This window comes from Falco rusticolus, chromosome 4 (genome assembly GCF_015220075.1).
Source record: "Falco rusticolus isolate bFalRus1 chromosome 4, bFalRus1.pri, whole genome shotgun sequence".
NCBI lineage: Eukaryota > Metazoa > Chordata > Aves > Falconiformes > Falconidae > Falco > Falco rusticolus.
Window position 1 is genome coordinate 18030673 of NC_051190.1, and position 117605 is coordinate 18148277.

At 41.2% G+C, this 117605-nt stretch overlaps 1 protein-coding gene across 9 annotated transcripts; it reads right to left on the reverse strand.

The window, feature by feature from the left end:
* Positions 1-18809: 18809 nt before the first annotated feature.
* TAFA4 (TAFA chemokine like family member 4) lies at positions 18810-112601 on the reverse strand. 9 transcript variants are annotated; one of them, XM_037386971.1, is made up of 7 exons: positions 103120-103394; positions 87270-87379; positions 74744-74879; positions 71533-71648; positions 34684-34839; positions 25203-25286; positions 18810-20723 (listed from the first exon to the last, which is right to left on the reverse strand). In XM_037386971.1, exons 3-7 carry the CDS (start codon positions 74821-74823, stop codon positions 20602-20604), a joined length of 558 nt encoding a protein of 185 aa, XP_037242868.1. In that variant the 5' UTR covers positions 74824-74879; positions 87270-87379; positions 103120-103394; the 3' UTR covers positions 18810-20601. The 9 variants fall into 9 exon arrangements, with proteins under 9 accessions (XP_037242868.1, XP_037242869.1, XP_037242865.1 ...); XM_037386972.1 differs by lacking the exon at positions 103120-103394 and adding an exon at positions 100395-100531; XM_037386968.1 differs by lacking the exon at positions 103120-103394 and adding an exon at positions 99670-99921.
* Between the last annotated feature and the right edge of the window lie 5004 nt (positions 112602-117605).

Consider the following 117605-nt stretch of genomic DNA (forward strand, 5'->3'; position numbering starts at 1 on the left):
GAATGGCTCTTTACCCAAGGAGTGGTCTCCTTGGGGTATTAGCAGTTCTGCACTTTGGGAGCCCTCGTTAGCAGTCGGCACTTATTTTATCGGTTGCTGTTAGGCTACACCTGTGCTTTGGTCTCATGAGTCTGTCAAAGTAATAATCCACCTGACATCTCAGTCTGCTGTACATTTTATGGTTTTATAGCTTATTCCTCTATAACATCACATATATATATACATGCACTTCATGTGGGCTGACCTTGAGAGGCAAAAGCTACTGTTAGAGAACTACACCCATAAATCCAGTGCAGCCTTTCTGTCCCATTGATCCCTCCCCGTACTGAGCCTAACCCAAGTTTGGCTTAAACTTATGGGAAAGCTCTGGCACTAGATGTATTTCTCTTTATCCTGTCTTTATGCTTCTCTGATCAAGTAAGCTGTAATGTTACTGAGTTTTTCTTGTAAAAACAATCCTTCCTTATTTAGAAATAAATTTAAAGCAATTAATTAGAGAATTACAGAAGACAGAACCACATTGGGACTGAAAAAGTTTACCCAGCCTATTCCCCCAATCCCAGAGGACCTTACATACTTAAACTATTCCTGTAAGATCCGCTTTAAGCTATTCTGACAATTTCCAGGAGTGAATTCTGCTGCGCTTGTACTTAGACATGTTTTTTAAAAAAAAATATATTTGCATGGTGTAGTCTTTGCACTCATTTTTATATAAATTCTAGCTCCATGGAGTGAATCAAAATAAAGATCATCATTATTGGGGGGCATTGGGGGTGGTGTTTGCATTAAGCTAGTGTGTAAAATACACAAGACTGTCAAAACAAACTGGGAGTCCCTTTGTCTGCACTTTCCAGTCTGAAAAGATTCTAAACTATTCAATGCAAACCACACACAAAGTTGGAAAGTATTCTATGGGGAGAAATAATGAATAAAACAATTTGATGCCTTTCCAATCTGACAAAACAAAGAAACGTTCTGAGCAGCGGTTCTTGGGGATAAAAATCATTCAGCTTTTCATTATATGTGTTAATTTATGCTTTACATATTTTAAAAAACAGTAAATTTTTAACTCGAAAACCTGCTATTACATCTCACTATGAGTGTCACTCATGCAATACACAGAGAAGCACTGGTAGATCTAAGCACCGCGGATGGTGCATTTGCAGATACTACCAACACTTGCTAGTTTAGCATAGGATGGCGCTTCGTTAAATAATATTTTTTTCCTAACCACAGATGGCAGTCTCCTTCCCAACCACAGCTCTGGCCTCGATGACATCAGTGGGAGGAAGGTCTTAGGGCATTTGGCTCTGTCACCTTACAAGAACATCCAGCCCTTTGAAGTGTACTTTAGTTGATTAAGCCAGTTGCACCCAGCTAAGGAACAAATGCAAATCTCCTTACATGGAGTCCAGTAGAGCACAGTCAAGCCAGCCCCCACAGGGCTCAGGGACTGAAAACCATGAGGATGAAGTTTCTGGAATACCATTGCCCTAAACCTTCTCAATCTACAAAAAATATTTCTTCCAACTGTGCCATATGTTGAATCAGTTCTGAAGCCCGTTGCTCATTTTGCAACACCGTTAAACAAAAGAGAAGTGGAGGGGGGGGATGTCTAATGCTCTAGCAGCTGACTGCCAGATCAGAGGCCAATAAAACCAGTCAGACCAGACAGGATTTCAGTTTGGTGGATGTATTTAGTTGTGATTGCATTGAGACATGATTTAATGATGCTTTTGAGTCTTGAAAAGATAGCTTTTACCTTTGCTTCTCCTCATCAAAAAGTCTTAATTCACACTCCAGGATCTATTTTAATATGTACCAGACAAATGAATAGGAGAGGTTAGGTGGTGTCAGTTTCAGATGCAGAAAGCATTCCTGCATTGAATAAGCAGAAATAAAAATAAAAATTAAAAATAAAATATAAAATCAAACAAAACCAAAAAACAAAAAGCAAACCCAAACCAAAAAATAAAAGAAACCCAAACAACCAGACAACAAGATGGAAAATAGGACGATTAACAGCATATTCTCCTCTAAATAGAAAGCCTTCTGACTTGCTCAAAGAAATTACAGCTCAATTGCCTACCACCATGTGGAAACTTCATATAGAGATGTTCAGCTATAGGAAACTGCATTAACTCGTTCCTATTTTGAAAACCATGTTATTATCTGGATTTTCTTATGAGGCAGACATACTTTACATCATATTTTCAACACGAAATCAGAAATCTTGTGTTCTGGAAGCACTAAAAATGTAGCACACTATTGGAATAATTACCAACTAATGTGAACAGAGATCAGAGGTTAAACTTTACACCAGTACAGTTGAGAACAACTGAAACTGGTTTGCCTTACAAAGGAGCCTCAACTTGTCCTAGGCAAGCCAACCAGCCTACGAGAAAGTAATTACATATTATCTGCTATTGTTTAGGCAGTCTTACCCCATCTATTCCCTTTATACCTACCAAGAAGGTCACTCTGAAGCTGTAAGCCAGCAAAACCAATAGCTGTGGAGAAGTGTCAGCTTATTAATCACGTACCTATGGCTCTTCCTGGAAAAGAAACTTTCACCTACAAGCAAATGGATGTTTATGTTTCTCTGCTCCAGCTAAGTTCAGCCCATCACACATGCCAGATCATTATAAGTTCCAGGGAAAAAAGGAAAAAAAAAAAAAAAATTAGTCCTTAGATGTGAAAGAGATTGATAACTATTCTGCCTGATAAAAGTCAGTAAAGAATAAAAATGCTCTACTGTAAACAGAAGTAAACAATACCTTTTTCAAAAAAATCCATGATTCAAAATAAACATTCAAAAAAGCAAGCCTTCAAAGCACTTCTTGCAACATTAAATCATTCTTAGAGCTTTTCAACAGCTGCTCCTTGACCTTGAAGATTCTTACGTGCTCTTCTCTCACCACCTCCCTGCAACCTGCCAACACAACAGCAGCAGGTTGGCCAGCATCCTCTATATCGCGCAGAGGGATACAGCCTGTGAAACAACACAGACAGCTCTGCTGACACCCAAAGACCTTCTTGTGGTCACCACCACCCTTGTGGTCCTGAATCAGCCTGAATCGGACTGCAGCCTTTGATACAAAGATTGAAGAAACTATTAATAACAGTATGCACCAAAAGCAGACAGTTCATCCTCAATGCAGTTACTACCACTGGTGTCCAGCTAACCTGAGTGGAGACAGGTTCTCTTTACCCTTCCTTGAACCGCCCATAGGCATCTACATAATCCTTCCTTCTCTCCATTAATTATGCAAAAGATTGGAAGAGATGGAGAGGTGCTGCATGTTTGGTTACCAACAGTCTGCAGATGACAGTCAGTGTCCTCATTCTCCACAGATTCAACCATTGACACTAGCAGCACGCCAGAACACCTCCAGGAAAATAGCTCTTGGAGAGGAGCAGATGGCTTGAACTGAATCCAAGCAAGGCTGAAGTGAATGAATCCAAGCACAGCCAAAATGCAGGATGAGAAGAAGGATTTCTTTAAACAGCTCATGGAAAGATCATCTCCCCCTCTGTGGAAAAGCACACTGCCTACATTTGTCAAAGCTGTGCCTTGGGTCTGACACCTTGCAAAGTCTGGCTGCTTAGGTGGCATCAGTAATCCATGAATTTGTCACCTCTCGGCTGGATTATAATAACTCAACATGTTTTGAAGCTCAGTGTGGGAACTGTACACCAGCTCCAGCTGGTTGGGAATGGGAAACAACTGCTTTTTCTATGGCTTATGTTGCCAAGGGCATATCTGGTTTATGCTCAAGTCTTCCCCATAGCTCCCAGTTAGCATCTGACGCCAACTTAAGGTCCCAGTCCTATTTTTCAAAGTAATTAGTGTCTCAAGTCCCAACCACATCAAAGTCAGAATTTTCATCCATGAACCCCATGGCGACTGGTCTCCTTTGAGAGACCTTAAAGCTCAGAACAAAGCATCTAGGAGAACTGTAAAGAAAACAGGTTCTTTTTATCAATAGCTATGAAATATTTTTCTAGTGGAGATCAGGCAAATCCAGATTCTGGTACACTTCAGGCATAATTTCTTTAAGATGGATTTACTTCTTAACTTGTATGTACAACTTGGAGAACTGTTTCATTCCAAAACTCTTCCCAACTTCCTCAACATATCAAATGTCATGAGTTTCTACTCCCTTTGTGAAGAACTGGAAGAGGATCCACAAAGTCCATTAGACACTTAACACTGCCACTGAACTTGCCCACAAAGCACAGATGCTCCAGCAGTTCAATACCCTTAGAGAAAGTACGGAAAACCAAGAGCAGGAAAAATGTGTTGAACATAATTTAGTCTGTGCTTTGATCCATCCTTGACTTTTTTTTTTTTTTTTTTTTTTTTTTTTATGAGGCACCATATCAGAGAGAAAGTTTAAAATTATTTCAATTTGGTATGCACCTACTTTCTCACATCTGGAGGTTTTGCAGCTTCCTCATGTGAATTCTTTTGTTCACTTCTCTTATGAATGCAAGTAGATTTGGGAAACTTCTTTCTTATTCACACTTCTTCCAGCTCAACCACCTTGACAAGTATGCAGGGCGATGTTATCCTATCTAGAATGCAGGAAGACTGATTTGTCTCCGGTATCGACTAGTGGAAGTAACAGCTTTACTTGCATTGAAAGTTTGGTTTTCCGGTTCCCTATATTTTTAATTACAAGGGGACAGTCTTTTGCAGATGGAAGCTATCTTATACATGGTATGTGTGTTAAGCAGACTCCAAGATGCATTTTCTTCAGGAACTGCATTTTTTCACAAGGCTTCTTTCACCAGCCTTAATTGTTCTCCTCCTACATTGTTCCCCTTCCCAGGACATCCTTCTCCAGCTGAACTTTCCCAGCATCCAGTCCGGCTAGCGGTAGACGCGATTATCTTGCTGTTCCCACCAACATACATGGCATCAGTTGGAGTAGCACAGGCAACCCCTCACATTCATCATATTCTGCCCTTACACAGTCAAGATTAAAGGCCTTTTAGTAATTAAAGATGGAAGGATGTCATTGAAAGGTACAGGGTAGCTGGGGAAGGTGAGTTATCTAAGTGACACATCTATGATTCTCTTGTCTCTTCTGACCCCTTGTTCTGAAGGCTACTGTTTGTAAATCAAGATTAATGAGAAGAATAGCACTTAAGTGCACCTGATCATAAATCTGGGAGAGTTAGTATACTCTCTGACAAGATTAATATATCTTATATCTGACACTATCTGTGTAATGCTCTCTGTTCAATTTATTGCCATCTCAGACCTGAAAGTGGAGCATGGATTTACTTGCAGTGCAACTTTCACTTTTTGCAGAGCATTTAATTTACAACTATATACCTAATTTCATGCCTCTTGAGGTTATTGTCATTATGAAAAGACTTTAAACATAATTCAAGTATAATTATGCATAAAACAACATATTGGCCAAAAACCACCAGAAAGTGCTGTTGGTTAGATCATTAAGACAACAAGCTGGGAATTTTTTTGAGGAAGCATATCAGAAAAATGTATTTCACCTAGATCAAAACACTTTCTAGATAAAGTGTGGTTCAAAAATTTGTTACTTAAGGAAAAAAAATTGTAATCACAACTATTTTTCCTATATAATTTTTAACTTGAAACATATAGAACGGCTTGCTTTCTCTGAAATTTATGAAGGTCAGCAAATATTTCTCTTAAATTTAAAAAAGTTTGGACTCAAAATGCAGCCATTGCAATTTACTTAAACACATTGTTTCAACTGAGCCAGTTCCCTCCTCTGAAATTCTACCGGCTGATGAATAAAAGTTGTTGATATTTTGGGTTTCTGCCTTAATTATTAACAAGACAAAAATATTTTTCAAATCTTGAATTTCTCATAGATTAGGAAAACAAACCCCAACAGACACACAAACTCTACGAGAAACTGGAAACCACTTGAAACAATTCCTTAGCAGATCTTCAATGTCCAGAAGTTCTTGACCATGTCAGTGAACATGCTGATGAACAGTTGCTCAAGTCGTTTCCTTGGTGGGCTGAACACACCTTGGATCAGCATCAGACATTGCAGAGAAAATTATTTTGTGCAACGGCTGCACCAGTGACAATGACAATATGCTGTAACACGTGACTAATAAAGGTAATGCCATTCAACTGGCACCACGTAGCTGAAGCAGCATGGAGTAAGGAGAAATGGGATTCGGTCCTGTTGAAGGAACTCCTCATCGGTTGCTGCCTCCCCATTCACTTCTTCTGGAGTCATTCCTGTCTTGATGGGCTGGTGGCACACCTCCACCCGTGGCCTGTCCCTCCTTCCAGAATTGTACTTTCACAGTCATCTGTGCCGGATAATACCTCCGGTCTCCTCCTGGATCAAAATCAGAACAGAGAGTAATCGGCAGAGGTCCTCAGTTTTATTCCTCTGGAGAGCAACATATGGGCATAGATCATCTGTCTTTCAAAATATTCCTCTAATTCCCATCATAACTGCAATGGCCTTCAGGCTGACACATGCCATGAGAAGCACATGCATGATAGAAGCTAATTCCTCTCGCAAGACTCACCCCTGTTCACAGTTCCTGTCCTTACGTGATGTGAGTCTCCTTTGCACGCACAGCCATGCTCTCACCAGCTCCTGACCTCTGCCCACAGCATTTCCTAAAGTCGGCACTCTACAAAAAGTTTGCTTCTCATATTTCTTGCTCTTCAGTGCCACTGTCACCTCCTCCCACCACACCATATGTTCCTCATCTCTTCCCTGCTGAGCAGTCTCTGGTCTCTGAAATCTGACAGCTGAAATGACCTCCCCTCCTCGTTCCCCAGCTCTGTCTCAGCAGAAGTCGGTGGCTGTGGTTGGTGTGCTCTGCTCTCCTCAGGAACCAGATCCACACCTGTGAACAAGGGTAAAAGCATGCCCTCATTCCCAGCCCTGATCTGCTCCATCTCCTGATGCTGTGAGATTTTTGGGACATGGAGATCTTCTGATATTTGGCTATGGAGCACTTCAGTAGCGCCTCGCATCTGGCTGAGGTCACTGGGTGCTTCCATAACACAGACAGCTGAACCTGTGCCTCTTATTGCTACTGACCAGCCATTTCTAAAGCCCGTTTGTCACCAACACCACCAAAAAGCTTCTAACACAGTATGAACTCTCAAAGAGATTCTCAAGACACAAGGTCAGAATCTTGCCCATAAACAAACCAGTTACTCCCTGTTCGTGCTCCAGCTCTGCAGCCAGAACTAATTTAAAGCAAAGTCAAGTTTTCTAATCTTCCACAGTATAAAACACCCAGCAATCAGAGGCTTATTAGCAGATAATGATTTACTTTCTACCCACCAGCTATTTGCAAAGATCATCCACTCTCCCTGTCTGAAGTACCGTCAGGGTTTCTCCATAAGTCTACTCCATTTATCATTAGGGGGATTTACACTGTAAACAGGACAGCTGCATTACTAAGTCTAATTATACCCCGAGAAGACAAAGCACCGTGTGCCTACACATTGCACTGGAATTAGAAGTCCAGGTAGAACAGAAGAGAGGCTTTTAATTAAACAATGTCAGTTACCTTTCACAGAAAGCCTACGATTTAATTTAAGCGCACACGCAGTAAGAACAGTAGGTCAAGCACCTTCCCTATCTTGTGAACCTCAGGCCTAGCGACTGCCAAAGATGACACAATACTTTCTGCCCACCTGCCTCACATTTCTGTTTAGAAGTACTTCATCCTTTTTTTGGCTTGCTTTCCTTTAATTAGGAGTAAGGAAAAGGTTGTAGTGACTTCATAGCATGTCAGATTGAATCTGCGCAAGACCCCACCACATGTTGGGGGGTTGTGGCAGGAGTTTTTAATAAAGGATTACAGAACGCACCTGCTGTGGCTGAAATAGTGTGAGCTTTTTCCAAGCTCTGGGAGGCCTGCATGAGGTCAGGTTTGACTTGAACATTTATTACTTACCAACCTTTGGCATTGGGACAGAGTCTGAAGCATGACGATGATGCCAGCTGATCTAACTTGCCAAAAAAGTGATCAGGTTGTTTGCACAAAACCAGAGAAGTGTTTGTCTTAATGACTGTTTCAAAGATGGGCACAATTCCTTTGCTCCACACAAATTTTTTTTGGTTTTTTTTGTTCTCAGATGTCATTAGATAATTACTTTTATGCCAACAAGTTAATTGCAAAAGCAAAGCAATGCAAATATATACCAAATTACAGTCACGTAATTTCTACAATTGCTTCAAATGTAATGGAATGAACAGAGCGTTTTGTGAAGGAACATTGCAGATGCCATGGAAAATAAATGCTGTTTCTGAGTGCAGCCATCGTTCAGCCAAACGATTTGCCAATTCTCCCCTTCACTTGCCCAGCTAGCACTGCTCCCTGATGACATCTCTCACAGGGTGTGGGATACGGGGGTCAGTCGCTTTTTCCATCTAAAGGAGGCCAACCCAAAGCTCACCAGCACACGCTGTCACCATTAGGTGTAGGTATGGGACAGGCACCTTCACCCCAACCAGCTGAAGAAATTCCACATTGTGTAGGCAGATCCAGGATTACTGGGGCAGAGACAGCACCTGCATGCTCTCCTATGGGTTTGAAAAGTCTCCTGCTCACACTTCTGTTCCATTTTCTGATTTTGAGGTCATTTTAACTAAGGAAAGCTCACCGTAGGCCGTTCCTGGCACATGCAGCTATACAGCCTGCTTCAGCAGCTCTTACAAACACTGAGCAGCAGCCAGCAAAAGAGCAGTTACACAGACCACTTCACCTGAGTATTCTCAGCAGCAGGGCTGCAGAGCTGGACCAGGCATGTCCAGGATACAACTGCCTTTGGAGTGTTAGATGTCTCCTTTTGAATAAATCACTTGTCAGTTCATTGCTCACAGCTGCCAGTGTGTACCAGACTATTTACTGCATCCAAGCCATTTCCATTCTAATGGTACACAATAGAAGAGAAAGACATACTGAAAATACACAGAGCAGTGACAAGTGTTAATAGGACTGCTATCCTGCTTTAAAGCCATTCTATTAACACATTATACTGCAGCTGAGGGTAATTATTTTCAAGGGAAATGTTTTTTGTGACCATGACCCATGGTAGGTTCTCATAATGGTGATTAAATTCACATGTGACTAATATACATAAGACATTAACTCAAGTTTGAGGATTTATTAAGATTTGCAGAGACATCTGCAGGGCCACAGAAGACAGTCTCCTTGGGCTGCAGAAACAAAACAAAACAAACAAACAAACAAACAAAAAAAGTAAGGAAAGTTCATGCTGGCCTGCAAAGCTAAATAAATTTATTTCAGATTTTCAGTAATATGTCTTAAAGTAACACCCTCTGCAAATCTAACACTTTATTTAGCAAAGAAATGAAAGTGTTGCTGCTCACAATATATAATAACATACTCTATTTTGCCTTCAGTTAACACAACTTTAATCTACCATTGAATATCAAGCTAATTTAGAAACATGGAAAAGGGTGATAAAAGGAATAAGGAGCATTTAGATTCACTGCGTCTCATCTGGCATTGTCTGTCTCTTCCTTACTGCAACCTGATGGCAGCGCAACGTTGTGCGTTTGGTACTTCACTGTCATGCAAATAAACAAAGTACTAGTAAATATGGGATACTCCTTGTTCCTTTTCAGCATCCAGCTGGCTAAGCCCGTGCTGGGGACTGATAGAAGCCAGCAGCTGAGCAGTCTGAAACTGGAAATTCTCCACTTCTATCTCCCTCCTGACACTGGGCTCACCATTCTACACCATTCTGCCTGCCTTCAGCATGCATTTACCACCGATCCAAACCAGTCCCAACAGGGACTATAAACAGGGCAAACCACAAAAGTGATAATGCAAGTTACACTGTGCCACGCATGCTGCAACATTAGAATGTAAAAAGCCCTTCCAGCTTCATGAAACGAAACCCTTTTATGGATTTCCACAGTGACTTGATGTGATCTCTACACTCCGAGATAAACGAGAGGAGCATCGGCAAGCTAACAGCTTCCCACATGCTCTCGGGGTAGCTGTGTTGTGTCACTATAGCAGCTGGCTGCAGCTGTGGAGCAGTTGGCAAACCTTAAGACCTTCATTTATGGAAAACTATGCCGCAGCACCTGTCTGTAAGAACCAAATGCTGTTATGAAGAGCTTCCCCCACTGCACAATACCATAAATGTTCCTGAAGAGCAAAATATGCTATTTTGAAAGGAAAAATAGCTTTCATCTAATTCTGTCCATGCAACAGCAGTGCAGGAGGCTTTAACGAGTGTCTCTCCATTGCCTTTTGACTGTGTGCTTATACACAGTTTGAATATAAGAAAGAGAGGGAAAGGAGAACAGAAGTGAATAAAATTTGGATCTACATCGTGGGCTGAATGAGTATAGATGTAGCGCTTACCACACAGCCAAGTTTTCCCCTGCATATCCTGTGATGCCTCGCAGTAGCTGCACACAGTCAATATTTGACAGACAAGCTGGCAAAGCTGCTTGCATCTTACATTACCTACTCACTACCCAGCAGACTAGGGCTGCAGGCAGGCTATAGGGACCCACACTAGGCAGCCACTACGGTCTGGTTTTGTCCTTGGACCTGTGCCTAAGGGACAGGATGGGAACAGCCTTGGCTTCTTAGCCCTCACTGTCATAAGCAATAAAGCAGAGAGGGATACAATTGCTTTCAGACATTGATTGAAAACCTTTGGGCTCTATCATTCAACGCAGAATTTCTATTGATAAACATGCACACTAGGTTATCCACTGCATTTAAAAGTCTATCTGCATTTATTCAACCATCTTGTCATTCTTTGTATGTAACAGCCTGCAACTGGATCTCCAATACAACCTGCATTGCAGGGCTCTGATTAACAGCAGAACCAAATCCAGCATTTCTCTCAAGCAGGTGATCCTCTCTCCTAGTGTCCTGCTTAGTCACCCCCTGAAATCAGCTGAGAGCTGATCCCTATGATTCAGATCAGGACCTTTGTGTACTCGACAGAAAAAAAACGACAAAGGATTCACTTTGTTATTCATCAAATATTGATTTTTCCTAGATTTGAGGATATAATGAATCATACTCCAGATAGTACTGTGTGGTGGTAGAAAACATTAAGAAAGGAAAGAATTTAGTTTATAATTTCAGAGGCTACTTACTCATTTATACAGTTACTTACTGAGCACAGGGACAACACCTTTGGCAGGCTCAATAATGTCATTCCTTCATTAAAACAACTCCGGAATTTCCAGAACAATCATTGGATTGTGGCTCTCCTAAGGTAATAAAGAAATATTGTTGGAGAGTACAGAAAATGTTCCTGCCCATTTTGAAGTTTGTCTGAGAGAACGTAATTCTATATACCTTGGATCACTGGATCAATGAACTAGGAACATAACTCTGTTGAAATATTCTTGACGTGGTGAACATTAGTGGCTTGGAATAGGCCTATAGGGTCTAACCCATCAATGCACAGCAATTGAGCAGACTGTAGCATCTCTAAAATTGCCATCAGTCCATTAAACCATAGGTCTAGAAAGGTGCGTGTCTGTAAAGGAGGAGCAAAGTCTGATTTGATTTGACAGACTGAAATAGCCTCATCAGACCTATTAACTAAAATATTTCCAAAGGTGCTTATAAGTGCCTTAGATCAGGTTGAAAACCCCACTCCTTTTATACGTCATGACTACAAAACTCCAGCGGGATGCTTGAATGGGTAAACCGAGATTCCATTCACAAAATCATGTCACCACAACACAGCACACCCTCCCCGCCTTCCCAATTCATGACCATCAGGGCTTTTCCCAAAAGGAGGATGTCCTACAGGGGCTGAACTTGTCACATCATTGCTCAGTGCCAGCGCCTTGCTTTGATGCGATGGACAGCTGGGTTTGATGTGGCCATGCCTCTTTCCTGAGCCAAAAGGAAAGACCAACAGCTACAGCTTTCTATTTTCACCCAGTTCAAGCCCATCAATGTCTTCAGCTTCTCCTTTTTCCCCTGTTCTTCCAAACATCTCTGTTCTTCTCTGCCCTTGCCAATATGTGTGATATTCTCGGTGGATGGCACAGACGGGCAAAGCTTGAGAGTCAAAACCCTGGGAAAGGAGGAGTGAGCAGACCGTGAGTAGTCAATGTGCCAAACTCACCTGGGTACCTCGGTGTGCTGGGGCCAGAGCAGTCGCACTCAAGCCTTCTGCCTCGGCGGTCAGTCACTTGGTCCCGGCTGATTCACGGGTCTCCGTTCTCCATCATTGCTTGTCAGGAAAGGAACCCAGGGTGAAGAACTTTATGAATGTCTTTAAGACCTTCACGGAAGACAACCTGTTGTGGTGAGGAATATAACCTGGTGGGTGAGTAAACGGGGAAAGAGCAAAGGCACAATAGAGAAAAGACACAACAATGTTAATCACAGTACACCCAACCCACATTTTGAGGGTTTCTTGGCAAAGATATGTAGAGGTATTTGGATAGAACCTCTCTAAAATGTAAACTAAAATATTTATATATTCATCATAGATAAACATATTGTACCACAAATGCAGCTCTGCGAGCAGTCCTGAAAGATACTATAAACTGCTCAAAAAGAATTATTTCCTCTTGCATAAACTCCAGCACTCCAAATTTGTTCTGTTGTTGCTAGGCTTAATTTCCAATCATAAAAAAAAAGCTTTTGCTAAAAGAATGCAAATATCCATATACTTTATAAAAGAAAGTTCCTTTTTTGTCATGATTACCCCCAATCTAATTAAAAACTATGCTTGTCACATCTTGGAAAATTAACTGTCTTCACGCAGGGCAAGTGCTATCATTTGGAGAGGTCATGATAAATTACTTGTAAATAAGAAAAAAAATTAATTCCTGCTTTAAGTACCAAACTCTTTACAAACCTAATTAAAGAGCAAAAGTCAGCATTCTGAAGTGACCCTGAGGTGCTTCCCACTTGCAGAACAGAAGTCTGTGTTTAAGGAAGCAACTCAACACATTTGGGAAAGAGATGGAAAGCACAAAATGAATAATATAAAAGATGACAGACAAGATCTTATGCAAATACATTATGAATATCAATACACCCCAACACTAGAACAGTGACTGCATTATTATTGTGGAGACTGGGGGATTGGTTTTGTTGTCATTCAATGCCAAAAATCAATGCTTAGTACCTTTTTCTCATGACACTGTTACAATTCATAAATTATTAACCGGAGTCTTTTGTAAAAAGTTCCTGTTTACAAGGTTACTCTGTAAGTTAAAAATGTTTGTTTCCCCTCAGATCTCTACTATAAAGCATCTGTGGGTATATTTACATGATGAAGTTGATAGATTTGTATTTTGACAGTACATCTGTCATCTTCGCTTCATGTGTCAAGAGGTCAGGTGTACACTTGGTGTTATCAGGTGGCTCATTAGTGTCCTGCGGGATATACTACCTTGTCTGCTTTACTTTAAGTGACAAAAAAAAAAAAAAATGTTCTTTTTAGCCCTTGCTGCAAGAATTCACACCCACTTTGCAATTGTTTGTATTTTTCTGCTGCCAGAAGACAGGAACGAATTAGTAGCACATGTACAGAGACAATGCCTCGGGACAGAGCACCGTGCGGAGAGGAAGCTCAATTCTTTCACACACATCCCCGATCTATCTGGGCCACTAAGGGTGCTGAGTACCCCCACAACCCCTTCTTTACAGGACACAAAATACATGTTTAGACACTCAGCACAGTCACATTACAACTTGCACAGTCTCTGTCAAATAAATGTGTGTGAACCACCACCAACAAGCCATCAGCTCACTGCTAACCACTGCTACACATCCCTGCTCTCTGTAGGGCTAGGGCCCAATACAAAGGCTGTGGAAGCCACGGTCTAATGTAGAATGAGGTTGCTTTCCTGTTACTTTCCAAAGACTGCGTAAAAGTTGTTGAAAGTAGCAGTACTGTTCCTCTACTCTCCCTGCAACATCCCTCACAGATTTGCTAATGCCTCCTGCTGTCTGCAGGCACATCTTCAAAAGACAGGCTGGAGAACATCATTGTGCATTCATCTGGGCCAGTGTGAACTCATCAGCTCCAGGAGTTTCGTATGAATCCAAGTGACAGCAGAGTTTAGTCCTGTGAATACCAGTGCTGTTTTACAAAGCACCTATTTTATATTGTTGGGACTTAATGCATTTTACATTGATTTTACCACTGTAGTAGATTACTTTGTGGGCCACTTAATTTAAAGGGTAAGCAAACAGCTGACAGTTTTGCTTGCAAATCACCTGTTCTGGTGAATTTTTTAGCAATGGACATATTTGTTAAAAAACATGGTAAAGTGAAAAATCATCGTGTTTCTGTAAATCACAAAATCATTCAGCACATAGGCTTGGGTGGACCTGCATACTACTGTGCAGCAGACTGATTCTAATTTTTTGTTATCTTTTAGGCTGCTTTTATACTGTTGCAAAGTGCCTGATCTCTTTCTCATGGTAGCTGATGGATGGCATTGTAGATATTCCTTTAAGGAGCATGAAAATTATTTTCCATTTATTGTGGCTCTCTGAGGTCTCCAGCATATGAAGGCCACAGGTCAACTGTCCTTGAAGAGCCTACTGAATAACCTTTTGTATAAATAATATGGAGTATCTTGAGGTAAAATTATCTTACCAATGTTACCTTGTTATCCTGTGGCTCCCTGTAGAGGTAATTTATGGGACTGGATGAATCTTGTCCCTCTTAGCTTTCTTTTCATGTTTGAACCCAACTTCCCTCTACTCAGAAGACTCAGCAAGAAGTTTGCTGACTAGAAGGCATTTCTGTGAAAAATCTCCCTGATGATTCAATTTAAAAAAAAAAAAAAAAATACTTGAAGTGCATCCACCCACAACCTTGAATTGCAGAGAACACAAATAAGGACTCCTATGGCCAAGAGCCATGAGTGGGATTACCAAACCTTCATACAGAGCATACATTAAAGACAAGAAGAGATACTGGATTCCTACAATTTATACATTTTTGTGTAAATGCCCTTATCAGTCTGTGCAACCTTACCTTGGTATAGATTGTCATGAAATGATACACAACGCTAGCGAGCTGAAAAAAACATTTGTATTCCTATTCCTCTGCTGAGAAGTCTTCAATGAATAAAAACCAAGATCTAAGTGGAAAGATTCAGTTCTGCAAAAATTTGCTTACAAAGATAGAAACTTATTATACTCTAAATGAAGAAGTCACTGCTTGTGCTGGATTATCCAATGTCCATGAACAGCCACTACATGGCATATATAATACAGGTTAGATAACTATAGGCATTATAACACAAGAGAGTTAATGTATCTTTAAAAATTACTGCACCCCAGCTGCAGCCTCCATAGTAGTTTAAGCTACCTCACTTCTTTCCAGATATCCAAAGACCACAAGTATGTATGGTACCTGCATTTCAGCTGAAGACCAGTACCTTGTTAAGATGTACTGCTTAACCACTTGTGATCTGACCATGCCCTTAGACACCTTCCAAAATGAAAAACTTACATCGGCTAGGAGAGATTTATAAGGCTCTGAACTTTGGTCCCAGAAAAGCGTACAAAGACTGAATACACAATCTTCTTTCCTCATTTTACAGTGCGGGCAAGAAGAGAGAAGCCAGAGTTGACTCTCCACTTAGTCTCCCTCATGTCTGCACCTTTTACAAGGCATTACATCTCAAAGGAGCAGAAAGCCATATTCATTTCCAGGACCCATCTTGGGCTGGTAAAAGGCAACAGTGGCATTTCACAGGCTTGAGCCTCCATGTTCAGTGCAGCCTGTAGTAATTTTTCTGGCAAAATTTCATGGACTATTATTTTGTATAAATGATCGTAATAGCAAACTTTTTATCTGTCTACCAAAACTGTTCTTTCGAGTGCACAAAATTTATATTAGTATTAATAGGAATGTCACACACACAAACAAAGCAGGGTAGACTGGCCCCTGAAGTGTTCTAACAGCAATATTAATTTCTCCTGGTGGGCGACTTTGTCCTCATAACAATAATAAAGCTACAGTAGTTTATAAAATGCAAAAGGTCTCTTGAAGGTTGGTACAGGCTGTTATTCTAACCTATTACCTTTGTGAATTTTGATCCAAATTAGAAAAATCTGGTAGCTGAGACATACCCGTACAAGGTTCTAGACTTTAAAGTACAGGCTGCAAGCACTGCCTATGCTTTTATTGCTGTTGTTGTTTGTTTGTTTGTTTTAAGAGTAACTGTTTTAACAAGTAAAAGACACAAAGATAATCAAAGGGAGATATGCTGCTTATTCATCAAGGCAAAGCCATCACTGGGAAAAAAACTCCAACTTTTATCATTGTCTAGATAACCCTGCTTTTGCAAAGAGGATCTAGTTGTTCAACTAAACACTAAGGTAAATGAAGTGGAAAACAGTACATACTCCATGTTTTCAGGTGTAGGAGTCTCATTCATTTCCAAGCAATGAGAAACACTGCAGCCATAACCTTCAAAAAAAAAAAAAAAACAAAAAAACCAAACCCCAACATTCTTACGAACTCAACATAACCAGCATATTCCAAATTCCAAGGTGAGCAGATCCATTCTGAGTCTGCTCAGAATTACCACAACGCAGTGCTTGGGGACACTGTGCTGCAAAAAGCAGTCCTTTAAATGATATTACTACAGTGTAGAGGCATTTATTTATCCTAAACAGTTAAAAGTGTGTTACAGGATCATCTATATTTCAATAGATACAGAAGCATCTATTTTTATGACGGAAGTCTTAAGTGTTCTTTTACCTTTTACCTTAGGGTCTGTTCAGTCTGCAAGCAAACTGTTAGTCTTCAAAGACGTTTTCTATTGTTGTAGGTGTGTTATGAACTAACCCTTGAGAAAATTTACTGCAAATGTAAAAATTCTGTTCACTCTCTTTAGGTACAAATTCTAACACAAATCCTTGAAGATAACAGACTTAGAGGTAAATGGAAAATGGAATAAAATCTATATGAATTTAACAGAGTTGTAGGATACAAGAGAACCCTTGCAGGGATTTCTATCGTGATTATTTTCTAGATAAAGAAAATTCCAGGTATCTAGTTTAATCTATATATAAAGCATTTATTTTGATACCACAGATACTTCCTTATCTAATTGGAGAAGATAAGGATGGTGGTAAGGAAATGGCTAAAGAGTGAACAATGGCACTTTGTGTTCAAAATGAGATAGGGTAGAGTTCCTCACCACTCAGTCTCGGTAGCGTTCAACCATGCATGGCCTTGCACAGAGGCACACAGAAAACCTCAGCACCAGGAGCAAGCAGCACCTCAGCCTCGGGGAGTAACAGTGGGTGACATTCAGCAGCACAAACCACTCTCAAGGCAGAATCAGTAAGAACACACGCTATCAGCAAGGAGACGTGAGCTGAAAAAAGCAAGCTTAGAATATTAGTCAAACACTTGCTGACTGTGACTTGCCAGTGTGATGCAGCTATGAAAAAGGCAAAAGCAACACAGGCTGTAGAACGTGAAGTATTTGCAGCAAAGATGGAGAAGTGTAATGACACTAGAAAACTGGCAACAGCAGATGTCAAATAAAGTCCATAATTCTGGCAATCCTTGTTCAAAAAAAGATTCACCTAAATTGCAAGGGGTGCAAAGAGGGCTACAAAGATAGGCAGAGAAAAAAAAAAAAAGATATGAAGAGGCCATCGTTATTTTATGCCTCCTGAAATGTCACCTGGGTAAAGGAATATACATCAGAGGGGAGAAAAGAATACAGCTAGGTAAGGTATAGATATAATCAGGACATTAATCAGTTTGGCTTGGATTTTAGAATAATATTTTATCAGAGAAGTGATTGTCTGCAAAAATCTATGTAAGAAATTGTAGGAGAAAACATAACCATTTTAAGATTAAAATGATTACTTTCTGCACCAGACTAGGAGACAGTGCCTGCCCAAACAAAAGCCTGGACATGATAACCCATGGGTTTTAGTCCCACAGAAGCTTAACAGTGGGATGCAAACTGAGGTTTCTAAATGATTGCAAGTATGCTGCTTACACAACCCGCTCTTTTAGAACAAGTAGATAAACATGAACTAAGTCATTTACATAGAGAACACACAAGAGTCTGGGACACTGATCTCTTCTACCAACAGAGCTGCTGGCAAAGACTTTAATTTTGCTATCGCTCAAGAGAAGGACAATGCTGGTGTCAGATGCCAGACAACTGCATTAGAAGAAGCAGCAATCCTCCAAAAAGAGACAGGCATATATTACAGCATTTGTGCAATGAGTCAGAAAAAAACCTGTAAATCAACCCAAGAACCTCTGGAACAAAGCTGCTTTAGGAAAATCTCTGTCATGGGCTGAGGATCTAGGAAGGCAAGTCATTCATTTGGGCTGTATTTCATAATCCCATGCTAGCAAATCTACGTTGGAGTTTCCCCCTTGTTCAGTGGCAGCAAAAGCACCTTCCAGGTGGCTATTGCAAGACAAGCAACACACTGTACCCCTTTTGGGTGAGTATGTTACATGCTTTAAATGAGAAAGGCTTAGTCAGACATACGTAGTATTGGTTCTGTTCTCAATTCCACCACAAATCCAGTGTATGACCACTGGCAAGTGACTTATTTTCTTTGTATTTATCTTCAAAAAAAGACAAAGATAATATTTTTTTCTCTAAACTTGTTTGTCCACTTCAAACATCTTCAGCAATGGTTTTTACTATGCCTTTGTAGAGCACTTACCTAAATAGATAAATAAATAAATACCAGTTATGGGTTAACATTTTACAAATAGTAAATAAAAATGATCTTCACTGATGACACTGTTGAATACATATGCACAGAAACAGTAGAAATAGTAAAGGTAATTTTAAAATTTAATCAGAAAATCAAAACAATGGAAAAGTATTAGGAATGTAGAGCTCATTAGGGCAAGCAGAGTCTATTAACTGTTCAGCTGTCCAAGCACAGAGCAGAAAATCTCTAGTTTACTTATCACCGAGTACAATGACCACTATGATCCCGGCTGTAATCAAATACATAATTGAAAGTGAACTAAACCAGAGAAATCAAAACCAAAAAACAGAGGGCCAGATCTTCCCACCACTGACTTCAATGGAATTACCTGGCTGAATACTCCCACTCACTCCAGCAAACCAAAAACTAACAATTATTACTCTGAACAGCTTCACACTGCTGACAGTATCTTTCCCACAAACTAGAAAGCTTATGCGCAATGACCTAAATGAGTACAACACACTTTTTTTTTTCTTTTTTTTTTTTTTTTTTCTTGGGGGGGGCCTTTTCTGTCTCTATAAAAATTAGATGTACATTGTTACCCTAATATTTACATAAAGCATAACAATGAATTCAGTAGCTGGGTCAGCAGCAGTTCATCTGTATGATAGCCGTCTGCATCATTGCATTTTATTCTGCTTCAATGCATCTTAAGTCAAAAAATGATGTAATGGGGAACAGACTTGCTACAGCTTCACTTCTGCTTACTGTTCTATTTATGCAGACTGATGACAAAAAACTGCAACAGGCAAATAAGAAAAACAGTATGAAATGCATCTACAATAATATGGAACAATTATGTGTCACAAAATGTAACCACTTGGAAATTCAGACTGTCAAGGATCTGGACATTTAATTATTATAATCTTTCTAAACAAGAACTAATTGCAACTGAGGATTCATTTTTATCTAGAATTTTTCTTATGAATTTTAAGTATGTTACCTATTAGGATATAACCAAGGCTATGAAAATCCAAACAAATTACTCTTCTTCCAGTAAGCTTTCCTTATGCAGTACAAGCATGCTCTCCGTTTTTTGAGGCATCTGAATGAGTATTTCTAGCTAATGGCTAAATTCTTTTCCATATCTAGATTCAAAGAGGCAAGGAATATGTATACTTTGCTATTCCCCTAGAGAATGGATTTATTTTAGGACAAGAAAAACTATGTCTACTTTCAGATTTTGTCTCTTCCTCATGCTTTCCTGCCATCACTTATGAACATAAAAGTTAAACTATCTAGAACTATCTAAGGAAAAAAATATAATTGCACAGCTACAACCAAAGTATGCCCTACAATAATTGCTACTGATTTATAAGTTCCATCTTTTCACCTTCATACAGCCTTGATAGTTACTAAATCACTGTTGAAAATACGCTAAGACATAATTTACTAACACTGTCCTGTCACCTCACTTAGCACTGGGATCAGCTTTGTATTTTTATGCTGTACTGTATGTGAGAAGTACCTCAGAGAAATCCATAGAATTATAGAATCATTTAGGTTCAAAAAGACCTTTAAGATCATCTGTATTGGTTCTAATTTTCTTTCTATGACCCCCTAGGTTACATTCATGATCTAAACTCATTTAAAACATTTTTACATATCTTAGTATCATTAAGACAGTCTTATCATTAATGCACTGCAGAAGTTCAGGTATATGCTTGCACAAATTTCTGCCAGGTGACAGATCTTTGGGAATCCAAGGTGCATTTCAGGTAGAACCACATCTCCTTCCTTTTTCTCGTGAAATTAAAATGGACCATTCTGTATAGCAAAATTCAGGTTCAGGAACTGCAGCCACAGTTGAAAGGAGAAGTATTGTCCTTTTTGCTGACTAATTTTGCAAGTTCAAAGAATTAAGTCAGTAACATCATGACAAAAAAAGGGTCTCTGTGTAACAGCCAAGCAACAGTTGCACGTGCCATTGTTCCAGTAGTGACCCACAGGTTTATTCGTTGCTACCGTGTTACCTATAAAAGAAGAGGAGAGAGTTACCTACACAGAATCAATCAAACAAGGATGATAAATAACACATGCTTTGTTGCTGTGAAGAAACTGTACGACTACGTCACGAATGAACTTGCCCCAGCCATACCTATATAGCTTGCAGAGAAACAAAATCCATATGTAAATGTTAATTACACTGTTATTCAATAGTATAAGGCAGATTTGCAGATTAAAAATGGTTGTTCATGATTAAAGTTGCCACCAACATCCCATGGAAATCTCCTTCTACTTTATTTTGCTTAGCATCATTTACAACACCAACGCCTACAGCACAAGTGTATGACCTGCATCTCAAAACACTGTTCGTGCTTAATGCTACCCATTCCCGTCGATCCGTCTTGTGCGAGGGAACTAGGATCAGACAGAACATGGTCTGCAGACAGGATGAATTCATCTTGCAGCAGAAGCCACTCCCAGATGACACTTCTCTCACCGGACCCCACAGTCTCTTCCCCTTAACACCACATGCACACTCATGTATTGCACATACATCCCAAGCCTTAATGCACACACAGTGCACAAAACCCACTGGTTTTGGCTGCACAGTGAGGAGGAGTCAGGTCAGATTTCCCATCCTCGAAATGGATGAGAATAGGCAGCCTGCAAGGAGGAAAGCTTTGTCAGCTCTGCTCTGTGGTGTCTAGATGTGTTACAAAACTAAACAGACACTCAGCACAGAGAAGTTTTTATTTCCTTCCCTGAAGTAACTGATGTAAGATACAAGCTCCCCAGCTTTTCACGTTAACTGTCCCACTCAGCTACAAACCTTTCATCTAAACGCTAAGTAGCATAAGAAGTCTCCTGTGCTTCATATACCTCAAGTTACTCTAATAGTTTCACAAAATGAAAAGGTAGAGGACTTAAAACTGATTAAAAGGCACTTCCTCTTTCAGTGTATGATTAACCTGTGGAAGTCATTGTCCCAACTAGCACTGATCCCAGGGTCTTAGAAAGCTTCAAAAATTAATTTAGAAATTTAAATGGTAGTGAGGTTGTCTTTGGTACATAACAGAAAAAAAGTTAATACGGAATGATCTCAACTCTTATGTTTTAGACATAAGCCAACTATTAAATTGGAAGAATATCACTTATGCGTACATTTTCTATAATTGTCCACAGAGGTTTTGCTGTATATTTCTGATTTAAGTATCCCAGCACTGAGGCACACAGGCTGCTGTATCGTTTGGACTACTGGTCTGACAGTTCATACAGTCCTCTTTGTGTAAACTTTTAATAACACACTAAATGCGTATCTTGTTGATTGAGCCGAGTTTGTACAAATCTTCAGTTCATTTTCAAAACAAGTTATCTCATACATAGTTCCCTCTAACATGGGAAATTTTCTCTCCATTCTATTTTCCTTCAGGATTAATATTGCCTGTGCCACAAGCTTCTGTGGAGAATCTGGAGTTACCATCACTCATTATATTTGTGCAACAACTCTATCTTGGTAAACAGAGAAAACCACACACGACAGGCAAAATACCTGCTGAGGGAATATGGATGCCAGAACAGATTCTGTAGCACAGCTTTTGCTGTCTAGCAAGCAGGCACCTACATGTAAGTTTGTCATCCAGGGCTTCCTTAAGGTATGGAAGAGGGAAAGAAGTGGGAACCTTCCTGTGGACGGGCACAGCCTTGCTGTGAGATCAGCCATTTCTCCCCACGTGACTTTGGAGAATCCTAAATAGCTCAGTTTGGGGGGAAACATGCCTGCAGCTGGGCACAATGAATGTCACACACAAAACGTTGGACAAATCATGTCCTTTCCTACTTGGACCAATGAAGAAGACAAACTTCATGATTTTAGACTAATTCTCAAGAGGTGCAATACTAAAAGCTAACTACAGGAGTACAATAACTTGGTGATATCATGGCAGGTCCTCAGCTTTTAGAAACATTACTACTATTGAGGATACAGCTCTTAAATTTAAGCCTCCAAAAGCAACTTCAGGGTTCACTTACTAACACACAGGTAACCCTTCTATTTAAAAGCATGGATAAAACACATATAGCAAACAATGAAAGACTTTCTAACAAAGAATAATTAAAAGGGGAAGAACTGAGACACCTTTTTAAGGGATCTGTTCTTTAGTGAAGTCTGCCTATTCCCTCCTTTAACATGGCCAATCACTAGTTAAAGGTTAGGACTCTCGTGTCATTTCAATGTAATGTTTAACCATTAAGTTCTTTATTCATATATAAATTTATATTGTTGCAGTACCCAAGACCCTATCAGAATCAGGATCTCCCTTATGTTGTTGCTGACCACATACACAAGAAAATACAGTCCTACCTTAAGGTGCTCAAATCAAAAATCTAAAACAATACAGCACAGCAAAACAAAAACAAAATCATGTAATGAAAATTAACAGTTCTCATGTCAGTAATACAGTAGAACAAATCACATATAAGCACAAGTGCCAGTTGTTTGCTTATCCTTTCAATTAAATGCCTCTCAAAGAAAACTATGGTGACAAAAACCAGTGTGAAATGCATTAGTCCACATTGCAGCAAAGCAGTGAAAGAATTTAATGAAACAACATTTGCACTCACACTGCTACACCCTGCCTTCTGTTAGACCCACACAAACTCACTGGAGTTGATGAATTTGCACAGGTCTAAATGTAGGCAGGATGATTTGTCCCACCTTAGCTTTATAAAGACAACACTAAACTCATCAAAATGCATTACCATATTCTGTAGTTTGCTGGTTACAATATTTGTCATGGATGATAAAATAAATCGTCCATGCTGAATTTGCCCATCTATTAGCAAACTCCCACTGACTCAGGCTGTCTCCTTTCACTGTTTAAGAGCAAGTCATGCACACAAGCTATATGGCTGATGTGATCAGTTGACTTCAATGAACTAAAAAGCCACTGTTCATACGAAAGAAGAGGCACCTGCATGAATGAGGCCTTGATGCCTCAGGCTTTCAGTCATCAATTCCAACATAAAGTTCTTTCTTCTACCCTTCATCCCTGTGGTATCTATTGAAGGGATCAACGATATTTAACCCTGGCTTATTCTTTTCCAATAAGGTTCTTTTGGTATAAATTGCTAGCTCTCTTCTGGTATGCAAAGAGATGAAGATGTCTTATTCAACACCTAGAACTCCTACTTTGCCAGTCTTACCCTTCCGTGTAATGCTACAGTGCTACCCCTTATCTACACACGCGTAGTTAAAAGTCAGTGTCTGTGAAGAAATTTAAAGGCTGAGTATAATCTATATCTTGCAATAACTGACTGCCAGTTACCCGTACTGATTCTAGAGTGTGCAGGTCAGCTTTCAGGTGTAATGTCCATCACAGGAGAAGAGCAGCACCTAGGCACACTATAGACTACATCTTTAGCACTTGACAAATTACATCTACTTGCAATAATTCCTTTGATCTTAAAAACAGAAATAGGGTTTTTCAGACTCATTGGTTTGGTCAGATTTTTCCAGCAAGCCTGCCACCGTGCAATGTCTGTATTTGGGCTTCAGACTACTAATATTACACCACAGCTGCCCAAACCATCCTATTTTTTCTCCCTCATCCAGAAATTGGCACAGTTTTCATTCCTTAGAACAACCATTATTAAACATTTGGTGTCAGTATTTGCGTATTGACTCAGACTGTAACCTAATCAACAACATCCATTTACAGCTAGAAGAGGCTGTAAAGGGAAAAGCTAAGCATATGTCTTTCCTTGCTATTGCCTGCCAAAGACTTCTGTTCTGTGATATATTTAGATATGCAGTTTGCCATGACTTGTTGAACTTCAATGCACTGAACTCAATTTAGATTGTTAAGCAGACGGAGGACATGGTATTTTCTCTGCTGGCTATTAATTAAGAAATATGATGGTATAGCAAAGTTTTTTTAAAAAAAAATAGGCCATCTACAGGATGGCCTGTAATCAGAAATGAGCTGAACCAGCCTGATTTCCAGTGGTGCTATGTCCCACAGTTCCCACTGACGTCAATGCAGATTCTCAACAATTCCCAAGACAGACTACTGCTTTCCAAAGCTGAAAGGGCTTTCCAGTAGCACAGGAACTTTAGGTGACACCGATAGACCTTGGATCCATGTACTCAGCCTGAAAATTGAAGAACTGATCCTGGAAGATGATTGTCCAGCTAGCACTGGTTACAAAGGAATAGTTTCTTTGCTCACAAAAGACTGAAGCAGGGCCTTCTACAGTCTGAACTTCAGCACACAATAACTTAACCAGGCCAGCAGTGAAGGGGCAGTTCTGACCCAACATCTCCCTCTCTGAGAACAATTGCACTAATCACTGCTTTCCAAAACATTAAGGAGTCCAGTACTGGTGCTCACACCCACAGACACAACATAATAAGCAAGTGCTATCAGCAGACTGCCACCTTTAAATATAGGAGATCTCTGTACTTGCCTTTGTGGTTTTGACTTTATTTCCACTGCTGCAAGACCAACCTGAATAGTCTGGTAGTACTTTACAATCCTCTCCATCCAAACAGGGGTTCATATGACACCACCACTTCTGTAGAACAATGGAAGCTACAAAAAGAAACAGAAAAGAGAAACGGAATTAAATCTTTTTTATTATTATTACTGTTTGGTTTAATAGGGAGGTTGTCTGTGCAATGTTCAATTGTTTGATATCAAAAGGCAGAACTGACAGCTACTGGCTTAATGGCTAATCACACTGTATTTGAGCTAAAAACGTGGCTAGAAAACTTCACCAGCACACAGAAGGGTAAATGTCATATGCAAATGGTGAAGACAGGCAAGCAGCACCAGAGACTGACTCCAACATTTGAATTGGCCTCTGGAAGTGCCTTTCTGTCTCCATTGACTACAAAAGATGACTTGCCTCCTTCATTTACATGCTTCAGTCAAGTACCTGCTATAAGGCAGAAGGAAACGAAGGCTTCTTGTTTAACCTAGATATGCATATGCAAGACTGGACGAAGAAATGCCAGTTTCTCCCTTCACTGAGTGAGAAAATAGAATTGCACAGAGATGTAAGCATGTGAGATCTGTCAGCAAATAATGCAGGTAAGAATGTGAAAACCGCTGGAAAGCATTAGATTATTAACTAAAAAGCTACTTGCAGTTACACTGCCTGTTTTGCAGTATGTATTGGAAGACTACAGTAGTACACCTTAACTGTGCAAATTTATTGATTGTCTACCCTCAAGCCAATTTCCATTAATAAGATCACGCTTGTTATTTTTACAAATGTAGTAACTTTATAATGCTGCTGTTAACAACAGATACACTTTCCCACAAACAGCTGCAATCATCTGCCTGCATTTCTGTTTTGCATTGTTCATGGGATTCATCAAATCCCAGAAAATTATTATGAAATGTATCAGTTCACAATCTTACACAATCAAAATTGCATTTCAAAATAAAATATGACTTAAAATACTGATTTAGTTAGTCTGTATTATGCTACTATGTGCACAAAATATTAAATTGCTTGCTTTAAAAGATACCACATCCCAAAGAAAGAAACAAAAATAATTTAGTCTACTTCTTGTAAAGCACTTTCTTTTTAATTTCAAGGTAGATTCGTACTCCTGCAACCTTCAAATTAGGGTGACAAGCAGGCAAGCTGACATTAGGATATTGCTGAAATGTTCATTCAATTACTTTTGTTTTGCACTTTCACTCTAAGCCTACGTGAAAAGCACTCTGACAAATATACTTTCGAAACACCAGTTTGTCTTTTATAAACTACTATTTCAGCCCCATAAAATTATAAAATAAATGCAAGATTCCTTTCACCAGTAATTTGGATCTTAGATCATTTGCATTGATGCTGATCGATTGTTGACAAAAACGGGTGAAACTTGACCGCACTTCCTAGAAGGCAAGGGATCATTTCCACACCAGGCATACCTTCCAGTCATCTATTTTATCTGTTTTCTCTCTGCTGTTTTCTAAACTTGTTTCAATTTCTATACTACATTTATTTCAGGTAAACACAAGTAAGTCTAGACAGTCAGATTCAAGAAGACTGAGGGCATGCACAGAGGTCCCTAAGCAAGCAGGAGGTTCGGGTAGCAAGCTAGCTGTATCTTCAGAGCTCTGCTTCAAAGTCAGCGAGTTCTCCTGGGAGGCCTGGCACACCACCCCACAGCTCTGCACAGTCCTGTCGTGAGTGTGGATGCAGTGACATACTGAAACTTTGCCTGCACTCTGACATGTGAACATGCTTTCCTATATTTAGTGCTACACTAAAACCCTAAGTTCAACTTCAGACCTTGAAAACCATCTCACTCACCTGTCTCCTGAAGACACCTAGAATTCCTTGTGCCTCGGTTACCCTGATAACTATTTAGATCCAACCTTTTTCATATTGGTTTGGGTGCAGTATTTTTTTAGACCACAGAAAATGCACCAAACATGGTAGTTTTTATTTATCTATACAACCTGCATGAAACTGCTTCTAATAACTAATTAAAAAAAAAAAAAAGGCACTAGTTGACTGGCCAAAAGTGCAGCACAGGTGTGGGTTCACACAGCATTCTTGGCCACTGGTGTTCATGCAACTTCCTGATCCGTGTGGAACTGGCCCATCATCTCCAGCAGTACCATCTTCTATTAAAACAAGCAAGCACGGATGTGAATGGGAAACATCGCTGAATGAATCTGTAACTCAAACAAGATCCACAAGGTCTACAATAGACTGCATATTTCACCTTCTATTCACCTCTTGTTTAGACACTTTCATAGAAAGTGACTCCTACCCTTCTGTTGACTGATTTCTATTCTGTGCAGATATCTCTCCTCAGAGTAATGGCAACACTTTGAAACACTTAATACAGATCTCATTCCATTAGCTTCCAGCAAATCCTCAATTCGTTGCTGTAACAATCCACTAATTCTTACATCCATTTAATGTCCAATTTCTCTGTAGTTGTAATGTCCACTCTGCTGATCTATATGTCCTAACTAGCTGTAGCTGTTTGTGTCAAACACACCCCCAAGACTAGTCGATTAAAACTCTCCATCAGAGCCTTAGGCTCATCTTCATAGCTACAGCTCTTTACCTATCATTCCTGAAATGGTGTGACTCACTGGAGGGTATAAAGGCTTCCTCTTCTTTTCAGATTGAGGCACTCTTGGAGCAGGTTCAGCAGATGACTTTTCTAAGAAATGAGAGCAGCTATATCACTCTCATACACAAACACTCTCATGAAAGGAAAGGAGACTGCTTTAGTTTGACATTAGCCAAATGATTTGCTGGAAACCAGCCAGAAACCCTGCCAGAAATACATCTTCTGCCGACATTGCTCCCTAGATAATGTGACTGCATGGAAACAGTAGGTTCACAAAGAGTAAAGCCAGAAGGTGTCAATACATCATCTCATCTTGTCTCATGCAGTTCACTGTGTTGTTCCCCCAGTCACGTTGGGCTACACAGTGTTTTCCAAGCCAACATGGAAAAGGTGAAGAAAGACACTTCTACCATTGTCATTTTTTTCTGACAGTAAAATAATCTCAGCATGAAACACACAGCCTTAGTTTTCTTCCTCTTCCCACCTCTTCTGTTGTGATTTCTTCTCCTACATTACAGCACCTGTTAGCAATCATCATTTTCTCCCTGTGAAGGTATTAAATGTGCTGCAACCCAGTAACTTTTCAATCTTCTGCCTGATAAACTGAGCTGATTGAACTTCTTCAGTTTCGCACCACAATGCATTTGTCTTTATTAACGCAGTTATTTCAAACAGGTTCCACTTCCTGTGAGCAGGACTATGCCACATGACTGCCTTGGGCTCATCATTAATTACTTTTTTGCCCCACCAGATGAAACCCATACACGTTTTTGTCAGGAGAGATTCTATATTTGCTTTCAGGTCACTGCTGAAAACGTTGCAGAGTGTCAGGTGTAGAGCTAAGCACTGTGAAATCCCAGTAGATACGTGCCATTTGACTACCACGTCCTACTGCTGTGTTTTTGAGGTATGCTAGGTAACTGACACTGAGCACTGCACACAATGGCATATGGTTCAAGATTAAATAGCTTACAAAAATAAGACTTAAATCCTCAAATGTATTTAGTAACCAAATCTTTAGCTGAATAAATTAAACATTGTCTTCCAAGGTAACTTGGAAAACCTGGGCTTACGTGTGTTAAACCAAGAATCTCTATTAGTCTTGAAAACTCCTTGGCAAATGAAATCAGTTGTGTCTGGCAAATCTCTTTTCAGAAAGCCACATAAATTCTTGTGATCTGTAGTCCAGGAATTCCTTGCTAATTGGATATCAGATCAGCTTCACAGTTACTCACACAGGATTGAGATCAGCCTCAGCTGCCCTTGCGTATCTAGACCACGGTGCCTACCCTCCCTAAGCTGTCACAATACTAGTGCTCTTCCAGAGTACCACAAGTATTCTGAAACACATTTTTAATTACAACTGACCAGAGATCTATTAGCCAGCTTGTTAGGACTCTAAACTACCCAGGATTAGAATTAAAAAAGGAAAGAAAAAAAAAAGTTTAATCCTAGTAGATATTGTTGACTAAAAAAGACGCTCACCAACAAGTTAGAAAGTACCTGCCCATCCTGTTACCTACCCAAAAGCAGAACTGTGACACTGATCTGCCTCAGCATTAACAATGTCAATATTTCATGCATTATGAGCTAGTATTTTTATTAAGGATTTCTGTGTGTTCGTCTTGAACAAGTAAATTCATATTGTCCTTAGTCTGGACAAATACAGATGTATTTCCTACTCCACTGGATTATGCTTTCTCCCATATAAATTTTCTGTACACTATTCATTCTACTGCATATTTCCTTTTACTCTTTGAATACTGACAAAGCATTAGAATCCTTTTGAATTCTCAAGTATTCTGAAATCCATTCAAAAACAGTGGGAGGGAAATCTTCTCAGCTCTTTGTTCTTTCATCTATTTCTTACGTATTGATTTTTTGTTTTCTTCTTTCTATATGCCCTCTTCCCTTCAGTCTGTAACCCAGATGGGCTTTCAGCCAAAATTGTCCTTTTTCTTCATTGCGGTTTTTTGGCCTTACAGAAAAATTCTTCAACAATTCTTTAGTCCCATTCACTTTTCCTTCCAATGTGAGCGTTTCTTCCTCATAAATTCTAGGACTAATAGAATTGCCTAGATGGAAGATGATTTGGCTAGTGATGATTTACTTAGGGGCATTTAACACACTTAGCTAAGATAGCTACTCTACAGACAAGAGTTATTAGTGTTTTATCTTCTTGGCAGTAGCTGTTAGGCAAGCTGGAAGTACTTATTCAAGGGTGTTTATTTCCTTGAAGAAAACTGGTATAAACAAAATCTCATAACTACTTTAAATGTAATTTAGTCATTGACAGAAAAATGGGTTGACCATTGCTAAGCAAAATTTTCTATAGCTGCAATCCAGTAGTATAGCTACAGCTCAAGGCACGGCATACAGACTACATGGTATGTCCTCTCTGCATATTTAAATACTTCCTTTTACATGCTCTGTCTTTTTCTGAGTTTAGTGGCTCAATTTATCTACAACATTTCCCAAAGTATCATATGAGCCTGTGCTTGGAAGCTCAAACTCCCAGGAAAATGAGGTGTGCATGTGTAGAAGAACTAGCCTTGGGTTTTTTTGTTTGTTTGTCAGTGCTTGTCAATAGCTTTCACAAGTTCAAATACACAAATAACAAGAGTTTCTTGTTGGATGCATCCAAAATGCAGTTACTTAAGTAAGCGTGCTATCACGGGCAAAGAATAAAAAATATCCTGACCCAAAGAGTTCTTGCCCTGTACTCTCATCTAGTTATGACAAGTGGTTTTACTTGTAAAAATGCAAGGAAGATCTCAGTCTATAAAAAACACTGATTTTCACCTTCATATCCTTTTTAAATTAAGTACTTTGACTTCTCTTACTACCAATATTTAAAGTTTCAGAGATGAAAGACACTGTAGAAATGCAAAATGCACTATAAATGTCAGTTAGGCCTGACAATTCAGTATTACTCCACAACATGGACCCATTTGTATCTATCAAGGCACTTAAGACTTTCACCTTATGCATTTGCAAGATTTAACTAGCTTTTACTTTCTTTTCTGCACCACTTCAACACCTTTTCCTTGGAACTCACCTGGATATCTATCATTTCTTCCGTAGCACAATTACTTAGTTTCCTCCTTAGCACATATCATGATAAAAAGAGTCTCTTCTATGTATAGGTGTATGCCTGAATGTAATTATGCAAACACCTATTCTGACTTTGCGCAAATAGGGCGCCTTTCTGAGATGTTGGTAGCTGTGAATATTGGTCCACATATTCACTACCTCTTCAAGCAGAGCTTAGCTGCCCCAATAAACTGCTGCTTTAAATCTGACCTGGTGCAAAATTCTTTAGCATCTGTCAACCTATTTCAAAATGTAAACATCCAGCTGGCCTATGACTGTATCCTGAAAAACCCGACAACAGGCTTTATAAGCCTATTTCATGGACTATATATACAAACGGGCACAATGCCAAATACTTGTCAACAAGGAGCTCTGATGAACTAGGCTCTACCTCTGCCCAAATTAACAAACGAGCTGTCACTGATACCCAGTGGGATCTAGGTCAGGAAACCTATGTGCTGCAAGACTGAGAAAACGAAGGAAAAAAACCCAACCAAATTAAAACCCCATAAAATACTAAAAAAATATGTACACATTTCCAATGAGAAAGCCTTATTTTAAATAAAATAAAAAAAAAAACAAAACAAAACAAAAAAAAAAAAACAAAATCCAAATAGGTTATAGGAGAAAGCTGCTCAAATGTCAAGTTTAAATCCAGAACAGAATGGTAAATAGTTTGTCTAGACATTGCTGAAGTCCCAGACCTTTACAGTCTTCTGTATTCTGTTAGAATCTATTTCTTGCAGTAGTCTTAATTTCTCATCGACTATCTACAGTCTATGACCAGTGATATATTTGCCTGGCCTGAAGGAAAACTAGAATCCACTCACTGTTTCATGAGTTGTTAACACTAAAAGAGAAATCAGATCTCCATTTAAAAATACCATGACAAAGCAGGCTTTTGTAAAATTGTCATGCAACAAAATTATCTCAACAAAACTTATTGTAATTATTTAATTACATAAGCATTCATTCATTTGGTCAAGAAAGGAAAACATAATGACACTCCAATAACTTTATAAAGGCTGTTACTCTGCATAGAACATGAAATACAATTCCATTTACTCTGCTCCAATAGTCTTTTTGTGCTGCCCAAGAACAGGTGAAATATGGAAACCCTGGAAAGTTCACAGGCAACATCAACTTAAGAGAGACTGATTTCATCCTATTTACTATTGTTTTCCAGCATGACTTGTACATAGTTGGTTTTCTTTTGCGTGCATGTAAAGAGGCTAAAATCCAAACAGAACATATTTTCTAAATCCAAATAGAGCACACTTAATCATACCTGCTATAAAAACTACTAAGCTACTTTTACTAAGAATTCCAATAGTTAAAAGAATCTCTCTGTGTATGACTAAAAATCGTGTAGTCTGACACTACAGGTACTTTTTGGACACGCTCTCAATGAACGTGAACTACACTGTTTTCTTATGTTGTCCAAACACAGTTTAGCACGTAAGTAATTTGAGGGTGGTCAGTCATTGGAACAGTCTCCCCAGGGACATGGTCGTGGTACCAAGCCTGTCAGAGTTCAAGAAGCATCTGGACAATGCTCTTGTCATACAATTCAGTTTTAGGTTGCCCTGCACGGAGCAGGTAGTTGGATTTGATGGTCCTCATGGGTTCCTTCCAGCTTGAGGTATTCTGTGACTGATGTGAGGTAGGAACTACAAGTACCAACCACCGTATGCATGCCATGCATGAGCACCAGCACAGAGACAACTGCTGCCCTAATGTAAATGAAAACCACTACTGGATAAGGTCTGAAGTTCAAAGAAAATATTTTTAAAGACTACTACAAGCCAATTGCTCTATGAAATCTTTTCTTTAGTTAGAAAAGTAACTTTTTTCAGCATGTCCTTCCTTTTAAGCTCAGGGCAAAATATAGGCAAATTACACAGCCCTGCATTCAGTAAGGTAGTGTTGGAAAAGAAAATGTCTGTATCAGACTGAAATATGCAAATTCAAGACACAAACTGTTTCTGGCTTCCACAGCATAGAAGCCTACCAAAAGGTATGTATAGAGTGGGAGAAAACATCTAATCCGGAGGCTAAGGAAAGACAGTTACAGTTTCTGTGCTATGGCAACTGACTGTGGTCCCCAATGCTTGCAAAAATAAGCAAAGCATGCTAAAACATTGCCCTAAGGGGTGAGGGGGAATCAAAGGCTTCCACTGTAGAAACCAAATTCTTACATTCGTAATGTTTTGTCATATTTAATGTTAACTATACTTGAAGAAAAAACAGTCACTAAATTCTGTCAGCAACAATTTGCATTGACTGAATTAAGCTTCTGTGGTATTGTACATTTAAATCTTTCTATCATAGAACAACAGTGTCACCTTTGCAATCCTTAAGTGAGTTTTAAACAATGCCTGACTTTTATTATCTGCTGTACGTAAAAGTATTTCTGCTGTTTGATGTGTCACCTAAAAATACAGGAGGTACTTCTGATGTGACAAGAAAACTACTTAACAAATTGCACAGTTAAAGTTGATTATGTTCCTGAATTACAAGGCATGAAAAGACTAAGCATCTTAAAAAAAAAACCCAACATCTACTTTCTTAAATAAGAGGTTCTCAAAACAGATAATAGATTTAAAAAATCAGATATCACATGTATTTAGAGTTTTCTGTTTAGAACTAAGGATCTCCCAATGATACATTAAAAATTGGCTTTTGAATCTTCTGTTTTATATTTAATTTGAAATGGTTGCAATTTTGTGTGAAAAAGAATGAAGTCAAAAGAGTCTTGCTTATGAACCAATGAAATGGGGGATCTGGTAACTTTTAGACTTTTTCTAAAATAAAAACAAAGAAAGTCTGTCTTGGAGTAGCTGATTACTAAGTTAAGAGCAGCAGCAGCCTCTCCAGGGAATAGACCCTGCTGGTGGAAAAGGAAGAAGGGTAACCCATAGTTTCTGAACTGCTGGTAAGCCAGAGAGGAAAACGGCGGGGGTGAGGTACAGAGCAAGCCTCAGGAAGGAGAGTTTTATATAGCCTCAGAATACCTGATCAACATTACAATCAAGGTAAGATTTTAGCTTTAGTATATATAATGAATTTAGTTTCAAGTGAGTTAGAATGCTAAAAGCATAAGGATGGCAATATTGAGCTCTGCAAGGATTTCAACGTCTACCCAGGAAGGTGATTGAATAAAGCAACTGTACCACATTTTTCCTTCATCAGGTAAGTGTCCTAGCTCAGACACTGGGTCCTGTGCAGCAGCGTGCTTGCTCTGCTCTCTAAACTCCAACCTATTTGTGGTTACAATACACAAAACTGAACAGACATGGGGCATCATTGTAACGCGGGTGTCCAGCATAAGGGCCCATTAGGCACATAATATGGTGAAACGGTCATCTGGAGAACAGCTTTCAAAATCAGATGTTCCAGTACTATCTGCATACCCAGTTTTAGGGCTGCATTTATTATCCAGGGAATTTTTAGCCAAGTTACTAAGTCTAAAAACAGCTGGAAGAGTTAGTATCATAAGCTTGAATTTCTTGGCTTATGCTGTTTCCAGACTAGTATTAAAGGAGAATTCTTGTGTGAAAAAAATTAAGAAGTTTTATTGGCACAGACATGAAATGGACAAGTACATATATTAAGAGGATTAATTACACCCAGATTTATGCACAGACTCATTATCATCAACGTACAGAGATGTTTCCAAAATTAACAAAAGGAAGGATTATGCTTTTGAGGCAGTGGGAAGTCAAACAATCAAGGAGACTAAACTTCTCAAACAATCTTAATGAACCATGAGTGAGCGGGAGGCTGCTTACCTTCCACGCACGAGGGCTGAGCCTTTGTCGTACCAGCCACCTGCCCTGGGAAGCAAGAACACTTGACTGTTTGTGATCGTTCTTCAATCCGGTTCTTATTGCAGCAACGATGCACTGCCACAACTTCACATGTCCCTTGCTTGACTTGGTGCTGGCCTAATAATTGCAGAGATAGGTGATGGAGAGCAAAACAAAACATCAGTGCATAAAGAAAAAGCTAGTTCATACAGTCCTACAAGATACTGAATCTCTCAAACGCCAGTTTAAATCCCAGGAAGACAAAGGGGCAAAGCATCTTGTAGGATCTGGCTTATTCCCCAAGTTTATCCCTTTCTTACTAATAAAGATTAATTCATCATAAGAAGTCAATTTTTCAGTCTTTCTTCTCTGGCCCTTACAAATCCATCTGGAGAAAAGGAGACTGGAGTAGTCAATTAGATAGACTAGACAAGACAACATGCAGAGAGAAAGCACAGTCCTCCTTCATTTGGCTTCCTGTCTTGCATTAGGATTTATATTTCATTATTTCATTTCATAAATGGATACAATGGGCAGGATAATATTTAACACAAGGAACACATCTTAAACAGTAGGGAAACTTTCTAACATGACAACATGTAAGCACTGCTTGCTATGCCTATTATTGGAGGCAAGCTAAGAACAAGGTAGGCTGACAAGCTGCCATAGTCAAGTTTTGTCAAAAAAAAAAAAACAAAACAAAACAAAACAAAAAAACCAAACCACAACACAACAACAAACCAAGAAAAAAAAATAATCCCCAAACTATATGGATTTCTCAAGTTTTCAAGTTTTCTCCCAGACCATTTTGAAGAAAACTGGGATACTCTATCCTATTGCTTTCCTCTCAAGTGCCTTTCCTCACAATTCACTGTTCCCTAATTCTCCGAATTAATTTTTCCACCTCGTCACCTTACTCCTGCCTTCACATCTTAGCTCTGCTGCTCCTTGCACCCAACCATTTTCCTCCACTGCCATACTTACTCTTCACCCTGCCCAAACCCCTTTCTCAGAAACCCCACTTCACAAAACCTCTCTCCTCTTTGCATAAGTCATTTCCATGTCCTCACTTTACTGAACAGCCTTCAAGTGCTTAATCTTGCATTTGTCTCGTCTTATTTAGAGTAGAGCCTTGGATGGCTCTTATCTATGTTTGTAAAGCACCTTGTAAATTAACAGCACTACAGAACAGGGTGAGTTTTTTAATAAACGAGCTAGACAGAGAGACAATGATGAGAATAATAAAAATATTCACCATCAAAGCAGTATGGGCTCCTTATTCAACAAGAGACAACAGTGCAGATATTGGTGTAGGTGTGGGCAATATCAAAGGCACAGCAGACTAAAGAAAGGAAGGTAAAAGAAACAGGCAATCCTCCAACTGGCAAGCCTGGAGGATCAACCTGTTTCCTACTCACTCCATGCTTGCCCTGTTTTGGGTTTGGGGTTTTTTTGTTTGGTTGGTTGGTTGTTTACAGTATCTCTTGCTAATGAATACCAGACACAAGATTTTGAGACAGAGAACACCTTGGCCTGCTGCAGTTGTGACTAGGCTTACATCCTTATAGATGACATCTTACTGAGTGATAAAGATCACTGTACTTTTTGGGTAGAAACTTTTATGCGTTGATTAAGTGGGAAATCTTAACCTTCACAAGAGCTAGAAATGTGATTTAGGCTTCTAAGGGGGTTTCCCCAAGAAAGGGGAGTATTCAAATATATATAAAACTTTTTAAAAGGTTGTCTTGGCAATTTTCCAATACACGTGCTTTGGTTTCACAAGTATTTCAAGCACAGCTAAAGGACTGCATGACTTGTTGCCAAATTTGTATTCACAGCAACCTCAATGGGCAAGAAACTTCATACATGCAATCCTGAAAAGCAAATTTAAAGCATGTTAAATAAATATATATATACACACACACAGATACTTTCTTCTGAGGAAAAGAGTACACTGTACTTTTAAGCAAAATATTCTACAGCAGAAAAATGCATAAGGTATTTTACAGCAAGTTGAAAAAATGTTGAAGACAGCATAAAAGTACCTTACATAGCTCCTGTAACAAGTTTATTGGCAGACTGAATTTTCATGCAAGTACCTAATATACATACCATAATAAAGATGGGGAAAAAAATAAAACCAGCTACCAGCTTGTGGGACAGAAGCTTCTATGCAAGTCAATATGGAAAATAAATATACAAATAGGAAAATCCAATTGGCCGTGACACTTCATTCAAATATTGTCTACAAAAACCACCTCACACAACAATATTTGGAGATAATAAGCAGGTGGCCAGGGGTTCTGACAGAAAAGATTACGTAAAATGAAGTTGCTGATTTAAGAGAGTGTATTTATTTATGTATTAGACTTACAGCCTGAGTCAAAACTCTTTGGAGTAAACAAGGGAAAATCCCATTGGTTCCTATCATGCTTACAGTGGTGATCCTGCACTCACTGGAGTCAATGAAAAAATTTCTATTGACTTCAGGAGAGCAAGGTCACAGTCTGGACTGTCTCATGAGAAGGAAGTTTTATAAGGGAGAAGAGAAAAAGGGAAAATTTGGAACTGCTTATGCCACATACTTGAGTTTGCCATGTTTCTCATCTGAAAGACCAAGCAGCCGGGTCTTCTTTTTAATTAAAGTCATTATTCACCAGACATCAGATGCCAAGATAATAGTAGAAGCCATTTTTTTAGAAGGTACATCATAAGGATGGACTAGATCCAGCTCTAACGATCAATATATAGCTGAAAGAATGTCTGCTTTCAAGCTCAAATCCTGCTTCCTTTAGGTGAACAGTCCTGTTAAGTCAATACCAAAATAAATCAAACCAGTTGGCCCTGAGCACACAGCCCAGGAAACCCAGGGCTCACTTTCAATTATCTTGTTTGAATTTTAAAGCAGTGACAGTGCTCCCCTGAAGTGCCAGGAGTCAACAGGCACACAGGTGTTTGCAGAAGGCAAAATTAAGTTACCTCATGAATGCATCCTTTGGTTTAGTAGCTGTTTTACTGTGCACTTATTCATGCTTCATAGCTAAACAAGCACGTAAGAGGTGTCCCCTGCTCATCTGCTGGCAAGGGTAGGATGCTAAGGTTTGAAAGTACTGCTGCCACGCAAAGGAAGACAGTGCTCTCTTGTCCCTAGTGCGCAGCTCTTATGGAGTATAACAGTGAAAGGTACTAAAAAGCCAAAGACATCTGCATGCATCATTTGCATTAATTGGATTGCCTTGTAATAGTCTTTCCCCTCCTACATGTTCACATCTATATTTCCTCCTGCTTGTTCACATGCATCTTAACACTTTTTATTCTGTTGAGCACCATATGCATTTCTCCTTAATATTCAGACGCATCTGTGAACAGGTGCTGAACAAATGCTAAGTGTTAACATACTGGCTTTCTGTCCCATTTCTGTCAGTGTTAGCAATCTAGAGGACAAGCATTCAGTTTGCAGAGTGGCTTTCAGATTTAAGAAAACTATCAGTGTCTTGACAACTAACCATCAACTCAGTCTATTCTCTGCCTAGATCTACTGAAACCTGTTGATTCTGCATTCAGGTGCCCAAAGGCAGCAAAAAAGGAAGAATATAAACTCTTCTCCTGCACATTTTAACTTCCATCTTGCACTAGATAAACCCTCATCTTGGGTTTGAAGTACATTTAAGGTACAGCTGAGAGCATGATGACAGAAAAACCCAAGAACAGCCTTAAAATATTTTATAATCAATGGATTCTCAGGAAGCCAAGGCATTAAAGAAGCTGGGACTGAACGATTTTAAAGTGTGAAGACACAGTAAGTGAATTCTACACTGGACACATCAGGAAAGCCATTTCAGGGAGAACTGCACTGAGAGAAAGGGAGAAAGCAGGCTGTGGAGAGACAAGCCCCTTTGGGCTCACTTAGAAAAAGCCCATAAATTTATAGCTCTTCACCCATAAACCTATACAGATCTGCAGTTTAAGGGCTGTCAATATTTGCAGTTGAAATTCAGTTACATCTTCACATTTAAACAAGAAAACTCTCCAAGGAGAGATACATTTTATCAGCAACAATACCAAAGAAATGTTCCTGTCATAGAACACCTTCTGCATGCTGAAGAGGGAATGTCTGCCAGCCAGGCACTGTGGAGGACAGAGGATGAATGTTGAAAACTAGGGGCCTCTGGGTTACCTCTGATCAGGAGCCTGGCGTATGTGTTACTCTCAATACCCCAAACCTTTACAGCTTAGCTTCCCTAGAAATACCGACGCTATTCAAGTTCACTAAGGACACTTTCCTTATCTCTCCATACAGAGCACAGACATAATGGGACAGGGCTCGCTAACAGAAGCAACCTCCAGGATACTCCCTGCTGTGAATTTTGCTGCCTTCCATAATGAAATACCTACAGATAATAATAGCCCTCAGGTGCCCAAGCCCAGGATGCATCTTAACGATCTCAAGGACTAGCCAAACAAAGGCTCTGTGACCGTTTCTTTGTTAGCTGTGGACTTTCCAGCCCAGAAGATGGTCCTGTGTAGAGCTTCACAGTTTGCAGAGAAGGCAGTCATCATCTCTGAAGAAAAGAAAGTACAAGCTAGGAAGTTACTAGGCTTGCACATTACCCAGCACACAGTGTTGTGAGTAGAGTTGACTTAATCATCAACACTGAACTGTTTATTTTCAATTTAATACATTTTTTTCAACTACATATTTGACAAGACCTTATTTCACTTTCTTCATAGAAGTCAGGGGGCAGATATGCAATTAATGCTTCTAAAACTCTTTGAAATCCTCAAATGAAAGAGAAAATACAATTATTGTTAATAAAATATCAAACATCACAGTGATGTACTTCAAAACTACAAGGAAAATATCAAAGAAAGAGGAAGGCTTTCAGAAGGTTGCTAGCCAATTCTGTCCACATCCATTTCATCTCTGTGACTAATTCTAATCACTCACAAGGAGTGCTCTTTCAATGCAATATACGTGCAGGCAGCATGCCTTTATCCGAAATCCTGAATAATCTCTTTTTCTAATTTCTTAACCAAGAAACATATGGAAAAGACACATTTAAAGGGAATTTTTATCTCTGTTTCATAAGCTGCCCTCTTTAATAAAGAAAGCAACTAGCACCGTGGAGAAACAGCACATCTAGACAGTAGGACAATATGACCATAGCTCAGCACATTCTTCAGTAAGCCTCAAAACCAGCAAGCTTGGTCTGGATGACATCAACTGCATCATTTATTTAAAAGGCAAAGAGGATGTCTGTCAATAGGAAGATGAATGGCTATGGAGCCTAATATTGCAGACAACAGTCAGAGAAACAAGTGAGTTTACAAGTCAGCCCTGATGTTTTCTGGAAGAGGAAAGCACTCTAAAAAGCTTGATGTTGCACCTTCATTTAATGCTGGCTTTTGCTTACAAATATATGAAGTACACACCAAGAGGCAAATATTCCTAGAAAAAACCCACATTATTAAAGGAAATAACATGTTCTTTTTCACAATTTTTTACCATACGTATTTATGAGAACCTCTCCAGTTCATGGGATGTTTTGGGGGAGGAAAGGTGAGATGTTTTGAAAGATGACAGCTCTTCTCAAAAGAAGAAGCTAAAAGTCACTTGAAAGGCAAAATTTACACACCATCTTCTAGGCTTCTAGGCTCTTCAGCAGAGCTTTTCTCTACTACCATTCCATCACCCACTAGATTTTTTCATAATAATGTCACATTCATGTCACAAGGTCCTGACTTAGATGCCTCTTCTTCCTCACGGATATACAATATTTTATATATATATATATAAATATATATATTAAAAAAAAGGCATAAATTGTCTCTGCACATACAATTCAGTCCAGTCTCACTTTTAAAGTTTTACCTTTTTACTTGTTAGCAGTTAGGGACTGGACTGTTCAGAGGGTCTAGAACTGCCACAAAGACCAGTTCAACCAGTCAACTGCTCTCCAATAAATAGACAAGGAATATCTTTCCATAATCATTTGACCATGATAATAGGCAAAGTATGATGTAGCACACACACCAAAGGGAAGAGAAAAAAAAAGGGAGCAAGGAATCCTATTTGCTATCCATTAATCTCATGTTCCTCAAATACATAGCAGTGTTTTGATTACTAGAGCTAACATCTGTAACAAAACAAGCAAGCAAAGATACAGTATCTCCCAGATGAAGGATTTGAGATTGCTGCTTCCACAATCTACAGGTTTCTAACCAAGGAGTTTCTAACAGCCCATAAAGTTACAGCCTTTGTTCCACCCAAGACATTTGCTCTTCATCAGTCGTGGAAGCCAGTAGTATGGCATGTGCAAAATCATAATCAGCGTTTTAACTGGATAACCAGAGAACCAGCACTGAACCACTTTAACTTGTTTTGGGCAAGAAGCGACACTCAAAGAAAACAGCAACTCTCAAAATGAGCAACCAATTTGAGAGGAACCCTAGGGGTACAATAGATCTAGATGTGTATTTGGAAAAAAGGTGAGTGACCTCAAACCTTGATAATGAGACCCAAAAAGTTAATGAAATCAAAAGCATAACCTTTCAGTGCAGGTGAAGGAACATGCTGACACAGCTGGACAGAATCATGTAACAGTGAATTCTTTGGCAAGTGTCAGAGGTCACATCCATATGGAGATTAAAGTCCCCTGGAATAAGTAGCATAGGTGACCTTAGATCAGACACAAGCACTGAGACTTCTCCAAGGAATGAAGCATTAAATCTGAGTGGTCAATAAATCAAAACAGCTGAGACCAATGTAGGTGCTGTAAATGAGCGAGGAAGGGGGGTATGGTTGCTGCAAATGAAAAGAAAGGTGGATGAAGAGTGACCTGGAAGCAAAAACAAATTAAAACATAAGCCTGTCTACCTGCTGGGGTGCTACATTGAAGTTAATCAATAAGGACTGCCTTTCAGCCAGGTAGAAATATTCATCCTGGTTCAAGTACACATATCACCTTTACAAATGAAATCTAAAAGCATAAAACTTCATGAAGTACCATGGAGTAAAATAGTGCTAATCATTTCCTATGGAAAACTTTCTATTGTGTGGCTATTTTAGGTGAGGCAGAGAAGAAAATACAAGGAAAAGATTTGGTTTTCCATCACAACATTGTGCTCTGTAATACAGAAGTATTTCCCACATGACCCATTAACATTCACTCTCACTATTACATGCGGACCACTCTTTTCCTCTCATTTGTTCCTTCCTTCACAAGTTTACCGTGAGAGAAAGGGAAAAAAGAATGAAAGTAGTTCCCTGGAGAGATTTCTGCTAGCCTGAAGAAAGCAGGTACACATATATCTGCATAGGCCAGACTCACAGTTATCCACCATTTTTTAAGCAAAATTTTAATTTTCTGCCCCAATATTGAGGGCTGATGGCATCTAATAACAGCGTTGCTCTTGCCATCAGAAAGTAAAAGGAGCATACCTGAGACCACAAACCGGGGAGAAGGACTATCACATCTACATCCCTAACTAGCTCTTCATTGATGGCAGAAGCCATCCTGACCAAACCATCACTGATGCAACCCTCAGGCATCGGGGCGCAGGTGAGCTTGCTGGCCCCCACAGCCTGCTTCCATTGGCAGCTGCTCAGCACGCCCAGACTCAGCGCTGCCCTTTTACAACTTCATACTGCACATCTATGGCACGCCAGAAGTTCCTTTAATATTATCATAAACTTTAAGAAAGAAAAATGAAAGAAAAACTCTGAAGTCTGTCTCACATATGCAACAAAATAAATGTTGAGGATTAGGCCTTGTGCCCTTCTGAGCATTCCTCCATTACCTGAAATATCAAATGACTATTTTGGGTTTAGCTGTGTAAAACAAATATTTGTAATCCACTAAATGCCAGAGGTATTTTTAACTCCGTTCAAGGTCATTCATCAGACAAGAATGATAGTTGTTTAGAGAATACAAAACAGCAATTGTCATCTAAGTCATTAGACTCTGCAGATTAAGTAAACAGCAGTTGCCAGAAAATAAAGTAGATGTTTGTGAAAGAAGCATTTTCTTCATTTCAAGTGAAAATTGAATCTTTATTCTCATGCCCAAGTATCATGGGTAAAACAGAGGGCAACCAAGGAAACTTGTACTCTGTTCTGTTTCAGTACTCAAAATTTACAAGGTACAAAGAACTTCCACGTTTCTGTTTTATGTTTTTTACATGCAAAGGTGTGTTTCCCTCCTTAAATGAAATCACTTCTATGGGACTGTAAAGTAATAGCACCGTGCCTGAATTTGGCAGTTAGAGGTAGGCAAATGAATAATTAATCATTAGTTAACCCTCATTTGAGAATCCACTCAAGAAAGATCCAGATATAACTGTTATCATTAAATGGTATGGTTTATGAAAGCTTTTCTGGTTGTCCTGTTTGACTGTCTTAATTTAGACGACCGACTTTGGCAGTGAATCTCCTTTCCATTAATTGCTCTGTGTGTATTAAAGTCCTAAAACAGTATTTGTTGCACTAGAAGAATCATCTTTTGCAAAAAACAGGAGCAGTGGATAAGACTGTGAATTTGAATGATACATTTCATTGCTGAAGTGAGATGAAATTTTCATGCGATAGGCAAATCAGGCAAATGGAATTTCGAGGAACGTTACAAGCAATCAGATCAGTTAATGCACTGGGCACCAGGCCATCAGCTCCTCAGCTGGTCTTCAATCCCTGGAAAAGCCCCTATGTCTTGATCACCACTGATTAATTATTTTCAGAGTTTGCCTCATTTTATATCAGGTTTTACATAGCTGTAATGGTTACTTTGGGTTTATTCCGATGGAATGGATGAGAAAAGCATCGCAGCAGTCCAAGTATAAGATCCAGCTGCTAGTTAAGCAATAAGAGGTCATAAAACTAAATTGCACAAATGCATTTTTAATTCTGAGTGGTATGAGGACTTGTAAATGGTTTCAGCATGCGAAGACTGTATCCAACCTGGCTGAACAGCTAATTGAACTTAAGCTATTTTAACTATTATATCCATAAATGCAAAGCATAAGTGAGCTTTCCAGAATGCCAACAGACTTTTTTTTAGTCAGTATTATTGAATTATGTTCTTTTTTTCTTATATGGAAAAAACTAACACTGAAGAGTGCCCAATATTTTATGCTACACTGTAACAGTACAAAAGACAATAAAAAAATATAATCATGATCAAATAAAATGAGAATCAGAACCTGGTAACAATTTCCCATAGGCCCACATTATAAATCATTACCCTGACTTACAATGCTAACAACCAAGTAATAATTAAAAAGGTCAGAATTCAGAAATTGTGAGAGCCTGTACATTTCCCATTTCATACTTATGATTCTTTTTCAAGGCTTCAACATTAATACTTTTTTTTCTTTTCAAGGTTCTGCAGATGACTTGAGCCTTTCAACTTTCACTTTTAAATATTCTTACATAAAAATAAAAGTGCAAACCTAAAATTTTGACATTTCAGTTGCAGGCTGTAACCCAAGGTAATCTCAGAGGTACAGTTCAGAAAGCCAAATCTAGAAATCTGAACTAGGTGCATGCACAAATGGGTGCTGCCACAACACACATTCTATGCTGATCTTTCACCTTATTTCCTCCATGCTATTTATATTTTTAAGCCTATGATCTTATGTAGCAAAAGGCCTTTTTGCAGTCAATATGCTGCTTGTTTTACCCAAATTTGGCATTTTTCATTTGGCAACTAACAACAATAAAGATATTTCACCCAGGCTTAAAATGTGAGTTCCTATGACAAAGCTATATGAATCAGTAAAAACAGAGTGTTAACAGACCCTTCTCAGAAACAAACTGAAGGTTAAGACATCCTTTTAGAGTTCCATAGATCCCCTTCCAACCACCCAAGAACCCAACTCTTCTCCCATTCTTATTAAAATGGACAGTCCTTGACAAAGATTGGGTAGATTTTCCATTATAATAAAGCCATTCAGCTTGAGGTAAAAATTTAAAATATAACTTTAAAATGCTGCTCTATGCTGTAACTTGTACAACAGGAACAAACTGAAGAGTAACATCAAAAGCCTTCCTCCACACCATATCTTAGCTTTGACAGAGACTACAACTCTGGAAGAAGGTTCAACAGTTTTATCCTTAGACCATATTCAGGCTTCACTGTCATCACTCAAAAGACTAGAGACGACTTGATTCCTGCAAATTATTGTATTTCGAAGGGGGGGTTCTACCACGAGGTGGAAATTTGCTCCCTGGTAACTGGGTGCATTTGCTTTGTGGTGTAGCAGCTGCAATAACAGCACTTTCCTACACCTGTATGCAGCAAGACAGTCACTGGCTTAGTCCCAGGGCACGTGCCAAGGTGTATTTGGATTGGAGGCTCCAAGGAAATAGAACTGAATGGGAAATCTCAAATTCCCAAGAGTTGTTAGATGTCCAGGTCTTATGTTGGCAAGGAAATCTATTTGAAATCAATCAATGGAAAAGAGATGTTTAAATAGTAGGAAGACACTTGTACATCTTTGTAGATCTTGGCCAAAAAAAGACCCAGGTCAGCCAGAAAAGGGGACATCATTCACTGCAGAAGAGGGGCACTGCCCTTCTTAGCAGGAACACTTGCCACCACTGGGTAAATTGCAGAACCAAGGTAGTGAAATTGTCTTTCTAAAGTATCCCAGCTAGCTTGTCAGACTTGACAAACTTTTATTCTTACCAGAAAACAACGGGCTTCCTCACCCGGTGAATTTTCCCTTGGCCCTAATGAGACTACCAGCAAACACAGAGATGAATTAGAATAGTCATTAAGGAGGCAGAGCATAAAAAATGAGCCACAGGAAAGGTTAGAGCTACGAGGGTGAATGAAGAAGAGCACATACCCTGTCACAATCGCTGCAGATGTGAAGGAAACAACCAGGGGAGAGAAGCAGATGTTCCTGTTAAAGCTGTGCAAATTTGACGGCTGCTTTCAAGGGTAATGGAGCAGCCATGGGTGGCAGGAGAGGGCATGCCATTAACTTACACGACGGTGGTTAGACTCCCCCAAGAGCCATTGACTTTAACAGCAATGCTCCACCATCTCCCCTCTGAATAAGATTAAAGGTGACCTGGTACCTGGCACGTCATTAATTCCAGTATCTTTCCACAAAGATGGTACTCTAAGATGGTTGGGTTTTTCCTCTTGCAGTGTGCACATTACAAAGGGGAAAATTTTTTAATATGTCTTCTGATCATATTCTCAAAAAAAGTAAAATCAGCAGTTACAATGCTTATTTTTCTTACCTTTAAAAACTGTATTGAGTAACTCATTACGAAACAGCTTCTGCTAGCATGGTTGGATTTTCTAAATCTCAAAACATGCATCGCCTCACTTGAAAGGTAATTTGTCAGAACAATAACTAACTTTGAAAATCCATGAACATTGTTGGATTATATATAGTGTCCTTCTGGTACTTGCTTTAGCTCAGTGTCTCACCAGGGACCGGGTGGGAAGGACCAACAGGCATTGCTCATGATAGCTGTTCTACAGAGCAGTAGCAGCCTCATAAAGGCAGATTCCTCTGCAAGACCCCTTGCTTGAAGGTCCTGAGAACCTAAGGAAAGGTCAGTTTAATCTGTAGTGAATCACAACAGCAGGAGACAGTGACAAATGCATTAGCGCCACTGAAGCTATGAAGTCCTTCATAGTCTATACAACACACTTGTGCACTGGCTGGATAGGCCATGGAAAAAGACTTTTCCACCCACACCCGTTCAATTCCTTTTATTTTCAGAGCTTCCTAGGACACTCTGCGTAGTTGGGAGTGCCTCTCATACACTACTCTTCGACTAGCCACCCCTTTAAACATGAACTACTCTACCGGCTCCCTCTGCTGACATCCCTCCGGCACCCACACCAGAGGACTCATTTCTGACAGCATCATCGTTGTCCAGCAGGTAGTTCCCAACAGCAGTGAAACTGGCCAGAATCACATTAATCTTACCCAGTCAGCTCAATACAAGAAAAGAACAGAAATTTTGTCTCCTATCTAGATAAGAGGGAAGAAGACAGCCAGAATGAAAATCACAGCCACAGCAATTTTTCTTAGGCGGAAATGTACTTACGAACAAACCCGAGATCTCCACAACTAATTTCACACTAACCACCTGTCTGATGGCACTTCCAAACACTACCAAGCAGATCTGGATTAGAAACAACGACCTTGAGGTGAAAGGCTCTGCATCTAATTACTCATCCATTGAGGCTTCCTGTTCTCATGTGATTGCATCTTGTAATTATTTTCAAGTGCCACTTTCAAGCACAAGAAATTACAAGACTTTCTTTATAGCGACTATAGACCTTTGGAGCACGCAAACCTGACCGTTTGAGATTAAGCAATATAATTAATGTATTTATTTCTGCACTACCACTACCATGAAGAGACTTCAATTGTCAGCACATTGACAGTCCTGGCTAGTCCAGTTTAATTCTACCTTGGCAAACAGAACATTTAAGGAAAATAATTCACACACCTGGACTACCATACCGTAACTTCTATAATTAAATAGTCTGACTTTTGTAAAGTAACAATATCTGCATTTCTGCATTAATAAAAATCTGAGTTTTGCTTTAAAAATATTACAAAATTGTATTGTTAGGCAAAGGCATCGCATTATTCAGCATGAAAATGCTGATGAAGAAATGGCTTTTCAAAACCTTTCTGTCACTTTATATATGATTTATTGCCTGCAAGCTTCCTGTTTAAATACTTCTAACCAAGTCCTGTACATTTTATTCATGTATTGCACATCATGTAAGAGGAAATTTTAACTGAGGTCTCCAAAAATTTGCTTCTCAGAATGTAACAATGGCAGTACAGAAGTTAAGGCAAATTTTCCGTTTACTTTTGGGCAAGGTTAAGGGAGAGGCAAAAAAGGAGAAAGATTTAAAATGTGTAAAATGAGTGTAAAATACTTACTGAGTTTAAAACAATAAAATACAACAAAAGATACATTCTGCTGTGAATTCACACAAGGAAGGATGCATCTAGGATGAATATTTTTATTCGTTCTGAAATTGGTGGCAGAGGACCTGAAGTTGTCAGAAATATGTACAGTTTGGAAGTGACCTCAGCTGAGAAGGTATCAGTCTTCAACAACATAATCCCCAAAGACTTCACTTTTACAAGAAAGCAGGTTTTCCCCTACTGAGTTCGAAGCAACCTCTGCTCTGAGAAGCTGAAAAATAATGATCTATCTTTAATCACAACTTGAAACTACAAAGCAAGCCAAACCAATGAGCTGACAGTCAACATATTCAGAATTTGATCTGGCCATGTAGAAAGTATCCCTAACTCCAAATTACACAAAGTGTTGGTTTAAAAGGCTCAGCATTGCGAGACTTAGACCTTCAGATATGACCTTTAAAACCATCTGACACTTCACTTTAAGTATCTTACCTTTACTGAAGGAAGTTTGCCATTAAGTTCACTAAAAACACAGGGAAGCACCCAAACATATGTCCATTCCTAGCACCTACAGTTCCACGTGGGATAGCTAAATGCATCACTTTTTCCTCAGGGACCAGTTTAACACATCCTAGCAATAAGAGCTATTCCACCATCACAATGATGTAGGCAAATGCAGTTCTCCCAAGTACCATGACAACTCCAAGATAACACCCACAACAGAGTCCCTGAGCCACGCGTTCTGCATTAGTTGTGGATGGGACACTCAAAGAAAAGTGTGATAGTTCTGACAAGGTCTTCCCTGCTGCCTCCCCATAGAGCCCACTCAGGCCACTGTGTTTTGATGATCCCAGCCAGCAGATGATTCCCAGCAGAAAAAATTGGAGAAGTTTTCAAGTATGGCTTCCAAACTGACTGCAACAGTCAGTAGCCTGAAGGATGAATCACTGTATTTAGTGTAAATTCCACTTCCTTCCTGAGCTTTAGGTTCAAGTACCTTAAATATCAATAGTAAAAATCCCAGACCACCAACACTGTCTTGTTAGCTACAAAGGCTGCCCTTTTTGCTTCCTCTTGAAAGCTATTCAGACTGTGAGCTGGGGTGGGTTCGTTTCCAAGGTGCCCCTGGCTTCACTTTTATTCTTTAATACAGGTGAGGCACTGAGAGTGCTGAATGGCCACCTGTAGGCATGCTTTAGAATCAAATGAACAATGGGGTGTGTCAAAAGAAGAACTCTGCTACCCTCCTACTGAGAACTATTCCATTTTTCAGTTTGTACTCATTAAATTTTGCTAAATATTAGACATGAAATCAGACATGTTGTTTGGCAACAAACTTGACAGCTATTTCCAATGGACTAAAAGAACCAGTATCATTTATCCCCTGCAGGAATGCATTTTGCACTCTGAAATTAAAAGGTGCAGTCTCTTGAAAATTGTAACTCATTTTTCCTTTTTTTTTTTTTAATTTAAAATCATTGACATTTTATATGGAATTTTGGTAATATATTGTTATTAAATAAACACTGAAATTGGGTAAGAAAGACTAGATTTCTATTTCTTTTAATGTTCCTGGCAGTTTAAACCAGACTGATTTTTTTAAATGAAATTTGCACATGTACATCAAATTTCAGTAAAAATTCCAACAGAGGAAGTCTATTAATCTAGACCCCATAAAGCTTGAAAATATTTCAGTGAAAAAACAGGCATATTTATGCATGAAATGTCTTGCCAAAATTGGGACTACATTCTTTAAAAGAATTTCTCACATGTTCTTCCTAATATTAGCAAGAACAGCACTGTGACTGATCATGATTCACTGCTTAAAGAACAGGCGAGTTTCAGGTCAGAGGTGGATGGCAATTACTGGCGTGAATAGATCCTATATTAGAGATTCAACATGTTGCCAGTCCAGCACATTATCCTTTGTCAAAGTGCGTAGACAATATATGGAGGCTTACTGTTAGAAGTGGAAAACATCTTTGTTTGCAGGATTCTGTAAATGGCTTGGCCAGGTACCTTCACACTATGAAGTTGATGCTTTTACTGCAACGGAACAGGGACTCTTTCTCCCAGCTGCCACCTCAGACCATGGAACACAGAAAGTGATGACTTAAAATCTTTAAAAGAGGAGCCTGTACCAAGGAGTGACCAGTTTCCAGCTACAGGCAGAGGGAACATACATAGCCCAGCCTCTTTTAGTAAGCAATCAGGCCTTGGGCATAAAAGTAAATACAACGTGGCTTATGTCTTATCTTCACTAGTACTGAACCAAGACAGGCAATTAGGCAAAATGAGAATGGACTCAGTGAAACCATTTGTTATTTGTTTACTGTACAGTATCATCTAATAGAGACTCCACAGAAACAAAATCCTTTCTGGAGGTCTTTGCTCATAACTTATTGCCCTAGAGACAAGAGATATCACTGATGCTATTTTAATCCACTAAGCTGCCTTTGCTCAGCTATATAGCAAGTCTTATAAAACTCTGCTGTGTACAAAGTCTCCTCTCTCCTGGCAAGACCACCAGTTTCAATCTGTAACAAGTCAGATTACGGCAAAATGACTAGTCGTAATAGTGCAGGGTATTGCCTTGTATTTTCAAATTTTAGGGTTTGCTGTACTGTATTAATGCATATCCACCAGCAGCCCTTGTCACCAATAATTACTATCCCACAGCAACAACACAAAAATACTTGTCAATTAACTAATTCCATTTTGACTGTCTCAGAAACAGAAGAGGAGAAATATTGATGTCTCCAAACCACAGTTAGCAGCTGACATCCTCTTTCTATCCAAGGGAGCTGCTGTCAGATGAATTGTTTAAAAAGATATTTGAGGTGGTTCTATAGAATCCAGTGAGGATGCACTGCACAACCTTCTTGAGGTACTATTAAGATCAGCACAAATGACAAATACTCCTTGGTGGCAAGAATTGGCAACTTGAGAAATGTAGGATTTATAGATGGCCAGTATTTTAAAGGCTAAAAGAATTTTGAGAAGAGAAATTGCCTCTAAAAAATAAAGCAAATCTTGACTTTTTCAGCAATATGCACTAAATATTTAATAAGGGATCCTGGAGCTCAGAAAGGTTTAAGACACTGTGTGAGGATATTGAACTAATAAGCTCCTCCAGTAAGCCTGTAAATACATATAGTTAAACACTACCTAGTTTATTTTAATTATTTAACACAGAGACTGAAGGAGGTTAATGTGACCCAGAGGACTTGTTTATGTTGAAAACTATTGCCTCTCCTTACTCAAAAATCTGCATGCTGAGCTGCATCATAGCACAGAGTTACAAGGGACCAATAAGGTATAGAGGTTTACAGCTGCTTGCTAACGTCCAAATGACAGCATTTATACCAGGGCACTGACTGCGTGAAGGCACAGGTAATATAAAAGTCAGGCCCATTGACTTGGTTGATATCACTGGAAAAATTCATACATTTAAGTTAGGCACATAGTCAAGAATACCCTTGATGTTGGGGGATATTGCTAGCTTCCAAAATTTAGTTTTACAAACACAAAACCCCCCATTGTTTACCATTCAGCTCACAAATCATAACTGCTATTTGTCCTTCTCTGTCTGTTCAGACCATGGATGACATGTCAATTTGACATTCAGCCTTGACCTCCAGCTAAGATAGTGGAGAAAGCAGCCTTCACTAAGCCACTGAAAACAATGAAAAAACCCAAACCACTTTAAAACAATCCAAAGGATAGTTATCAAACAACAGGAGGAGAAAACCACTTTTGCAATCTTCCACAGTCAAAAAGAGAGAATTCAAGGAAAGGTAACCATTCATGGCCCCACTGGGAAAGGGGACAAACAATCCAGTTTTAAGTAATACTATCTAAGGCCTATGTATTCACCTAACATCTCTGCCTTAAAAAGATGAAAAGCTAGTCTTGTATAAGAAAAAAAAAAAAAAAAAAAAAAAAAGGGCTCTAGTTTCATTTTTAACTGGGTATTTTGTTTTTCAAAAGAAATCTTGTTCTAAAACAATCGTTTTCATTTATCTTCAGGAATGCAAGCACAAGATGAGGCTTATGTTCCTTCTCATACATGGAATGAAAAACCGTAAGTCTCATGCGCAGCATGATGTGCCAACAAAAAACACTGTTTCACTCTGCAACATCTCTGACTATTTCAGAGTAATTCTCAGAGTCATCGTTCTGATTCTACAAACTAGTGTTTAGACAACGAAGGTTGTTAAAGACTAAGGAAAAAGCCACTGAGTAGAAGTCATGGGACTCCTAGAGGATGCATTGGCAAAAGGAAAGCTTTGGAGTTCACTGCACTGATGGTGTTATATGCATTCAGAAGGGAACAAATAATTGAAATTTTGCATATGTGTTTCCTAGAAATAAAGAATCTGCTGTGCTAGAGCAATACTATCAGCAGATCCATGCACAAATGCAGTTTTGCAGTGCTCTACTGTTGGAGATCTAGTGACTTAGAACTGCAGAATCCTACCCAAAGGCACAATAAACACCGTTACTTCGGCTTCTCAAGAGACCAGCACTGGCACCTCAATCCTTTGCCATTCATTCTCTCACCACCACCACCACCTTCTTTGCTGTTATAAACAGGGATGACCGCCACCGTGCTTTGTTTCTAACTCAGTGCTCTGCCTGAGTGAAAGGTGTGCCATTTTTAAATACTTTCTGAGATCCAGGTACCTAAATTCCACAGCAATTCGATTTCCAGCATTTAAATAAGTTGTGTTTGGGGGTTTTGCCTTCTAGAAAAACGGAACTTCAGGAAAATTACTGATCTCACAGTAAAAACAACTTGATTTTCAAAAAAAGCTGAGGTAAAATGATTCCAAAACCTCCAAGTAAGATCAACATCATCTTCAATCATCAGTGGGGCAGAAAAAGACAGAAGCTCATCTGTACAAAAAGCATATTTAAAAATAATTAGTGATTCAAATGTTTTATCTGAGAATGAGCCCAGGAGGTACCAGAGACTTTTCTACCCCCAGTCCTGAATAAAAATAGCACACTTAAGTCTTAACATTGTTGGCTTATTTTTCCTTTTCTGCAGGATTTTCATTACTGCTTTCTTTTAAAGCTCTCCCAAGACTGAGTTATGTGCCCGGAGAGCTTTTAAAGGAAGAGAGCTTACTTGCCTGGCATCTCTTTCCAGCCTCTCTTAGCTCTAATTACAAGGTAAAGATTAAAAAGACAAATGAGTTTTATCATTGCATCCTTGGCCTTTTGGAGAAAAAAAAAAAAAAAAAAAAAGGAAAAAAAAGTCAGCGGAGCTTCCAACCTCAGGTAAAATGTTGAAGTCAGCAGCTTCTACTGGGAAGGGTGGAAAGAAAAGATGAAATCCAATTTACAAAAAAAATTCACTACAAAGCTCACATGGCTTGTGGCAGTCTTGCTTGAGTACAAAGTTATGCAGCACGCAGGTGACATAATTAGGTCACTGGGGGCAAGGCTTCTTAGAACTATTACATAAAGAAATCCATAAAATTTCTCAAATTAGATTTCCTCCAGGTTTCAAGGAGGTTCAAAACAGCAACTCTGCAAGCAACCTGGAGTAAGCCCTTTCTGGAAACCCATAGCGTTGCAGTTATATGATCTAACTAAACAGTTATTCTCCATCATTATTCCATTCTCAGCTTGCAATTATTTATGGGATTCTTTCTGCTAAATATATTTTATAACTTCAGCACTGAACACGAAACAAGATTAAAGAGAAGCATAAGGCAAACTGCCATTGGTGTTTCCCTGTCATTTCAGGATGAGGAGTGACATTGTTCATATAATAAATATGGCTAATAAGAGTTAGACTTTGCAGATAGGATTTTTAGAAGTGTCTAAAAGCTGACCCAGGAGCGTTGAAAACAATGACCTTTCCTGCTCAGCATTTGTTGCTACTAAGTCAAATGGATGATATCTAATAATCAAAATCTAATGGAACAGAAATCAAGTGTGAGCTGGGCACTCACATGTGAGAATGACAGTGGTTGTGCTGGAAGAGACAGCCCCCAGTGTCAGGATCACAGCTCACCATGACAAAACAGCTACAGGTCACAGCCAGAAGCAGCTGCCCATGTAGGCATTTACTGGATTTTTCAGGCTAGTGCAATATCTGCAACTGCTCCTCTATCGCCACAGGCTAGATGGAATTGCCCCACAGGCAGTCTTGTATCTGGCCCATTTCACAGTGGCAATGCCATGAAAACCAGCATTCAAACCATCACCATCTTCTCCCATCAGAAGATACCAATTTTTCTGACATTAAACAAACCAAATCCCATTTCAGAGGCAGCCATCGCTTCTTGAGGTGACTATAAGAAATAATGTCTCATTGATTGTGCTGCTCCACTAAGTTGCATCCATGACAACATGTCTGGTTTCTTTCCCATTTTACATTACTGTCATGCCTTCCATTCTCATCCACTTCACAGGGCTCAGGCATCTTCTGTGCCTCTCAACTACAACAACTCAAGTGCTGGTTCCAGCACAAAGGTGCATTAGTCAGCAAGCTGCCAGGACACAGGGCAAGTAACCCTCACAATTACACTACAGCTTTTTCTTAGTGGGGGCAACAATGTACCTCACTGTTGGTTTTCTTCACATTCCTCAAAAACCTACCACACTACAGATCTTCATTTGGTTATGTTTGGCCCAGCAGTTCCACAAAATGGTTGGGGAGTCAGTGACAGTAAGAGGGACTATAAAATTACATATGTCCTGCTCCTTCAGGATTAAGGTGTGTTTGAAATGCAAGATGTACACATGGTTCCCTTTTGAAAAGCACTGTGAATTAAACAGTCTCACTAGACACAGTAAGACTCAGCCATCTCTTGTTCTCTGCAACAGCGCCAGTTCCATTAACTCTGAAGCATTTCGTAATTAATTCAGAACATGCTGGACTACTGGACTGGCAGGTATCACAATACACAAGAGCAAACTGAAATGGAACAGAATAACTAAAGAAAAGGAAGAAACAAATTACTCAGGACAAAAACCAAAGCATTGCTCTTGCCACCTGTAGCTAATCCCAATACTCAGAACAAGACACCACACAGAGATCTACTTAACAGCAGCCTTTTTATACAACTATTACAGCTACATAAATAATAAATAATCTCTCGACTATACTGTATCATTTCCTAATAAATGTACAGGAGACAATCCCAGTACACATCTACACTGTGCCCTTTAAACTCCCAAATTCCCCTTAAACTCCCCAATTTCTTAGGATCATGTCATGTGTCTGCCAGCTAGAGATGTTCTGTCCTCTCCAAGGATCTTCCATCATCTGTCACCTGGGGCATACGCTGCACCACTCCCAAAGGGTCAATCACAGAGCTAGATTAATGATGCTAACCAGTTACCTTCTCTGAATGACACAATTAAACCTAATTAAGAGATCTCTTTACTGGCAAAAAAGTCCTCCTTCAAAGTGATTTTTTCCTTTAGACTTTTAAGCCAACCAGATAAATTCAACAGCTGGGACAGCCCCATAAATCAAACAGCCCCAATTTCCATAGTGCAGCATCAGGTAATACATTCAGCCAGCGCACATGGTTTGTGTTGATAAGTTTCAAACAGGTTTGCGTCACTATATGTGCAAGCAAGTTCATGAGGAGGTGAACAAATTGCCAAAATCTTGTTTCATTCCAAGATTAGGGGCCATAACAGAGGTCAAGCATCTACCAGCTCCAAGTCTGCATTTTCCCCCACATAATAGTTTTCTTTACTTTGTTATCTCCACAGTCTTGCCTAGCACCGTCACTAGAACCTGAGGTTGGGATTCTCTTCTACATATCCAAAAGGAACTACTGGGGAATTACTGTTAACAATCCAGTCACTGGGTGCCACTGCTACAGCATTTAGACAGCCCCAGCTGCTCTGGGGAAACAGTCTGTGTTTTGATCTCATTTCCAGCTTGCAACAAACAGCACCATCTTTATTCTACCCACTTAATACCATGTTCACCCCCTAGTAAATAGAAGTGTTTCCTCTTAAACTTAGAAGCACCTCCAAAGAAAGCAGGTGGGGTATTTTCCGAAATATACTTTGCTGTCATTTCAGCTACAGTATTTACTAATACTCAAGGACAATTAAAAATAAATAAATAAAATATATCAACATTTAGTTGCAAGAGACCACAAGTCAAAAAATAAAGAAGCTCGTTCTGTTGATTGAAGTTCAGTTACTACCTAGATAACCCAAAAATGTTATTACCACCATTAGAACTTTAATTTTTGTGGCACTGTCTCATACTGCAGAGAGCATCTTAACTGAACAAATTTTTTCTCTTACTGTACAGATTCAGCACACAAATAGCTGAAAAATATAGCACTGACACTGAGGTAAACTGCCCACACTTTCATCCTAATGGATGGTTAGCCTCGGAGGTGAGCTGGATCCCATTTAAATGCTGGCACACATACAAAGTATTGTAGGCACTCAGCATAAAATGATGACAATTAGTTAAGAAACATGTTATGTTTTAAAGGTACAATGGTACGCAAGATGTTACAAATTTTAGGTAACGTAATTTACATCTTAAATAGACTCAAAAATTCAGATACTGCTTCAAGTAACATAAGGAATGTGGGATTGCTCAAGGTCAAGTCTAATTACAAAGCCTGCTAAGATGAGGATCATTTTTTAAGTAGTGGGAAATTAAATTATTTGTCCATGCTATCTGGCAGTCAATACCTACCTGTTTTAATCACTGTTGATATAGACTAATAAAAATCAGAAAGGAAACCTCCATAGCCAGTTTCAGTTCCCTTTCCGGGTGTTCTACCTGACATTCAGTGAGCCGAGCTGGTGGTCGCTGCAGTCTGACCCACACCAGGCACACGGACATACCACCTACTTGCTGGCTGACTCAGCCCCCTGGCTTTTTCAAGATCTAGTCAAGCAATACACATTCTTGGATGCTGTAAGAAGAGGAAACTGAAGACCAACATGTGCCTTTCCTGGATACACAGAGGTGAGTAACAGAAGATTAAGTAGGGAGAAAGTCACATGAAAGCTGGGAGAATACTGGACAGTCCCACTGCTTAACTCAGACAAAAAAAGGAATCTATGGATGTGTTCTGCTGCTGCCATCCAATGGGGAGGTTGAGTAGAAAGCACTTGAGTAAAGATCGATGGCTAACAAGGGCTGAGTCTGAGTCACTGTCAAACTGATGCTTATTCTGCACCTTGTTGCCAATGCCATCCAAGACAAAAGTTTTCAAAGTAAAATAAAAGTGGTGCTGAATAAGAAACCATTGTAACAGCCTGCTCCTTATGCACAAGGACGAAAAAGGCACTCTGCTGCTCCAGCTCATTCCCGGTGCTGCCTGTGAAATCACTCTATGGACTTGATCCACTTCAATCCTGCAGCTGTTTAGCTGTTTTAAGATGCTGAAGCTGATAGAGGAATGGTTACACAAAGCTTTGTAACATGCAGGATCTCAGCTTATACCTTCACAAATTTCAGATCTTCAAATCTACAAATTTCATTGCAGTGAAAATGGAAGTTCAGCAACTACCTTGTACACAGACATTTGAAAAATCCTACTGGCTGCTGATCTGCAGTGATCAGTATCCAAATATCTTGTTAAATCTGGCTTTAAAAGCCCATATCTGCCTCGTTTGAGTACTTGGGAGCTCAGAATATAGATGTATAGAGCAAAATGAGACTCTCATACTCTGCTGTCTACTTAGCATCCCCTCCTAGATAACAGAGGGCCTCAGAATTCGTAAATGATAGCATAACATTTTCATTATCCACATCATTACTTGTGGATGATGAAGCAGAGGCAGTGACAACAATTTAAAGCCAACTCAAATTGTCAGGGTACAGTCTACAGGGCAATTTATGAGGAAGATAAATTTCTGATGCTAATAGGACTCTACAGCAAGATATCAATAGGCAAGAATTCCTCCAGCAAATCAAGGAGAATGGGAGGGAAGCAGGGGGAAGTGGACTGACTTGGGATCAGGAGAGAGGAAAAGGCAAATACTTCCTCAAGTCTAGCTGCACAACCAGCACTCTGCTTTGTGAGACCGAGATGCTGCTGAGACTGACTCTTCTTTCTCTGTCTGTATTTTTCATACCTTCATAATATTTCCTGTAAAATTACTACAAGCAACATGAAATTATCATTTAATCCACAGCATCAAATCCCACTACACAGAGCTGTCCTAAACAGCAGTAGTGGTGCAGCAGTCAACCAAGGGGATGATGCTTTCTTCTTGGTATATGGGAGGAAGTAGATGAACTGGGGCCCAATAAACATCATTTACCAGTCCGGACATTCACCTATACCATCAGCAGAATAGAATAATCATAATTCACATTTCAACTCTTTTGACTACTGAAGACATACTCACATCAGCCTAACTCTTTGATTATCTTGGGATTTGTATAGCCATTAGAAATACTGACACATGTTGTCTTACTTGTACAGTTCACCTTCCTGAAAAGCATGGATGCAAAAACTTTCTACTCTCCAGTAAGTCCTGAGTGCTGCAAGTAATATTCCACTGGACTCAGGCAAAACTTAGAGCTGCCTTGTGATTACTTGTTATACATTGCATCAGGCACTAAGTCAATTTTCTACAGAGAATCTGCAAGTATATCTGCCCTTATTTTCTCTGCCATATGGTCAGTTCAGCTCTGTCTGAGCAAGATGTCAAGCCCAAGACCCTCTCAGTGCTTAATTTCAGAAGGATTAATTTAAGATAGCTACATTTTGTCAGTAAACAGATGTCCTTGATTTGCCTCTACACAAAATACAAAAAGCCCATTTACCTTTTAAGATAATTAACTGCAGCATTAAACCCCCAGTAATTCACACATACCCATACAAACAGTGCATAGAAAAGACTCACAGCACATAGCACGAAGAATAACCTCAACCTTTGAACATTTTTACCAGGCTACTACTTAACCATGGCTTAAACTTTAGCACTTGTTTAGATACAGAGCAGCAGAATTAACTGAAAATGTACAGTATATTATTTAATCTCTGATTCTAGTCAAGAGGGTATGTAATCATTAGTGCAGACCTATTTATCTTCCTCTCGTTTCATCATTCAGTAATTTAAATGTGATTTTTGAATTTCAATTGGCTTATCAAGTGCTCAACGACATCATGAGATCCTCTCTCCACCAAAAGTGATTTCTACCTTTCTTCTTCCTTGAAAACTGTCATGTCCTGTTCACTCCATCAATCAGTCTGACATTATCTTTCTTTCACAGAGCAGATAGCTTAAGTCATCAGATTTATGCAAAAAACAACAAGTAGCTCTCATTGCCCCAGAGAGCACTTTGCAATTGGATGTTGTTCTTTATACACACTCCTATTGAAGTGCAGTGTTTATCTTTGTGTATTTCATGCCTTCTTTTTATATTCATCAATTCTTTGCTTAATGCTTTATTTACAGTACAATATCAATGACCTTTTAAAAAAAAATACTACTTATTGATTTTCAAATGTATAGAAAAAAGACAAAGAGGAAATGGAAAGACAAGGGTATTTAAGAAACCCATTAACACAAAATGGGACATGTGAAATACATATTCACATGCTCACGTCACTCATCTGTTAAAACACAGACCTCTCAACACACCACAGCACACAGATAACTCCAGTCATCAGCATCTTCCTTTCATGCTTCTCGCCCTGTGTGGCACCTCCAGTAAGGATCAAAAGTACCCTTGCTTTCATTTAAGCCTGTAATCTCATTCTTCAACTAAGCTGTCACTCCAGCTTCACAGGGAAAGAATGGTGTTTCACTGAAAACTGCTTATTGTAAATGTTGCACATCTTGGTTCTGTCTTAGGACTTTATTGTATTTTTTTTAAGTTTCTACATCTGTGGTTAGCCAAACGGTGGAAAGGAACGGTACTGCCCTTGTCCCTGGCAAAGCTCAGGGGTCTGCATGCCCTGAAGAGTGATGCTATCAACCAGCCATTTCAATGGGGCAGTGCCAGAGTGCTGTTGGCTTTCTACATAGTGAACAGAGAGACAACCTTGTCACCTAAGCATCACAGTCACTGCAACTCTCACAGGGAACTAAGCAGGGCATAACAATGCTTCCTCCCCCCTCCTCCTCCTCCTCAGCTGGCATAGTTTGTGATTTAGCAAGCAGTGGTCATGACAGTGAAGGGGTGGTCAACCTCCTCTCTGCCAGAGGTCAATACTGCCTCTCAATTCCAGTTACCCTAGTGTTACCTGTGCTTCACACTGACTTCTGAGTGAAATGAGTATCAGTCAATTGGTATGCAATGGCTGTATTGCCACCTCGCTCACCTGAGACAGAAGGACCCCACTTCTCTTCCCCATCCCCACAGGCAAGTGGCAAACCAGTTCTTTGCAAACATGCTAATGTAAGAGCAGTGGCAATTAGCAACATCCATTGTCTCCTTACAGCCATCTGCCGAGGCTGCTACAAAACAGACATCTTTCCACTGCTTGTCCCCGGCTGAATTTATCACTTCACAACATGCAGTTTTTCCTTGGTTAAGGCATGACCTTGCTAATACTGTTTTTTATCTAACAGATCTCAGACTGAAAGCCTATGTCATAGTCCATTAAAAAAAATACAGCTAGCAAAACTTATATACAGTAAGAATAAAGTACTAAGCATTCCATGCAAAATGTTAATAATAATTTAAGAATGCTATTTCTTTACATGGCCTTTTGACCACCTCAGCTAATGGACTCTGGACTAGGGAATACTGGAAATAAATTTGGAAGGACCTTACCAGTTAGTTGTCAGCTTTGATAGACGTGTACCTTCACCGTAGCTGGCCAGAACAGTGCAATGATGGTATTCAGTATTTAAGTAGTGCTCTGTGTTATTTGCATAAATAGTAGCCCAGCCACCAAGTCCCAGGCAAGGCAATCTAAATATGACCTCTGGCACTGTTCTGCAACTGAATCCAATTTGTTCCCAAGACCTGGAAGCATTCAGCATGCACACATGTGTGTTTCAGCCCCCCATCTGTTAAATGAGAATAATCACACTTCATTTGTAAAGCACTTCATGTTCTACTGACAAACACCTTGTGCTGCTTTGATTTCACCGAGTCCGGCTGCCAGAGCAGAGTTACTCCAGTGTATCGCTGTCTATTTAGACAGAAGCACTTGGGGCAAAGACCCTTCTCTTTTGTTGAGAGGCAATACAGAGAGAATGCTACATCACCTTTATCCCGCTGGTAAACTGGTCATTCTGCAACCATAGTTATTTTTAATGCTGTTTTGATGCCGTTCTTATTACAGCTGAAAGAAAAACAGCAATGATTTTGCAAAAAAAACTACTCAGTCCTTGGTTTTGATCCAGGATTCGGTGGATCCAAATCCCTTGTTACTGGGGAAGGGTCAGGAAAATGCTTTCCACAGTCACTGTTGGATTAGATTTGCTTCCTCAGAAGAAGACATGTTTTCAGAGTAAACTCTTTTCTCTCTGCCTTGGCACAAACTACCATGTGATACTGTCTGATAAAGGGACATTTCTTTACATTAGCATAGCAGACTTATTTGTCAGTTGTAGACTAATTATCTCGGCTCCTTGTCTGGGGACTGTGGCATCCCTTGCAGTAAACAGCATTTTGCTGAGGGCAGCAATTTTACTCCATTTCTAAAGAATGTCGACATAAAGTTGTGGGGTTTTGTATTTCTAGTAGAAAGTGTGTGGTGGGGGGAGAAAAACAGCACACCTGCCACAGTAATTCCAAATGAAATGTTAAACTAGTGCTTTTTCCTATGTAGTTCAAACAACAAAAAAAAACTGAGCATAAGTCTGATACTAAAATCCACTGTTGTTCCCTATTTCTGAAACCTTGGAAGTAGAAAAAAAAATCAGAAAAATTAAGTCAATGCAAGTAAATTATGAAACTATTATGAACGGGCACTCCCAAAACCAGAAAACTCATCTGGGCACACATTCAAGCAAGTGACAGTCCTAAAAGGCAAATTCCAGTGCAATCAGGCTACTTTTTTCTTTTTAAGCAAGATGCATTTGGAAACACTAAAAATAAAAATATTAGTAACATAGTAATTCCTCAGTGACCCAACAGTGCTGACTCCAACAGGGTGCACTGAGAGAACGGTTGGGACCTCCTTCCACATTTAGACTGTTTTACGTAAGAAATTTCAGTCAATTTAGTTTGGTGGGTTTTTTTTGTTTTGGTTTGGCTTTTTCAGTTGGAGGAATACCAGCATCTGCTGAAAGGGCTCAATAGACAGACATCATTAGCATAACCACAATTCGGGCCAGACACTCATGTTGCCAGGGTGATTTACGCCAGTTGACATAATTTGCACTTTTTTCAAATTATACACTGACTTTATTTCCATATTTTCAATAAATTATATTTTCTAAAGACAATCTAAGAAAACTTAGGAGTAGCAACAAACATCAGTGACAATATACAGTCTAAGATCTTCCTGTCTGATCTCCTCTGAAGAGGGCATCTCCTCAAAATCGTCAGTCATAAGAGGACAGGCACCATTCCTTTGGGTGACCAGTTATTTGTTGGGCCTCATTTAAAAATTAAAAAAAAAGAAGGGGTGGGGGGAGGGGTGCAGGGTGTTTGTACAATTATAGCTTATTCATGAAATGCAATAACCTGGTTCCATAACTTCCTGTGCCTCAGTATAGTTTTTATTATATCACCAGGCTGTGCAAATGACATCACAGGGATGGAGTGAGGGAATGTGTCAGAAAGCCCTAGTACTTTCAAATTGTATGGTGCGTAGGATAGTATAAAAGAGATATAAATACATATTTATAGGAAAAACAGATACTTCCATGCTCTTTTTAAAGAGATTGTGTCTTTCACTGTGCTGTGCACTGGATTAGGAAGAGCACTGGATCCAATTTGTACCTTACAAAGGTTGTAGCTATGAATGAGGGACTCTCTCCCCTTTTGCGCTGTTTGTTCTGAAAGACCCTTGTGCTCTAAGCAAGCAAGCTAATGCCACCTTAGAGCCCTTGAACCCCCTCATCTTCATGTCCTGTCCAGTGACAATCCAGGCACAGCACAAAGGAAGCTCAGCATGCTCTCTATCAACTTTTATTTCCTGCTATGTAGAAGGAAATCTCCTAAGGGAAAAGGGAGCTATACAAGAAAGGATATACAGAGCATATGAGATAGATGCTCTAAGCTTTTTCACCCAACCTGAAAATAAGATGCATAGGAAAGACTACTCTGACACATTTAACTTTTTGCTTTACAATTTTTTACAATTTCATTTTTGCTATCAGGCATCAAAAGCCAACACGAAGCTAAAATCAGCTACATGCAACACCCTACAAATACCTGCTAACACAATCATGATCTGTTACACATCGATCCTGCCATTCCACCCCAGAGGTATAACACACCAAGCTAATTTGCAATAATTTGTCTCTGTGCAAAAAAGACAGTAGAAGAAATCTGCTCATTCAAAAATATTAGCTTAGGATGCTACTTTAAGGAGACACAGGTGTAAAAATAATGGAAGAACTGATATCAGGAAGATGCAAGCAGTAAATAATGCTAAGAGATATCCTGCATCACACTTACCTGGTTATTATTTCTTAAAACAACAACATAAATCAAAAGAATAGTGACCATCACTGGACCACAAGGCATATGGATGATGTCCATCAGGGCAACAAAAGTGGAAATAAAGAAAGGGAAAAAAAATAAAGGCAGGTCAAACACTGAGCAATAGAATTGTTGATCCTAGAATTTTCCACTCATAACTTCTGTCATTTGGAGGGTATTATTAAAGATTGCTACCCTGGAAGATAATGAATGTCAGATGTAGCCTCCACTCTTGTGCTGATGGATAGCATCTCCGGTCTGATGAGGAGAGATTACCCTGCTGAACCCTACAAGACATCTTTAATCTCCAGATTTAGAATCCATTGTCCTCTACCAGTTGTCACTCTCCTGAAGGAATGAATGCAAGAATGCTGCCAAACACTGAAAAACAAACAGCTGCAGCAAAGGGCTATCAGCAGCAATCTGGAGGTGCTCTGCCAACGAAACACTGAAATGGTAGTTAAAAAAAAAATAATAATAATCTGTCTCCAGGTTCTTTTCCATCATTAATTAAACATTTTCTAGTTTCCAAGAAGAAACGCTTGCTCAAGCATGCCCTTGAAACCAGATGCATCAACACCATAAACTTTCAAACAAACAGTGAGGGGCAGCACTCTAGCAGAGGAAAATACCATGCTTGGCATGAAAGCAGAGCTGAGCACTTATTCATGCAGTCTGAGTGGATGAGGCATGTTTGATGCTACAGCCAGGTATGACAACCAATTTCCTGTTCTTAAATACAGGGTGAATATTTTGTACCCACCTACTGCCAAAACCATGGGCAAATGGAAGGCAGCATAGAGGGTCAGCATGTCCTAGCCTGCTTCTGAATCTCCCTTCACCTGGTAGCACAGACAAAAATAGACACTAATTCTAAATCACCAAATCAACAGAAGCGGCTGTCCATTTCCAGGGATTTTCACTCAAGCCTGTGCAGTCACCCATTTGGGATGAAACTCTCCAGTAGCACAAGGCCTTACAATTACATTAAAACTGGAATTTAAGTTTGGGTCAGGCTCTGTGCTGCTATCACAATTAATGTAATTTTAAGGCTGTGGCAATGCAGCCTATGCAGTAAACACAGACAAGTCAATCGATAGCAGAACAGGCCCTAAAGCAATTTCCATCCCTGAAAATGGCAGTGATTTGCAAAACACTCAATGATGAATTCTGTAAGAATGACTGGCTTAAGCGTTAATAAAATCATAACTATGAAGTCTAACTTTCCTGCTGGGACCAAAAACCGTATGACGTATCCGGAGCAGGCTGGAAACTAAATCACAGAAGAATCGCAAACTCCCACTTCGGTGGGGTCAGGACTTCATCTTAGGCAGGTCTTTTAATCATTTCAGAGCAAGGAATTCAATGCAAGTCCTTTACATTTCAATCTATTGCCTTCATCACTCAAACATCCATCCTCCCAAGGACTCAGTGTGTTGACCTCCATGTAAACCCAGAGCAGAGCTCCTGAGTAGAATGTGTTCCACTTTCTGTTGCATCACCTCACCCAAATGAACACTGAGGACAAGATGCTTTCCACCCGATTTGTAGATTCTCACTTATCCAAGCATTTCCTCCTCCTCAAATTAGCACAAGCCTGCCCATTTGCACTATAATAATTTATAAGTTCTAAGTTTCAGAGAAGTAGCTTAAAAAAAGACAAAGAACAAAGAAAGCTTTCTTGGTTAGAGTTTTGGTCAATGCAATATGAAGATTATCAGTTATGCAGACTGTAGCCATATAAAAAATGATGCTGTCAATGTAAAATGAATAAAATAAAGACAGTATTTTCACAAGGTTTCCCCAATGGCTTTAAAATAAAGTCACTTTGATGTTGCAGGGAAGAGCTTGGTTTCAGCCTCCTGCCATACAGATTGATACACTGGACTTGGCATTTGTGTGTTAGATGAGACTTTGTGGGTTTTTTGTTACAGAACTTCTCCCCCACCCCCACCCCCCACCCCAGCCTTTTAAAACACAATGAAATATGATACACAAAACCCATACATTTACCAGTTTGCCTGTATTATTCCCTCCTTGACTCCCCGAATACGCAAATCTTTTCATATATAATCACATTCCATGTAGCTAAAGCATGCATTCATGGAAAACAATACCAGGAGTTACATTTTACCTTATAAAAGACTAAATTAACACTGAATAGCTCCTTAGTGGTAACATAGCTATGCATCCAAATCAAAATAGTTGTCAAAATCTGTCATATATATTAAAAGTTCACATTGCCGGGGGGGGGGGGGGGGGGGGGGGGGGCGGGGAGTGGTTTGTGAGAAAATAAGAAGTGCTTCTTCCTCTATTTTATTCTCAAAAATAAATATACCAGCCAACTTCACACAGTGAACTCTGCTCCTTTTTGTCTTAAAGGGAACCTATTGCTCAACTGAATTGCTTTCCCTACCTTATTACTTCAAGAGATTACAGCCAGGGATGTATATTGTAGCTACCCTATATTTAGAAGCTGGATAATAAAACACATAAATAGCACACTGAATAAAACATTAAGACGTAAAAGGAGTTAAATAGAACAAAGGGCTAAAGCTTATTGTGCACTAACCATGTCTGACCCACTGAAATACAAAGGACTCGTAATTCTAATTAGTAAAATGCACAGTTAGGATTTAACTCACAAGAAAGCAAGCATGGTGCCTGCCTACTGCTGTGCACTAGAGAGCCTTTCGCTGCCTTGCAGGGCCCTCTCGTGGAACTGGGAACTGTGCCCGTGGCAACCCAACAGCACTGCAGAACGATGCTCAGACCCAAAAATAAGGGGAGAATAAGAAGCGTGGGTGTTCCCTCTTTCCTTGAAAGCAGCAATATTTCTAATACAAAGCTGCGCTTTTCAGACACGCAGCCTTCACTTAAGCAGATGTAGACTTAAGTCCTGGAGCCTGTGCCAGGGAGGAATTTTTCCTCTGAGTCCAATGAGGACAGGATTCTGTCCACAAAGACCTTGAAGTTGTGAAAACCTGCAATCTATGTGGAACAATCCAGTCTGCTACCAGACTGTCTGAAACCAAAAGCATCATCAAGAGTCTTTTATTAACAGGTCTGAATTCCAGCTGACGGTGAAATTCCACATTCAGAGTTTTTTAAAAAGCAGGCTTAGAGGGTCCTGCAGACCAAAACAATGTGTGATACATGCCTCAACACACGGATTGCTATTTCACGCATAAAGGAGCAACCTTCTGCTGGGATCTCCCCAGTATCATTTATGCCTTCTTGCCACTCAGCCCCTAAATCCAACACAACAGCATCACCAAATCCTTTATTCATCCTTCAGATGAATGCTAATGTTCATTTCTTCTTCACCTGATGCCTGCTTTACTGATAACACACCCCACACTGACAACTCACAATGGCTTTACCTATGGCAGGCTGCTCTTCCTCCCTTGCTACCTAATAGAGGGTAATGAAGTGTGCACTCTCCCAGTGCGCTAGAGTGGTCGCTAGGTTTTGAAGGAGGATTTGTCCACTCCTCCAAGGTACTAACTTGACTTTGCTGTTTGGGACACAGAAAAGAATTTTTCAGCACCTAGTCCAACATATACCCTCTGTATTGCCTTCAGCAGGTCTGTCCATCAAGGGCTGATCTTTGCATCATGTCCACGTACATATAATACCAAATGACAGGAGGTCTGTTTCTGTAATAAACAAGTGACTTTGACCATCCCACTGATAGGTTAGACCAGCACATCTTCCAAGAGCAACCAAAGACAAACAAAAAAAAAGAAGAGACAGACACATTCGGAAAAAGACAGCTTTCCGTGACCCACAGCAAGGGCAGAAATGGAACAGCAATGAGGAGAGCCTTTGTCTTCTGCATCAAGCATACTGCTGTATTACTCACTCAGACTGCTCCTACACAAACCAAGCCTTTCCATACATGTCTCTCCCTCTTCAAACATCAGTCAGAAGAAAACAGAGGAGAACACTTGTGGAATCCCAGAAAATTATCTCAAGGCTTGCCCAGTTCAGGCCCTGCTCAGCAGAGTCTACAAAAGAAGCTTGTCTTTCACTCGTGATGGAAATCACTGGTCCTCTGAAAACCAGCTAGGACAGCATTCTGGTTGCTGTAGATCACATCTAAGATGCTAGGCAGCAGCTTATAAATTTTCAGCTGGATTTCACTAAGCAAAGATGTAGAGTCTACAAGAGCTCAGGCTGGTGATGATTCCCTCCTGAACCCATCTCACAGTCTCTACCAGTCATGCATATTTGCTTGCCACCGCCATTTTTAAGACGACTTCTCTCATTTAACCTCTGACAACCCTGTCACTAAAACCATCTGCAGTGCAACAAGGAGTAAACTCCATGAAAAGAAGTTGCTACTTATTCCTCCAGTTGGCTAGAAGACAAAGATGTCCCATTGCGCACACAGACAGTGATGTATCCCTACGATCTGCATCATCCCACAGGTGTGGTAAGCAAGCAAATCATTAGGGCTACCATTGAAGCCTTCACTTGAAATCACAAAGAAAAGAGAAAATGTGAACCGAGTAAGACAATTTAGAGACAAATTTGGCCTCGCTTTAAGCTACAGATATTCATTAAACATGGATTCTGGACATATTAATAATAACGGAGTTTCCAAAAATCTAGGCCCTTCAGCACACAGAAGGAGGCCAGAAGCACTTTAGGTGAGCATCATCATATAAAAATAAAACACAGCAGTCTCAAAAAAGCCAAACTGCACTGGTAATTCATGACAGAAACTGCACAGCTGGCTTTACCAATTAATGGTCTGCAAGTCCAGCCCCTACATGAGGTGACCTGAGGAAATGTCTTTTCAATGTTTGATCATTTGTGGATCCTGACTTATAGCAGTGAGGTGGAAACAAATCTTTTCTGGTACTAAATGTATCTACTTCATGAGCACAGCATGGAATTGATAGTTATATCAGTATCAGTTAGGTACTCTAGGAGCTTGAAATACTGCCCAATTTTAAATAGCTATAGTAAGTTTGGTGCTTATGATTCCCTCAGCTATTGTCAGTGCAAAAGACAAACTCTTCAGAAGGGTAATTCAGAGCAATGAAGCCAGATGAATATTGTGATGTGTCTTCTCTACATAGATTACAGGGAACCTGCTGAAATAATCTGCATAAGCAGCATCTTCAGTGATCTAATGGTAATGAGAAGGAACAGTTCTCCTCTACCTTTTGCCTAGTTAACTCTGGCAGTCAAAGCAATTACAGTGTTGAAATGAAAAATAGGCTGCAGCCTCCGAGCTGGACTGAAGATCCAAACTGCTTCAAAGCAATGGCAGGATTGGCTCGCTAGATTGAACAGTCTCTTTCTCCACCAACGGTTATTTGATGCTGGTAAATATTTTGCAGAACAAAAGAAAGAACCAGGTCTGTCTTACAATTTATTACAGTGAAGAGGCCCTTCCTGTCACAGAGACTGCTCAATGGCATTCTACCCCACTTTTCAGAAACAGGACTGTTATTGGGTCCTTAAAGATCTAGTCTCTGTTCCTGTCTGAATACTGCAGAGACAGCTGTCGGACATCATTCTTTCAGGCATCATCTAACATGACCAAAGTCAATAATTGTCTTTTCCTGAATTAGGCTCCTTAAAAATGGCAGTATTTTGAAAAGACAAAAGTCGATTCCCACTTTTCATCTTAAATTCTATTGTCTGCTCTTGGTTAATAAACTTCGTTAGCTTTAATGAGCAAGCATTTTTTCAAAGCAACTAGAGGTGTCAAGTACGTAGCTTGAAACATGCCGATTTTTGGGACCAGACGCAACATGTTATTGAAAAGCAGCTCCTCCTAAAGCATCCCAGGCTAGGCACCTCATGTCTTACCAACAGCACGTATTTCCCACCACAGTACACTGTCAAGTTACAGCTGCTCAACCTAATGGACACCAGACAAAGCCTTTGCCAAACCCAAAGCTTGAATTCATCTCTCTAATGTGCTTCAGAACATTTTACTTTGAAAAACGTTAATGTTGTCTATTGACTGCAAAAATTTTATCTCAATTGCCATCCAAGAACACGCTAATTTGGATTAAACAAATGAGGCTAATTATTTGTTTTCCACAAAACAGGCTACACTAAAAGCGCTAAATTATTTGCTTTCCTGATGAACAAGGCATTGCCTTGTTCACATATCATATTCCATCATATCAGATCTGATTATATGTTAGAAGATTAATCTAGGGACTGTATCAAACAGCAAAGTTAAGATGAGGCTAGGAGATGCAGGCCTCTTGAGGAGAGCCCACCAAGCCATCTAAATGCTCCATGGTGCTATGTGTCAGACACAGGGAGTTGAAGAATAAAAAATGGGGTGACTGTTTCATCTGCTACATGGAATTATAAAGCGGGATGGGGATCACTTCAGTGTACACTTAAGAGAAACACAGGTCTGGGGAAGAATATGACACCATAGTCTAAAAAGTTGCATGAAGGTTCCAGCTTCAAGGGTCTTTATTTGAAAAAGAGCTCCATAATTTGACCAAACTATCCATGAAGAGCAGAACCTTTCTTTAGCCTACCGGAGAAAGCCCGGTGCACAAATCTGCTGAACAGTCGAGCAGCCTGATTGTGTTTTACAGGACCTCTTTGATACCAGGGAAAGAACTCTTGTTATCAATTAAAAGCATGCAGTCAAGCATTCTGAAATGTTATGTTAAAAAGATTGTCATAATTTACATAACACATAATAAGCGTCCATCATACAAGCCCACAATACAGAATCACTACTGTCTTATTACAGGTATTTCCCTTAGGTATGGATGCAAAGCGCATCTTTAAAAACAAAAATAACATTTCTTTGTACAAGACTCTTCCCTGAATTAGAAAAGCTGCAGAAGGTTGTTCTCCAGGTTTTGTTGCATAGTCAGCTCTGAAATACTCTGCTAAGCACCATTTGTTTACAGGAAAGGTCAAGAGGGCTTAATTAACTTGTCATCGTGCATAGATCCCCTTCCTCATTAAAGGGATTCAACTAGTTTCCTTAACAGCTACCTGCAAAGTTTTATGGCAAACACATACGAGTGCTGCACAGCACCAGGGAACACAGAGATGGTGATGGGGTAAGGCAAGGAGGTGGTTTGTGTAGCTCTTAAGATACGCACACTGCTGATGTGCTAGTAGCATGTAGAGAGACACTGCAGCTACATGCAGGTCACAGTCAGTCCTGCTTGCCAGGATGGAAGAGATTCTGGCAAGCACATGCGGAACCTTCAGCTCCTACCTAGACAGTCACCAGAAGCAGCCAGGAAAGAGATCAATAGGTTGTCTCATCTGGAGGATGGAGCCTTGAACAAACACATCCCCGCTTCCTAGTGCTGAGCTGAAGTGGATGCTAACAGTCTAGCTCAGAGCTAAGAACATTACATCTGTATTTAAGGCATCGCAATTAATTTAAGACTGACACTACATCACAAATAGCAACACTTGCAGAAATCCCCAAGCCAGAATGAAGCTAACTATGGTACTGAGAATGCAGTCATCTCATCATTGCTGCAGCCAGGCTACCTATCCTAAAAAGCAGAGCTCACAGGTGGTATTTTGTTAACTTACGTCTCTCTTCTGGGATCCAAGGTGACATAGGGCTAATTTAGCTAGCCACTTTTAGGACTTGCACTGATATCTTTGCATTAGCATTAGTACATCTGTATTTCTTTCTGCTTTCAAGCTGATGTGCCTGTATGATCCTAACAGAGATGTTGCTTCAAAGATCCAGTCTGGTATCTCTTCATGAAGCCACTCCAGCTTGTTCTGAGATACTTCTGTCATTTCTAATAAGATACTACATTGTGCCTGGTAGATATACCCTACTACAATAGTGCAACCTCTTAAATGCAGAGTCTTTGTTTGCCTCACTATGCAAGTTGGGAAAAGAAGAAAATGAACTAAACCACAGTTCAGTATTTGTGTCACTTAGTGTAAGAATTGGCTAACACAAGTCTGAGAGCTTTGATTTATTGCCCACCAAAGCAAATGATACCGTCGTAAAGTCTCTTGATAACAACTGGATTAAGAGGGAGAAGATAAAGATACATTTCAGAATATCTTTGGATAAGGATAAAGCAAAATGACACAAACAAATCCCAAAGTCCTAGCAGTCATGAAGTCACTGCAAAAACTGTACCGTAAGCTTCAGTTACTTAAAATTATTAGATAAATACCATGAATATTTACAATAACTCTTTTTTTTTTTCTTGTTGTTGTTGAATTTTTAAGCCATTGCACTGATTATGATACGCTGTCAACAGCCTCATCAATTATCCATTGCTAAAAAGTGGGGTCTAACATTCTGCAAGTAGTATTCATTGGTCTCAGTAGCACTTAATGAGTTTAAAAGTTCCTACCTGTGTGCCCCCGGGGATGGTGGCTAGAGGCGGACAACAATTTACAGCAGACCATTAACACATAGACCAGAAAGAGCCAGTCAGATAGAAGCATTGATTTGGCACAGAATCTCATCCTGGAGGCAGAAAAGGAGGCAGTTGAGTGAAAGAACAATGTGAGTAGGGAAAAACATAAAAATTATGTGGTGAAGGAAAAGCTGAAAAAGTGATGAAGAATAACTAATATGGCTTATTACAAGACAACACTGGCAAAATCATATTCATGGGATCAATTCTTTGTTAAGCATGTTTTATAATTAGAAGCAATGCAATGGCTACCACACGTCATATTACCCACAAACACCTATTTATAACAGCACATTATGAATGCAATACATCTCTATGTATCTGAGATACGAGGTGGGGATTTTTTTTTTTTTTTGGATTAAGATCCATCCACACTCAAATTTAAATACACATAAGTTGTGCTACGATTTTTAAACTACACTTGCCTTAAAAGTATAGAAACATCACCAAAAAATGTCCCTTTTACTTAATACTTCTCGGGACACATTCGCTAAAGCTACCAGCTCCCACGTAGCCATGATGTGAATTGGCTGGATCTCCCAAGCACACAACATCTGCTGGCTTTCCTGGAGATCAGTGTTTGTTGCAGGTTAAACACTCGTGAAGCCAGCACCTCAGTCAAACAGGGGAGGGCTCACTGCTCTACCAGGGTGTTAGAAACTGCATTTCAGAAAACATTTGTTTTAAAGGAAGCGGATATTGTTAGCCTTACTCATGTTACTGTTAGAACTAAGACCACAAATCCTCAGTAATTTTGCTGCAAATATGTACAATTAAATCCCTCAATAGCTTATGTTATGCCATTCATCATATAGAAAGGTAATCTAATAATTTTCTTAAACTCAGTTATGATGATTTATTACTCATGCGACACATAAATGGGCATTATGCAGTTGAACCCTTAGATACAATGTTCCACACTTTCAGCAAATGCTGTAAGCAGGAATACATCAAATTAATTAAAGGCAATTTATAGATTTGCATAAATTGAACTAAATACTGCTTTCATAGCAGTGATGTTAGTCTGAAGTTAATCAGCACGCTGGGATTTGGGCAAGACTATCATAAGCGTGCTTACACGCACCAAGAAGTCCTTTGAGAACTTCTTTCCCCTGCAGATTCCAGTTCTGATTCTTCCAAGTATTTCATAAATAATTTGTTTATCTGTATATCTTTAAAATACCTGAGACTATTCAGCTAACCCAATATTCAAGTTACCCTGAATACCCTGAGAGTTTAAAAACAAAACAACTCATGCCTTTGACAGCTCTACTGTCAAAGCCAGGTGAAGCACTTGGATCCTGTATTAAATTTGATAACCATCTACAAATGAAACCAAAACAGATGCCATGTTTTCTCATTTAAAAAAGCTTGCATAATTTTCCCTTTTACACATCACAAAACAATGTTGTTCTCTCATTATGTATGAATGGGAATGTTTGTAAAGCCCAAACAAATCACAAATGCACTTATTAATATAAATATTAATATAAAAAGTTAAGAGACCAAAAGCCTGATGAATGTACATCTAGTTTAGTAAAAAACACTACTTTACACTTGAGAAAAAAATACATTGGTGAAAATACCCAGCACCTTCAACCGCCCTTGTAGACTTTACTCCATCCTACAAACTTTTTTACAAAAGCTACACAAATATTGCTAAAAAATAACTCACCATGCCTACAGAGTTAAGAAAAAAAAGTTACATGTAAAGAAGGCACATTTTAAGGATTGATTTGGCAAAAAGGTACCTTTCATTGCTTTACGAAGGTGCTGTGTCTGAAGCACAACATGTTGCCACCCTGAAAGCAAACGAACCAGTACTGGAAGAAACACACTAAGGCTCTTTTGCAGCATAAAATAGAAGTCTTCTGTAAGCATGAATCAAGTCCAGAAGATAAAGACATCACTGGTCCTTGACTACCCTACGTGCACCCTCTTATGGAGCACTCTAAGGCTAATTCAGAACATTATACTTCAGCTGACAAGCATGGACCTAATTCACCTCTTGCACCCAGCTGAAACACATCATGCTACTGCAGCTAATGGGATTGAGTCACTGTGAAACCAGCATAAATGTTATTGTTGTTGTTGATCCAGTATTAGCCTAAGGAAACTGCCCAGTAAGCTCTGAAATCAACGTGCCACTTCAGATTTTAGGGACCCAAATCTTCCCCAGGTAACTGAACGTAATTTTCTTGAGGAGAGACCTGAATATTTAACCTTAGCTTTCTTTCTCTCTCCATGAGAAACACACAGCTTACACCTCGTGCACCACTTACTGCTAAACAGGAAGTCACCATCTGCTCATCTCACGATACCATCCCTCTGTTGCTCTAAATGAACACAGGAATCTGACCCAAGTACCAGCGGAGACCTCAGTTCTAGTGCCATGCTGTAGTACCATGACAGGGACCTTCCTTCAGGTTTCCTGAAGTAAGACTGAAAGCAGGATTTAACCCTTGGAATTAAATACCACTGATCGGACATTTTGAACATGCCATTTCTGGTATGAATGGACGAATGAATAGTCTCAAATCAAGCACCACATCCTCAACAGCTGCAATTTCAGCACCTAAGTGAACCTAGGTGTTCCCACCATTCCCAGTACAGGAGCAAAGCCGGTCTCGGTGGAAATGATTGTGCGCTGACCTCAAAAGCTTTCCCAGATTTGAATTTGACTCTTTTTTGAAGCCATGGCCCTGATATTAGACAGGGATTGCAAAACCAGGTTTCATCAGGTTAATAAGGATAACCTTAGCCCTTTGTAAGTATATTCAAGCCCAGGAATAAGTGTATCACTACAAAGCATCAACTCAGTAATATCCAAACTGAAGGGCTGCTAAAAGCATCCAGTACCATTAAAACGATACAACATCTGCAGACTTTAGTCTGCCTTGCAAGTAGACAGGACACAAGTCTCCAGCCTGCTAATATAAAGAAATACAAGAGGATCTTTAAAAAGGCAGGGAAAAAATGAAATTTGGCAGACAGATGCAGCAAGGGGTGCTTAGCCCTTCAGCGTCAGTGGGCTGCCGCTTTCAGAAATGTCAAGCCTTCATTCTCTGTTGGATTCAAGTGGATATTGTTGCTAACCAGCACAGCAAATCTTCAGTGTCATTTGAAAGATAAAAAGTGCTCTTACCTTGGGGACTTTGCAAGAATTTTGTTCCAGTCAAACACAATTATTTCAGTGTGTTTTTCATAGTTATTCCAGACTCCCATTTGCGGCAGCAAATAAGCCTTTCTGCATTTCAGAATTTTTCCTTCGCTTTGGGGACCTAGAAAGAAAGCCATATTACACTGCAATTAATGTCTGGAATGGAGCTGTGAAATAGAGCTTTGTTAGCAAAATCATTGTTTCACAGTGCCATCTACAGTGCAATCCAAGGCAAAAGGCAGCAGTCATATCGCTCTTTTCACTTGTTTCCAAGAACACAGAGAAACTGTGATAAGGCAGCTCTGAAATATCATTATGTTAACCAAAGGCAGAGTTCACTATACTAGAAATTACAAACATAATGTGCGCAGCTTAGTGTCCTTATAACCACGTGCGCTCTCACCACCCAGCCCCTGAGAAAGCTATAAGGTTTAAGACCCCACCATAGTGCAAACAGATTTCCATATGATTACGTGAAACCTCCAATAGTTTGCACCAGAGACTATCACAGACAGGGGAAGATCTTTCATAAAGATTTGGCCAAACCCCTTGGAGGCTGGCTGCCCCAGGAGCAGAGGATCTGTAGGGTCACATCCATAGGATCGTTTCTGTGTAATCAACGCATTATAGCACCCGCTGACACTTTTGGCTCCACTTACTTCCAGCATCACGTCTCACACCCAGCCCACCTATACCCAGAAGTTACACTTTGAAATCACTGTATGGAGACCCCTTTGCAGCAGTAGTGGCACATGTTCCACAGAATAACGAGCTCAAACACTCTATTTCATAGACATTTGAGTCTCTTTGCTTTTATTGTTTTTATTTGTTCTCTCACTTCTATCCCTGGGTCTAACTTGATCTTCTGCTATTGAAAACACAACACAGTGCAACTTGTGAGAGTAATAACAACACAGTCTTCACCTACGGAGTGATCACAGTAACCTCTTCTCATCTTCCCCACCGCTCTTTGCATTTCAATCTTCTTTTGATCAATTAGAAATTTGCTTTTAAGAAACACAAAACTACACTGTCACATCAGAGGGCAAGCATCTCTGGGGTCATAAAAGCACATAGGCAGACACCTTACAGAAGCTTAGGACAGGAAAGCCCCTGGCTCAATACACTGAAAGAATCATAGAATGGTTTGCATGGGAAGGGACTTTAAAGATCATCTAGTTCCAACCCTCCCACCATGGATAGGGACACCTTACACTAGATGAGGTTGCTCAAAGCTCCATCCAGCCCGGCTGTAACAGCTCCATTCTCTTTAGGACACCATGAGAAGATAGAGTAATTGCTGAAATTAAAGAGGTATCAGGCCAGTAATCTATAAGTAACCATATTTTACTCTGTCTTCGCTTTGCAATGTGGAGAGTTTCAGAGTGAGCCAAAATCACCACGCAGCAGTTCTAATTAAAACAAAATGAGGGCAAAGGGATGGCTTAAGACAAAGCACTACCATCCTGCATTAATCCTTTCTTGCACAAACACACATTAAAAAAAAAAATTAATAAAAAAGCCAGTGTGCCTCAAAAGGCCTATTGAGAAAAAGCAAACAAACAGGCTTTTCAATATAGTATTGAATGACTGAAATGAATGACTGAAATGGTTGTGTGGTACATTTTTACTCATTTCATATAAGGATAGATAGGTAAATATATTCTTAAAATGCTGTTGTAGAAATCAATATTGCAATACAATAACTCAGGTTTTAGTGCTTATCTGTTCCATAATTTTTATTAGAGAGGAAAAAAAAAAAATTGGGTAGATGCATCTACAGGTAAGTACTGACTTTAGAGTAACCTGTTCTGTAAACACATGTTAAAAACCGGTAAAAGACAAGTATTGATTATGCTAACTCATTCTAATTAAATGGATACAGCAAAAGTGGCAGATGATACAGCCACCAGCGTATCTTGGGGCTTCCTGATGCCTTCCAGGCAGCAATATTTCTTAAGAAAATAGGGTTGTTTAAGGGAAATATAAAGCAAACTCCTACAGTGCCATCTTAAGTCTGAGGTTCAGCTGGTTTTTGTCCATAAAGAAGGCAGTTCAGAACAGAAGTAAGAGGCCCACTTGGTTAATAACAGTAAAAGGAATTCCAGGATTCTCATAGTGAAACCATGGTTTGTGCTTATTTTGCCATTGGTGGTTTTACTGCTGGTCCCTGCCTTGTCACAGGGAGCAGCGTTACTTTGGAAAGCAGAACTGCTTATTTGCAGGCTGCACAAACAAACCACTCCTGACCTTCTGTGCCGGGAGCTGTACTGGGGCAGCAGGGCCAGTGAGGGCAGCTGCTCCCATGAGAAGGCACCAGCCCCCCCACTGGCCACCTGCGAGCAAACTGAGTGCCACTTTAAATGGAACAAAAATCAGCATCACCTTGCAAGAAGTGCCAGTATGTCTGACAACTGGAGTTTTGTGGATGGAGTCCTTGAGTTCAGTGCACCAGGGTTAATTTACACAAGAGGGATTTGAACAGAAGTTACCCAAGGAAAGCAGTCTTATAAAGAAAGGGTCATTTTTATACAATAAGCTCTAGCCAGGAGGCAACCAAAACCCCACCTCCATCTCTGAGCAAAGCTATAGGAAAAAAAAAAAAAGAAAAAAAAAAGAAGGGAGGAAGAGGGGAAGGGCTCTGCTCTCAGTATTTATGCATGGGCTGGCCATGAACAACTCCTGCTTTGCACATTAGTTGTCCCAGAGGCTACACCACTCTCCTGTGTCAGTATTTAGGGCATCCATGAGTCCAAACTAAGGCTGTGGGTTCTGGTATCCGAAGGGAACGGCAGCAGTCGGGCCTGTTGCAGCTCAGTCACAGCACAGTATGTCCTCTGTGCCTCCACACTCCAGGAAAACACGTATCAACAGCATTTCCCTACGCCACAGGAGCATTTCAAGAGCAGAAACAATAAAGGTCAATAAAAGTCTAAAGTTATTTGAAAATTGTATGGGCGCTGCATAACTCGTTTGACAGATGGAATAAGATAGCATTTTAAATTAGGTACTTTTCCTACCAATATTTACATGTTGTAAAATACTTCTTACGGCTACTTTCTGTAGCGAATAAATTACTAACCCATTTTACGCCATCTTTTATAATAAGCTATTAAATAATTGAGAAAAACTCTGTCCATTAAATATTTAAAAGGCCTTAATTTCCCTACTCTCAACAATTCCTCACTTAAAATACAGGGTATCCCTTAAAGGGCTCCTCTTCAGTAAAGCGACTGGTAAGGAAGAAGCGAGTTCGGTGCCTCGTGATTTACAGGGTGATTTGCCAGCTGAGGGTTTAAATCCCCGTCAGCCCTGCAAAACTCTGATTACTGCAGAATAACGAACCAAGGGAAAACAGGGCAACGGCTGGAATTTCTTAGGGGTGGGTGGTGGGGATGACACGGGACCTGCTCCGGTCACTGTGTGTGCTCAAAACGTGCCGCTGTTTGAGGGGAAACAGAGACAAAAATCAAGAAAAGTGCCAGGGCTTGGCCAGCTGCACCTGTTACACAGCGGCTAACCTACACTGCCCGCCCGTCGCAGGGCCAAAGGGCTATAAACACGCCATACATCTCACCATACATTTCGCCATACATTTCGCCATGCCCCTCCAAAGGCCCCTGTCCCACCGAGGCAGCGCGCCCCCAGGCCCGCAGGCTGGGGAGCAGTTGCAGCCCCTCGGGGCAAGGAGACCCCGAAAAGTGGCAGCTCCTCGGCCCGGCCTGGGCCCCCCAGGCTGCCTTGGGGGGCAACGGCCCTGTCGCTGCGGGACAGCGCTGCTTTTGGTGGCGCTGAAGCGGGCTGAGGGGCGACATGGAGCCGCGGGGGGGCGGGCCCCGCTCCCCACAGGCGGCCTCCGGCCCTGCGGCGTGGCGCTGCTGCCCCCTAGCGGCCGCCCGCCGCAGCTGTCCCCGGGCCAGCCCGCATGCATAATTCAGCGGTCAGCTATTAAACACTTCCAACTTTTGTCATTACTCGGAAATCTCATTAAATCCCATCCGTACAACGGGCGCAAATGGCTCCGCCGAACCCCGCTCATTGTTACCAGCCGGAGCCATCCTGGCCCTCAGAGAAAGCCCCCCCCCAGGCCCCCTGCCTGCCGCAAAGCCTCTAATTTGCAAGTGCTCCTTTGCGCGAAAATGAACTGTCTGTGCAAATTAAGCTTTGTCATTAATCATATTAACACGTTGCTGTCACAGGATTCCTCCACTCACCCTCCCCTCAGAGGGGGGGCAGGGGGCCTGGAGGCCTCCCACGCCGCCCCACAGCCCAGGCCTGCTCCCCGGGGTCCCCCGAGCCCCTCAGACGGGCCGGCCACAGGGAAATAACGGGAATTCCTTCTGGATTTAGCCCCTGGGCCCTCACCCAGAGACCTCTGCATCAGGTCAGGCAACCCAAGCTGGATCTCAAGCCTTCAAGAGGCAGTAAATTCACCACAGCTAAGTTACTCCAACAGTTAATTAACCTCACTTTGCACGCCGCACCCTCCAGCTTGTACCGCCTGATATATTCTGCTTGTTCTCCCGGCTGGCACATCGCACAGGGATGTGCCGGGTCTTTAGAGGCCTTAATTCTGCCCGTCATTACTCTACTCACACCGATCAACATGTACGCCAGGCAAAAGGGACTACAAGAAGGACACAGAGTTATGGGCGTAGTAACAGAAGACTAACCTCACAGTGCAAGAAAGCAAAACCTCTCTCAGGCACGCCTCCTCTACCTTTTACTTCCAAAGTCTACGTCAAGTTTTCTGCTGTGTCTGCTGCCCCACAGGTATCATGGAGGGAGCTCCAGCCACAAGCTCCACGGGACAAACTGAAGCAAAAGGGCTGTTCAGATGGCGAGAAAATGAACTAAACGAGGAGGCAGCAAACTATAAGCGGCTTCCTCACTTTAAGCAAGCCAGGAATGTACCCTAAAAGCCATGGGGCAATGGCAGCAGCCCTCCCTCCAGCACTTCTCAGGCCCCAACACACTTGACCCACAATATTTGAAGTGCTTGTTTACGACATCACATCCCATTTACGACAGCAGCACGGCTGGCGGCAGCTCAGTCTGTCACCACTCGTCAGCTCTTTCCACAGGAATATTGCAAAACCTCACTTAACAGCAACCGGGGGAGCTGGGGAGGAAAAGAAAACAATGCCGGTGAGAGCTAAAGTAAATAAAACCCACAGCCTCCTAAGAAGGAAGAACTGAACTCTTAACTATATCCACATAGCATGAGGTATCGACCACGCCAGCAGCCAAACCATGCACACACAGACAGACATCCTATGTACCGTGTGTTAGGGGGAAATGTGTCTGTCTTCACCAGCATTTGGAGTTCTCTAAGGCATATCTATCTTCACTGTCTCCTTTAAAGATGAGAGGAAACCTTACCTTTGTTGTGGGCACATTAAGAGCATGTGCTGGGAGGACTGCAAAATATGCCTGAGCCACCCTAATTTTCTCCCCAGTCACTGTAGCCTTCCTCAGTTAATTATGCCACAGTGAGAATGCCGAGTTGAGTGGATGCTCTGTTGGAAAGCCTTTTTCAGTTGGACTTGTTTTAAGTGAGAGTTTGTGGCCTCCAAGTTTAATCCAATGGAGCTCAGGTCACACAGATGCAGCAACAGCAGTGCACAGAATCAAAAAACAAATTCAAGCAAAGGACTGAAGGTGAGAACTAGAGGACTGCAAGACCCCAAGTTCAGAGAGTGTAAGAAGGAGTTTGAAATCAAAGCTGTTTCCTCCTCTGCTGAGACAGAACAAGTCAGGTGTCTACTCAGAACCTGACGGAACGCATACTACAGGGGGCTAGTTCAGGTCCCCCTGAGGCAAGGGAACAGTAGCTTCCTCATACACACTAACTCCAGCACACATTCTGGGGACCAGCTTTCAAGTGTATTTATGTGGTAAGAAGTAGTCTTGTAAATGAAGCATATGAGTTAAGCTGGCACAAATAACTGATCACTTGCAGTCCAAAAGTATAATGTCTGTGGATGAGACTACCATCTAAATGAAATAGAATCTTTTAGAAATGGAATCTTAAGGAAAACGTCTTGGAATCTGTTCTCTCCACTCAAAGTGAGCTCTCATCTTCCCTCCAGCAAAAAGTCCACCAAGACCAACAGGACTGCTTAGAGAGTACAGTTATTCTAGCTGTAAAGTAGGGGCAAAACAGACCCTTTTCTCCATACAGCATTTTTTATTATTCATCACCACCCCACAAAGAACCCTTCTGCCAGATTAAACTCCTGAAGAGCTATGTGTTGCCATCACAGTTTCATTTTCAAGGCTGCAGACTTCCCAATTTGGACAGACAACACAGGATATGTCCTCATTACAGCCCAGCATTTCAATTCTTTCAACTACATTTACCAGAGAGAATTCTTCATTGCGATTATCCAGGTTCTTTCAGTCCCTCACTACAGCTCAACATCTTCCCCACCCCGTGGCCTATGGCCTGCTTAAGAGATGGGCAGACTTAAGCACTGTGTTCAAGGCAGCGCAGGAATTGCTTCAACCCTGTTCAAAGAGGAGGCAGAGCAGAGACAGTGCCCTGCTTCACTCCCAGCTGAGCTCCCAGGAGCAGAGCAGTACTCACGTAAAGCATGCAGCACACCAAAAGTGGAGAGAAAGGTCTTAGAAGGAAATCTCTTCAGCAGGATGTTTCAGACACAGCAAACGTGTTTTCTCTTGCTGTAAACTTTGCCTGACAGGTAGCAGAGCATTAAAGTTGTTGCATAGATTATCTTGAGCAATAAGACAGTGTTTTCTATATCCTGGATTGCCGGAGGAATTTCCTTTCTTCCATGGAAGGAAGAGATAACAGACCTGCTATAGAGCAGGTCAATCATCTTCCTTCACACTCACCAGGGACCCAGGTGAGCTGGCAGGTTATTTTGCAGAGATTGCTCTCGTGGTTCATGAAATGTGGGAAGGGATGGAGAAGGGGACCTCATCAGTTTGTGCCTCTGGATAAAGCCCTGGGAAGTCCCAGGCCTGTACCAGGTGCCTGGTGGCCAGCCCAGGGCTCACGTGCAAGAAGCAGATGACCACTTACTATGGGTGACCATTCAAATTAAGAACAAGAGGCAATCCCAAGGAAATAACATGAAAATCAGGAGATTCAGCAAGAGCCAGCAGTAGAAAAGTTGAAATAGCTGTGTTTGTTTAGTCAAGAAAAGAGTTTATAGGAGACATGCTGTCTCCTTGAAGAGTCTTGCTTTAAAGAAGGGCATGATTTAAAGAAGTGGTTCTCTGTAGCTACTGCAGAAAGCATAAAAATAAAGTGCCTGCAAAGATAATTTAGTGTGTGCATGAAGAGAAAGTTTCTGTATCTAAGTATGGGAAAATAGTGGCACAAGCAGCTCAAAAAACTCATGGAGCCTGCTTCAGTGGAAGTGTTTGGTTTTTTAATTTGCTGAACACATATGGGATGGCGTCAAGGCTCCCTTCTCCATCCATAGGGCTGGATTAAATGTTTGCTCAGGGTCTGTAACAGGACTACATCTCCTTTATACCTTGGAGCAAAAAAGCACTGGAATATAAATGTGAGGTAAATAGTCACTGTTCACAGTGTCATCCTCAGAACCCTGACCACAGACAGTCATCAAGACAGAGGTTAGTGGAGGAAAATTGTGGCAAAAAAGAAACTGAAAATAGCTCCTGCACATATTGATTTTTTTTCAAGCAGACAGGGTCAGCTCGTATTATATTCAGAAATCTTTCTGGTGGTTCTCAGGGTCCCTATGCAATCAAATTTGGTTCTTTCTGATTCTACTGCATTAGAATACTACATTCTCTCGTTATTCCCCCAAACACCTTATTCACAGTAAATAGAGCGTGTCCACTCATCCTTCTCCAAACCATATTAGGACCTGACTGCAACAGGGGCTGCCCATTTCTGTGTAATCTGGTCTCTGCTTTTGTTTCAAGTCATGAAACACTCCAAGAAGAAAGCACAGAATGGCTGGTTTTGCTTTTAGAACACAGACATGCTTTATGAGCAGTGGGTGCACATTAGCTGATGAAGAATCCCAACTGTCTGGGTATATGGGATAATTGTTCCACTTGGGACTCGTTAGCTAATTGTTAAAAGATTCTAAGGAAAAGTATTTCATAAATAGAGCACTAAATTTCCAGAAGTGTAATTACAGGCTGAATGCACATCTTTATCACCTGTGTTATCAACTACGTAAGCCAATAGCAAAATATCTTGTGGTGTGCTATCTCTGTTCTCTCTGTCAGTCTCAGGGTAGCATGTAGGATAATTACTAGCAAATTGAAAGGTTACATTTTTGATATTCCCATTTTTGTACAAAGATAACACAGTCAGCTTGGGATTGGTTGAAAATTCTATCCCTAGCATATAGAACCTCTGGTGGCAATAGTGAAGCACAAACTTGCAGAGGAGGAGAGAGGCACAGACCAAAGCGCTATAACCCAACTTCTTGACCTTGTTTTGTCAGTTCACTTTGCTGCTATGGGACAAGCTTTTACTCAATGTTAGAGAACATTGTTTGCTTATCGGAGACTTCTCAAGTTATTTTAGAAAATCATTGCTCTACTGAATAAGAAAATTCCAGAACCAAATTCCTGACCTATCAGTTCAGGAACTACTACTAAAAAGAAAAAAAGTGTAAAAATCATTCCTTATTTTCTGTAACCAAATGACAGAGGCAAAATACTGCTAATAAACTAGCAAGGCATTTGTACGGCACGAAGACTTGGAGCTGGGTCAATAAACAATTGCACTTTAAAGGAGAACCCAATCTTGTTCAGTCTTGATTCTAGTTAAATGAACAAAAGCATATTCAGAACCAGTCTCAGAGTGGTATTTGCTTTTCTATGGTTTGGCAACATCATGCGGAGCAGAAATACTGACCATCCCACAGTGCATCTGTGCTGTACACGGCACTGTCTGAACTAGGCATAACTTAATTCCTACCCCAGCATGAGCCGGCACTGGTCTTCAGTCCTAAACTCTGATCTCTGCTCAACATTGTACCATAGAGCAGCATCTGCTTGTTTGGAGCTAACTGGGGCACCACAGTACAGGCATGGCACAGCTGGGTTTGAGTTTGAGACCTGAGTGAGGCTGTAGCTATACACCGTTTGTATTGTGCTCTTCAGGTACCAGGAGTCATATAAGGTTTTCTAATTCCTGACAGCAGCCTACTACTGAGTCAAGAAGAAGAATATCAGATAGATCTGTTAATTATCTCCTGAGCCATTGGTCCTGCGGCCCTGGAATCAATATTACATTGCCAGAAGAAAAAGTGAATTTAAAAACTGGACAGATCTCAGAAAGATGTATCATGTGTGATGCGTAGCACGATGCCCTAGCTGGTTTGGCTGCCCCAGCAGACCACTAATATATACATGGAGTGACTCTGTCTCTCTCCTGTAGGCCCGTGTCTTTCTCTTTGTAACCAGAAGAATTCCAGAATCCAATATGACTGCTTAATAAGGTAACACGCTCAGATACTTTCATTTCCAGCAGCAGTAGCTACTGCATGCCCCAATGTGATAGAATTTCAGAAGTCCTATAAATTACATTTTGCCTCCTCACCTCCAGAATGGATTTCCTTCATCCTTTCCTCTTTCAGCCTAATCCTTCAAGCCTCCTTCCCTGTTCCTTCTCAGCCCTCTCTGTTTCTTGTTTGCACTGCATCTCCTCTGGGAAGTTCATCTGCCTGGCAGCAGCATATGTGTGAGCATCAAGAGAATGGCTGGCAGGCAGGGAAAGAGACCCCACCTGAGTTACATATTAATCAACAGTGAGAAAAGGTCTCGCCATTTAAAGCGGATTAATAATCTAGTAATCTACTGGATGCTGTTTTCATCCCTTCACAGGCATGAGGAAGCCAGGTGGAGCTTTGGATACTGTTGCAATGAAAAAGGAGCAAACCTCAAAAGGTGCTGAGGGATTGGTAAAGAGAATAGTCGTAGCCAGACACTTTCCTGTCCCTCCACTGCCAAGGCAGGACAGCAGCAGCCACAGCAAGCTAAGAAATGCTCTTCAGAAACAGTAAGAGAAGGTGTCAGCACGGTATTTCCCTCTCAAGCACCTGAATTGTCAGAGGGTCCTCCTTCCAGCACCTGTCACAGCTGAAGTAGTAACAAATTTCCATACAAGAGGCTCAATCAGTTACTCTAAAGTAACACCACATCCAGACTTTGAACGAGTAACAGCATGACCTCTTCATGGCTAAAGCTAGAAACTATTTGTTTAAAAAAAATTAATAATATATTTTTCACAAAGAAGGCTGAACTTCAGGCTTTCAGTTCCCAATCTGCCTAGGATGGATTTTTGGTTTTCTATTGTCCCTTCATTCATGAACAAGCCACTTCATGATCACATAACCATGTGCGTGATTGATGGGAGGAGCTGGGGGGAGGTAAGTGGCATAATTTTGGTTGTGCTTTGAAATGCTCAGGGTTGGAAATGAAATATGAGATTCTCACCACTTTCCCTGCCTCACTTGATGGCAATTATGATTGCCTTAAAGATGCGAGATCTGTTGAAAGTAATAAATTGTTGATTGTTTATTTTCAGGGTAGACAACAATCAGCTTTTAATCAGCTTCCATCACCACTAGAGAGCTATTAACTCTCTTAAAAATAATTAGAAAACAGAAAAGAAAAATGTCCTCCAATTATTTTCATCGAGGAAACTGGGACTTTATGGGAAAAAAATAATCTTAAACTTCACAAAAAAAGTTAACTTGGTGGCACATTTAGTTCACTCTAACAATAAGATACTGTTTGCCAGAGAGGTGGGGAAACAAGACATGAAAAACTGAACCGCACTTCACATTTTTCTACAAAGGCTGCCACAGATAGTCACCCACCAATCTGAGTGCTGATTCATACACCTTGTCACAGCCACCACTGCCCTGCTTGCCCCCTTCCAAATCTTTCTCCGAAGGTTTTCTCCACCTTCTGTTTCCCAGAGCACTGTCCTTTTACCACATCCTCCAGGTTTAGTCCCATATTGGCAGCTGTTTCCCCTCACCTCCACCAAGTATAATTTGTCTGTGGTCATGCTCACCACGGCAGAGCTAAAGAAAATAACTGCCCTTTCTCCTTCTCTGGGTTGTGCTTCCTAAGCCTGTATGATGTTACGGATATTGGCATCTGAGTAAGAACCAACATTTTCAGCCACCTGGGGTGGACACTCAGTTATTCCTGCTGAATTATAGATTTTTTTTTTAAGGAAACAAATTGCAGGAGTCTTCCATTTTTCTGATCTCTGACTATTCACAGAATCTTGTCTTTCAGATCCCCACAATACATTTTTTTCCATTTTTTAGTAAATGAACAGTGAACACTGTCCTGGAGGTAACAGTACTCTAGCTTAAGTACAATAACAAGAGCAGCCTCCAAATTTCAATCAGACTAGAATTAGCAACAGCAGATACTACCTTTCCGTTATTTCAGATAGACAACTAAACAGAGACCCTCCATCTCACATATAATTTCCAGAAGTTTTTCCCACCAGTAATCCCATGAAAGTATACCCTCAATATGCCTCATTCACCTCCACCCTATTGCCACACACACCTTTACCAGTAAGCTGGTTGTAACTCCAATGCACCCTCCTTGCCGGGAAGCAAGATAATCATGAGCCCTTCGCTAGGTCCCAGCTGCTGTCGCGCTCCTGTTGTTGAACTGCTACTCCACAGATATTTGCCTTTCAGGGTGGAGACCAGGCAATGTCCTGTGTGTGCTTCTGCTGTAGGAGCAGTTAAGCAGCAAGCAGCCTTTGGTAAGAGACTGGGGGACAGGCATGCTTTTTTGTTACAGCATTGCAGGGAACCTGTCCTCAAAGCCAAGAAAGGACGCCCTTCTTGGTGGTAGGCATCAGTCAGATACATGTTCTCAGATCCAGTAAGAGCTAACTGAATGAAAGTTTAATGGACTGTAAAAAACAGAACAGACGGGGTTATGGATTCTAAGGGACCACTACCTAAAGACTATGTAAGGGGCTGAGCTAATTACGTACTCCCTCACCAGGACCCCAGTGCTCTATCTTTTTATTTTTTTTTTCAATTGCCCATTGGAGATGAATTGTGATTTACTTTAAAAAGGGATTCTTCTTGTAAATTGATCACTGTTAGACCCATTTCACCTACTAGTGTCTCTTTAAAGATTCATAAACTAGAACACAGAAGTGAAACTCTCTCACTTTAACTGTTCCCATCTGAGTTTCCTGCACTGCGAGATACCTTTTTAAAGAGGCCTGTGGAGTGATTGCATCATTTTTTCGAATTTTAGGGTTGTTGCACAAAGCATTTCCATAGCCTGGCCATAGGCAAGACAACCACACAAACTGAAAGAAGGCCATTAGCAAAGATAGTCACGGAACTGGTTTAGAGTTAAAACTGCTATTGTTAAAAATGTACTACATCTTAGGGACTATAGCAGGAATTCGTTAGGTCTTTTACTTTAATACTGATCACTAATTAAATGTAAAGCAGCAATGCTTATAAAAAAAATGGATATGGAAAAAATCACTTACTGGATTTATATTTTCCCCTCTCCAAGTGAATCCCCTTCCTCGCAAATGACAAGCCAAGATTAGCAAGAGAGGCTTCAGGTAACCAAACCTTCACTCACCAGAGGGTACCACTGCATCCAAAAAGAAAGATACAGACTTTTAATTTAGAGCTGCACCTTGCACGAGGTAAACCCCCCTTGTTTTCACATAGCTATCTACTGCCAATTTAGTCAAATACCTTGGATTTCCACCAGGGATGAAGTCCTGCCCACCTTTATCCTCCCCCAAAATTCACAGACACTGCCAAAATTCCCTTCTCTGCTCACGGATGCTGTTCGGTAAGCACCCAAAGGACATTTTCTAGAGAGTGTAACCACCCTTATTTTACCCTGTTTGTCCTTTCTCTTTTTCTGAGTTGATGGCTTTGAGTAAACAGAATGAATACTTGGGAATTTATCTGTTCAGCTTCATTCGGATTGTACAATTTTGAGGAGGTATTTGTGAGTATGATGTTTCTTGTAGCATCTGTATGTCAGAAAGACAGTATAACTCACTTGGTGTACGGACACCGCTGCATAAAACAGAACAAATGGCTGGAGGAGGGTGTGGTTTATAATTTTAAATTATTTTTGCACTCCAGCCAAACACAGCTGGTTTCTTAAACCACGGTTTTGTCCTTTTTGAATACTCAATTGTACAAGATTTCCTAAATATTTCTGTTTGCAATAGTACTATCCAACTTATTACCCAAGAATAGCAGTATTGCATAAATAATCTATTACCTCTTTTACCTGAAGGTCTCAATATCTAGTCTTCAAGAATATGAACAATTTCTAATTTAGTAATAGAATATTCCCATGATAGTCACCCTAATAGGAAGGTATTACTTTTTGAAGGTTCCTGTTCTCCACTCAGGAGGATTTAGGGTCAAATAGATCATTCAATGACAGTGCGTCCTCTTCCAGCAGAGCCCCACAAGTGCGGGGAGAGATCAAGAGCAGGCTGACTCTCGTGTGCAGAGCCAAGACCCACGCGCCATGTGTCAGCATTCAGGCTAGAAGCAGGAGTGTTGCACTGAGGAGGCAGCGGGCATTGTCATTGTTGCTCTGTGCCAGGATCTAAGTAAGCAAAGTCAGCAGAGCTCTCTGAATATGGCGCTCAAGCCTGGCTTAAGCTCCATTGCAACAGTCTAGACACAGCTGTAGGTTAGAGAATCCTAGAAGGGTGTGGGTTGGAAGGGACCTTAAAGATCATCTAGTTCCAACCCCCGTGCCATGGGCAGGGACACCTTCCACCAGACCAGGTTGCCCACCCGTCCCAAAGCACAGAACCATGGCCATATTCTGTCTGAATATGTTTCAGAGCGAAAGCAAAAATCCTGAGGTTGCTCCCCTGGCACAGCAGACCAGTATCAGTATCTCCACTGTGAATGGGTAAGTTCCAGCTGAATTCACACAAGGAGCAGGATTTTTCTTTCTTAAAACATCTCTAAGATCTGCTGAGCACGTAATAAAAATGAAGACAAACCAGACTTGAGAGCTTTGCAACTAATTTTTCTTGGCTCTTATTTACATCTTTGATTCTGGCAGTCTTCCTCTTCTGAACAAAAAACGCTGGCTCCTATTCGTTGCTCCTAACATAGCAAAATCCATAGCCTGGCAGGTGTTTGCTACTCATTTCATCGACACAAGTATTATGTTTAATCAAAAGCTGAAGCAAGGCAAAATGAATAAAACAAGATAAAACAAGGTAAAGCCTGAAGAACCAGTCTATTCTCAATGCTTCGCAGTTTGGCGGGGTGTTGCTGGGTAGAATCTCAAAGAACAACATTTGTCTGCCCAAATCACACGCTGTATTGTCAAACGGTTCCACGGAAGCACTACAGAGATACCTACAGAGACTTCTCAGCTCATGTCCTATCTACCAACCAATACCTTACCCAGAGATTTTTATAAAGCCCGGAGAGATCCAGTTCCTTCCCACGGTACGTATGGCCTGCCTACAACATACCCCTCTTTCTTATCACACAACTGAACTACTTCAAGCAGAACAGCCGTGAGTCTAGCATTAAGAGAAGGCAAAACCTGAAAACATGAACCAGCTAGCTGCAGTCTTGCCCCAGAAAGCTAATGGAGATGTCTAGAAAAGAGGAATAACCAACCTTCAAAAAAACCACTGGACAATGCATTTGCAACAGAAAGGCGGTGACCCGAGGAGCTGAAGCCGAAGCTCAGCCATGCTTGTCAAATGGTGTATTTGTAGCTGCACTGAGATTTGAGATTCAAGCTTGAAAACCAGCATGACTTAGGAGTCACTTTGAATTTAAGCATGAGAATTGTGAAAGTCCTATTCAAGGCACAGTACTACACACCTAATTATTCCCACCAGGGAATACACCAGTGGAACTTGTGTGGGTGCTTGCTCTATCACATGAGACCCAAAAAAACGCAAAAGAATTTGTGATGCAGAGCAGCCCTTCCAGAAAAAGGCTGTTTATCTCCTTCTTTACTATGATCAACTAATATGTCTTAATAGAGGAGCTCCTCCTCACAGCTCCTCCTCTGTACTGTGTACCCTGATGAGATCTACACAATATCAAAAGCAACACTGGATGAAAGACAGAGGCCCCAAGATGTCGCTTTTTCATCTTGTATAATTTGTAAAGCTAGTCAAGAAATAGCAAGCAATTTAGCCTGGAATTTTGCCAGCTCTGATATTCATAGCACATGTGATCAAAGAGCAGAATTTGCCAGTCACTGGAAAAACAATCAGGCTCATAACCTGACTTCCACCACCGAAGACAAAGCCCGTAAACATTACTGTTGATCGGAGTGGAACTGTTTTCATCAGGCTGCATTGCACTAGACATCAAACATTTGCAGAGTCAAGGCCTACGTAAGCTGAAGCTGGGGCAGATAGTTCCAAGCATGTCACATTCCCAATACATGAACAATTTTCAAAAGAATAAGCAACTGAAGACCCTATGAAACCACACTGAAAATTAAAGACAAGGATATCGTAAATGGATTTTACATAATACTCCAGGTTATGTTACAGCATATTGACATATACAAGAAATTAAAACAGCTAATTCATCTTACTACCTTCCACTGATAATTTTTTAATTAAGTTACTTATCTTTATCTACATATTTAAGAATGTAGATCTTTCATTATTCGTCTCTTAAAGAAAATCAATGTTATCCTGATTTGCTACAGCTCAAAGAGAGCAGTATTATCTGAGGCAGACTGATAGAAAAATAATTCATTAATTTTATTAACAAGCCCTAAGAAAATGCTATTGAGCATGTTTTCATACTCTTAGAAGTCTGAATTATGAGGCAAAAGCTTAATGGTGTTCAGTATGACTAAAATACACATAATGGACTTAAAAAAAAATTACAAATACAAAAAGAAAAGGGATAAAGATATTAAAAGAGTCCAATGAAATGTTTCAGAAAGTTCATCCTTAATACTGATTATATGATAAAAATCACTATCAAAAAGCTTCATACTCTGTAATGAACGAAGAGACTGGAAGCTAATCCGTAGCACGGGTTAGAGTGTCTAAATGCCCGTCCACCACACAGTTTTGAAATATTTGCACATCAAAACACAGTCTGGTTTTACACTTGGGATTCTAAAGCTTTATAAAAGACACCATGAAAAGAGTAAACTTTGAATCTGCATTTCTTGAGGAAGCAGACTTTTTCTAGTCATCTTAAGTGTCCTTTTCTTCTCAGGGTGACCTTAACTTTCAGATTTGCAAAATGGTTTCCTCTTGTGTTCAATCCTACTGTGTAATAAGTTTTAAAAATGACTATTTATCTTCTTTAATATATTAGTTATATGTAGCAGGAGAAGCCTCTGTGGGAATTTTTGCTATCGAGTTTGCTCAAGCTTAAGTCAATGCTGATTTAGAAAATACAACTTACGCTCAGTAACAAACAATCATGAATATATTTATTGGAATAACATCTTTCCATTCTCCTCCAGCAGCGTGTTTAGTTTCTCCCTTGCAATACTATATATCGGTGTATATTTACAGTGACCAAGGCAATTTGAAAGTAATGCTTTTATGTTGCCCATCTTATTACACTTTTACAAGCCTGAATCACTGGCGTTTGGGAAACAAATAGATCCGATGGTTCTGAAAAATGTAAATGAAATGCAAATTAACCAGGCAGGTATACGTTATATTTATTTTCTGAAAAGTCAGAATCGGTGCATTGCTCAAAAACTGCCTGTTGCAAAAGTTGTATTTAAGCAAATGTAAATATTTTTAGAATTTGCCTTACTAATCATGACCTCAGCTGCTTGCACCATGTAATGACAATAATGAATAAACATGCTGTGCTTATGAAGAACTAGAACCTAACAAGCTGATCAATTGTTAATTCTATAAAGTGACTAAAACGTGTCTCTACTATCAATAAGTAAATCAGCTTCTATTTGTGGTACTAATGCACCTTGTACATATCCTCCAGCTATCCTGCCCTTCTCTATAATAATGTAGTTATCAGTTTGGTCATATTTAAGTACAATCTGAACAAGATTTGGTATTATTTTCATCGTGAGGGTGGAAAAATAGAAGGAAAAATGGTTTGGTTGTTTAAAGAGACACATTACATTTGTTTGGAGGATGCAGATTTTCCATTTGCCCTCCAATTAGTTATACAAAATCATTCATTAGAAAACCAATTATTTTATAGTATTATTGTTAAATCTTACACACTATTACCAAACAGACATTCCAGAGAAAGCGGCCTTTTTATTGTTAAACCCCTCTTTCTCTAAGCCTCTGTAACAAAGAATTTAAACAAAAGACAACTATGCTCATTAACTGTGACAGAAGATGTTACTTCTGTAGAAAAAAGCACTTAACGCAAGACCAGTTTGGCTTTATCCAGTCTCTGTTTTCCTCTTAGACAAGGAAAATAGAATGTGTATGAAGTTTTCAGCCATAGTACAATTATGTATGTCCCAAATATACTGATTACAAATAGCTGCCAGTCCCCACTACATTTCCAAGCAAGACTTAACAGTAATAGTTTATTCATTGCTGAAGATTCTGTTCAAGAAGAATGTGTAACACTGGCAAAAACAAAAAAAAAAGCAAGAGTTTTGCTGAAAATACCTGTTTTCCTTCTCTTTCCTACAGAATTCTGCAAAGACGCTGGGTGAACGCAGCTACCTGTTCATCCACCCGGCCACACAACTCATCTCGGTCTGGTGTGCAACTAGCGAGCAAGCATAACCTGGAGCATGTCACAGGTGAACGATGCGTGTTGGCCGGGTAAGTAATTGTATTTAAAGTTGCTGCACCTTTTTCAGAGTTATAAACAGTAATTGTTCTTAAAGGTTTAGGGCTTCTATGTCTATTTTATTGTTAAACTGAAATATGTATCACAAAACATCTACAGGAAGGAAATGTTCTGGAGGGAAATGCTATTAAGTATGTGGATAAGCTCAATACCAATTAATATCTAGCACTTAATGAACCAAATGAACCTATTCATTTCTCAGGTGCAAGGTTACACTAATTCTGCCAGAAATTGTGCTGCTTTACCTCAGATCCATCCCTCTGTGTCAATTTGGTGTAGAAAAGGAGGGACAATCCCTTTTACCCAGTACTCTCTTAAATTAAGAGAATCAGTGCAGGTTTTTAGAAGTAATTTTTTTTAACTACGTTTTGTTCTTTTAATGTTCTCTGAACAAAAACAGATCTATCGTTAAACAAAAGCAGAATGAATCATCTTAGCAGCGTGCCAAGAATATGGGGATAATTCAGTACTAAAATAATAATTATGCTTTTTCCCCCTTCAGCCCCAGTTAAGCCTATACACCCTATAACTGGTATTTCCACAGTTAAACTATTACTCCAGTAGTACCTTTCAGCTAAACAAGCCAATGTTAATTGGCTGATATTCTTCCAAATAATGGATATTAAGTCAAGGGTTCAGAGACACTGTTTGAGGGAGTAATGTAACTGGAATACACACATATGACAACCTTTCTATATTCCAGAAAATTACTAATCCTTTTTTCAGATTCAATGGCCTATTTTACGTGCAAGTCCACTCACTGCTGCAGATGTGTGTTTAGGGAAAATTTTATAGCACTTGACTTCTAACCGTGGTGATTCACAGTCATTAAACTGACAGTGCTTAGTACAAACAGTAATGCCATCGATACGAGCCCACCAGACAGCCCGAATCAGTCTTTTTACAGCTACCTGCATTCATGCTGGGCCAATTCCAGCGAAATCAGTAAAACACTCGGGGAGTGAGGCACAGCTGCATATATACAAAGAAGAAAAGGTTTAGCCTCCTAACCATGCCAGCTGGCCAACATTAAGTTCACTGGCTCACTGCATCCCAGTTTTCCTTGGGGAGGCAGCAGTGCCATGGCCCAGAGCTGGTTTCAGAGCAGACCAGCCACAACAGCCTTCCTGCCTTCCTTCTTCTCAGCCATATGAGTCTGGCTGACAAGATTCCCTTCCCGGAGTGCTCAACAAGGCACAATCCCTGGAGCATACCTGAGCAGGATGGGGGAAGGCTCATCCCCTTCCCCTCGCAGCTGATGCATGTAGTGCACAGGTGGCAGCGGCAGAGGGTTGTGGGGCATCACAAAGATTTCCTTTGTGCTCCATTGCATTTTCTAGGAACAGGGCAAACAAATATCCTGAACACAGCTCTGGCATTGCCACGGTCCCTGGCAATGGCCAGAAGTGAGGACAACAGCAAAGGGGAAGAGATGACCCCTTCTTCCTTCCTAGTAAACCTACGTGCTGAGCATTTGCCAGGAAATTGGAAGGAAATCAGCAAGAGGGTGGGCTGCCTGAATGCCCAGCAAAGGGACCACCACCAGCAACTACAGCTTCTCCATTTCCTTTTCAGAATTATAGGGGGGGGAAAAAAAAGAGTCCCGAAAATAATTTAAAACAAGGCATATTAACCCCGCTACTTGTGTCCAAAAGCATACTTCCATTAAAGACCTCAACCACAACTGTTTAATAGTTTAAAACAAACAAGAAGATTCATTTAGGAGTCTAAGTTAAACAATTTTTGCTAGGAAATTGTAATATGGATGCATTATATTCATTTGTGAAATAAGGCATTTCTCTTCCTGTCTCCAACATTATTAGCATGTTACAGTGGCTTAAATTAAAAAAGAAACATTTATTTTATCACCCTGATATCAGCTCACTGCAATATAACATTTTTGAAACAGGAAAATATCACAGCTTAGCATCATAAATTCAATACCGCAACAAGATAAATCCTTCCTATTAATGTAAACCGCTGTACTTCACAATATATCTACATCTGCAATGCACTTCTATTTGCTGATCGGACTATCATAAACATACATAATTCTCATTGAATAATGGAAGCAGCAAAGAAATCCGAGGGTAACTACATTCTCTAAACTAAAACAGCCACAGCTTGGTCCTTCAAACAGATTCACTCATGCACGGATGTTCCTGCTTGTATATGACAACATAAAATACTATCATCCCCATGACTGGAACCTAGATAACAGAGCAAATGACATCGAAGTATAGTCACTCCTCAATTACACATGCACAGACTGTACGCTGGAAGCTTTATTAACTTGCAATATATACGTCCCAGAGATGCACATACAAAAGACTGGGTACCCTATCAATTAAGAATTTCCAGATTTCTCACTGAATACCTCAGGTAACACTGAAATTACGCAGAAAACAAAGCAGCTAATTTAATTTTGTTCAAAAGAGAAATCATTAACCATTCAAAGCTTCCTGCAACAACTAAATCTTCTCCTTTTCCTCTTTACACTGAGATTAACACTTTAAAACTTGCTCCAAATGGGAATTCGGTACACAGTTTAGGAAATGCAAACACATGAATTAATAACCTGAATTATGCAGATATGAAGCTGAGATTTGCAATTTGTTTTAAAAAGCTAAAAGAACTCACGTTGACTGGTTTGCCCATGTCCAGGCATTATTCAAATGCTTCTGGCTTAATTAGCAGTTTCTTGCAAGCTAGAAAAAAAGCCTGCAAAAATGCTTTAAGAGCTAAAGCACCAGAGTTCTGCTCTCTCCTTTTAAGGGGTTAGTTGCTTCCAGAACCAGCAAGTCCAGGCTGATCACAGTTACACCGTGCCCTTCAGTTCAGAAGGATGTAATGCACAACTGAGTCATGCTTTGCAAGCGGCTGATTGAGGAGCAGAAAGGGGCAAGAGCTCTGCATCCAGTGTTGGGGACTAAGTTCTTTAACCAGACTTTTACCATCACATAACACTGAGGCTGGGATTGCTGCTCCTTCATATATTTATCCTTGCTTGTTAGATCTCACAGCACTTGTAACGCAACTGTTCTTTTAAAAAAGGAAGGGAGAAAACTTGTACTGATGCTGCGCAGAGGGAAATTTCCTCTGAGGAGAAAGGCCTGACCCCACCAGAGTTTTTATTCCATAGATGTTCCCTGTAAAATGTAACTGAAATTGAAACACAACAGCAGGGGCAATAAAAACAACAGGTCACCTTCTGAGTCACCGAGATACCTGATACTACTTTCCTTCATTTGAGCTTTACTCTGGCATAGCTGTATCAAGTCCAAGAAAAATCAGCCTTTCAGCTCACAGCCTTTCAAAAATAATTGCTAGGAAATGTAAAATAAAGCAAAATTGGTGAAATCTGCAGTCTTTTGTTCCTCCTTATAAGCCTCTTTAGAATAGCAAAGAGGTTTCAGTGACACAGACCAATAGCAATCCCCACAGCTTGCAAGTGTTCAGGATGCTTTGCCACTGCAAAGCAGCTCAGATCGCACCGCCTAACCTCAGGTGAAAGTGTGCTGTGATCTTCTGATCTGCAGGGTTGGCACCGGCTTCAAAACAACCGCTTGCATGATGGTTATCAACTTTTTCAAAGGGAAAAGGAGATGCTAAGGGAGTTCTCCTAGACCTTGAGAGGGGGCAAGGAGTCCCAGGGCCATAAACTGTGAGAGTGAGACAAGGAAAATCCAATGCCTTGGATAAAAAAAAAAAAAATATATATATACAGATATATATATATATATATATATATATGACAGCTCTTTGTTCTGAATATGCTTCCAACATCCAGGGCAAAATATTATCCTCAAGACTTTCCTCGGGAGACTAGAATGAGGCTTAGCACTCCAAGCTATCTTGTTGCTCCATTTTCATATTGATAGTGAGTTTAAAAGAATAAATATTTGTCTGAGAGCGTTATTAAAGATTGATATTCCAAACAAAACAATTGTTTGCACCCACAAATTCAAGTTTAGTTCTAGATTAAGAGCTTAATCTTTCATTGCCCAAAATAGCTAGGTGGCTTTGTAAGAATACAGTAATTTCAAGATTGTACAAGAAACTTATTTTACGTAAGCCTCAGAAGTAACTGCTTTCCATCAAATATTTTGCTGTTTACCTCTTAAATGTACATTTTTTCTAACACTTAAGGAGTACCTGCCAAATTCTACCCCTTTTCACCCAAAGCCCAGTCCTTAACTGGGCAGCTTGCCTGTGAGAGGACAGCAGGTGTTGGCCTTAGATTAATACAAGATTGGCCTGGGGAGATCTGGAGCTGCTCCGCACAAGTCCCATCAGTCGCTGGCCAATTCAGATCTAACCCAGAGCAGCCACATCTGGAAGGCAGTATGAGGTAACACCTGCATGGTGTGACATGTATGGTCAGGAGAACTGGTGAATTTAATCTAGTTCCTAAGAATTTATATGTGAAGGTTGTGGGAATCTTTTTAGGCAATTTAAATAGTATCCCAGAATTACCAAAGCTGGAGCAGCCTTCAAGACAGCCAAGGAAAGGTGCCATGAAGTAAGTGGCATGGACCCAGACTGTCTCTGCACCCCAGCAAGACAGAAAGCTCTTCAGTATTAGACTGAAATCTATCACCAAGCCTTTTGTATCATTTTGCCTGTGTTTTTCTTCAATAATTAGGAGCTTTTAGCTATCAGAGTACATCAGACCTGTACCTTCCACAAGCACTGAAGTCACTCAGAAAAATGATAGCAAACATCAATGTGAAACTAGAAGGCAAAAAAAAAAAACCTGCTACAGCATCATCTAAACACAAGATACTAAGTAATAGCATTAAAAAAAAAATCTATTTCACACAGATGAAAATCATTACAGTCCTCTAGAGACCCTCTCTCTCTCTGCAGTAACCCGTGTCATTTTCTAGCTAGTAAAAATGTGCCACAGGATATCAAAAGATGGTAACGTTCTTCTAATTTTAATATTCCTCTAATCCAATAATGGCTTGTTTACTGCTTTCTAATTTAAAGGTAATTCATTAGATGTATCCTGTCACATCTTATTGGCATCGATGGCGTAAGAATCATACGCACCTCTGAGGCATGTCAGTCATACTGCTTATGTTCTATACGGTTCCCTCAATGTAAATAACTACTGATGCAATGGAACTGATAAGGAAGTGCATGTGTGTGCGTACATATAAATTATAAACAAAAATATTAAATTACTTCAAGGATGAACTCTGGACCCAAAAAATTATGTTCCACACTAAGAACTCTAGCAAACAGAAAATATTTAAGCTAATACAAGTGATTTGTGTGCAAATATTTGTGACGGTGACACAGAGGGTCTCACACAGCCTGCAGGGAAGCCCCCAACTGACTTGCAGGGGACTTGAATGAATCTGCTGCAAAATGATGAAGGTTAAGGAAACATTAGACAGAAGAGGCAGCCTGAACTCACAAACAGACATTTCAGGAGCCAGACTGTGCTTGGCAACATCTGTTGTGATTCTGTAAAAGCTACCCAAGACAGCCGAGTTTTTGAGTAACCCTACAGCAATGTAACAGGAACTGAGGCCCAGGGCTTCCAACCTGCTAGACCTCGGCAGCACGGAGGCACCAGGGTCCTGGGGTGAAGGCAAGAGCGCAGCAGGAGCCATTAGCACAGCGGGGGAACACACACTTTCCTGCCTCACCAGCTACAGCAGCATCCACCTGGCTGCACCATTTTCCTCCTCAGTCCCCTGACACAGACCCGGTGCCTACCTCCACGTGAGCAGCTCTACTCCAAGCCATAAAGCAAAGGAAGCAGTTTACTACAGGTAAATCCACTGTGTGCTCAAACACACTGTTCAGGCAGCTTTCCTGCCACAAGTGCTGAGAACTCTCCAGCTGTTTATATTCTGCCAGCAACCGGCTCAATCACATTTCTTTCTACAGCAGGGAACTAGTATGTCTGTTTTCAAGGATCTCTTCACAAGAAGTGAAACCTTTGACCACCCAGACGAACCACACACGTGTGGCTATTTATCGAGCCATGCCTATCTTGGAGCAGGGCACGCAACAGCAACACAATGAAACCGTGCTAGGAAACCACCCCATTTGCCCAAACTTGTGTTATTTCTTAGGAGCTCGGCAGGATCACCACATCAGTTTGGAAGACAGTTTGGGTCAGTAGTGTCCAAAACCATCACCTCATTGGCTGTCGATGATGTCATGCCCGTGCATTAATCCCCAGTGACTGCAGGTTTAACATCATGCATATCACCACATCATCTACATAACGACAATGAATGCCAGTCTTAGAGGAAATTACTGGAGCAGAGAATAAAGCAACTTGTTGAAACAGGGAAAGTCGCGTCCCTTCAGTGATTATTTCCAGCTTTTTTTTGTCAAAGTGAAGTTGCTGGGGTCAGGAAATGGCACATGCCTCCCTGAAAGGAGTGGGTATTGTTACAGCTCGATTTTCAAGAAAGTAAATCTTCCAGACCTCCCACTCAAAAAGGTTAAAGTACCAGTGGTGAGAAACTAGCTGATCTGGGGGAAAAAAGTATTTCAGGAGCTATAAGATCTGGAGCTGAAATTAAAAACATTTTTAAAAATGAAAAAAATTTGGAAGTAAGAGTGATAGCTACAAGGCAAGCTTGTCCATTTGCTAGTGACACCCTCATCACTGGAACAACTACGGCAGTAGATGAATTACACACACACAGCCACACACACCGGTGCACAGAGACATTTAACTGTACCAGGAACACTTGGGGTGTTGGGGACCGCCAGCCGCACTCCCCCAGCCTGCCCAGCCCGTCAGCTTCCCCACGGACGCACCGAGGAGCGCAAATATCCCAGGCACCTGCCGGCAAGGGGGGCTCTGCCGGTGCCGGGCTGCGGGGCCAGCACCCCCCGCTCCCCGGCTGGGGCAACCTGCCGGACCCGGGGGGCCACTTCGGGAAGAGAGAAGTCGCTGTTACCCACCGCGCTGCTGCTAATTACACTCCTAAATCCAAGTTAGCCCGCAGGGGAAGCGATGCCCCTCCCGGCGCAGCCGCTCGCCCCCCGCGCAGCGCCGAGCACCGGCCCGGGGACCCCCCGGGGGGCAGCCGGGCCCCAGCTCTGCTCCCCGGCACCCCTTACCTGGCCGCCGGCTCGCCCGAGGAGCGGCTGCGCTGAAGCGCCACGGAGGCAGGAGCAAGCGTGCGGGGAAGGGGGCGGCCCATCGGCGGGCAGCCGGCCCCAGCCTGCCCGGGGATGCTCCGCACCGGCTCCCGCACGCAGCGGCGCAGCGCCCGAAGTGGCTCCGGAGCTCCCCTCCCGCTCCTCCTCTTCGGAGACGGGGGGAGGAAGCACAGTGTTACGGCTTCTCTCTCTCTCCCCCCACCGCGGGGCTCCCCGCTCCCTCCCTTCACCCACCCCCCTCCCCAGCCCACGACTCCCCCGCGCAGGTTACGCGGCTCCGGCTGTTTGGACCAAGCGCCCTCCCCTCCCTCCGCCCGGGCGGCGCGGATGCTGCGGGGGGGGAGCTGCGCTGCGGGGGGCAGAGCTGCACGCCTCGCCCGGCTCAGCCCGGGCTTCCAGCCGCCTGGCACAGCCCTGGGCCGGTCTGGGCACCCGGGTGGCCGCCGCTCAGCCGAGGGAAGGGAAGGGAAGGGAGATGTTTCTTCAGCTCGCAGCCCGGCCGGAGTTGGCAGCAGCTTCAGGAGACAGGAGCGACTCGAGGGGGGTGCAGAGGGTCAGGGCCACAGGCTCCCCCCGCACGGCTGAGCCCCGCTGCCCCCGGCACCACAGCCCTGCCGGTTATCAATACATTAGCACCTTCAAAAAATTAGTTTAAATGGAAAAAGTGAAAGATGGTCTCTCACCAGCCACAAAGCCGGGGTCACTTTTGGGCAGGCTTGCCAGCAGCCGCTGGGAAACAGATTCTGATTCTTGCTTTGCCACTGCCTTCCTGCACAGCCTTTACCGCCTCACTTTACACCCTCAGGTTCTCTGTAGCTCTGGAGCTTGCTTACACAGTGACGTCCCAGCATGTGCTTCAGTGGGAGTCAGGCAGTTAATTATCTGTAGATATTAGTCCCATTTCTGTGGGCAGGCAGTGCCTCACCGTAAGTGACCGTAGAGCTCAGCGCAATGGTCGGCTGATCTTGGCTACATTCCCTGAATGCTGTTGTGGTGCAAATTATCCTGGACAAACTTCCCTTACATTGGAAGAGCCACCAAAATCATGCCTTCTGAAACAGGGCAGGCTACTTCTATCACAGGAAATCACTCATCAGCTACTGATCCAGCATTGCATATTACCTTTCTAGTTATCCATCTGCAACTTTGCCAGTACACATGTGAAAACCAGCGAAAATGTCAGTAGCCTTCACACCACAATGCCTCGTAAATTAATAATACAGTAGCAGACTCTCACATCTTGGATAAATTCATTTAGCCTGAAAGAAAGGGTCCAAATCCCCAGCCTTAGCTCTCCCTCACCTCACATTAGCATAACTCAGCTATGCTCTTCTAATCACAGGAGCTACAATACAGATAAAATAGGAGAGGACAAGCCTACAGCATCAGATCACATTTCTCCATCTCATTCCTTATACCTGGAGCTACCACATTCTTGCCTCTCAACACTTCATACCCCTCCAGACCTCCAGCGAGCCTAGAAAAGGGGGCAGAGAAAAGGCAGAGAAGGAGAGGAGCTCCAAACTTGCACAAAGGATTGTGAGAAGTGGATCTGGGGAAAAGGGAGAGAACTGGATCTACTGGTGGGAAAGGGAAAGATTTAGAGGACAAGAGACACAAATCACCAGGAAAAGGGTCTTGCCTTGCTGCCTGGGGAACAATCTGTTGAAAGCAGGCTAGCCAGGACACCAGGCAGGGATTACATAGGAGCAACACCCCCGGTACGTGTGCAGGGAGCAGTTTACCTGCCGGGCTGCAGAGTCGTGGGAGACGGGAGCTCACAGCTCCCCCGGCGTGGTGCCATCCTGCGCTCACATTTCCCCCCCCAACACCTCTGTCTCGGGCCATCTCTTAGACTCCGTTTTCCCATCCAGACAATGGAGACAGCCACATTTCTCGCGCAGGGTTGCTGTCAAAATGAATTAAGTGATGTCCAAAGAGTACTTTGAAATGCAGATATTATGCTCACTAGTTTTAATGCCTCCAAAGCGGTCTCCAGATATCTCTAAATCCTCAAGATCTCCCTGATCAATTCCTGTTTTACAGATGAGGAAGCCGAGCAGAGGGACGGATGCTTTAGTCCAGCTCTTTTATGTCGGGTTCTGTGGGTCCCCTCGACCTTGCCATGGCTCAACGCTGGCCCACAGCGACTGAGTCACATCCGAAGCCACATAGGACAAGCATCACACTGCGGTGCCTCCACACCTGATTAACTGCCTATAAAGCTGTTTCCTTTGACAAGTTAATGCCCAGGTTTGAGGTCCCATTCCTTCCCACAAGCCGGTGCTACACACCTGTTTCTGGCATCTGCTGCACCCTGAAGGACACCACACACACACCCCCCTCCCAAAAGTGTGGGCGTTGCAGGGCTCAACTACATCTCCCCCTGCATTTTCCTTGCCTTTGTAGGTGTGCTGGGAAGGAGCAGGACACAGGAGCTTCTAGTCCCCAGGCCTGTGATCAAATTATCTCTCCCTCTGTCACACATCCTAATCATCACAGCTGGCGGTCATGCCAACAATATTAACGCTGCTGAGTAGCTTTCAGTTTTGCAATTAGCAAGGTTTTCTGCTTCCCTCAAATAAAAAATAGGCTTGTACTACTTAACACTGCATAAATGATACAGATACATTCAAGGCCCGTGTCACTGTCTCATTGAGATGAACCAACACTATAAGTGCTGTAGATATTTTAAATCTTTTGAAGATTACAATGGTTACAAAGCTCATTATTTCTAAAAGTGTTTATCCTTCCTCTCTTTTTTGTTTGCAAAATTAGACAATGTGCAGTTTAAATAAACAACTATTGTACTATTAAACATTGATTAAAGAAAAGGGTTCCATTTAAATTATTAAGTGGCAAGATAAAAAGCATCCCTTCTCTTTTGTACGCTACTTTATTCAGAAGTCAAACTTCTGTAGTCTCACTGAATGCTAATGAGTAGCATAATAACACACAAGGGCAAGAGGGGGCTGAGTAATTAAAAACAGAGGCCAGAAATCAAAGGGCTTGAAATATACTTACCAAAATAATTCAATTATACATTAGAAACCCGGGATAATCAAGACACATCCCACAGTTTCATTCATCATTATGCCCCAATTTAATATCTGTACTGGTCTGCTGTACACAGGAAGCAGCAACTGGGACTTTCATGGGCGATGCCTCAGCTGAAGAGACAAAGGCAACGTGCACTCAGGTCCCGTTCTCATCACGCCGCACCTTGAAAATGGCTTCACTTGGCTGAGTATATTCTCAGCTACCTGATTTAGGGAACTATTTTTAGTCACAACATATTGGTTGTATATTCCTTTTCTCAGTGTCTTTGCAATTAATTAATACAAATCTCCACACCCACCATTTTATCTTCCCTATAAATCCATCTCCCACCCCTCTCCTTGGCTTTACCTCTTCTTGTGTCTTCAGGCTTTCCTGGTTACTCGCAAAAACCTCCGCCAAGCAAAGCAGTGGGTAGGTTCATTCCGCAAACCCTGTATTTATCTGGAATGGCATGAGCCTCCAAAGTTTTCATGCAACATAAGCTGGGTCAAAAAATCCTGATGTAGCTTTGCAATGTCACCACTCTTATGGGCCAAGGAGTCCCAGCACAGCTTCTGGTCTCCAGGATGGTAAAGGAGGGCACCGCAGACTTCAAGGAATTTCCAGTGCCACATAATAAAACAAGGAAAAAAGAGCTAGTCTGATCTTGTTCAGTGATTTGGGAGATCAACGGAGGATTTACGTGATTTTGCTTTGTGCAGTCTTTTTGCTATAAGCACCCATCAAACCTAGTCCTGTGGGCACTGGTAACAGCTTCAGGGAGGGAACTACAAGTAACACGTTGCCAAGAACCACGGAAAAAACAGGAAAAGTGAACAGAAGTTTCCAGCTGACAATGGTTAGCACTGATGTTCAAAGTTTGCACATGCACAAGTTGTTACGTCCATTCTGGCACGTAATTAAGGCAACAACAGGTGAAAACTGTCAGAAACAACTAAGTTCAGCAAAAAAATCAGGAATTTCAGCAAAATAAACATGCAATTGCATATCATCTTCCTGAGGAATCAGACTCTGAACATCTTATTAGAATTTTTAAAGGTTTAAGCATACAGACTACTTTTTTCTTTAATGAGTGAAGTCAAACACAATACTGCTGTGCTTCACAAGCTGAGAGGAGCCTGTGGGCCAGCACAGGTCGCAACGTTAAATGGTAAAAAAGGAAAACAAGAATCTCAGGTCAATTTTTCCAAAACTGGGAGTCTTAATTAAAATGAAGGTTATGACTTTAGCAGATGGATGCCATTTACTATAGTCTCAGCTATTACTGAGATTTGCTGCATCTTCAATTTAGAACAGAACAAAACGCTTTGTGAGAAAGAGCAAGGGAGCGTACTTCAGCCAGCTTATGACAGCAGTTAACGTGGATGTCTCCAGCTTTCCCCGGACCTATCAGCTACATCTTCCTCAATCAGAAATAAAGCTCCTTTTGAGGTGATTCAGCTTGCCCAAAAGAAGATGTACCTCCACTTGTTAAAAAGGAGATCATTAAGACAAACAAACCAGCCCGTAATGTGAGCTGGAGCCGTGTTTGCCGATGGGGGAGAGGGAAATGCTCAAATTAAGATAGGCATAATTTCAACATACAATGAAGCAGAGAGAAAAATATCTATGTTTTTCTAATGAGGAATTCATTTTTAGAAGAGAAGAAACTAACATACATGTTGCTTGATTTTGCAGAGGGATTGACTGAAAGGAGGGAGACTAGATGGGGCAGAGCCTGAGCTGCACAGGAGCCCCACTGCTCCGTACTCGTTTCCCAAGTTTGGTGGTGAAAGACTCTAATAGATTTCTTAGTGACATCCTTTTCTGAGAAACAGTCTGGGGCAGTAATTCTAACAGGACAAGTCAGCTGTAATGAATCTCTTTCCTCCGTGCAGATGGGGCCTCACTTTACTCATGTGCATAGCTTCCTCCACTTCCTAAGACTACATGGACACAAGAGCAAGTAGCTCTGGCCTCTTATCTTACCTGCCTTAACCAATATAATGGCAGTCAATAAATGAACTACTTTTTTTTTATATATATATGCAATTACATTAAATAGATTGTAGAAGTGACAAAACCCAGAACAACTCCATGAACACATAGCTGGGCTCTGATTTCTATCAGTATGAGATCAAAGTAGTGTAGTTGCTCATTTACAGCTCAAAGCTGTGTTATTTTCCCTAACTCAGGCTGTATTGCTACCCAACTGAACTCTGTAAAGGAGAAATATCAAGCTATCTTGATATTCCTTCCACAGTAAATAACGATTTACAAAGGAGGGGGGGGAAAACCTCCCTTCCCGTCCCTCTTTCAATTCATTAAGTTCAACTGCGATAACCAGTGAGGCATACAGGAAAGGGTTAGGTATCTCTGCCTCTGAATATTTAATTCAGGAGTAAATGTAATGCACAGCATCCTTATACCCTTGGGAGTTCAGCAGCCAATATGCCAATGAATATATCCTGACAATAGTGATTTTTTCTGCACTTTGGAGGCATGAGTGACATTTGCTCACCACATATGTTACATCGGATGCTGAGGTCTACACTTGTGAGAAATTAATCAGAATCCATCTGTTTCCTTCTCATCCTAGACAATTTCATTACAACTTAACCAAAGATTATAGGATTCCCATGTCTGTGTCCCCAGCCCCCAGCCCAGTCTTGGTGTTACCATACTGAACGATTAAAGCTGCTTAGTTTAAGTCAGGTCAGAAACAATCTTCCTTCCTGTAGGGGAAGGCATAATGCTCATAAGCAGGGTCCAAAATCTGTTCTAAATTACATGTAGGTAAATCCAGAACATCCCTGCTGAACCAAAGGGGGTTTAGATTTATCGTGGAGCTGGATCTGGACCTTGATCCTTCGATACATGTTTCTGGTGGCTGGTTTTGATTGGCATCAGGCTCGAGGTGGCACCGAGTCAGTCGCTCTGCACACCCTCTGTTACATTTTCATTTACCTGCCCAGGTGATGAGCCAAGGGGTGGCTCAGCCTTCCTGCGGGGCCGGGAGATACTGTGCTGCTCTTGGGAAAAGAAAGTGCTCTGTCTTAAAATATTCCCTGTACTTACACATGCAGCTTAGCAAATTCTTCGCTTATTTCTTACTTACTAGTACCTCTTTAATTCGATGTAACAGCAAGGGAAAACTGGACATAAAGATTGCTTGGATTCAGCTGATTTATAATGCTGGATACTGCACAACGATGGATGCCTTTGCTTCAAAGCGGGGTTTTCTAAGAGTTCTTTGGACGAGGCACAAACGGCACAAAAAACCCAAAGCATAAATATCAGTGGGAATCCGGTACCCGATTGCTAGGTAACAGCCACAGCTAAGCCTGCTGACATGAGGTTTCCTGAATGACAGGGAAGCCAAAGCTATGAAGCAAGAAGTGAGGTTTCTGTTACAGACGCAATCGACAGGGAGACACCGCGTGGGAGGCCTGGGACAGCCCAGTAAGGAGGGAAACGAGCTCCTGTGGTCAGGAGCAGAGAGGCAGCTGGAGCGCCTGGGGTCTACACCCCAGGGAGGCACAACCCGAGGTACAAAGGGATGGAGAGCGTGGGCTGGCTGCTGCAGCACACAGGGACAGCGCAGCTGACCCAGAGTGGGGGTGGCATGTCCCTTCGCAGGGGAACAGCATCTCCTGTACCTACCACCCCAGAGCCTTTCAACAACGTAGCCATGAGCACTTCTGCTGCTCGGCCTGAGCAAAGCAGGGTACTTGGAGATGTGAGGTTTTCCACCCACTTCAGCAGGACCGCTCACCCCTTCCAATGGCGGCTGGTCCCACCATGCGACTGGAAGTCAAGAGCCCACCCGTGGGATGGCAGAAAGCAGGTGCTAGTCCTGCTGAGCAGGAGCAGAGGGACCCCAGCAGGGTTAGGTTAACGTGGCTGCCCTGAACTAGGCAAGCATCCCCTGGCACTGCAGCTTCGTGGGGACCAGCCCCAGCACGCGAGCATCCTGGCAGTGCAGGAGGAAGGAGGCAATCAAGCAAAGCTGTGCAGGACCTGCTAGAAAGAGTGGCTACAAACAATAGGTTGTGGCAATGAGATTTTTCTGCAAGCAGAGAAATTCATCCAGCAGTGGGGAGGTGGAAGCTGAAGGTAGATGAGATCTGCAAAGCAAAATGCCAGCCAGCCAGCCCGAGATGGGAAACTGCACGAAGCTCCCTGACCCTGTGCAGAGCCATGCTGCCTTCTCCCCCCTTACAGCTATTATTCCAGCTGACTTGCAGATACCCGATAGTTATTTTTGAAATGAAGGTGCATTCAGATCAGGCTGTCACAGCCTGTCTTTTCAATCATGAGTTGCTTGATCAGATGCGTTTTTTGCTGTAACATAATCACATGATACCAGCACTTTTAACAGGACCTATATTCTAGCTCCAGTACTGGATACTTCCTTGCCAGAAAGATATTGACACATTGGGAGATAGCTATAAAAGAAAAAAAGATCTTGCATAAATTAACTTATGCTATTTATAGACGTGGAGAGCAGTCTATCCATGGGACCATCTGCTAATCTATGTCCCATGGCAATTAAAGTCAACATTTCACCATATCTTCTCCATCAAGGGCTGAGATTATGCACTGTACTCTTTTTTTATTTTTTTTTATTACACTAACCTTTCATCTGTGCTGTTTAGTGTCCCTTTCCAACTTTCTGTAACACTTCCCGTATCCAGTCTCCGAGTGCCTGCTACAAGAAACAAAAACCTCAAACTGTCCTATCATTACTATGAGTTCAAGGGGCCAGTAGATGACAAAGGCTCTATATATTTCATTGATTCTCAAGACCTTTTCTATTTCAATGAAAATAAAACAGACATTATGCAGTAAATTAATGAATTTTATATTAGATACAGAGCAGACTTCATACAGTTAATTTTTTTCAGTGCTCCTTGTTATAAACATCCCACGTACATTTTCAGAAGTGACTTAGGATTTTGGACACTATGTTTTTAAGCATCCAGCCCAAGATGCTTTCCAAAATTCTCAAAAAACCTGTGAGCAGACCTCTCACCATCTCGTTTTCTTCAAGGGAAGCTGGAAGCCTAAAAAGCATGGCTCCCAAATATTCTGCTTTAGAAAACGCATAAAGACAAAACCCAACAGCATTTAAAGTATAGCTTATCCACATTGTAGATACTAGAGAATTTTCTGAAGTAACTTAAAAGCTTGAGTCCTACTGCCTTTTTCTGTATCTTTTTATACACAACACATTTATTACTCTATGTAATTTTAATAATTTATACTGGCACCATCATTTTAGCAATAGCATTCGCTACATTTAGCAACAGGAGCTACTATAAAAGCAAGGAAGAAAATACAGAAGATTCGATTAGCAGGAAGGTTTGCCAGAAAGGCAGCCTTACAGTGGGACTGAAGGACTCTTGCTCAGGTGAAAGACATCATTTTACAGAAATAATAGCTCAGGGATACACGTTTCATGAACTCTAATACATTTTGTTAATTAAAAAAAATTAAAGGCTTTTTTAGCCAGTACATCGATCAATTACACAAATAACGTCTCAAGCAACGCTCCATCTCTGTCATAGCTGCTGTTACAAAAAGCTTCTTTTTTCCAGATGTGGGGGGATGCATGTGAGAAAGAAACGGAAGCGTTAGCAGTGACACAATCAAATATTACCCATTTTGGTCTGAAACTTGCTGCAGTCACAAGACAATTAGAAGTTCAGTGAGCACAGAGCTCTCCACAATTTATGCAGCCTGAGCCACTCCACATGGGAACGATCCCATGTGGATCTTCCCTATCTCCCTTCCCTTCCCAGCCTCCCCAGGACTTTCCTTTCTCTGGTTTCCACTTTCCAACACAAGACACGAAAACTCTGAGAAAGAAGGTGCTGAGGATGAGCTTAACAACAACAGCTCTAAACTCTCTGTTCAAAACCTAAAGGTTATTATGCAAAGTCCTAGAGGAGAAAAATCTGTGTAATACCTTCCCTCAGCATCTAAAAAATATAACAGACCATTACTGGCTATGAATATAACGTATACGAAGCATACCACGGTATAGATGTAAGTATCTGTGGAGAGGTTTTAAAGCCATTGTCCATTTTTGCACATTAAAACCCACAAAGAGATTTATTTAGAGCACTAAATCATTTCATTTCTCTCTGGCTAGAATTTTAACTATTAAAATATTCATCATGCTCTCCAAGAATCTCCATGCCAAGTATTTATTTTATTTTTTATAATCTTCTAAATAGCTTCTCTTCAAAGCTTCTTCAGGTGTAGATACTTACTTAAAAAGACACTGAAAATAAGAACTTACTGCAAAACCCTAAAAAAACAAGTGAGACATCAGGCACTGCTGAGACCAGGGGTCTGCCCATCAGCAGTGGCCTGTGACCACAGCACCGCAAAGGGGTGGATTCCACAAAATTCAGTGCTTAGGGTGAACAGAAAGGGCATTTTTTTTCAAGGTTTGAAGTTTTCAAGTGAAAGTTCTTGGGCCTTCGCATAAGTAGATGTAACTTTCTTCTGCTAAGAAGGCTGGGGTGGGGGAGAGCTTCTATAAAGGGGGTACTTGTGTCAAAACCTCCCTTTTAGACTTCCTTCCAGATGGGCAATATTTTTTGTAAGGTGTATGGTTGGCACTGAGGAAAATCACTATGGGTTGTTTTTTTTCTTAAAATCTCTCCTTCATCTTGTTACTTACTTTGGCTGACGGGATACCCCTGGCCCCGAAATGCTGCTCTGGGCTGGCAGGCAGGGTGCTGGGCACAGTGCTGGTGGTGCTGAGCTCCCCGCTGCACCCAGCCTCTGCCGGCGCCTTGCTGCAGCACGGCCAAGCAGAGAGCTGCACGGCACCCTGCTCCTGGCGGGCTGGCACGGGGCAGCCCAGGCTGTGCCGGCCGTCAGAGCTGCCTCCTCCACGGTGGTTCTCCCACGGGGATGCGCAAGGGACCACCCCAGCAGCCAGCCAGCCTCGTGCCCTTGGCACAGAGGGCAGCAGGGACCACGTGCCAGCGGAGGGGGTCTTTTACCCACGGTGCAATGGGATGAAAGGCACAGGCACTACAGTTGTCATCAGCAGTAATAGCTGGTTCTGTAGTGCATGAGCTCGTCACAGCATTGGGTTCCTGGCCAAAAGGTCAGCGGCACCACGGAGGCTCAGCCCACCTCCTCAGCAGGTTTCGGGCTGGTGCCAGAGCAAGCATCTTCTGCCTGGAAATACCCTTTGGATGGAGCCTCTGACAGAGTCCAAAGCCAGGGCCGGCTCAGATGCCTTCACACCCCGGTGACGTGGCTGCTCCTCACCCTGCAGCCTCCTCAGCTGGAGATGCTGAATGTGATCAGATACAATTTGGCAGCTGTAAAGCTCTGTTACAAACTGCCAGGGAAGAGATAACCTGCAGTTTCAAGAACATTTCTTTTAATTTGAAGAGAAGCTGACACCACCCCTCTCCTCCCCGTGAAGCCTCTGCTTTATGCATGGAGCCAACCTCGTTCTCAAGCACTGAATCTGAACCATTATGCTACTTTCTATATCCCCACATGTGATTTAACTTCTTCCACGTGGAAAAAAAATTACTTTAATTGTCCTTCCTTCTGTTTCTTCTCACAGAGGAAGGAGTCAAAGAGCGAGGTACAAACCTGAAAAACGATACCAAACTTTTACTGAGTGCTTTGGCAACTCCTCCAAGAGCTCTCGGGCCACCACAGCTCCCTGGAGGACAACAGTCGGCAGCATCTTCAGGCGATTTCACACAGAATTTGTGCCATTGCTTCTCTGTCCAAAGGGATTTCATTCTGCAGCTATATAAACGTTGAAAGCAAGGAGGCTGTTTACCTTTTGTAGTCTCCAAGGAGTAAGGGTTGTGCTTGTACATAGTTATTCCACCTGTTTTGTTTTCTCTCGCAGACACAGAGATTAATGAAGAAAGGCAAGTAAGTCTGCATTTGTAGACACTGACTACATTATTACTGAATGCAGAACTTAACACTGAATGTCTGGGTCATTTAAAAGGTGACAGGCACTTGTGAGAAAACGCATTTAGCTTATTTATGGAGAACAGAGAGACACATTGGATTCACTGTATCATGGGCTTTCCCAAGTGAAATGCTCTAGTCAAGGTAGACTAAGTGAAGACATCTCACAACTGGTGAGGAAACTTGTTCTTTTCAGCGAATCGCTGTTGATATGGCATATCAGGTATCATCAATGGATCAAACAACTTTTACTGAAACATGACCTGCTATTTCCACAAAAAAAAAAGTCTCTTACCTTTCCCACATTTATTTCCTACAAACTCTTTGGTTTTCATTTAATGTCTGTCTAAAAGGCTAAAGACCCAGGCACTCCACTCAGTTGCACTGACATTATCTTTTAATTAGCAGAGGTCACTTAATGCTTTTAGTACAATCAACAGTTGCTGTCTTTCCACGATCAACTACAGGAGCATCACAGTTAATGCAGACTGATTAAAACTTGAAAATCCTTTAGCATAAAAGTATCTCAGGACAAATATAATCAAGCTATAGCATGTAGATCATTTTCCTTGACAGCTTTGATTGCCACTCCATTAGTGTGTGACTGATTATCACCGCACACTATCATTTTATGGAAAACGTCCTAATTTGTGCAGCACCGCCTGGTCACAGGAAGAATAATTGAGGATCTGTGGGTAAACGGCCCCTCATCTTGTATTGTGGGTCTCACCAGAGGACTGACAAAGCTGTGGGTGAAATTAATCCCCAGGGCTATCTCCAGCTGCATGCATTTGACATCCTTTAAGTGCTTCCAAAACCTCGTCTCAGAAGAAGGAAAGCTAAAGTGAAGGTTCACATGTGATTGGTGAGCAATAAACAAAGCTCACACTGGAGAGGCATGCACAACTCGCTGCTCAGCATTGCAGCTGAATGTAAGTGAAAAAATGCAACCAAATGTATAATGTCTTGCAAGTTTAAACCAGCTTCCACACACACAGATGAAGTTGGGACCCTTGACTGATTTCAGTGGAGAAAGACCCAGTGGGTGTTTGGTGGAGAGAGATTTGTCCAAAGCGAATAAGTTTTTGGGGAGTGGGGACCACGTTCAACTTGAGACAGGCAGCTCTTCTTGCACCAGAGTCAGATTTTAAAAGACAAAGGCAAAAAGGCAGGGCTACCATCTCCAATACCTAATAGTTCTGTTAATCCTTACCCTTTTGACCCATTCACAAAGAAAATAATTCCAGGAAACCAATGGTATGAATTCTGTTATCATCTCTGATTTATATCATATCTGCCCTGAGTTTGCAAAGTCAGTAAAATGAGAAGAGCTCTTACTATTCCTGTATACAATTTAACAAAGGCTTCTTAGTCTTGGTAGCTTTTTATTGCTAGACAAGGAGCATATGTCAGAAAACATATGGCAAACAACAAAACCAGGATGAACCGGACCAAAAAAATAGAGCAAGCATTTCTATTTAAAAAACAATTACATAAAGCTCCCTTGGAATGGCCATATACATCCACAAACCAGCCGTTTTCATCTCCTCTGCTGCACTTAGGTTATGAAAGGATTTAGTTTCCCAAGAAAAGAATTTGAGACATAAGGAACACAGGACAATTTTAAATTAAACAGCATGACTATGGTAACATCTGCAATAGATTGGGTGCCCTAAACACAGTACAGGAGATAACAGTCGTCTTATCTATGGTTTGGTAAATAATTTCTCCTACCTCAAGGGTCATTACATCTTCAGTTCTTTCTGTCATTTGTGATTCCACTGAGGGGCTGAGGAAATCAAGTCTCTACAGGTGCTTATGGTGCCAGCGAGCAGCTATAAATAACACCCCCGCGTTCGGCGGCACAGGACAAGAAGCCTCATTCGCATCCTGACGTTCCTTCATTAGACACCAACGTTCAGCCCTACCAGATCTCAGCATTTCCCGACATCGAATTTGGCAGGCAGGCACTAAACAGCAACACGAGCCATTAGGGAAAAGATTTTCTGCTTTCCTGCATCCCAAAGGCTCCACAGTCCCCTCCAGAGAGAAATGGGGAGCTGGGCTGGTGGGAAAGTCCCACCGAGTGGCATGTTCCCAAACTAGTGAATCGGCAGAAAAACCTTCCTCACCGGTCCTAAACATTGAACTCGTCAGGTGGGGGATCACGTCAGCCCAGAGCAGATCCCCACGGCCAGGTAGCACACACATCACATCCCTCCCCACGCTGCTGCTGGGTGCTCGCTCCAGCAAAGCGCAGCAGGAGGCTCCCTCCAAATTGCCCAGCCACGAGCTGCCCACGGCTCCCTGCCCTGGGAGCAGCACTCTACGTCGCTACTGAATTCTGCTAAAATAAACCCGTAGGTCTGGGGCTGGAGACCACGTTCCTGTTACTGGGAAAGGGATTTGAGACCAGGGCTGGTGTAGCATTGTCCCTGCTGGGGACAGACGTGGGCTCGGCGCTGCCTGCGTAAAGCACCGGCACAAAGAGGAGCTCAGGCACGAGGCTGTGAGGGAATCTTACCGGGTGGGTGCTGTGTTTTGGAGAGTGCCAAAAAGCAGAAGGTCACCTTATCTGGAGAGAAGGGGGAAAACCCCAGTGGGATTCGGTGCACGAAGGTATTAAAACTAAAAAAGCTGAGGAGAAGGTGAGGGGGCAGTGAGATGAGGCAGGCAGAGCTAGACGCGTAAGCGATGCACAGAGATCTCGTGGGACGAGGTTAGGACAGAAGTGACAGCTGGTCTGAAGAAATAGCATTTTAAGATCCAAAACCCTGTCAGGAAAACCCAACTGTGCGGCCAATAGAGAAGTTCAATAAAAATGGGCAGGCAGAAAAAGGACACGAGGTACATAAATACATGCTTATTCAATAAAGCCAGAAATGGAACTGCAAAATTGAGCAAACAAGGCTGCCCGGTGACGGGAGAAAGCCTGATTTATTTGCCTTGCTGAAACACGGCAGCGTGGAAAACACAGTGGGGAAACTGTGTTGTCTCGGTAGGAATTATTCAGCAAAGGCGGGTTAGGTCATGGTTAGAGCACCAGAAAAAGCCTCTGGAAGCCAAGTTTCCCAAGGAAGAAAAATCACACAGACGATGCATAATTGATGCAGATGTACCAGGAGTGTTTGCTCTGGGGACAGAGAGGAAAATTATTTTTTAAAAAAAAATCAACAAACAATAATAAAGCAGTAGTGACTTCTAATTACCTGCATACAACTGATTACAGCCCATACCACAGTGACAAGCTGTTTTTTAGCAACTTGGAGGCGGCCTTTGGAAGGGCTCCTTCCAGGGAGAAAAGCTCCCGTCTCCTAGGGACCAAAGATTAGCAGTAAACTCTGCCTGGACCATTAAGTTTTAGGGGCTGCAGTACATTGTAGGGATGTAATTTACCTCCCATAGGAACAGATCACAATAAAAAAAAATAATAATGGGAACACGGACAAGAATCAAGCAGTTCTGTAAATGAGGATATTCAAATCATGGATTTGGCATCGGGGATGCCCAGGCGTTTCTGGCAGAAGAGGGGTGCAGCATCACCCAAGCCAGCAGTGCAGGGGAAAGCGCAGATTATCAGGGCCAGATGGCTTCACCCAAAAGCTCTACAAGGAAAGAACAAATGAGCCGCTAGCATGAAGATCCCTTCTCATTAACCACCAGTGTCCCCCTTTTTTGAAAAATGCTCAAGACAAATCCATTTCCCAGCCATGACTTTCTGTTTGTGGGTTGTTTTTTTTCCTTACATAAAAGTTGATTATTTTGAGAAGCCATCAAAAGTTACACACACCTAGATGAACGATACCTTTCTGTAGAGGAGAACAGCACCTTTCCAGAAGCTAATCTGCAAAATAGTAAGGGAAACTCACCTATAAATCATATGATCCTTGGAAATATCTTGGGTAAATGCATTAGCAAGGGTCTGTTGATGAACTGAAGTATAAAGGAGAAAAGTATTGCCATGGCTCAAAAACCAGTTAACAGACAGCCATAGCTGGTTAAGTTTTAAGAGGATCAAAGACCTGCATCACCACTGCTGTTTAATAAATTAATGAGCTAGAAAAGCACACAAAGAATAAATGTCAAATACTAGAGAGAAGCTAGAAAAACTCCAGGTGTTCAGGAAATCCACGTGAACAGACATACAGAAAAATAAAGAAACACCCAGAGTGCAATGCAGCCCTGCTCCTCAGTAAACATGAGTTTTTTAGTTCACTGGAAACTGCTTCCAATAATAATTAATAGTGAAAAAGAACAAAATGAAATGGAGCTGCCTACAACAGCCCTGCCAAAACTTTTCTCTGTGAAGTGCTAGCTGGGAGAGTGGCTGGCAGGGGAAGTGTCACCACATAAAATGACATCAGCCCCCACCTCCGATGCAATCTCAGCGCTGCAGAGGTGCCAGGTGGGGCCGAGCTGTGGGTTTCAGTGCGAGCAGTGCCAGCCCCCACCCTCCATCTCAGAGCGATGGCAAAAGTCCAAAGTGAAACAAAAAAACACCACAAAGCAGCAGTCCAGGTCTGGTTGACTCCAAGAGGAGAGCAGTAACGGAGTGTACTGGAGGTAAATTGACACCTGCCCCAAGGGAGAGAAACTTGGGCATCGCTTCTTAGCAAAGAAAAAGAAAAGAAAGAAAAAAAGACTTAAAGAAAGAACTTGGATGATGGGAATGTAAGCAGTGATGGACAAAAAAGCTGCAAGGAACGTGCTGTACTTAAAACATGTCGATATCTGCAAGATTTCACCCACAGCAGGATTGGCACAAGGATCTACACAGGATCCACAGTCGCATTCCTTTTTATCCTTCTTCATTTAAATATCCCAAGCACAAAATTTGATAAGCAAGTCACTGTGGTCCTGCATTCAGGAGAAAACCTCCTCCCACAGTAGTGCCCTGACGCAGCATTGCAATGCATATATCCTCATGAAAGATGCTCTAATAAAACGCTCTATTAAACATAATCTGCCAGCAGAAGAGTATCAACTGTGTAAATATGATATCAGAGAGTTGTTAGAAAGTAAATATGAGAACAAGCAAACACAGGTTTATCAGGAGGGGGCAAAACCCAGAAAGCCTTAGAAATAAGCAAAATTGTTTATTATTTGCAGGACTTAAGGCAAAAATTTTTAGCTGAGTACCAAGCCAGTGGCATCTGGGGTATCCTCAGCCAAGTCCCTTCTGCTGAGATCAAGCCTCTGCCACGCAGCCAGGGTTTTTACTTTCTCCTATTGTCTCCAGAGTGACAGCATCCTCAATTGATGTAACTGCAGGAAGCTAATATTAAATGTTTTCAAATCTGATCAATAAAATACAATTTACATTAAATGGCCAGAAATCTGTCAATTTTGTTTTTTAATCCTAGACTTTCTGATGAGTTACTGACTCCAAAGGAAAACATTATGGTTATTAAGTAAGTAAAGATTGATTTATTACATACCATTCGGAAATGTTTCCTTTCAAGCATGCATTAAAAGGTCAAACAATCCAAACTTTTTCTTCGTATGGAATGTTAAAAACACTGAATAGATAATATCTAGGGCAGTTTTGCAACCAAGGGCATTAGAAGGAGGTTTGGAGTATGTGTTCCTCTGAACTTCCTTAACTTTTTTTTTTTTTTTTTTTAGATGAAGTGTTTTAATATTCTGTGTTGAACTACCTAGCTAGCTTTGTTTTGCTAGGGAAAAGCAGTGCTACAGACAGACTCACCATTCCTGCATGCAGACCCGCCTTGCAGACGTTACACACAGAAACTGAGGGGGGGAGAACGGCACGTTTGGCAGGGATTCAACACCCTACCCAGGGAGCAAACAGATTGCTTGCAAGAATTCAAATCAAAGCATCACTCAGACTTCAAAACGTACAGATGCATTTTTCAGCTGCAATTGTTCCTGTTGACAGTTATCTAACTTGGTAATTGATGATAAGGCAGGGAATACTTTGCACTCTAAGCGCACATCTATCAAAGGAATCCCCTGCATTTCAGCAACGCTCACACAGCCGCTGCTGCAGGACGGGATGTGCCCGGGCTCCGGGTCCCAGCAGGAGCGAGGTTTTCCCCGGCTGTCTGGGTACCAAGAGCCGCCATGCCCCGTGCCCCCCACCCTACCTGAAGTGCCACTGAGCCACGCTCTTACTCAGAAGAGCTCCCAGGCTGCAGAGCAGCCCATGCTCAAACATCACTTCAGCACGTACTCAAGTGCTTTGCTGGAGCTGCAGCACTCGAGCCCTGGCTGCCCAGCGCCTCTCGGGCCATGCCCTCTGCACCTCGCTGAGCGGGAGAGACGATGCGGGCGCAGGAGGCGAGGGCAGAGGGACCAGAGCATCCCTCCCTGCCCGCTGAAAAGCCGCTGACACAGACACACAAATAACTGATAACATTAAGCTACCGGGTAGGAGGACGTTTTGTAAAGCAGAATGCAGGCTGCTTAAATAATGAATTAAGAGGCATCAAAGAACACATATGTAAAAGGACAGAGAGGGAAGGTCTGATATTTTAGACTATGCTAGACCACAATGAATAAATTATAAAAAAGGCTGAACACTAAGTATAAAGATGTCTAGCAAAAGAAAAGTACCTACACTTCTCATCCCTGACTGGGTCACAAATGAAGACAGAGCTGAAGGCTCAGCTGGTCCGTAATGTTTTGTTCCATGTACATTTTCCTTCAGTCTGAGGTGTCTTTATTTAACAGCTTCCATTCTGCCTTTGAGCCGTTTACATCAGAGATAAGCTTGCTTATTTTTCTGATGCTGCTGAAGTTCTCCCAGTCATAAAAAACTAAGAACACCCAGTCAGTTTGACAAAGATGAAGTGATGGGTAGGAGGCACATTTCATTATGCTATCAAGGCTTTGGCGTGGTAATTGGTGAAGAAACAATTCAGAGC

What these genes read in the sequence shown, in the direction of transcription:
- TAFA4 (XM_037386966.1), bottom strand. Translation starts at nt 101,559, where the DNA reads ATGGCCCGAGACAGAGGTGTTGGGGGGGGAAATGTGAGCGCAGGATGG. An exon ending in ACGACTCTGCAGCCCGGCAG is followed by an intron (nt 74,880 to 101,456) that starts GTAAACTGCTCC and finishes CTTTCTTTCTAG; the next exon opens with GTCCCCAAAGCGAAGGAAAA. An exon ending in AGTACTACCAGACTATTCAG is followed by an intron (nt 20,724 to 25,202) that starts GTTGGTCTTGCA and finishes CTTCTTTTATAG; the next exon opens with GTAACACGGTAGCAACGAAT.